Source organism: Salmo trutta, chromosome 23 (assembly GCF_901001165.1).
Source record: "Salmo trutta chromosome 23, fSalTru1.1, whole genome shotgun sequence".
Lineage (NCBI taxonomy): Eukaryota > Metazoa > Chordata > Actinopteri > Salmoniformes > Salmonidae > Salmo > Salmo trutta.
The window spans coordinates 14,324,381-14,438,046 of NC_042979.1; the positions used below are offsets into that span (position 1 = coordinate 14,324,381).

Here is a 113,666-nt window from a genome sequence, read left to right on the forward strand (position 1 = left end):
ATTGAAAGGTCCTCCGAGCATCCACTTACAAAAGGCGATAATATATTTCAACCTGAGGTTCCCTCGTAAACCTTCAGTTATTTCGCGGGCTCTGAGAGCCTATTGGAGCCCTGGGAATTGTCACGTTACAGCTAAGATCCTTACTTTTCAATAAAAAGAGGTAAGACGCACGACTCCTTGTCAGACAGGGTACTTCCTGCTTGAAACCTTGTCAGGTTTTTGCCTGCCATAGGAGTTCTGTTATACTCACAGACACCATTCAAACAGTTTTAGAAAATTCAGAGTGTTTTCTATCCAAACCTGAACAATAATATGCATATTCTAGCTTCTGAGTTGGTGTAGGAGGCAGTTAAAAATGGGAACATATTTTTTCCAAAATTCTCAATACTGCCCCCTATACCAAACAGGTTTTAAACACAGGCAAATATTTTGTCACAGGTTCTGTGTGCTCAGTATAGTTGCCAATTTACTTTAGTTCCTCTTGCCAAGTGCGAAGAATTAGCATTTCTACTTGTCTGCACAATTATAAACCATAAGCAAAATATGCAGAAAGTATTCATACCCTTTAACTTATTCCAAAAGTTTTTGTGTTACAGCTGGCATTCAAAATTGATTAACAGATGTTTGTTTCCTCGCCCATCGACACACAACACCCCATAATGACAGTGAAAACATTTTTTTTTATATATCTCATTTACATACAATACCAGTTAAAAGTTTGGACACACCTACTCATTCAAACTCTTTTCTACATTGTAGAATAACAGTGAAGACATCAAAACTATGATATAACACACATGGAATCATGTAGTAACCAAAAAAGTGTTAAACAAATCAATATATATTTTAGATCTTAGATTCTTCAAAGTAGCTACCCTTTGCCAGCTTTGCACACTCTTGCCATTCTCTCAACCAGCTTCACCTGGAATGCTTTTCCAACAGTCTTGAAGGAGTTCCCACATATCTTGAGCACTTGTTGGCTGCTTTTCCTTCACTCTGTGGTTCAACTCATCCCAAACCATCTCAATTGGTTTGAGGTCAGGTGATTGTGGAGGCCAGGTCATCTGATGCAGCACTCCATCACTCTCCTTCTTGGTCAAATAACCCTTACACAGTGTGGAGGTGTGTTGGATCATTGACCTGTTGAAAAACAAATGATAGTCCCACTAAGCGCAAACCAGATGGGATGGCATATCGCTGCAGAATGCTGTGGTAGCCATGTTAAATACATCGACAGTGCCTTGAATTCTAAATAAACACTGACAGTGTCCCCAGGAAAGCCCCCCCCACACCATTACACCTCCTCTTCCATGCTTCACTGGGGAAACCACACATGCGGAGATCATCCGTTCACCTATTCTGCGTCTCACAAATACATATGAATCTCAAAGTTTGGACTCGTCAGACAAAAGGACAGATTCCCACTGGTCTAATGTCCATTGCTTGAGTTTATTTGGGCTGCAACTTCTGAGGCTGGTAACTCTAATGAACTTATCCTCTGCGGCAGAGGTAACTCTCGGTCTTCCTTTCCTGTGGCGGTCCTAATGAGAGACAGTTTCATCATAGAGCTTGATGGTTTTTGCGACTGCACTTGAAAAAACTTTCAAAGTTCTTGAAATTTTCTGGATTGACTGACCTTCATGTCTTAAAGTTTCTTTGCTTATTTGAGCTGTTCATGCCATAATATGGACTTGGTCTTTTACCAAATAGGGCTATCTTTTGTATACCACCCCTTCCTTGACACAACACAACTAATTGGCTCAAATGCATTAAGAAGGAAAGAAATTCCACAAATGTACTTTTAACAAGGCACACATGTTAATTGAAATGCATTCCAGGGGACTACCTCATGAAGCTGGTTGAGAGAATGCCAAGAGTTTGCAAAGCTGTCATAAAGGCAAAGGGTGGCTACTTTTAAGAATCTCAAATATAAAATATATTTTGATTTATCACTTGTTTGGTTACTATGTAGTGGTCTGGGTGTAGCTGGTGCAGAGGAGTCAGGCACAGGACAGCAGAGATGAGTAACACAAGTAACTTTACTCAAATATTCCAATAACATGTCGTAATACCGAGCCCACAATAACGGACCGAACATACATAAAACAATCACGCACAAAAACCATGGGGAAAACACAGGGTTAAATAATGAACATGTAATTGGGGAATTGAAACCAGGTGTGTAAAACAAAGACAAAACAAATGGAAAATGAAAAGTGGATCGGCGACCGCCGAACGCCGCCCGAACAAGGAGAGGGACCGACTTCAGCGGAAGTCGTGACATACTACATGATTCCATATGTGTTATTTCATAGCTTTGATGTCTTCACTATTATTCTACAATGTATAAAATACTAAAAATAAAGAAAAACCCTTGAAAGAGTAGGTGTGTCCAAACTTTTGACTGGTACTGTATGTTACAGCGCTAATAAATATGTTGAAATGGAACCAAATTATCTGTTTTTATTCAATCCCTTATAAATGGCTAGATGGACTAGATGGGTTATATGGCCTACGATATAGGTCAAATGTGATCGTCTGCCTATAACCAGCCTGAGTAGGCCTATCACTCCATTCCTATTCTATTCAGAGTTTAGAGAAATTAATTGAATTAGAAATAAGCTAATATCAGGCTGGTTAATGCGATGCATGTCTGTTGAATTTGGAAAATCCCCCTGCACTGGACCCCGACCTACCTACTCAGCCAGTCAGGATCTGCTACTGCGTTGCGGCCATGCATACTGCATAGTTTTGACTAAATGATACGTGCTAAAGAGTATGTCACGATGAGTACATAGTATGTAATTTAAGTATGTAGTACGCTGGTATGGGTATTCGGACACATCAGTTTCTTGCGGCTTCATGATGAGCGTCTCCTCTGTAAAGGAATTCAAATCAATAGTGTGTCAGCTTCTCTCCCTGTCTTAGTGTTTAAAGCAACAATCTACCACAATGTGTTAACTACACTCTTAGAAAAAAGGGTTCCTGAAGGGTTCTTTGGCTGTCCTCATAGGATAACCCTTTTTGGTTCCACGTAGAACCCTAAGAGTGTACAGTATTAAAACAACAGGGCTTCTGTGCCATGTTTGGAACCTGGCACTGAACACAAACCTGGGTATCCATCACCTGGTATAAAGATGGACATATAGTATCACACCATGTTGTGTGAAGTGGAGACGCGACAGGGTGTAATTACCAGCGCTTTTTTTTTCAAAAACACTGAATCATCCAACTGCAGACATGAAGCCCTGTTGAAAGTCTGCTGTGCTGGCTCCATTTCACCAGGATCTTGTCTGTTGGTGTGCTAAGGTGAAGTGTTCTGATCAGTTTCACTATAATAGCTTGTATAACGGCCTGAACCTGGAACCTGATATATACGAACCTGACACAGAGCACTAGAAACCAAGTTTGATGCAATACAACCCAAACAAAACAGTACATTCCCATGGAAATATGCTTGTAGAATGTTAACTAGATGTGTGTACTGACGAAGTTCCTGTTCCAACTGAAGAGACCCACTAACTGTAAAGCTTATGGAAAAATCTTTAGTTTAGACCTACCAAAAAACTACAAATAATGTTTCCAGCCACCTAACATTGCACTAAATGCAGCTGCTCTTTATCAGAAGTCATAACTTGTTTCTGAGTTTACCATTCCAGAGAATGGTAAGGGCTCCACCCCATGGTTTTACAAGGTACTGCCACATATTTATTCCCTACAAAGGATTTAACATTTCAACGTTTGAATCTCACAACTCTGTGATTAGGCTGTAGGTGTATGAGGTATGGGGGCCTGACTAAGTTGATCAGCTACATTTGTTTATTTTATTATTTAACTTCCCTGTAGCTCAGTTGGTAGAGCATGGTGTTTGCAACGCCAGGGTTGTGGGTTCGATTCCCACGGGGGGCCAGCACAGGAAAAAAAAAAAAAAGAAATGTATGCATTCACTACTGTAAGTCGCTCTGGATAAGAGCGTCTGCTAAATGACTAAAATGTAAACTTGTATTTATACAGAGTGGATCACCATTAAGACCAGTTTCTCATTTGCAGGGGATCCCTGTGAACATGAACGCACAATAAATACAAGATCAATCAAAACAAATTCACATAATACCTCTCTTAAACTCCATCTAAACTGCCCAATGGAGACAAGCGAGTCTAATTTCAAGGTGGCCTGAAGGCTCAAAACCATGCTGAATGAATCATGAATGACCAGGTGTACTGAGTAGGCACAGGAGTAAATAACTGTATTATCTGCGTAGAGATGAATGTTACAGGTTTTAACAGATAGACCAATATTATTTACATAACTTGTGAAGAGAACAGGGCCCAAATTTGACCCCTGCGGCACACCTTTTGCAATATTGAGGAAACTAGATTTGATACCGTCAGTAAGCACACATTGTGTCCTGTCAGTTAGATAGTTCTGGAACCAATTGCAAGATGCCTGATTTCAGCCTATTTCAGACAACCTTCGAACAAGTAAGAAAGGGTCAACCGTATCAAATGCCTTCAACGGGTCAATAAATAAGGCAGCACAATGATTTTTATAGTCTAAACTATAGCACATCATCTAAGACAAGTGTAGCTGCTGAAACAGTGCTATGTCCCGCTCTAAAACCAGATTGGTGCTCATTCAAAACAGAATGAGAAGTTTAAATAGTTCTATGTTGAGAGTTGGCCAGGGCCTCTAACATTTTGGCAAGGCAAGATAGCTTGGAAATTGGACAGTTGTTATCTAAGTCAGAAGGATCTCCGTCTTTGTGAAGGGGGAATACTTGTGCCGTTTTCCAGATCTTAGGGATAACCCCAGAAACAACTGTCAAGTTAAAAATATAGGTTCATGATTCTGCAACAAGTGGGGCAGAAAGCTGCAGCAAAAAAGGATCAAGCATTTCACTACACCCGCAATAATCTTCTGAACATGTGTATGTCACAAATCAAATTTGATTTGAAGTGAGTCAGCCCCAGTGTATTTGTTTTACATCAATCTTCAATAAGGCACTTAGTACATCATAGACATCAAATGGTTGAAATGAAAATGAGGAATGTATATCTGGGAATGTATTGTTCTCTGCAACCTGACTCGAGGTGAGTAATGGACTCTCTCGGCTGGAATCAAAGTTTTCAGAAGCTAGGTGGCCTGCTGAGGCAAAGTGGTTATTAAAATCACCACAAATGTCCCTGATCTGTTATGGGACCAGAGGCTGTCATAACCCGATGGGGTAATGAGGGTTTGGAGTTTTGATTCAGAGATTTGACTACCTTGCAGAAGGCAGCTGGATTCCCACCATTCGTAGAAACACAGTTCAAGAATGATGTCGATTTTAATTTTCTAACCAGGGAAAGACATCTATTTCTCAAGGGTCTGAAAGACTGCCAGTCAGACGTAGAATAAGTCAGCCTAGCCTTAACCCAAGCTAAATGTATCTTCTGAAGTTTCTCTGATACTTAATGGACCAGGCATTAGCTCGATCCCGTACCCTTAGTTTGTTGAACGGATCAGGCTTATCTGTAATAGAGTTGAGCAAAGAAGTAAACCAATTTAGGGCCCGATCCAAGTCTGAGATATCTGACACAACCTTCCATTCACACAATCCCAGATCAGAAAATAATCGTTACCTAGAATTTCTCTTTGTAATAATACAAGAGCGAGATATAGGTAGCTTTGCATCTCTTATGTAGGCAATGAGACAATGGTCACTAAATACCAAGAGTTCCATTGGGGCATTTGTCAAAATAATATCTAAAAGAGTAGATTTTTCAGCGTGTTTAAAGTTGGGGTGGGTTGGTTCATTTATCAACTGAGTTATATCTGCATTGAACTAAATCTCTTTCAGCCTATCAGAAGCTGGCATCAACCAATCCAGATTAAGATCACCCAAAATGTATAATTCAGATTTTGCATAGTTAGATAGCAAGTCAGACAATTGGCTAAGAGCACATGTTGCGGCAGAGGGAGGGTGATAAATTCCCACTAGTGTAAATTGGGCATTATTATCAAGGACCACATTTAGGACGAGACATTCAAATTGCTTAGGGACAGAGATAGTGAGAGATACAGAAACATTTAAGTTGTCCTTTGTAAATATGGCAACACCTCCACCAACTGTAAGATCTAAAAACATTATAACCAGACAGATACACATTCGGCATAGTCTTATTAAGTTCTAGATATTACCAGAATGTCCATGTTGGCTTAAGAAGCAAGCGTTCAAAATTCTGGCATGCCACAGCTGCGGGATTTCAGATCAGATGGAGTCTCAAATACAAGCATAGGCCTACTTTGCCTAGTTGGTAACCCCTTATTTGAAAATTCCATAGGGCTAGTTTGAATTGTATAGATACAAGAATGTCTAGATCTGTATCATTGGGCCTATGCTTTGAGCGAGGAAGTGGATTAAAACAAGTCAATGAGGGTCACCTGTTGCGGGCCTGCGGTAGAATGATAATGCTGATCATTTATGGTTGGGATTACCTGAGTGAAACTTGGGGTGTTGATAAGTCTCAGCGCAGCCTTGAAATACGAGGACAGGGTCTAGGCACAAAGATGAGTACATACTTTGCCTTCCAAATCAGACTAACATCCAATTAAGGTAATTGAATCAAATGACTCAGAGGTGACTCAACAAACAAGCCATCCAAACTAATTCATTAAATGGACTTCAAACAGTGAGAGATGAAAATGGCTTTCCGCTGAGACGGGGTTGGGAGGCAGAGGTTCACAAGGTCCATCTTTTATGCTTCCTGAGATGTGGCAACAGCTCTCTCTAACCAACAACACTAATTAAAGCTCTAGCAGGGGATCAATAAAGAATGCAAGCAGGTGTAAAATGTCACTTGTCTTTGGTTTAATCAGTATTACAAACTGTGAAAAAAGGCATCATGGTCAGTCTAAAATGCTCTGGCTACAGAAGAGCAGAGGATATTGAGAGACCTGTAAGCAAAGGAAACAGCAGATAGTAGAGGCACCAATGGTGTTGTTGCAGAGTGAAGTCATCGCTGAATGATGTCCTAGATGTTCAACGTCCTACTCTCCACATAACTGCAGCAGAATTTTGCGGTAATCTCCAGATGTGTCTCCCTAAACAATACAGAAACACTCAGATTACGTCAAAATAACAGAAAGAAATGGGCACAAATCTAACTTTTAAATGAGACAAATCTTTACTTCATCCCTTGTGACCAGGGTCTCACCTTGATGAAGGAATGGAGAGTCTTGCCGTACGCTTTCAAGAACTCGGCCTTGATGTCCAACATGTCAATCTCGGCCCGAGCCACCATGATTCTAATCAGTACGCTGTCTGTAGTTCCCAGACCCTGAAAAAACAGGAGGGAAGGAGCTGTCAACATTCTGATGAAGTCAGTCTGATAACCCACAAGCGTAAGCAGATATGCACCCTCCATGGGAGGTGTGTTAAAAAAGTCTCAATTTCAAAATCTTTACCTTCATGGATTTATATAACCGCTCTGCAAAGAATGCTGGCTTGTTTTTAAGGCATTTCACTGCAAAAAATAAATCAGATCGATACATCAGGCATGATAGCTCAACAAGCTTTAGTTTAGCTTATTTTCATCAGAACTGATCGGACTCTCAGTCTTATCTGTCTTCGGTACATTATTACAAGAGGCACTGAAACAAATTGGACCCGTCTGACCTATTGCCAGAAAGACATTCTCCAGAGAGCCAGACATCTCCCTCTTAATGCTGTCCTCGATGTCCCTCCCAGAGATCTTCTGATACTCCTTAAACACTGAGACAATGAGGTGAGAGAGCGAGATATGGAATCAATCATACTGTTGTAGTGAGTAAGAAGCACATGACAAAATGTTGGTTCCTCAAATAACCAGAACATGTCGGCAGAACAGTGTCTGTGCATTACATTTTGTGCCAAAGTCAGTGTGGAAGTAAGTATCTTAACTGAAGAGAAGTGTAAAGTGCAATAAACAAACAATAAACAAGTAGACTGTGAGAAGGTCACTTCTGGTGATATGTAACTTGTTGTAACTTGTCACTCTGATCTTAAACGTGAGTCTCGGCAGAAATGTTATTTTATTATTATAAAATATTTTGGGAGTGTACCGCTGCGGCGACGGTGGTGGTGTACAGCGTTGGTGTACCGCTGCTAAACGAATATACACAGAAATATTTTGTGGGGACAATACCTTGGAGTAGGTGATTTCTGTTCCTCACACAGAGCACAGTGAGGAACTTGACCTCATCTGTTCCCCAACGAGCCTCCCCAGCCTCGTAGATATCCTGAAAACCCACAGCAAAAGTACTTCACAAACCCAAACAGAAAATCTCCCAACACTGACTGTTTTGGGACATATTTGATGTGAGATTAGGTTTTAAAAAAACTATGTCTAAAGTTGATCTTACTGTTCATCTTCCTAACCGTGGGGTGATCCTGATACCCCAGCATGTGCTACTATGCGAGATAGACAGAGCCAGGTCACCTCCTCTCTGGGTCCATATTCTCACCTTAGCATCCTTCACAGCCTGGGCCTCATCCACAGTGTTGCTCTCATCTCGCCCCGCCTGTCAGTCACAGGACAGACACAGAGGCCATGTTAGCAAAGAGTCAGACAATGACATGACCATTACCTGGCCATAAGAGGCCTCTAAAAACTACAAACATCCATTATGTGTTAAATTGTACCCAAGTGATGAAGTGAAGGGGGAGTGACTATTTCCTTTACAACAATTCATGTACTGTAGTTCGGTTGGCTTTCCTTTGATTGTTGGAATATGAAGGTCAACCAGGTGTGTATTCAGAGAAGTCAATATTGTAACGGTCTATTCTCACCGTGAGCAAAGAGACCAGAACCCTCTGGAACATTCCGGAAGTATCACCATCGATATCTTCCTCCAGGTTCTTTTCATAATCTGCCATCACACACGATTTAAGCAAAAAGTAGGAGTTAAGAATGACCTTAGACCCAGTGATCGGACTCTGCAATTATAACACACAACACTTGAAACGGTTCGTGAACACCCTGTCAAAAGCTATGGCAGGCAACAAAAGTTGAATATTGCTCTATAGAAGACACTAATAAATCATTCATATCATGCATTGTGTTCACGTTATGTGATTCATTGTTGGTCCGTACACTCTCAAGAGGGCGAGACACTGATATCCTAGATCAGATTTCCTCTTCATATACAGTGATCAATACTAAAGTATGAACTTGTACCATACACCGCATGCGATACCTCTTCTACAGATGGAGATTCAATACATGGCACAGACAGAATGTGTACTGTGTAGCTACTACCTTTGATGTACGCCGCTGTTATGGCTCTAATTTCAGCGTTCGTCCTTGAGGCCAGGATATCAATGAGAGCAGCCTCCTCTGTTCCAGCACCCTAGCATTCAGTAAAATAGAGATGTGGAGAGCTATGTAAGTACCTCAAAGAGTAGTGTGATGCAACACATTTATGGATTGTGGATGAGGTGAATAGCCCAATACAATGTCAATAGCTCGAAGACGTGCAGTATTGAAAAGTGTTACATCAATCCCCACTGTGATGGTGTCCCTAGCAGTGATAACCTCTGACCTTCATAGCGTTCCTCAGCTCGTAGGCATCATACACAGGAGCGGTCATCAGGAGGCCCAGCACCACGTTCTCAAAGTTCCCCGTCAGCTCTCCCTTCAGATCATCTGTCAGGTCCTACAGGGACAGAGAGACAGACATTTAAATGGGTCCCGATTGACACAATCTCCTGCCTAGTGCGCAAGTAAGCATACACTACTTCTCTCATACACTCATATCTCAGAGGTGATAAACAAGGTCTTCAAAATGTTTAATCTGTCAGACTAAATGCTTCAGACATTCCAGATACAAGTCTGCTTCCAGAAGGGCGTGGCTGCAAAAGAGCTGTACACAGAAGGTTTGTAGTGGACACATTTAGCTTCTTCATGAGCCTGCCTGTGGGCGTCCCCGTGCACTGTATGACTCACTGTTTCTGACCAGGAGGATTCCACTAGCAATCTTTGTCCTTCCCTGTGGCAAGCTTCCTCATTCATGGGACCTTTTAGATAACTTTATCAATGATTTATTGTATGCCAGACTGTGTCAGCTCCTATCTAACAGTGTCAATAGAGTAGACATTGATCAGACTTCCCTTTTAGTTTTAAATGTCGAGTTTAGTTATCGTTTAACATGGGGCCTGTCATTCTATAATCTCTCTACTTCACTTAAACACAAAGTGCAGTATCCTGACTGACATTGGCCTTCATTTAAAATCAGGTTAACCTCAACCCTCATGAGCGAGAGGTCTTTCCACCTAACCTGTGATGGTAGACAAGCTTCTCTCTATTCTCTGAAACACATAACCATCTTTGTGTAAGAGTTAATGATCAACCTGAGGCACCAACTGTCAGCACAATGTTACCATTAACACCAGACACCACCACACCCAGAAAAACACACACACACACACACACACAAAGCCACAAACCAGAAGGGTATACTATAACAATTAATCAATAAGTCAGCCAGCTAAAATTGGATAAATAGCCAGAAATATTTGTCGATTTTCCACTTCATTAAGAAAGCTAAACTTAGATATGTGTTTTTGGTTGTTGAGTCAATTAGAGAATGCCCGTTTCAAGCTTATCTTTCTAAAAAATAGTTACTTTAGAATATTTAGGGCAGTTAGCTGGCTAACTCCATGATCCTGCTTTATAGTATATCCTTCCATGACTGATCACATGATAAATATAACCATTTACACAACCCCTGCAGTCTCCTGTCACTATAAACTATTAAATACTCCCCCTTACTGGAGCTGGTGGTGTTAGGCTTTTGGAACGTTTTGAGAATAGTCTGATCATTCAAACTGTGATATGAGAAATGTAATAAGACAGGCATAAGTCAGTAGAACACTTACCTTCCCCACGGTCTGCTTGTAAGCCTCCTTGATGCGTTGCCTCTGAGCAATGGTACGACGTGCCAGGACCTCAATGACAGCTGCCTCATCCGTGCCTATAACAAACCATCACAGGGTTACATTACTGTATACCTTCACATTATACTGATCCATTAGGTAAAATAACTTGCTGTTGATAAAACAGCATCAATCACCATTGAACTATCCTAAATATCGCCCCGATGTCACACAGTTACAAAGAACTCAGCCAGATTTCAACCTGAATGTTGAACAGACACACTTCCGGCTTCCAAGCTCCTCTCTCACCCTGGAAAAACCCGGGTCCTACAGGCACGGTTGGTTCTCAGTGTATGTGCCATCTGGTTCTAATGCGTCGCACACTAGAGTCAGGTGAAACCTATTACGTCTAGCTAACAGCATCAGCATTCCCAACGTGGAGCTGTATACTATCTTGTAGGCTTGTGTTTAACAGCGCGTAACTTGTTTTCTTACAAAGCTCATTGTATTTTCTGCATTGTATCCCTACAGCATAGATGTGTAAAAAGCATAGACACAAATAACACAGGCGCAAAGATAATGCAATCCTACAGTAACTTCTGACTAGAACAGGAAAAAGGCAAAAATAATGATGAAAACGGGGGAAAAAAAGAAAAAAAGATGAGTCAAGTATACCAGAGTGGAGAAGGAAAGAAATGACTCCCAGGCCACACTCAGAGAAATGAAGGAGGTCTTAGAAATGGAAAGTGACTACAGTCCTGTGTAGAGGGCCTGTAGAGAGTTCTAGAATAATTACAACTGATGTGAAAGTACTAATAGCATACTGTTCAACAGGAAGGTATTATTGAAGCTTTCATTGAAAGGAAAGACATACAACTTTTTTTGAATTAAGACCTATTTATCAGAAGAAAGGGGATCCTACCATACTCATTGACATTGTTTTCGGAATGTCTGAATTGATCTTAGAAACAAACAGCCAGTCATCGCTTAGAATGTTGGGATCACTCACCAGCCCCCTTCATGGCTCCTCTCAGTCTGTTTACATCCTCCTCTACTTTGAAGCCAGCGGCTTCAGTCACAGTTCCACGGTTGCCAATCTGCAGTGGCAAATATTAAAATGGCATACATATAACTCCCTATGAATTCAGCAGCTGGCATTTATCCAGTCACTATCCAACACTATTGTACTTTGAGTCATAGGCTATCACCCTCAAACTCAACTCTGGACCTTGACGTAAGTTCCACTGATTTTGACCTGGGACACCAGGTGTGTGTAATAACAGAAAACCAGCAGGCTCTGGACCTCGTAGGGTAAGAGTTGAGTAACCCTGGTCTATAGGTACACACATACACATCTCAACAGATCTGTGTGATTTTGTTCAGTAACAGCAACATGTATTTATTATGTACAGTATAGGTGTAGCCTATACGTCAGACTGCCTCTGTAGTATACTGTGGCTGCTACTTTCAAAAAGCTGTCTTGTCTGTGCTGTCAGTAGGATTACAGCAGTAAAAATCGAATTGGACAATTTCATTGGTATAGTACATCATACATGTTTTATGCAAGCTACAATGAACATACTGTTGATAAATCATTTCCAATAGTAAGCAACGAAAACAAACAAATGTAAATCTGATCATGCAAATCTATGAAAATGTTGAACACTAAAATCATTCATAGTTCACTCCCACTACAGTAGACACGTTCGGGTGCTGAGACTTACCGCTGCCATTATGCCAGTGAGATAGAGTTTCCAAACGTGAGCAAGAGAGATGGGAAAAGCTATCAAAAGAAAAACAGTTATATTATTTCTCAGGATGGTTAATAAACGCATATACGCCATTTTTCCTGCGATGCGCATTATATTACCATTATCCATACAATACCTCTGACCTTTGAGTAACAGATAAAGATGGGCTAACGAAACATAGACCATCTACATACATTTGTTAATTCCCACTTTGGTCAGTTGATCAAAAGCAAATGGTCCTGTTGCTACATTACCTAAATCAGCCCTGTAGAGAATAACAATGTGGTGGGCTTTCACAGTAGGAAAGACTGGGTTAAATACTCATTACCCTCATTAATGTTTCATCACCACACACGTGTGCGCACACACACACACACACACACACACACACACACACACACACAGAGAGAGAGAGAGAGAGAGAGAGCCACTGAATCTTTAGCTTATTTCCTACTCTAAAAATCAACTCTACCAACTGAAACAATTAGCCGACAACACTTCCCCCAAAATCCAAATCAGACAAAATACATCTCTGGTCAGAGCTTATTTACTTCATGGCGTCACTCAATATAGTTTATGTTGTTAATTATTATATTAATAGGAGACAACATCTTTATTGTCCAGGGTGTTGTCCCTTTTAGTGGCCCTTTTCGTCCAGGGGTGTTGTCCATATTGTGCCTCTTCATTAGCCAAGGATGACAACTCTTTCAGAAATGTACTGTCTACATCTGCTCAGTTTGGGGTCGAAATACCTGGCACAAGAAGAAACCTTTTAACCCCTGCCTCTGTCACACTGCCATATCAAAACATTACTAGATCTAAAGTCACACCTTTCTGAATCACTTTTTACATCAATAGGCCTATATTAGTAACCTGCATTAGCCCACTGGAGTAAATGTAGTTTTCAAAGTAACAACTGCGCAGACTCGACAAACCTTTGGTAAATATGGAGACATTGTTACGCAAAACAGTTCTTATAGTTTCTTGTTAGTTTCCAAGTTGCCCGTCTTGTGATTGTAACTTATGGCCCAATTCAATAAGTATATAGTTTGCAGGACGCGATGTATGTATATCTGTCTGCTGGCAGCCAACAACGGAACAATAACTTTGAGGTTCATTTTCTGTTCGAGACACACCCTTGAATGTGTCAGATAGTAGGTATTCTTAAGCTTCTAGGTAAAAACAACACAATACATATCGAGCCTATATTTCTAGTTTAACCTCATCCTATAAAATGACATACAAATGTTTACTTACCGTATAGACAGTAAAAACGATATTTTCTAATGAAGCAGACCGAAAGGAAGCTCTCTTCTGCGAATGTCGGCCGTTAAAACGCAACACAGTGGATGACACAAAGAGGAGTTTTCGGTCCCACCCCTTTGTGGTTACACTAGGGCAGGCTACTTTATATTTTACAGTGAAGAACTCTCTATCTCTCTCTCTCTCTTTTTTTTAATAATTGTTAATTGTGATTGCAGATACTTGTACCTTGTTTGTTCTCTCTCTGCCACAAACGTATTGATTGTATTATTATGCTTCAAGAGGAAAATAGCATGTCATCCCATTCCCATATTCTAGTATACTAATTCATTCATTTTAGAGATTCTCCCTTGTGGCTGCTCACCCGCGCCCCCACCAGTCAATGCCACCAGTGTGCCCCCCTCACTACAGACCTCATGACTACAGATCCCATGACCCCACTGCAGTAAAGCTGTAGGCTATGGGCTGTAGTAGGCAGCTGCTGATATGTTGGTGTTGTCGTAGTAGCCGAAGCTTGTATTCGCCTATCTTGCGTACATCTAACATATACTAACTGACTAGCTAGCAATATTTTATCTATATTTTCTAAGGGAGCTATCAAACCAAACTGAGGTCGAAAGTAGCTACAATTGGTACATTTCGGAATTACCATTTCCTGTCATTTTGATAGGCATTTCCTGTTGCGAAATAGCTAGGTAGCGGTTCGTGGCAGTAAGCTAGCTGACGTTGGCTAATTGGTAGCCTAGCTGGCTAGCTAGCTAGATGATGAATTGTAGCAGACTTGGAAATAATCATTCTTTGCTGAACGACATTAAATATGGAAGGATCGTGTAATATTGGCACGTTTTACATGGGGTATATTACAACGGACATAATTTTTACAGGATAACCTTAGCTACATGAAATGTCATAACGTTAAGCTAGCCGCGGAGATGGAGGGACCCACAACCCCCTGAATAGCTGCACTGATGGAGAAATGTCCTCCTCCAAGATGAGCAAGTCGAATACTGCGCAAGGTTTAGCGGAAATATATTAGCATCTATCTTATCTCTGTAGCTATATTAGTCTGTCAAGCAAATGGGAGACTGGTTATTCGGAGTTAGCTCATAATTGACAGCTAACGTTAGCTGCTGGTGAAGAAATCACTGCTGTTTTTGGCATCTGCAAACAACAAAACTGGTTTTGTCAGACAAACCTTAGGCCTTGTCCAGAAAACAAAGTTAATTTGTGAAACTGACATCGCTGGAAATAAGGACATTTGAGCTTTCTGCGTCGTCATTTGAGCATTCTGCGTCGTTTTGATTGAAGTGAGGATAATAGTTCCTCATCATCTGACTGATAGTTATCATGAGGAAGTTCTTTGATTCATCTCGTCGGGAGTTGGTCAGTTCTGGACCTGGTTCTGGAGGAGGTAGCAGTGGATCCAGCCATGTAGGTGGCAATTTAATTGGACGTTCATGTACTATAGGTCGACACCAAGTCACTATTGAAGAAACAGTGGCCGAAGGTGAGTGAGATGTAGGAATTGAGGCTTGTCTTTTGGAAATGTTTTGATGCCCGTGCTGACTGAGAACATGAAATGTGACATTTCAGTCAGACTGCAAACTGCCACAATGTTTGAACATTGATCAGTCATTAGCAGTCAGGTAGCTGCTACACGAACTGTGGTATGATGACATTCAGTACTGCTTAAGCCAGAGGCAGGCCTAGGTTTCAGAATGATATGGCAACAGTAGGCTTTGTCATTGGCAGAGACACATTTGTCAATTTTCCACTCAATGCCATGATGTAATCCTATTCCTGACACTTGAATATCGGACACACCCAGCCCAATTACCATTTCAATGTAGGTGGATAAGCAATTCAAAGGTGCCATGCTGTTTGTAGATTCCAGTTTTGATGATCAAGTGTAAGGGCTGCTGCCTGACAGTGATTTATCTGTCGCGTGACTGACAGCTCTGTCATTGTTTGAGCGGCAGCTTTATTTGGTAAAGCCGTTGGCAGGAAATCCCCTTACATATGAGGTGCTGATTAAATGTACTCAGGGACAGTTTTGGGTGTTGTATGATTTATTAAAACGTGTGACCATGGACATGAGAAGAGGCTCATTTTCAGGTACTGAAGAGCACTGAGAGATGTCTGGGGTGTGGATGTATCTGTAGGCCTACTCTTAAACTAAAGTCCATTGGGGACATTAAACCTGGTATCTTTGTCCTTTTGACAACCCAAGACCATACAGATCAAGTTGCTGATCGTTTGGGTATTACATTTACATTTTAGTCATTTAGCAGACGCTCTTATCCAGAGCGACTTACATGAATGCATACATTTCATACATTTTTTGCGTACTGGTCCCCCGTGGGAATCGAACCCACAACCCTGGCGTTGCAAACACCATGCTCTACCAAATGAGCCACACGGTAGTGAAGTCCAAAGAACCTGCAGATAATGCCTTGATGTGAGGAAGTGATGTAATATTAGGCTAATCCCTGACTCCCTGTGCAAATGGTAAAAATCACCTCTCAAAACAGTATATTTTTAACCATAAGCAGCCATCTTGTTCAAGTTTATGTAAATTCAATCAGTTCTTGAAATGAAATAATTCCAGAATAGAAAAATGAAATAGCCTTTAAAAATGCCAAATGCCTAGCCTAAATAAACACAATATACATTACAATAATTGCACATCTCAATTCTCAAATGTATCTCAACCCCTGTTACCATAACACCATACCATTTTGTATCATACACTTGGATGAAAGGTATACACCTTCTCTTAACCTGCTACTCTATATCCCCAGGATGTGGCTATGTGCATGTTATGTGTGCATGTGAGTGTGTCGAGAGATACGAGTGCTGCTTGCTGAGAAATTGCGGTGCCTGCATTATCCTGCTCAGTAGAGTCATTTGTGTGGATTGTGTTCACTGGTAGGGTAATGATGTAGCCCTGACATATTACAAAATTAGTTTACTTTGCACAACCTTCTTCTTAAAGACTGAAATTTTGCTCTATCAACCTCGGTTCATCATGACAATAATGGTCCTATCACTTTTTCACATTCCACGCTTTTGTTGGTTACGAAGGCAAATTGCATCTCATGATTTCTGCCTATTCTGTCCATCCTTCTGAAGCGCTGCTTTGCAGTGTACACTGTTCAGGAATTGAGTCTAAAACATGCTGAATAGAGAGAGTCAGCGTCTTGCATATTGTTGAAGTAGCCTCTCCCTGCCCCAGTCTTATTTCAGCAACTAGCACTGCTATACTGTATAGAGCTACACAGTACACTGCAGTTTCTACACACTGAAATTGAACACCAGTATGGTATAACATATATTCTAGATAGGTTATCAACATTAGCTAAAGACAGTGAATTCCATGCTAAGACAGTTAGGCTAGATAGGCCTTCAGTTTCCCTGGGGCAATGCCATCATGGAGGCTTGAGTTGCGCTGAAAGTCAGGAATTAAACATGATGCCACTAAGGCAGTTGGCAGAAGATGACTAATGATGCTGTTATGGATGCTACTCCAGGGTTTATTTATGTAATTCTATGTGCTATGCACACTACATTATGGATGCTGCATTTACCGGAATGGTTAGGCCTATTTGATTTCTTTACTCAAATATCTTGCCTCCTCTTCTAATCATATTGTTTCATAATGGGACGCGAATCACCATTATAAGAGTATTTATTTAATGTTTGGTGTGACTTGCTTCAGCAGTCACATTCTCAACCTTTCACTCTTGTATCCTCATTCATTTCAATGGTGGAATACAGGCTTCAGCATACTACACTGAAATCACTGCCACAAAACTTTCAGAATGTTCAAACTAAAACATTTAGAGTTTAAAAACACATTATGGATTATGATGGTGTACTACTCAATCTAGCCTACTATGCTAACCCACTATAATTCGCTGTGATAACTCCACACCTACAAACCACCCAATAATAGGTCACTATAACTAAACCAGAGCCTATGAAAACCCTATTGCTACAATACTATTACTACAACTACCACCATTACTACTGCCGTCACTACCACTACTGGGTCGTTCCATTTGATTTCAATCACGTTTTGACCACACCCCTTTGGATTTGAACAACATTTTCCATAAATATTGGTCTGGTCCATGGTAAAAGTGGTCAGAAAGTAACTTTTTGGAACTGAAAGCCAAAACATTCAGGAATGTTGACCCGTTTAGCATACCCCACCATACCATGAGACGTCTTCATCACTGGAAAATATCAACCCTCTAGTTTGATATCATTTAAAAGAAGGTGAACTCCTAGGAGTAAAGGGAAAGGGGGATACCTAGTCAATTGTACAACTGAATGCATTCAAATGAAATGTGTCTTCCGCATTTAACCAGGGTACGGAGGGCTGCCTTAATCGACATGCATGTCATCGGCAACATTGGATGGTCAATTATCATGTTCAAGTCATATTGACAAAGTTGTTGTGAAGATGGGGAGAGGTATGTCTGTTATAAAAAGATGTTCTGTATTTTTTACACACAGATCAACTGTACTAGTTGTTCAGGCTCTGGTCTTGTCCCATCTTGATTACTGTCTGATAATATGGTCAAGTGCAGCAAAGAAAGACCTAGAAAAGCTGCAGCTGGCTCAAAACAGAGCAGCACGTCTTGCCCTTAACTGCACACACATAACTAGCATCAACAATATGCACGATAGTCTTTCATGGTTGAGGAGAAATTGACTACTTCTCTTCTAGTCTTTTTAAGAAAAATGTGTTAAATGCCTAACCACTTGTCTAATCTGTTTGCATACACATCAAACAGACATAAATACCCCACCAGACACGCCACTGTGGGTTTCTTCACGGTACCCAAAACAAAACAAAGCCATGACGTCATGGAATGCTCTGCCACCAGAGGTTACTCAAGTGACATGACCATTCAAATCAATGAGTGGATATGCGTGGACTGGTGGCAATTGTGAGTGTACCCATAGGAGCAAAGCAGGAAGTAAAAGCAGGAAGTGTACCCATCAATACGTGCTGTGATTTGTTGATTCAACTCAACTGACATTATCAAAAAAGACATTCCATTGCATGAGCCACATCAGTTAACATAATCTGAATGAACGTTCTATACCAGGCAGCCATTGCGAGTTTACCAGTCATATTGCCAGGGCTAGAGATTCCATGCGCGTTCAATTCATTCTATTTCCCCTCCCTGTTGCTCATGGGAGGGGGTGTTGCCTAGGCAACCGATGACTTGTTTGCTAAAACACCCTGCTTATTTCAGCAAGGAGGAGCAAAGTTTCATCATGTTGTAAAGTGTCCATTTTTGTTACCACACAGACTCAACCGCACAAATGCTCAGCTGTACTGTTTATAATCAGCTGTTATTAAAAAAAAAAAAAAGATTAAACTGATTAAAAAATTTATTGACAGTTTATTTTCTGTAATTGTGCCAGCCCTAGCACAGAGTGGTGTTGCCAACACAGACTTCCAATGGTTGCTTGCCTCCAAACACTGAACCTTATTTCTCATTCACTCTCTTTCTCACAGGGGGGTTTGCCATCGTGTTCCTGGTACGAACCAGCCAAGGACTCCGCTGTGCCCTCAAGAGGATGTATGTCAACAATGAGCACGACCTGCAGGTGTGCAAGCGAGAGATCCAGATCATGGTGAGTAGCTGTGAGATTACCCCACTCCCACGGCATGCGTGGAGGGGAGCTATATTATTTTATTTATTATTCTCCTCTGCTTACATGAAAACACAGGAAGGCCCGTGAACTCTGCACTACATTATTTATCAGTTACAATTTCCCTCTGGGGACAATCAAGTTGAACTGGAACTTAAATGGCATGATAATGTTCACTCTGCCTGTTAATGTAATCCGGTTGTGCATGTGCTCTTGCAGAAGGACCTGGTCGGCCATAAGAACATCGTTGGCTATCTGGACTCTAGTATCACCACTTGTGGAGGAGGAGATGTGTGGGAAGTGCTCATCCTCATGGACTACTGTAAAGGTGAGTGCTTACTGAAGGGTCTGCGTTCAATCAAGTGTAGTTGAAAGACAAGAATAAAGCCAGGTAACTGTCACTCCACATGAGGGCGCTCTCTGTCTGACTATTAGTCTAACTTCCATCTAGGCCACGGGTGTCAAACTCATTCCGTGGAGAACCTAGTGGCTGCGTGTTTAGATTTTTTCCCTTTCAGTTAAGACCTAGACAACCAGGTGAGGGGAGTTCTTTACTAATTAGTGACCTTAATTCCTCAATCAAGTACAAGAGAGGAGCGAAAACCCACAGACACTCGACTCTCCATGGAATGAGTTTGACACGTGATCTGGGCCTACCACTGGTGTGGGGACTTTGTTGTTGTACTTGTCTTTGCATATCATTTGAGTTCTGCGCTGCGCCAGGTTTTTTTCCATGATGTGAATGTATGTTATAGGCATAGTAGATGTACAAAAAGTGTAGAAAACATTAGGAACTCCTGCTCGTTCCATGGCACAGACTGACCAGGTGAATCCAGGTGAAAGCTATGATCCCTTATTGATGTCACTTGTTAAATTGACTTCAATCAGTGTAGATGAAGGGAAGGTAACAGGTTAAATAAGGAGTTTTAAGCCATGAGACAATTGAGACATCGATTGTGTATATGTGCCATTCAGAGGGAGAATGGGCAAGACAAAAGATTGAAGTGCCTTTGAACGGGGTATGGTAGTAGGTGCCAGGCGCACCGGTTTGAGTGTGTCAAGAACTCCAACGCTGCTGGATTTTTCACGTTCAACTGTTTCCCGTGTGTATCAAGAATGGTCTACCACCCAAAGGATATCAAGCCAACTTGACACAACTGTGGGAAGCATTTGAGTCAACATAGGCCAGCATCCCTGTAGAACGCTTTTGACACCTTGTAGAGTCCATGCCCGATGAATTGAGGCTGTTCTGAAGGCAAAAGGGGGTGCAACTCAATATTATAAAGGTGTTCCTAATTTTTTGTAAAGGCCCCTATTGCGAAGTGGTCATTTTCGATCAGTGGTATTCAAAGTTGGGGTCGTCACCACTAGTGCGGGTGGGGGAACTGCAGTGGGGTCACCCCAAAAAAACATTAAGAATACATGTTATTTTATAGGACAATATACAAAAGTTTTAGAAGAAGATGCATTTGAAAAATACAATTTTATTGAGTATTTTGGGGAGGGGTTCTTGAAAATGTAATGAATTGAAGGTTATTTGTTGATGTAAAAAATATTAATTTACTGATTTTATGCTTGTCATTTAGATTTGGGGTGAGGTTTGGTCACGAGAAACTCGTGTGGAAAGAAAATGGGGTCCCCAGAAATTCTGGTGAAAAAAAAAATAATGACGTCCCCGCTGAAAAAGTTTGAACACCACTGTTTTAGATGGTCAAGAGACTGAGTGTGTGAGTGCAAGATGGGTGTACTGAGGAACCTTGCTAGCTCCATACCCAGTGTGTGTGTTCAGTAATGAGACTGAGCGATGTATCTCTGCAGGGGGCCAGGTGGTGAACCTGATGAACCAGCGTCTGCAGACAGGCTTCACAGAGGCAGAGGTGCTGCAGATCTTCTGTGACACGTGTGACGCCGTGTCTCGACTGCACCAGGGCAAGATGCCCATCATCCACAGGGACCTCAAGGTGCGGAGGAATAGAATTCTTCTCCTGTGTTTTCTCCCACCTCCTTACTCTGCTCCCACTCCCTCTGTCTCATCTCGTGCTTGGCTTAGTCTTCCTGTCATATAAATAATATATATAGATATAGATAGAGATAGATATATCTATTTATCTATCTATATATATATTAGTGTCTTCGGGAAAGTATTCAGATCCCGTGATTTTTTTTCTACATTTTGTTAGGTTACAGCCTTATTCTAAAATGGATTAAATTATTCGTTTTTTCCATCAATCTACACACAATACCCAGTAATGACAAAGCAAAAACAGGTTTTTAGAAATGTTTGCCAATTTATAAAAAATACAAACAGAAATATCACATTTACATAACAATTCAGACCCTTTACTCAGTACTTTGTTGAAGCAGCGATTACAGCATCGAGTCTTCTTGGGTATGACGCTACAAGCCTGGCACACCTGTATTTGGGGAGTTTCTCCCATTCTTCTCTGCAGATCCTCTCAAGCTCTGTCAGGTTGGATGGGGAGCGTTGCTGCACAGCTATTTTCAGGTTTCTCCAGAGATGTTTGATCGGGTTCAAGTCCGGGCTCTGGCTGGACCACTCAAGGATATTCAGAGACTTGTCCTGAAGCCACTCCTGCAAGGTGTTGCCTCTGTGCTTAGGGTCGTTGTCCTGTTGGAAGGTTAACCTTCACCCCAGTCTGAGGTCCTGAGCGCTCTGGAGCAGGTTTTCATCAAGGATCTCTCGGTACTTTGCACCGTTCATCTTTCCCTCGATCCTTATTAGTCTCCCAATCCCTGCCTCTGATAAACATCCCCACAGCATGATGCTGCCACCACCATGCTTCACTGTAGTGATGGTGCCAGGTTTCCTCCAGATGTCACGCTTGGCATTCGGGCCAAAGAGTTCAATCTTGGTTTCATCAGACCAGAGAATCTCGTTTGTATTTTGGCAAACTCCAAGCGTGGTGTCATGTGCCTCTTTACTGAGGAACGGCTTCCGTCTAACCACTCTACCATAAAGGCCTGATTGGTGGAGTGCTACAGAGATGGTTGTCCTTCTGGAAGATTCTCCCATCTCCACAGAGGAGCTCTGTCAGCGTGACCATCGGGTTCTTGGTCACCTCCCTGACAAAGGCCCTTCTCCCTGGATTGCTCAGTTTGGCCGGGCGGCCAGCTCTAGGAAGAGGTGGTTCCAAACTTCTTCTGAATACTTATGTATATGTGATATTTTCTTTTTTTAAATTTCATACATTTGCAAAAATGTCTAAAAACCTGTTTTTGCTTTCACATTATGGGGTATTGTGTGTATATTGATGAGGAGGAAAAACAATTTAATCAATTTTAGAATAAGGCTGTATCGTAATAAAATGTGGAAAAGTTCAGGGGTCTGAATACTTTCCAAATGCACTGTATACCGTTCAGCAGACACTTTCATATTTTATCCTTCTCTGGCTTTGCTTGACTTTTCTTCTCTTTTGTATCTCTGCAGGTGGAGAACATCCTGTTACATGATAAAGGCCACTATGTGCTGTGTGACTTTGGCAGTGCTACCAATAAGTTCCAGAACCCGCAGATTGAAGGAGTGCCAATAGTCGATGACGAAATAAAAAAGTTTGTGAACTTGCTTAGCTTAATATGCTGCCCTTTTATTTCCTTTGACTTTAGCTTTTTTTTTTTACAGCTGTAGAAGAATACAGTTCAGAGGAATATATGCCTTTTCAGCCGAGCCTCGTCAGAGGTTAGCCTTGTGTTAGTTCAATACGCTTCATGGTGTTCTTTATCCTCCTTTCTGTGGCCTTGTCCTATTCTCTCTCAGGTACACCACTCTGTCATATCGTGCTCCTGAGATGGTAAACCTTTACAACAGCAAGATTATCACTACTAAAGCTGACATATGGGTGAGTGGATGTTGTATTTTAGATCTAAACTTTAGTCATGGTATTATTGCCAGCTTCTGATTTGTTTGGGGCTTTTTTACAGTACACTTTGTAGCGTATCTGTCACAGAATGCTCATGAAACTAAATGAAAACTTCAAGCTAATATTTGGTTTAGTTAGTACAGTAGGAAGTTAGAAGAGCCATATTTGTGTGGAGAAGCCTTTTCCCTTCAGGTTTCTCGAGGCATTTAGGTGTTGGCTCTAAATGGTATGTAACTTTATTATTGTGTGTGTGTTCTCTCCAGGCGATGGGCTGTTTGCTGTATAAGCTGTGCTACTTCACTCTACCGTTCGGGGAGAGTCAGGTGGCCATCTGTGATGCCAGCTTCACCATTCCTGACAATTCCCGCTACTCCTACAACCTGCACTGCCTCATCCGTCAGTATTCCACCATTCACTGTATCTGCTATGGAAATTAGTGTAGATTCTACAATGCCATTACGTATTTTATGAGTCCTGTACTACATGTTACGTCCTTATCTAACCGTGCTTAATCTATAGGTTGTGGGTTAGTCAGTGTGTTGCTTTTCTCTCTTCTGGTGTGGTTCAGTTGGTCTCACTTTTTCTCTCATATTTCCACCTCTGCTTCTCATTCTGTTGGTGTTTGTCAGGGTACATGCTGGAGCCCGACCCTGACAAAAGGCCTGACATCTACCAGGTGTCCTACTTTGCTTTTAAATTGGCTCGTCGGGATTGCCCTGTTCAGAATGTGAAGGTTAGTCTCTCTGCTCTGTGGTCAGGGTGACCTCTGTAGTGGGGGGGGGTGACCTTTTCTAGTCTGTATGTCTGTCTCTCTCTGCTCGGGGAATAGTCTGTGGATTGGTCTCTTAACGGGCTCTGAGCCAGACCTACCAATGTTCTGTTCAGTCCATGCTCTGAAGCTATTGGATGTGCTTGTCATCTGTTGTCATGTGGTTCCATTCCCTCCTAAATATAAATGTACAATACTTTCATCTCTAATCTACCCCCATATAGAACTCTCCAATTCCTGCTCAACTCCCTGAGCCAATCAAAGCCAGTGAGGCAGCTGCAGCGAAGAAGAGCCAGAGCCAGACACAGAGTAAGGCCAGGTAAGTCTGTGTGCTGGTGTTTGTCATACAGGGGGGCTGCCTGAGTAATCTTCTGGTTGTTGTTGTTATACACACCAGTATTGAGGCTAGTGTCCTTATTTTCTTGTCAGTTGTGTGTTCTCTGTTCAGTTTTGACATCATTCATAAGGTAATTTCGTACCATTGACAAGTTGATCACCAACACTGACCTTTGTCCCCCAGGTTGACAGATCCTGTCCCCACCACTGAGACCTCCATCACGCCCCGGCAGAGGCCCAAAGCTGGCCATGCCCAGCCCAACGCTGGCATCCTACCCATTCAACCGGCTGCCCTCACCCCTCGGAAACGGGCCAATCTCCCTGCCCTTCCTCTAGGTATGTACCATCCGGCCACTCTGCCGTTGTACTGCAATTAGGCTAACATTGGTTTATTTGGAGGCATGTTAGGTACTCAATACATACACAGAAGCGACTGAGGTAGATTCTCTACCCCAGGCCGGAACTTACTTACTAATCATTTGTAGACTGCAAATTGACCGCAAGAAGCCCCAACAGATATATTTGACTAAAACATAATCATTTAAAATGTTCCTTACATCAGCATACGATCACGTGAACCTCTATTTATTTTGCAGGAAGAAATCTCTTTAGATGCATCATCTTGTTTTCAAGAGTGTCCAAATGAAGAAAAAAAACAAATACTTGGTAACAAGAATAATATGGCAGCTACTGTATTATAATAATAATAATAATTAATAATAATAATAATAATGTGAAACTTACATAAACAGCATGAAGTTATACAACTACTAGGCCTAAAACTACTAAAAACTACAGATATAACTACTTATACAACTAATAAAACTAGGTACCTATAATACTGTATATTAATGCATACATATTTACAAATATCTTCACGTTGATGTTTCTATTAGTAAAAAACATTATTATGAGTGTGGAAGAAAAAATCCTGAATTCAAATCACTTGGAGTTGATTTTCCTGGTGTTTTTACACTTATGTCCAACAATGAAAATCCTCCTCACCCTTTTTGTTTTTGCTCAGAACCCTGCTCTACCCTAATGGCAGCATGCTAAGTTGGACAACATTTCAGTAGATGGAGGACATTGAGTATTAGCCATGATAAATAAATGTCTGTAAGTGGGCATGTACCAGAAGAAGCTAGGTAGCTCACATCGAGCTGAACCTGAACTGACCTGAAACACACTTGTTTTCCCCCCAGTTTTGATAAATCCAAAATATTATCTTAAGGCTCAAACTGCTCAGAACATTCTGCCAAATTTGCTGGAATTATTTCTCAAATGAGATCCAAGTTATATTTAGTAAAACATGATATGGCTCTCATTAGAAACCGATGGAGAGAACACTTGGCTTGTCTGTTTAGTCTCTCAACAGTGTCATCTAATGAGGTCTTACCAGAGAGTTGCCGTGCTCTGATCATTTTTCCCGCCTCTAACCAGACTGACTGCTCTAGAGCAGAATGACGCCACTTTGTTTTTGTGCTGCTTTTCCACCAGTGAAAGACAGGACACTGGAGAGTTGTGTACTTGTGTTTGCATTTTGATGGGGAATTACCTTAACTCAATTATTTAACCACTCAGAGCCAAGCCACTCACTGCTTGTGATACCTGCCATGTCTAATTATGTTACTGTATTTCTCAACAGGGAGGTAATGCAGTTAACAAACAAAATAACACTTAACAGCCAATTCATTTCCGTATCTATTAGACCACATTACCATGGCAGCAGCATTATGCAGATGGACCATAGGCTAAGCTAATTCCCTATAAATCCTATAGGACATGAACTGTTATTGTTGCGAAAAAAAGAAGAAAAAAAATCCCTTTCACCAATTACACTTCTTCTCAACGACAACTCTTCCATGAACCTTATGGTTTGCGGAAAGCGTATATGGCAGCCAAAAAGATGGTTGCGTTACATTGGCAAGAGCCTCCGTCTCTGCCATGGCATCAATGGGGGTGCTTTGGAAATGGCTTACATGGAACTTTCTCTGTCCCGTATGCTTGGTGCTAAAGAGACAAATGTTGAGCTGTGGACTACTGTTATTGAACAAATAAGATGACTGCTATAATATCTGCAGTAAACGGGGTCCTGTGGGGATGGGTGGGTGTTTTAGTCTTGGTCCTAACTGTTGTCTTGTCTGTGTACCATTAAATAAACAAATGTAAATACATTTTATATTTCTGTCCTTTAACGTAATGTGTGACGACATCATTTTATGTATGTATATAGCATGAAAAATATATTTAAATTGTTTCATGGCTTGTATAGTAACCAGATTATGTACTCCTTGCAGGAGTCAACTTAAACCTTGCCCAGCAAGCGGCAGCCCTCCAATCACAGAAGGCACAGACCACAGCTCCGCCTCAGCCAGTGACCGGCCGTTCACAGAACCCTCCTAGTCAGGCCACACTTCAGCTGGGTGGAAAGCCCCAAGCTGGTACTCAGCAGAAGCAGGTAAAGTCAGGCAGCCACCCAAGCCCACAGCCATACCACCCTGCATCCCACTGCTGGCTTGTCTCTGAAGTTAAGCAGGGTTGGGTCTGGTCGATCCCACTCTTAGCAGCGTTAGCAGAAAGTGGAGGTTGACTGTTCTCAGGGATACAATGTCTCAGAATGAGTGCTTATCCAGGATCAGGTCCCCCCTGTCCATGACGCAATTTTATTTATTGTTATTTAAAAGGGAAAAACTGATCTCAAATCAGCATTCCTGCTCTGAGAAGCGACCACAGATACTGAAGATTTCTAATTTGAATTGTGATAAGCTTTCTGGTGCAGAAATAACTGACATCACCAAGTGGGTGCTTCCATGTTGGTGGTGGATGACGTGAGTTTCCTCCATAGTGCTCTGAGGATCGAAGTTTTTAAAGAATTACAGTACAAACCACAGAGTGTATATATATATATATATATATATATATATATATATATATATATATATATATATATATATATATATATATATATATATATATATATATAATAAAAAATTTTATTTTTTTTTACACACAAATGTGTTAATATAATTGCTAAAAAAAACAATTTGAATGAAAATGTTCCTCTCTATACTCTAAGGGGTCTGGAGAAATGTAGATATTGTGTAGGATTTTGTTGCTTAGTGAATTCAGGACACTTATACCAGCTGTAAAATACCATCTGTAAGAGGAGTTGCGGCTCAGGGTTGGGTTATTGTTCAGTCGCCCCTTGTATAGACTGTGTCATGGAACAAGCTTAGATAAGGAGAGAAGTCAAGTGCAGGAAACTGTTGACCAAACAGAGAAGTGAGCATTAAAGAGGAAAACGGACCAGACGGTACCACACAATGGCTCCCCATTACATTTTCATGAGATGACATGTTTTACAGTCTCCGATTTATAACAAAGACACAAGCAATGGCGTAATGAGTCCTTAGTTTTTAAGTAGGGAAGGCAGTTCTCCGGTATTATATGTATCGTTCTGAACCCACGATAACAGCCACATGCATTCTTAGTGGCACACTGTGTTGTCTGTGTGTAAAGCAGCTTTGTCTTCGTTGTCATGGTTTGTTGACGCTGTGTGCTGTCGTCCGTCTTTGTGTGGTAGCCAGGGCAACTGCAGCAGCAGCCAATCGCAGGAGCAGCAGTCACCGCAGCAGGGGGAGGAGTCCCACCTGTGCAGGCCAAGACGGAGGCCCCGAGTGCCCCACTACAGGCCGTGCCTCCCTCGCTGGCCAGTCCCACCCCCCAGAAGGCCCAGGTCCCGTCTAGCCCAGCCCCACCCAAAGCCCCAGCACGTCGTAAGCAGGCCGGCCAGAGCCAGGCCCAGCAGCAGCCAAACGCTCAGCCCACTCCAGCCCAACCTCCGGCTGCACAGCAGCCTACAGCTCCGCAGCAACCAGTTCCTCTACAACCAGTTGCCCAGCAACCAGTGTCCCAGCTAGAAGCGGCCCAGCAGCCACCTGCCCAGGCCCAGTCCATCCCTGCTAAAACCAGTCAGAACACAGCTGAGACAGAGACGGTAACATACCTGCAGCCTGCAACAAGTCCTCTCCCTGAGCTGTCAGACACACTCAAAGCCTGCTTGAAAGTGACATCAGGCCATCCGTTGTTTCACCCAGCCATCCATCGTCATGGCAATGCCATCAGCCTTCATCGTTTTCCTGTCTTTTCGGTTTTGTTCATTTGAGTGTTGTTCTCTTAGTACCTTAAAACCCCCTGCGAAATCCATTGTGATCCTTGTGAACGTTTGAATTATCCTCATTTCGGTGTGATAGACTTTTGTTTTACCCTTTTGCCTGTCCATTTTTTTCACTTTAAATGTATTATTTTACTTTGTTCGCCTCATTTTCTTTTGTGTTGTATGTATTTGGCATTGAAGTTATTCATTAGTGTTATTGGGTTTAGTTCTTTACAATGAGTCTCCTCTTCTTCCCCCTATTTGTGTTGTTTAGATGATCTGTTTCTTCCTCTCTCTCTCTGTCACTCCAGACTTCTCTTCCTGCTCTGTCCAAGACTCCGCCCCGCTCTCCAAAGGCTGCAGAGCGCACCCCGAGTGACTTTACCCAGAATTGGGTCGGTGGGCTACCTGGAAGTGACTCCACCCAGCCACTGCAAGAGGCCACAGCAGAAGATGGCCTCAACCAGTTAATGTAAGATATGGAGAAACGACATCATCACTTGAAATATCAGCCTTAATTAAACATATTTAGTTTTGAATGTGTAACAACAAGTTGACCTGGCCTTTGTGTTTTTCCAGATCTGTTGGTACAATTCCACCCAATTCTACCCAGTCCCTTCAGCAGAGTATGTGTGAACCAGCCCAGGATGGCAACTTTGCTGCCTTTGCCCCTTCCCCTGCCTCTGCCCCTGGCCCTCCCATCGGCTCCCTCAGTCAGCCTGCCTGGAACCCTTTTGGGGATGATGACTTCTCCAATCTCAGTGCGGAGCATCTGATTAACAAAGACTTGGTTGACGAACAGACTGATGGTAAGGCTGTGCGTGCGTGTGTGAAATAATGTGTTCATAATTCTAAGAGATGGGAGCTAAAAGTACATTCTTACACCTAATTTGTAATATATCCTCTGCTGTACTAGTATTTCAAACCAGATAAAGCTGCAGTATAAGTTACTTTGTCTTTTTCGCTGTTAGACGTGTCTGCAGAGGTTGAGACGGCCCCCACAGAGGACCTGATACCTGGCCTGCTAGAGGTCTCCTCCCCTGGAGAAACAGACCCCCAATCTGCTGGTGAGACCCTTCTCATCTTCATCACTCATATCTCCCTACTGTATATCCCTCAGATATTCCCATAGCTCCTTTGTTCTTCCTATAGCGATCACGTCCTCCATCCTCCCATTACAAACAGCTACAGTGACATACCCATAGAAATCCTATAAAACACTGTTCTATGTCATTCTATGGCCATAAGGGAAGGGAACTCTGTTGCTACCCAACTCTCCAAACAAGGTGCATGAAATGAGGAGCAAACTGAAGTGAAGAGAAAATTCAGCAGCTCTTGGAGGACAGTAGAAGTTCATAAAAGTGCTTCTATATTCCTGCTGAGTGAATGGTCCTCTCTGTGACCTCATCAATGGCCCTCTGAACGCTAAGACATTTCTATCTGAAAGCTTTCATTAAGTCTGTATGCGCAAATCCCTAGCTAGCCATTTAATGGGACGTCTTCACTGAATAACTTACCAAGAAAACACTGTCACTTTACCTTGAGCGCTCCATCATCTCTACTTCTAATCAGACGGAGATGGACATGCCGTACTTTGTGTATCTCTGAAGTGTTCATTAGTGTGTTTGTTGTTTTCCCCCGCCTCGCTACTTACTGTACAAGTAGAGCAATCTGAAGACCTCCTTGGCCTGGATACAGGAGAGTCTTTGTTGACTGTTCCGGTCCCGTTCAGCGTCCTAGCACTCTCAGACACTCCAGGTAAGGAAGTGCCCTTTTCTATTGTGTAAAAGCACAATCCAAATCACTTAACTCGCGTATCAACATGACATACTGTGATGCTGGCAATCTATTGTCAACGTTAAGACCAGAATTAGGGTGTAAATTCAATCTGGGAATCTACTTTAAGTTCAGAGCTCTCGGGTTTGAGAGTGCCAGAGCACAGAATAGTTAATGAATTTACGAACAACATGTGTCTGTTGTTAGGACAGGTGCCAGTAAACATTGACTAAAAACTGAATTAAATTGTTGCCAGTAACACCGTTACAAGGAATAACCATCTAGGGGCGGCAGGTAGCCTAGGGGTTAGAGCGTTGGGCCAGTAACCGAAAGGTTGCTGGATCGAATCCCGTAGCTGACAAGGTAAAAATCTGTCGTTCTGCCCCTGAACAAGGCAGTTAACCCACTGTTCCCAGTAAGCCACCATTGTAAATAAGAATTTGTTCTTAACTGACTTGCCAAGTTAAATAAAGGTTACATTTAAAAAAAATACTAATTACATGAAAACAGTCTAACCAGCTCTGCTATGGTGAGTAAAATGGTTAGAGTGATCTCTCTCTGTGTATCTAAAAGTAGCTAGCAATCTAGCCAATGTTCGCTAGTTAGCTTCGGTGCTTGACTGCTGTTGTGAGGTCAGAACGCTCTGATCAACCCTACTCCTCGGCCAGTGTCTCCAGTGTGCGCTCTGAATGCTCTGAATTTACAAACGGCCCAGAGTTAATTTACAAAGGCACCCATGGTATCCACACGCAATTAGTGTTTCTTAGTGGTCATGGCAACCCTGGACTGTTCCACTTAGTGGTTCTCAAAAACCTTTCAAAGCCTCTTTTCTTGATTCAGCCTAAAATAAAGCCCAAAATAATGCAGCACTTCAAATTGTAACATGTGGCATTTTGGTCTAAGGAAGTGAAAATACTGCTAGTCACGTTGCTAGCAATGATGTACAGTGCTCTCTCCCCCCAGTTTAAGGGGCTGTAGTGGACTTGTTTTCTGTACCTTGGTCCGTGACAGTCCACTGGCTCAGCTGTAAGTACATAGTGGAGAGGCAGGTGTGGGTTGTGTTGTGAGAACCTGGTGTGCAGAGTGGTCTTTAGGAGTAACCCCAGCTAGTGGACGTAGCTACTAGCTAGCCCTCTCTGTGTGACCGTTTTTATTCATCTGGTGTGAAAGTAACATTTAGGGTTTTGTGGCTGTGTGAACAAACATCTCATTGTTTTGCTTTGAGAGTACTACTTTTAAATGCATTTTAACTGGCCTGTTGGAATGTGGTGGAAAGAAAGCTTATAAAAACATTTCTTCAACGTGAGCGGTTCCTCAGCAAATAGATTCTTTGCCCTAGAAGAACCTCTTGCTCTCCTGTAGGGAGAGATTCTTTCCTTTATTTAGCTCTGTTCTAATGTAATCAATTAATTTATCCCCAACCAAATTTTTTCAATTTTCTAATTTCTTTCTCTTTTTTGTTTAAGCCACTGGTACGTAAAGAAAACATTTTTCTACTATTTTTATTGCATTTAATTTGGCTATTTGGAGCTAGGGGACACTTGTGGCCACCCGTGTGGCCCAGTTGGTAGAGCATGGCACATTTGTAATTTATTTAACCTTTATTTAACTAGACAAGTCAGTGAAGAACAAATTCTTATTTACAATGATGGCCTAGGACCAGTGCGTTAACGTAACTGCCGTGTTCAGGGGCAGAACGACAGATTTCTATCTTGTCAGCTCGGGGATTCGATCAAGCAACCTTTTGGTTACTGACCCAACGCCCTAACCACGAGGCTACCTGCCGCCCCAAACATGTCACGCCAGGGTTGGGGGTTTGATTCCCACGGGTGACCAGTATGAAAACGTTTTTAAAAAGTATGCCCTCACTACTGTAAATCGCTCTGGATTAGAGCGTCTCCATATTTACATTTAAGTAATTTAGAATTAATCAGCAATGTTCCTTCGTTGGCTCCCCATGAACTGCGGTGCTACCGTTTACACTATACCAGGAAATGGCCCTTAACGGTATGCGTGGGTTGGGAGTGGTCATAGTTGTAGTAGTTGTATAGGCCTATACGTAAGTGATAAATTATGTTGTTCTGTACATTCTCTGCAAATAATGGGTGATGCATGCTTGGAGGATCCACGGAGTGCATCTTTGGAGTAGATTAGTTCCAGGAAATGTACATGATTTCTGAAAATGTAAATACGATATTGTGGTCTCTACTTCCATCACATGATGTGCTGGAGCAGTGCCATCATTTGCCCTCGTTGAACACCCATCCCCCCCACATTCCCCATTCCTTATAGCATAGCTCCCTTTGCTTTTCTTCCTTTCTATTCATCACTTGTCCTTCACCCTCTTCTCATCTCTCTCTCTCTCTCTCTTTCTTCACCCCTTTTCTCCATCCTCACCTGCACTGCTCAATTCGATGGTGTTTGCTGTTCTGGCCATGACTATGTGAAATGCTGTACTCGCTCGGTGGAGTAATGCTGCCACTCACTTTTTCTTACTGTTCTCTCCATTTTCTCCTCCTTGCTCTTCTTTTCTCTCTGGGCCTATAGAGAAGCTTATTGAGGGACTGAAGTCCCCTGATACACACCTCCTGCTCCCTGACCTCCTGTCCATGGCTGATCCTTTTAGTGGCACTATGGAGGAGGCTGTCAATGGTAATAGTACTTTGTCTTTCAGCCTCTCCTGGAGATTTCACAACTGTACCCACTTTTACATTGCTCTCCAAAAGTCAAGGTTTTCCATTGAATGCTCCATGGCAATGTCCTCCATCTGCCCTGTGTTTATCTTATTTTGTTCTCTTGTGGGTGTCTTCTTAATCCCTCACTTTCTCCCTGTCTCCGCCTCCCTTCCTTGTTCTCCGCCTCCCTTTCTCTGCTTCCCGCTCGCCTTCTCTTCTTCCCTCCCTCTCTCTCTCTCTCTCTCTCTCTCTCTCTCTCTCTCTCTCTCTCTCTCTCTCTCTCTCTCTCTCTCTCTCTCTCTACACGTGTACAGTAGTGGGTCCAACAGAGGAGTCTCTGGTGAGTCTGGACTTTCTGATCCCTGGTCTGGAAGCTCCTGTGTCCCAGTCTGAGACAGACTCTGCACTGCTTCCTGGTTAGTTTCTGTCTCACAGGCAAGACGACACGCAATCTAGATGTTGCCAGAATACAATGCAACAGTGGAAGATAATGATTTAGAGCCGAGGAAACAAAAAGGTTTAGGTTGACGTTTTAACTGATAATACCAGCTCCACAATGGTATTGGGTCATTGTGTAAGGTTTTCAGAGGATGGAATGAAGCCATTGAGTACAATGACCACGGTTGATTGATATTTGGAGTGTTTGTCTATTATTAGCCTGGTTAGTCCAGTTGCTGACGTGTCATTCACAACCAATGTTCTGATTCAAAACTGACATGAAATAAAATGGCTAATTGAAATGGAGAAATGGAAAAAGCATAGGCCCACTTCAACTCTATGAAAAACAGATGACGGTGACCTTGTACAACTATTATTCACAGGACAAGGCTGGGTTTTGAGAATTGGGACGTTTATTATGCTGTGTATTTCATGCAGGGCTCTGTAATTGCATCACCCGGGCCTTTGTTGAATGATTTGAAGATGCAAGCAAGAATACATCACATCTGTGTAGTCTTATTACTGGACAGGGCATGGTACAATGACTCACTTACTGTTGGATACTTTGATGTGTAGTGCCTCTATTACCATACATTCTATAGCATGACATTTTAAAGGCCCAATGTAGCCGTTTTTATATCAATAGCAAATAATTTCTGGGTAATAATTAACTCACTGTAATAGATTTCCATTAAAATGGGCAAAAATTGCTTTTTTTGCCCCCAAAAATCTCAAGCAAGAATTTAGCTGGGAATAGTGTAGGTGGGGAGGGGAAAACTGAAAACTAGCTGTTATTGGCAGAGAGATTTAGAACGTTCTTTGTTATCGGTCTATTAACCAATTTATCACATGGTGATATCACCATGGAAAGCCAAAACTCCCGCCCATGCAAACCTGCTGGTTAGAAGGTCCTGTGTAGATTGTATTTTCAACAAGCAACCCTCCGGAATAACACTGATCACATTTGCTCACACTTTTTTTTTTTTTACAGTGTTAGTTTCATCAGCTGTTGTACAATAGGATACAAAACACAGGAAACCAGAATTTTGACTGCACTGAGCCTTTAATAAGTTATACTAGGAACATGTGGAGTATTTTTCATACTTTGTCCTTGGTGCTTTAAAATGTTTTACTATACATTATACAGTGATTCATTTATACTGAACTAACAATTCCTATTACCTCGTCTAACTCTCGCCGCCTCTGCCCTCCCTCCCTCCCCCAGACCCCCTGCTTGGAGAAGACACTCTGCTGGGCTGCTCTCTCATCTCTCCCCCCTCTGGAGCCTCCTCTCTCTCCTCTGCTCCCGCTACCACTGGGTCTGTTCTGGATGAGTTTGACCTGGTATCTGCGGGTTGCACCCAGCTGCTGGCAGGTAAGGCACACCCACAAGCCCGAACTGTACCACTTAGGCCTACAATTGGAGAGGCGAGAGTGCTTCCGTTTAAACTTGATGTGTCCCGTAGGAACAACTGATTAGGTTATCCCTGTTAAGAGTTTAGCGCTAGCGCTAGTCACAACTACGCTAGCAGGCTCTACTGACTTGCATTCTAACTCTAAACCTCTGTAGCTGTGCGGCACACCCGCCTCCTATTCCTCCTTTATCTCTCTCTATTTCGGCCATTTCTTATTCCTCTCCCTTCCTCCTTTCTCTGGCTTCCTCCTCTGCAGACTCCTCTGATCTCCTGATCTCAGGCTTTGAGCCTGCGCCAAGTGCAGAGACGAGCAATGAGGATGAGTTTGACCCCATCCCTGTCATGGGCTCCAAAAACTCCTCTCAAGGTAAGGACAGGGTGGTGTTCAAGGCAGGCTTCATGCAGGGCCAGGAGGAAGGGCAGAGAGTGGGTTTGTGGGCCTTGTCCCACACTCTGAGATGATGTCCTACTGTTCCTCAGCCATGGTCAGATGAATTCTGGGATTGATTCCAGTCAGTGTCCTCAGTAGTGTAATTGAACCCTGCTCCTCTTCCCCTCTTAGATGAATCTGAGTAGCCATTCTCCCTGTGTGTAGTTATTCCTTCTAACGACGCTCATAGATTGTATGTGGAGAGCAATTCCGCTTACTTCCTGTCTTTCTCTGTCTTCTGTAACTGCATCTTCTCTTCCTCTTTTCCCTGGCTTCTCTGTCTGTTCTTTATTCCCTCCCCTGCTTTCTCCCCATGTCCTTCCTCCCCCCCTGCTTCGCCCTGGCCCACCCCCCTGCCCCCCTCGTCTCTGTCCGGCCAGTTTCAGGAGGCCACTCTCGCAGTAACAGTGGCAGCTCTGAGTCCAGCCTGCCCAGCCTGGCCCGCTCCCTGCTCATGGTGGACCAGCTCATCGACCTGTAGAGGGCGCTGGGGAGCCGGGACACTAAATAGAGAGAGAGTGGGGGGGGGGTGGAGGGATAAGGTAGAAGTAGTGACGCTCGAGAGGAGAGTAGACCCCACCATTAATCGTTACACCCCCGTTCCACTATTCGTTCCCGTGACTAACGCTTGTTCCATGTAAACTCCACCTGTGATTCCAAACACACTGGGCCATTGTCCTGTTCGTGTTTGTCCCATCATGCCTCTGGTATTGATTCCCATCACGCCTCTGGTATTGATTCCCATCATGCCTCTGGTATTGATTCCCATCATGCCCACCATTTTTCTTCTTCTCCCCTCTGCCCTCTCATTTCATGCTTTCACAGCATTTATATTCATGCTCTTGCCCTTCTGGGGTCATCATGGCAAACAAGGTCACGGCATGCTGCTTCTACCTTTTGCGTTCATGACACACTAACTTCATCCAAGAATTCTTCTTTCTGTAGAATGTTTCGCCATGTTTCATTCCTGTCTCTGGTATGTCTAGGAACAGTGTCCAGTCACACGGCATTGTGTCCTATAAGAAACCAGAGAACTCCACTCTTGTAGTTGTTGCCTAGTTGTTATGGTGCACAAGTAGATGTGTTGTCTCCATTCTCCACTGTTATATTTCACTTGGATTATTATTTGTTTGCGCACATTTGGTAACACCAATATCACACCATTGATTTATTGTATATTGTAGACCAAAAATTATTTCAAGGGTATATCTGCCAATTTAATGATCTACCTTTCAGTGGCGTGTTGTCAGGGCTTGCGTTTTAGCCCTTAGCATGAGGTATCATAGCCTGCAGGTGGGATGGATGGGATGTCAGATCTAAAATGACTTGAACAGTCCACCAGCTGTTCCAGAGGTTGAGCCTTCCTTATCTGGAAATTAGCCAATAAGTTCTTCAAAAAGCGAATGCGTTCGCACCGACATAAGGCTTTAAGCCTACAATAACAGAAATGTGGAGCTAACATTCCCAAAAGAAGAAGCTAAGATTGAAAACACGAGCTTGGCTAGGGAGTCGGCTGCACGTCGACACCGTTGATGCTTTTCGAAAGCATTTATTTGCTCGTTTTTCTTTTCTTGACCTCTTTAGTCTGACTACAATGCATACAGACAGTCCATATCATCCCTTTCATTTCAGGCTGTATGTGCCCACGCAATCATTCCCTTCAAACGTGCATTCCCACAAAACGTCCATTCCTACTTGTACATAGGTCCTATATCATAGTCGTTTATCGGCCCTACATACTGTAAATGTATGTTTACCTGCAATACCCACGGACTCTGATCCAGTGGTCTTTACGTTTTGGTTCCTCAAAAAGTAATTGGTCAAGTGTGCTCTGTTCCTCATCTGTCATCATAGCGTTACATTGTGAAAAAAAATATATATAGAAAAGTTAATTTCATATGTAACTAATATTAAATGTGAGTATGAATAGTGTTAGAGAATGAATGTATGAACTGAATATTAGTCTATAAATAAAAATGGATAATATATAAATATAATTCTTAAGATGACTATTATAGAAGAAATACATGATATGTTTTTCCTGTTTGTGCAGCTGTGTTTGAGAATGTGTTTCTCCCCGGATTACTATTGTGACATTAGCAAAAACATACAGTTATGACAATCTTAGCTTTGATCTGTTGAGGGTTGGGTAGGATTTCTCCAAGTAGCATCTGTTTACTTGCCTCCACCTAAGGAGGATTGTATTATAAACAAACTAGTTTGTTGTGCAATGGGACCACTACACAGGGAACTTTACCATGTCTTATACTGTACCATACTTACTCACGCTGTACAAAGGCAGAGCTACAGTCTTCACTGAAATAGTGCTGCGACTCCATGCTTTCTCCGCACAGATTTTACATGATCAAAAAGATGCATATCGAAGCATGACCGTGTTGTTGAATGTTCTGGTTTGTTGGTAGTGTTGTCATTGGTGTGCGTGTGTGTGTATGTGGGTGTATGTGTGGACATACAGTAATGGAACTCCTAGCCAGTCTGAGTTGTTGGATGTGATGCGGTTGTGTTGTGTTGTTTGAACTCGCTGCAAAAACAGTGACATCGACAGTGGTGTTGGTGTTCGTCATATTGAAAAGCACAGGCCATCTTGAATTGCGCTGAGTCACTCTGTTGCCTATAGAGGAAGCAAGCCACTGTATCTGAGAGTAGAGCATCTGTGTCTTTTTGAGTGGACCATTGGAGCCAGTGATCTGATTTGAATATGGTGAACGGAACGAAATAATGGCTCATCATATCATGTTGTCACTACTGTAAAGTGTGTAATGAAGTGGTTGTGTATCAGACAGAGGGGCAAGCACTACACAGGACTCCACGACCACCACATACACGCCCTGATAGGACTGCTCGCTATGCTGTTGGGCATTTTAAGAAATTACAGATAATTGCTCTACTGCAGTATTCGAAAACAAGGCATACCAAGCGACAACACTTATTGACAGTATTCTGAAATCCAATGTTGTGTCCCATCTATCTCAGGCTTTTGTAGACATGTGCAACCAATGGAAGGCTGAAGTTCACATCTTAGCCCCCTCCTCACACCATCTGCAGATAGATAGATAGATAGATAGATACTCATGTGGCTATTGACCTATGCAATCCTTGCTTCTTCCTGTAGACACCACTGTGCTGTTGTAAAGGTCTTGCCCTCCAGGTAGTTACATTTGTTGTTGTAAAAAACAGAGAACCTTCATGTTACCCTGTTGTTTTTGCAAAAAGTGAAAAAAGCTGTTGTTCTGGATTCCTGTCCGTTTCTATGACACCCAATCCTGCGTCAGAGCTGTGATTTTCTGTGTGCACAAATCTATTTTTGTGAGATAATTAAAGAATTACAAAGAAAGGGATGTCGAATAAACATATTCATGTGAATGTACTGTTGTGTGGAGTATTGATTGAGTGACTGAGGGGGGGGGGGGCTGTTGAACTTGACGCCCTCAGTGGCAGTCAAGTGGTTAACGTAACGGATTGGCAGAAAGATTGCTTCAGAGGGAGAGGGGCGACACATTTTAACTAGCTGTTATCTTTAAAAAACGCTTCTACTGAAGAACATTCAATTCAATCATGTACTGCAAATGAATCACTAGTTATTTTTTAGCTTATTTACACATGCACAGATGTTCAATTACTCATGTTTGGGAGATGACATTCAGAGTGGAATTCATAGTTTCTTGAGAAAATATGCTGAGAGATATTCCTTATCCTTGCTTTGAATACATGCACACACTTAGAATTTTGATAGGGATAACTTGTATACAAAAACTCAAACACATACGTATTCTCATGGTGGCCCTCATGTCATATTAACTCTTTTCAATTGTGGTTAACCCCATTAACCCTCCCCTTCTGGAACTGCAAGCTAACACTGCTCTCTGTCTGCTCCCTGTCTGCACAGGTAAGACTGCCTCTGTGGAAATGCATGCATGCCTGCCTGCTTGCCCCTCTGTTTCTTCCTTACTGTGGACCAATGGGTTTTCTTTTATATCCTACAATTAAAGAGAGGCACAATCAATATAACTATTATCATGGAAAATTGCATACAGAACCTACATACCCTTTGGATGATTTAATTATTTTCCTTCCGTCTGTTTTCATTTTGTTCCTTTGCAAAACATGTTTTGATCAAATGTCAGAGTTCAATGTGATTATTTTTTTTCATCCTGTTTCTGATTTTTATCTGATTCTATAACTCTTGTTTATCATGTCTTGTTTTTTATTCATTTTCATTCCATATAAATACATTTCAAGTAGGTTTTGTTGTAAATATCATACTCTAGCCCAGGGTTGTTAACCTCTCTCGGGTATGTGGGACGAAATCGTCCCACCTAGTCAACAGCCAGTGGAATCGAGTGGCGCGATATTGAAAAACCTTAAAAATGCTATTACTTCAATTTCTCAAACATATTACTATTTTACACCATTTTAAAGACAAGACTCTCGTTAATCTAACCACATTGTCCGATTTCAAAAAGGCTTTACAACGAAAGCAAAACATTAGATTATGTCAGCAGAGTACCCAGCCAGAAATAATCACACATCCATTTTTCAAGCTAGCATATAATGTCACAAAAACCAAAACCACAGCTAAATATATTCTGAGTAGATAGCTCGCCATCACGGGCTAGCTAATTTGACACCCACCAAGTTTGGTGTTCACTAAACTCAGAATTACTATAAGAAAAATTGGATTACCTTTGCTGTTCTTCATCAGAATGCACTCCCAGGACTTCTACTTCATCCACAAATGTTGTTTTGGTTCAAAATAATCCATAGTTATGTTCAAATATCCTCTGTTTTGTTCTTGCGTTCAAGACACTATCCGAACGGTGATGCGCGGACGCATGTCGTGACAAAAAATTTCAAAATATTCCATTACCGTACTTCGAAGCATGTCAAACGCTGTTTAAAATCTATTTTTATGCGTTTTTTCTCGTAAAATAGTGATAATATTCCGACCGGGAGACGTCGTTTTCGTTCAAAGACTGAAAGAAGAAAATGGACTCTTCATGTGCACGCGCACACCCGTGTCATTGTTCTCAGATCGACCACTATCCAAATGCGCTACTGTTTTTCAGCCAGGGACTGCACAGTCATCATTCAACGTTCTGGCGCCTTCTGAGAGCCTATGGGAGTCTTAGAAAATGTCACGTTATAGCAGAGATCCTCTGTTATAGAAGGCCAAGAAATGGTCAGAGGGCACTTCCTGTACAGAATCTTCTCAGGTTTTGGCCTGCCATATGAGTTCTGTTATACTCACAGACACCATTCAAACAGTTTTAGAAACTTTAGGGTGTTTTCTATCCAAAATTATATGCATATTCTAGTTTCTGGGCAGTAGTAATAACCAGATTAAATCGGGTACGTTTTTTATCCGGATGTGAAAATACTGCCCCCTACCCTAGAGAGGTTAAACTTCTTATGGCTCAAATCCCGTTAACGGGATCGATTTGACAACATCCGGGGAAATGGCAGAGCGCCAAACTTTCATACATTCACAAGTGCAATACACCAAATTAAAGCTGAATTTCTTGTGAATCTAGCCATAGTGTCAGATTTCAAAAAGGCTTTACGGCAAAAGCAAACAATGCTATTATGTGAGGACAGCACCCCATCAAACAACACAGACAATCATATTTCATCCCACCAGGCGCGACACAAAACTCAGAAATAACTATAGAATTCATGCCATACCTTTGACAAGCTTCTTCTGTTGGCACTCCAATATGTCCCATAAACATCACAAATGGTCCTTTTGTTCGATTAATTCTGTCATTATATATCCAAAATGTCAATTTATTTGGCGTGTTTGATCCAGATAAACACCGGTTCCAACTCGCACAACATGACTACAAAATATCTCAAGTTACCTGTAATCTTTGTCCAAACATTTCAAACAACTTTCCTAATACAACTTTAGGTATTTTTTTACGTAAATAATCGATCAAATTTAAGACGGGATAAACTGCGTTCAATACCGGAAGAAAACAAAGTGGAGAGTGCTTTTCAGGTCACGCGCCTCTATCAAACAGTACACTTCCCTCGAGCCTCATTCTGAACAGGGATACTTCTTCATTACACAAAGGAAAAACATCAACCAATTTCTAAAGACTGTTGACATCCAGTGGAAGCGATAGGAACTGCAAGCAACTGCCTTAGAATTATGGATTCTCAATGAAAACTCATTGAAAAGAGTGACCAAAAAAAAAAAATCCTGGATGGTTTGTCCTCGGGGTTTCGCCTGCCAAATAAGTTCTGTTATACTCACAGACATCATTCAAACAGTTTTAGAAACCTTAGTGTTTTTTTATCCAAATCTACAAATTATATGCATATCCTAGCTTCTGGGCCTGAGTAGCAGGCAGTATACTTTGGGCACACTTTTCATCCGGACGTGAAAATAGCACCCTCAAGCCATAAGAAGTTAAACTCGTTTTGCCCCAGGGGCTGCGTTCAGTCTTCAATGAGGTCTGGAGGGCCGCACTGAAAATGTGTTATATTTTCTTGCTGTCAAAATTTGCAGAAAATAGTCATCTCTTCATATTTTTTTATTTTTATTTTATATGATTCCTGACTGTCAAGCTTTCATGTTGGTGATTATTAGTGAGGTGGACACAGCTAAGTCACACTCCTTGACTTTTTCCATATTTTGTCTTACAAAGTGGGATTAAAATGGATTTGTAATCAATCTACACACAATCTGTATTGTCAAAATGGAAGAATCTTTTGGTTTGATCATTGCTAGACAGCCATTTTCAAGGCAAAATTGTAATTGTTCCTAAGTGGCATAGTGTTATCTTGGGATGCAACTCAAGTGTATATTTGGCCTCATGTTCTAGTCTTGCTGAAAGGTACATTTTTTTTTCAAACTGTTATTTCACCTGATAAATTGACTGAGAACACATTCTAATTTACAGTAACAGCCTGGAGAATAGTTACAGGGGATGATTAGGTGGCCAAGATGGTATGAAGGCCAGATTGGGAATTTAGCCAGGACACCAGAGTTAACGATAAGTGCCATGGGATCTTTTGTGACCACAGAGAGTCAGGACACCTGTTTTAATGTCCCAGCCAAAAGACAGCACCCTACACAGGGCAACGTCCCCAATCACTGCCCTGGGGCATTGGGATATTTCTTTAGACCAGAGGAAAGGGTGCCTCCTACTGGCCCTCCAACACCACTTCCAGCAGCATCTGGTCTCCCATCCAGGGACTGACCAGGACCAACCCTGCTAAGCTTCAGAAGCAGCAGGCAGTGTGATGCAGGTTGGTATGCTCCTGTGTCTGTTGGAAAGCAGAGTGAAACAAGTTTTGCCTGTGCTTAGCTCTATTACGTTTTTGTCCTAAAAGAAAACCTCCCTAGTCCTTTCCGATGACAAGCATACCCATAACATGATGCAGCCACCACCATGCTTGAAAATATGAGTGTTATTCAGTGATGTGTTGGATTTGCCCCAAATATAATACTTTGTATTCAGGGGGAAAAAACTATTTCTTTGCCACATTTTTTGCAGTATTACTTTAGTGCCAAATAGGATGCATATTTTGGAATATTTTTTCTTCTGCACAGGCTTCCTTATATCATTCTGTCATTTAGGTTAGTATTGTGGAGTAACTACAATGTTGTTGATCCATCCTTAGTTTACTCCTTTCACAACCATTAAACTCTGCTAAACTCTGTCACTGTTATAAAATCACCATTGGCCACATAGTGAAATCCCTGAGTAATTTCCTTCCTCTCCGGCAACTGAGTTAGGAAGGACGCCTGTATCTTTGTAGTGACTGGGTGTATTGATACACCATCCAAAGTGTAAGTAATAACTTCCATACTCCAATGGATATTCAGTATCTTCTTTAATTTTACCCATCTATCAATAGGTGCCCTTCTTTGCGAGGCATTGGAAAACCTCCCTGGTCTTTGTTGATGAATCTGTGCTTGAAGTTCACTACTCAACTGAGGGACCTTACAGTTCACTGAATGTGTGGGGTACAGAGATTAAGTAGTCATTCAAAGATCCTGTTAAACACTTATTACACAACATCTTTACTCCTGAATGTATTTACGCTTGCTATAACAAAGGTGTTGAATACTTATTGACTCAAGACAATGTGTGTAGATCAGTGACACAAAATCAAAATGTAATCCATTTAAAATTCAGGTTGTAACACAACAAAATGTGGAAAAAGTCAAGTGGTGTGAATACTTTCTGAAGGCACTGTATGTCCATTATCAAATTCACACTATTTCGATTTGGTTTTACACATTTTAAAGTATTACTGAGTTCATTCCCCGCTGTTTTAATTCTAAATATCAATATCTTATCTGTTAGAGCTTGCTAGCTCTCAGAAAAGGATTGCCCTACTCCCCTGTTCTCACACTACTTTTCAGAGGGGCAATGGCAGCTTCAGATTGCTCTCCTGTCTGGTCTTGTTTGACTTACCATTCAGAAATTCAATTGACACATTTTGATTTTCAGTGCCGATTACAGAAGTAACTAGTGTATGTGAATGGTATGTCAAATCATGTTTAGATTCTATATCATTTTCTGTCACATCCTGTGCACACCATAACAAAACTAGTCATTACAGTGTGTAATGAACTTGCATGTTAGTTGACTATTCTGGTTTAAACGGCCTGTCAGTCTGACTGTTGTCCTCTGTACCCTACAGACCTGCAGAGGGAACCTAGCAGCTGTGAGACACTACCAGGTTCCTCCAGGACTGACAGCTCTGGACCAGCTGTTGAAGAGGAGCACAGACAGAGACTTCCCTTTGCCCACAGCAGCATCATTCCACCCTCACTGTATCCAGATGAGACAAACTCTCACCTGTTGCCTTCTAAGTCCTCTGACCAGCCAATCAAGCCTGGCCAGAAACAGTCCCAGTGTCTCTCACCTCCTACACAGCAGCACCCAGTCCCCTCCCCTGATATATTCCTGCAGGCCCCTTTCAGGATTGCAGGGAAAGAAGGGAGAGATGTGTTTACCAACTCCCCTTTCTCTCTGGCCCACAAGCCTGCTCTGCCATCCGATCCTTTCCTCCAGGCCCCCTTTGGGAAGAGGAATGAGATAGCTGGGGCTGCTGTCACTGTCTCCCACCCTCCACAGCCCAACAATCAGCCCCTCTGCCAGGTTCAGCCAAACACCCACCATCCACATAGTCTTTTACATCCCAGTGTCCAGGGGAAGGCCCTGTTCACACCTGTTACTGCCCCTAGGCCCGTCATCCGGCAGGCCCAGCCCAGGTACTCCCGGTGCTCAGAGGTCCCCCTGCCCCAGCAGCCTGTCGCAGCCCACCGCGTGGTCTCCAGTGTGGGGCAGCAGGCTGCTGTGGGCTCGGTGGCTGTGGGCCCCCTGCACTCCTGGACCATTGGAGGCAGAGCTATAGTGGATCCATTCCTCAGGGCCCCCTTCCACCCCAGATGCCAACAGGGAAAGCCTTGATATATGGACCCCCCTCCCCAAATTCAAAATCTGGCCCCACACCAAATGCCAAAGCTGGCCTCCATCTAGTGCCTACACGTAGGGAGGGAGGTTATCAGCAGAAGTCTGTCCCAGGCCAGCCCTGCTCTTTCCCCCTTGTGGAGGGTATAACCCAGTCCCAGCAGCCCACTTGTAAGTGTGCAATCTAGAGGATGTAATAGGTAGACTGACTGTTTTTCTGTGCAAATGCAGTATTAATCATGACTCGCTCCATCTTGCCCATATTCAACTTGTTTTTTCACACGCTCGTTCTACCTCAGCTTTCTGATTCGCCTTCAGATGAAACACTCTGGTAGATTGCGGCACTTCATTTGCATTTCATGAGGATTTCCAGGACACATCAAACTGCTAAAACTATATTGAAAATAAAGATTGTCCAGGATCGTTTCACTTTAAAAGTACTAATGGCAATCTACATTTTCTGAATTTGAGAAATCTCCAGTGTAAAAGAAAAAGAAGAACAAAGGATATTGTTTTATTTGTTAGTGGTTTGTGTTTGTGTTTGTATACTTACTGTATATAATTTTTTTTACATTGTTTTCAACACCATGTTAATAATATACTAATGTTGTGTAAATGACATTGGGTTTATATGGTTCGACTTGATATACTATGGTAGTACTAAATTACATCAGTTGAGTATTTGCCTGATGAGCTGGTGACATTTGACCTCTATGTCAAATGTGTATATTCTCCTTATATTAATCCATACTTTTTAACCGTTGTTTTACGCAGTTTCCTTCTTCACAGGTCAACAGGTCTTTAAATGTTTCATAAAAAGACCTGTTGTCAACAGCAAGAGGAAAGGGTTATCGTGAAGGATACTTAGCTTTGGTCCATAACCATAGCAGGAGTCTCTATGCTGTATTTGAATGTCTTGGTAAGTTACTATGGATCAAAATGCACTCTAACATACAGTAATGTTATATGGAGCCCAACAGACAGCAGCTTGACACTGAGTATTCCAAACATTAGGAACACCTTCCTAATATTGAGTTGCACCCCCTCCCCCTTGTCCTCAGAACAGCCTCAATTCGCATTGACTCTACAAGATGTTGAAAGTGTTCCACAGGGATGCTGGCCAATGTTCTGTCTAAGCTGCGCTCGGGCACGCAGCTCCCTGGGACTGCTACAATAAATATCAGCGTGCGCAGAGAAGCATGAGATTGAACTTTCTAGTTTTTCTAGTTTTCAGCTTTCTAGTTTTCTCTGTTAACACTATCACCGTTTCCCTTTACTGTGGGAATTGTGATCGAATCAACGCAATATTAGCAACTTTCAATGCAACATCCTGAAACAAAACAAACTATGCAAGACTTAGTATGCAAAACTAACTTTACAAGAGATTTTGTTTGTCGGCAGAACACATCAGAGCAGGATTCTATTACATTGATAGGCACGCCTCGGGCACATACTCTACACAGACCGGTGCGGCATAACCAATCAGAGCTGCAGTAGGCATATATGCAAATAGACAATTGCCATTTATGGATCTGTACCATTCCTTTGAACTGGACTGTGTTTACAGCATCAGCCGTCATGGGTAGATGCACTTGTTTTGAGATCAAAGTGAGAGCTGCATGTAGCCACGTGTGCACATTTGTTCATATCCTTTGCTAGTTCGTGAGTTATTAGCCCAGTTATAGATAATTTGTAGTCAGCAGCGGGGGAGTGATTGTTCCCTACAAGAGTCAGGTAAAGAGCTTTTTTTTTGTCTTAAAGGGGCAGTGTTGTATTTTGAGACAGGCTTGAATATACTAAGTAGCCAATAGGCAGAGGGTAGCATAATTTGTCTGATTCTCTGTAATAATGGTATGGGAATAATGATGAATTTTATTTTATAAAGTGGTTTCTTGCATCAAACAACACAACATTTTCAGTCACCTCCTTGTCTCGAGGACAAGTGTATAGCTCCACCCGGCTCAGCCAGAAGAGGACTGGCCACTCCTCAGAGCTTGGTTCCTCTCTAGATTTCTTCCTAGGTTCCTACCTTTTTCTAGGGAGTTTTTCCTAGCCACTGTGCTTCTACATCTGCATTGCTTGCTGTTTGGGGTTTTAGGCTGGGTTTCTGTACAGCACTTTGTGACATCGGTTGATGTAAAAAGGGCTTTATAAATGCATTTGATTGATTGTATAAACAGGTCAATGTCAAGCCCTGCATGTTTTTTTCCTTCACAAGTCTCATGGAATGTAGACCTGCATTGAACACCACACATTGGCTGCTACTATAGGCTGAATGGTAGAATGTTATGCGATGCATTTTCCCCATTGTTTTTGATGGTTGGCCACTCTTGTAGGACAACATTATGATCAAATAGCCACAGTAGCCTACTTTACCACTGTTAAAACTAACTTAAAGTGGGTACAGCGTCAGTGTTCACAGTAAACGCGTGCCGGAAGTTGCACCGAATTTGCACGGTGAAGTTTGCACTCAGCAGAAATTTGCTCAATGATGAAACATTTTTGAGGGAACATTGATGCTGGCCCAAGTTGACTCCAATGCTTCCCACAGTTGTCAAGTTGGCTGGATGTCCTTTGGGTGGTGGACAATTGTTGATACATATGGGAAACTGTTGTGTGAAAAGTTCAGCAGCATTGCAGTTCTTGACACAAACCGGTGCACCTGGAACCTACTATCATACCCCGTTCAAAGGCACTTAAATATTTTTTCTTGCCCATTCACCCTTACACACAATCCAGGTCACAATTGTCTCAAGGCTTAAAAAACCTTCAACCTGTCTCCTCCCCTTCATCTACATTGATTGAAGTGGATTTAATAAGTGATGTCAATAAGGGATCATAGCTTTCACCTGGAATCCCCTGGTCAGCATGTGTCATGGAAAGAGTTTTGTACACTCAGTGTATATTGTACACCTATTTCCCTTTAATGCATAATAACCTACTTACAGCAATGATTCTCAAACCTTTTCATCCTACAGACCATAGGAAATGTGTCTCTATGTACCACCCAAAGGCAAAACATGTAATAATATGCCACATAATATTGATGATGTAAATGAAAGACTTCCTTGTTGTGCCTTACATTGCACTTCAGATTAGGGACCTCTATCATTTTCCAAATGTTCCACATCGGATTAATACTGTATGGATGGCGCATGCTGTCATATGTTTTCTCTCACTTTGTGTGTCATTTGGACGAATGCTGTACAGATTTAATATGCCCTCCTGTTATCTCTCTCACTCTGGATGTGTGTCTATTCCTGGTATTGATCTATGAAGTCCATTCATAGGAAGGGGGTGTTGAGGACAGCACAGCAGTCTGATGCTCTCACCTGTGATTACTGTTCAACAACACCCTCACTGGTCAATGCTTTGTTAACAACCACACTGTGCTGTAAACAGAATGAAGGATTTTTCATGAAATGATGTAGTAGGCCTGTACTGGTTGTTTCTTTTTATTCCGGCACTTTAAATGTCTACCAATCTGATTAAACATTCATGTTAACAATATGCTTATTTACACATTTGTAATTCTACTCACTGTCAAGTGGCATTCTTACCACTAATGACTCAATTGTTTGGGTCATTGTTTGGATCCAGAGTGACCGGTCAGAAGGGTGTTTTTGCCAAATGTAGTCCTTATACAACATGGAAGTGAAGAGTCTTTATATCTCTGATTGCTTCAGTGTGTGCGAGCATGTTCTCAGCATCACCCTCACCATGTAGGGAATTGCAACAGAAATAGCAGTAGAAGAGTGATCTACCTGTCTGTCACACAGAAGGAGTTGATCCAGGGGCAGGCCACAGAGGCTCAGCGCTCCCTTGGGTGTGTGAGTCTAGTGCCTAACCTTCTCTGCCAGGGCTCTATGGCATCATAGTTGGCCTTTGCTTTTACTGCCTCCAACCCCTCTGCCACCTAGTTTAGCTCGTTGGCGCTGTGATTTGCCACAGGCATGCCTATATGAGGTCACTCCCGACAGGATTGTGTCTCTGTGTGCTTCTCTGTGTCCTTCTATAATAGCTCATTTAACCCATTTTTATCCCATCAGTCACAATAGTGAAGAAAAAACGTTTGTACTTTACATGCTCTAGAGAAGTTAAAGTTGTACTTATCAAAAATAAGTATTATATTATGCATTATGAATTGTTCTAGTGTGATTCAGAGATGTTTCATACGATTTCTCAAAATGGTCACAAGACCACAAGCATTCATCTCCATGCTGTACTTTTACAGTAACATTTGGTACTAGATGTCTATTCAACTGCTTAAAAAACAAATACATTGTTGAAATGTTCAAATATTGTCTTTGTACCTATCATTTTTAAAGGGTCTAGTTTACATATGTGCCTTTATTTTTGATACGTTGCATCCCTGATGCTCGTAGTATATGAAAATATCTTAGCGGTCACATTTGTGACCAATGGGAAAATATAGTGGCTCTAAATTCATAGCAGATTATTTATTTTTTCAGTAGATTGAAGTTGGGTTGGGTAATGGATATACATGATCAAGATGATCTTATAGATGATTTTACCGTTATCCATTAGCCTTTACACATGTTTAAATCAATGATTTTAATTGTAAATGTCATATTTTGTTATTTCAGGGAGAGTTGGCCATGTGTAGACCCATACACTCAATTAGTGTAATATAACTTAAATATGTAATGTCAATAGGTTTGTTTTGTATCTCTTTCACAAGGGTAGACCTGGTTTATCAGAGTACTGGGACATAGCCACAGGTGTACACCTTGTTTTTATGGGTATTTGGGCTGAGATATGCAGGTGTAGATCTAAATTAGTATTGGGACTCAGTCAAAGGTGTAGACCTGGTTTGTACTTGAGCTGAGGTGCAGGGGTAGACTTGGTTTACAGTTTGAGTATTCAGGCTTAGGCCAGGCTTAGTTGACTATTTGGGTTCAAGCACAGGTGCAGACTTTAGGTACCGTGTGTAATTTGGACCTGAAGTACAGGTGTAGACGTATAAATTGGGTCTGACATGTGGAATTACACATTTTTATGACAATTGGGGCTCACGTGTAGCAGTAGACCAACTGTACAGTTGAAGTCGGAAGTTTACATACACCTTAGCCAAATACATTTAAACTCAGTTTTTCACAATTTCTGACATTTAATCCGAGTAAAAATTCCCTGTCTTAGGTCAGTTAGGATCACCACTCTATTTTAAGAAATGCGAAATGTCAGAATAATAGTAGACAGAATGATTTATTCCAGCTTTTATTTCTTTCATCACATTCCCAGTGGGTCAGAAGTTTACATACACTCAAATAGTATTTGGTAGCATTGCCTTTAAATTGTTTAACTTCAGTCAAATGTTTCGGGTAGCCTTCCACAAGCTTCTCACAATATGTTTGGTGAATTTTGGCCCATTCCTCCTGACAGAGCTGGTGTAACTGAGTCAGGTTTGTAGGCCTCCTTGCTCGCACACACTTTCAGTTCTGCCCACAAATGTTCTATGTGATTGAGGTCAGAGCTTTGTGAAGTCCACTCCAATACCTTGACTTTGTTGTCCTTAAGCCATTTTGCCTCAACTTTGGAAGTATGCTTGGGGTCATTGTCCATTTGGAAGACCCATTTGCGACCAAGCTTTAACTTCCTGACTGATGTCTTGAGATGTTGCTTAAATATATCCACATACTTTTTCTTCCTCGTGATACCATCTAATTTGTGAAGTGCACCAGTCTCTCCCGCAGCAAAGCACCCCCACAACATGATGCTGCCACCCCCGTGCTTCACGTTTGGGATGGTGTTCTTCGGCTTGCAAGACTCCCCCTTTTCCCTCCAAACATAACGATGGTCATTATTTTTGTTTCATCAGACCAGAGGACATTTCTCCAAAAAGTACAATCTTTGTCCCCATGTGCAGTTGCAAACCGTAGTCTGGCTTTTTTTATGACGGTTTTGGAACAGTGGCTTCTTCCTTGCTGAGCGGCCTTTCAGGGTATGTCGATTTATAGGACTCGTTTTACTGTGGATATAGATACTTTTGTACCTGTTTCCTCCAGCATCTTCACAAGGTCCTTTGCTGTTGTTCTGGGATTGATTTGCACTTTTCACACCAAAGTACGTTCACCTCTAGGAGACGGAACGCGTTTTCTTCCTGAGCGGTATGACATCTGCGTAGTCCCATGGTGTTTATACTTGCGTACTATTGTTTGTACAGATGAACATGATACCTTCAGGCATTTGGAAATTGCCTCCAAGGATGAACCAGATTTGTGGAGGTCTACAATTTTTTTTTTTAGGTCCTGGCTGATTTCTTTTGATTTTCCCATGATGAATACATCCACGGGTACACCTCCAGTTGACTCAAATGATGTCAATTAGCCTATCATAAGCTTCTAAAGCCATGACATCATTTTCTGGAATTTTCCAAGCTGTTTAAAGGCACAGTCAACTTAGTGTATGTAAACTTCTGACCCACTGGAATTGTGATACAGTGAATTATAAGTGAAATAATCTGTCTGTAAACAATTGTTGGAAAAATTACTTGTGTTATGCACAAAGTAGATGTCCTAACCGACTTGCCAAAACTATAGTTTGTTAACAAGAATTTTGTGGAGTGGTTGAAAAACTAGTTTTAATGACTCCAACCTAAGTGTACGTAAACTTCCGACCTCAACTGTATGTATACATACACACACACACAAGCACATTTTCTGTCCATTAAAATAACATCAAATTGATCAGAAATACAGTGTAGACATTGTTAATGTTGTAAATGACTATTGTAGCTGGAAACGGCTGCTTTTTTATTGGAATATCTACATAGACGTACAGAGGCCCGTTAGCAGCAACCATCACTCCTGTGTTCCAATGGCACGTTGTGTTAGCTAATCAAAGTTTATAATTTTAAAAGGCTAATTGATCATTAGAAAACCCTTTTGCAATTATGTTAGCACAGCTGAAAACTGTTGTTCTGATTTAAAGAAGCAATAAAACTTGCCTTCTTTAGACTAGTTGAGTATCTGGAGCATCAGCATTTGCGGAGCATCAGCATTTGCGGGTTCCATTACAGGTTCAAAATGGCCAGAAGCAAAGTACTTTCTTCTGAAACTGGTCAGTCTATTCTTGTTCTGAGAAATTAAGGCTATTCCATACGAGAAATTGCCAACAAACTGAAGATCTCGTACAACGCTGTGTACTACTCCCTTCACAGACCAGCGCAAACTGGCTCTAACCAGAATAGAAAGAGTGGGAGGCCCCGGTGCACAACTGAGCAAGAGGACAAGTACATTAGATTGTCTAGTTTGAGAAACACATGCCTCACAAGTCCTCAACTGGCAGCTTCATTAAATAGTACCCGCAAAACACCAGTCTCAATGTCAACAGTGAAGAGGCGACTCCGGGATGCTGGTCTTCTAGGTAGAGTTCCTCTGTCCAGTGTCTGTTCTTTTGCCCATCTTAATCTTTTATTTTTATTGGCCAGTCTGAGATATGGCTTTTTCTTTACAACTCTGCCTAGAAGGCCATCATCCCGGAGTCGCCTCTTCACTGTTGACGTTGAGACTGGTGTTTGTGGGTACTATTTAATGAAGCTGCCAGTTGAGGACTAAAGCAATATGGATTACATGTTACGGTTACTAATGGTATAAGATTTGCATAGTGGCATGTCTGGGAAAAATTTGGATAAGCATTTTCAATTTAGCCTTAAGGAGTTAAGGCTAAGTTGAGCCACTGTTAACTCAAGCAAATGACTTGGTCAGCATCCAGGAAGTGTTCTAAGCATAGGTAGCTTGGGGCATGAATCTTATAGAGCAGGTGTCTCATCTCTGTGCTGGCAGGAACACTGCACCGGGTCTTGGCAGATGGTGGGTATATCCAGAGGTATTAAGGATATACAGTACAGTTGCTAATGAAAGTCTACACACCCCTTGCACAGTCTTCACATGTTGCTGCCTCAAAATGTAATCATAAAATGGATTAAATGACATTTTTATTCCTATCGATCTACATAAACTAATGAAAAAATATATGGATTATTTTTTTTTTAAATGACTAACATAATACAAAATGAGGATGTATCGATTTGCGTATGTCTTCACACCTGGGAGTTAATACTTGGTGGAAGCACCTTTGGCAGCAGTGAATCAGCAGCCATTACAGCACACCATTTTGAATAAGATTCTACCAACCTTGTACAACATACTGTATATAAATGGGGTTTTTTGGGGTCAAAATTGCTGAAGCTTAGTTAATTTGGTTGGGAATCATTGATGGACAACAATATTCAAACCTTGTTTCTGATTTTTAAGCTGATTTAAGTCAGGACTGAGACTGAACCATTCACGAACACTCAACACCCATTGGAAAACCATTCTAGTGTGTCTTTGGCATTCACATTTGTGTAGTTGCCATGCTCAAAAATAAAACTCTATCCCAGGGTTCGATTTTCAGAAGAGGAAGACTTTCCTTTAACTTTTTACCTGGGCTTTGTTCTCCTTTCATATTTCTTTTGATTTTAACACACTCTTCAGTATCTGCCAGTGACAAGCATACCCATAACATGATGCTGCCACCACAATACTTAAATACAAAGGGATCAAAAACATTCCATTCACTCCACATTACTAGCCTGTATGATAAAGTGAAAAGAAGGAGCCTGTGTTAAAAATTCCACTCGAAATCATCCATTCTGTTTGCAACAAGGCCGTTGAGTGCAAGACATCACGGCAAAGACATTCACTTTTTGGCCTAAATTAAAAACTATAGGTTTGGGTCAAATCAAATACAACAAAACACAAAGTGAAGCGCTCTCTATTTTAAAATATTGTGGTGGCAGCATCATGTTATGGATATGCTTGTCATCGGTAGGGACTGGGGAGTTTGTCAGGATCAAAATAAATATGAAAGGGGCAAAGGTAGAAAGTGAAAGGAAAACCACTTTCAAACAGTGCTCACCATTCTTCAACAGCCTTTGAGGTATGTTTGCTTCTGTTTGGTGGGTATGGCCTGATCTGTATGGATGTGACCATTTGAAATTTCAAAACTTGTGCAGCACACACCATACACATTATCCCTCTAAGCCACCATAATCACACAGTTTTTCAACTGGTCGCTCGGTACATTATCGTTTCTGTTTTGTTGTACTGAACGCACCTCTTGTGTGTCTATCTGGGCCAGGGAAGATGAACTGGGAGAGCAGTGGGAGATAACATGAGAGTTCATCTAAAATGATATTACAAACACACGAAGCTCATTGTACAGGGGCTATTTACCTATTTATCAGTCTCACCTTAAACCCAGTACTGACTTCTCAATGCATTATTCATGTCTAGCTATTTCCTCTGAGATGCATTTTGTTTGACGTTAAGTACTCTGCATGAAATAGCCTACAGCGTCCTTACTTTTCCTGAACTTTATCTGTCTACTCTGCTCTCATACAGTATGTCATTTTGGTTAGTTGTAGAATATAGGTGAAGCTTATCAGCAAAAGTGATAATGAATGACATAACAGGCCATCTTTGTTCTGAAATTCTATATTTTATTACAATCTGAAAAAAGGCCTGGCTGGTTTTGGATACATTCTGTACATTCTATACATTAATTGGAGGTACTCAGTAAGCACATATTCAATACACACTTATCTGGATTGGAAATGGAATTAGACCCTAGTGGATTCACAGAGATCCTCATTCCTAGTACTGCTGTAGGAGTGGTTACACAACAAAATTCCCCATTTAACAACAGCCAAAGGTCACGTCAAAAGGTCAGTGAGCTCTGGCTGGTCCCTGATTTGGCCAATGGTAGGTCAGCCATGCTGATTTTAAAGGCATAATCTGTCAGATTTGGTGATTTCCAATCGTAATTTGAATTAATGACATATATTACAATAATGCCTTATGAGCTCAGTACGACTGTCATAACCCAATATCTAAGGTTGTTAGTGTTTTTTGTAACAATGTAAAAGGTTGAAAATATCAATCAGCTCCATCCATCAGCTCAAGTAGCAGGATCCGGCTGTTGAAATCACATATTGTGCATTTAACAGTCCACAGGACATGCTTTTCATTCCTTTGGCTTTAAAAACTCTTCACATGATTTCTGTGTGAACAAGCAAACAAAGGAATCCGTTCTTTCCCAGTCAGAGGTTTTCCTCATTGCTAATGTGTCTGACATGTTTGTCATTCCTTGCAATATACTTATTGATTGATGTATAAAAAAAATGCATTCATTCATTCAGTGATTCATCCATAATACACACAGGTTTGTATCAATCAGCATGTAAGATGTATCTATATAACACATAAAAGACAGAGTTAAAAGCTGAGCCATTGATCTTTTAACTTCTGAAATACTTTGTTTATCCCTTCTGCTAAAGATGTCAATATTCTGCTTCCATTGAGTAAGCAAAGCAGTAAAGAGTTGGCATTAACTTCACTGTAGTCTCGTGAGTCCTACAGTAAAAAAAATGATACAACTTCCTGATCAGTTAGAATAGAGAACATGGAAAATCTAATGGAACTTTGTTTTACAGATCAATTGCTCAGCTTCTCTCTGAACCGTTGAGTGAAGTAGAGCTGGGCTTGCTGTCCTGCCTGTCAATCTGTTGATAGTGGTTTGGATTGGTGGAGAAGAGAAAGGCACAGTATTCAGGACATTTTCAGGGGCCCTCAGGGTCCTTGCTGCTCAGTTCTTTATCATATGCATTGGCCTTCCTTCCTTTTTCCTCAGAGAAATTGGTCATATGGGTGTGGGGGAGGGCGGGAAGGGGGAGGGGCTCTGCATGAGGGTTGGGCCTGAGGGGTCGGAGAAAAAACAGGTGGAGGGTTGGGTGGAGCAACAGGTAGGGGAGGACTTACAGAAGTTGGGGGCAGAGCTTGGTTTGGAGGGGGGGTGTAAGGAGGGGGGGTGGATGGCAGGGGTGGAAGAGTGGAGGTGGGAGAGGGGGGCATGTGGGAGAGGGTGCCATGTGAGGAAGCGTGACTGTAGGTGTGAGGCAGACTGTAGATTGGCGTGGAGGGCTGGTGGTAGATTGGATAACGAGGAGCAGGGTAGGATTTCACCCGGGTGAAGCTAATGCACCTGCCCTGTAAATTAGGAGAGAGGGATAAAACAGGGATGAGAGCAATAAGAGACAGTCATCAGGGCCCAGTTAAAAAAAAAAATAGATAAAAAAAATGTGCAATCGAATTCGATTAAATATTAGAATTTGGTATTTCAAAACAAAAAAATGACATTCTGAACTTCCGGATAAGGATTCAGTAATCCAATCTGACCTTGAATCAGGATTAAATGTTGTTTTCGTGTTTTTCAAAATTCTAAAGGCAGTGATTTAATATAGTTTTGATGCAGAAAATCAGGATAATCTTGAACCCACAGAAAGGATGGATTTAGAAAGGTGAAAGGCACTACAACTGAGATATTTCAAATGTAACTAAAATGGGGAGGCTTAAAAAACGTTCTTTATTCTGATAATTAAAGCTTCATTACGTAAAATTTACTGCAGTATACTGTGGACACCCCTTAGTGGATTCGGCTATTTCAGCCACATCCGTTGCTGAAAAGTGTATAAAATCGAGAACACAGCCATGCAATCTCAATAGACAAACATCGGCAGAACAATGGCCTTACTGAAGAGCTCAGTGACTTTCAACATGGCACCGTCATAGGTTGCCACCTTTCCAGCAAGTCAGTTCGTCAAATTTCTGCCCTGCTAGAGCTGCCCCGGACAACTGTAAGTGCTGTTATTGTGAAGTGGAAACGTCTAGGAGCAACAACGGCTCTGCCGTGAAATGGTAGGCCACACAAGCTCACAGAACGAAACCACCGAGTGCTACAGCGCTTAGTACATAAAAAACGTCTGTCCTCGGTTGCAACACTCACTACCGAGTTCCAAACTGCCTCTGGCGGCAACGTCAGCACAAGAACTGTTAAACGGGAGCTTCATGAAATGGGTTTCCATGGCCGAGCAGCCGCACACAAGCCTAACCTCACCATACGCAATGCCAAGCATCGGCTGGAGTGGTGTAAAGCTCGTCGCCATTGGACTCTGGAGCAATGGAGTGATGAATCACACGTCACCATCTGGCAGTCCAACGGACGAATCTAGGTTTGGCAGATTCCAGGAAGCTACCTGACCCAATACATAGTGGCAACTGTAAAGTTTGGTGGAGGAGGAATAATGGTCTGGGGCATTTTTTCATGGTGCACAAATCGAGATCCATACAGAAATGGTTTGTCAAGATTGGTGTGGAAGAACTTGACTGGCCTGCACAGAGCCCAGACCTCAACCCCTTCGAACACCTTTGGGATGAATTGGAACACTGACTGCGAGCCAAGCCTAATTGCTCAACATCAGTGCCCGACCTCACTAATGCTCTCGTGGCTGAATGGAAGCAAGTCTCCGCAGCAATGTTCCAACATCTAGTGGAAAGCCTTGACAGAAGAGTGGAGGCTGTTATAGCAGCAAAGGGGGGACCAACTTTATATTAATTCTCATAATTTTGGAATGAGATGTTTGACGAGCAGGAGTCCACATACTTTTGGTCATGTAGGGTAAATGTATCCGGTCAGTTGTTATTTTGAGTAGTGTCAAATAAATGCAGAAACATAACCTGTGCAACCTGGGCCCAATTTTTTAAAACATTTCATCTGTATCAGAATGACCTGGATTCTGTAATCCCCTTTTTTGCCATACAATCTGATTGATTTTGACCAAGTTTTTCAGAAAAGGATCAGATAAGATCATTCTGATCCAGATATCACAATATTAAGATCACAGAATCCAGATTTGTTTGTGCTTTGAACAGGCCTACACCTTGCCATCTATTGGACAGGTTATGGTACTACTTCTACACTGTCATTGGGGAACGAAGATGAGTGAACTACACTGAGCAAAAATATAAACATGCAACAATTAACAATTTTACTGAGCTACAGTTCATATAAGGAAATTAGTCAGTTGAAAATAAATTAATTAGGCCCTAATCTATGGATTTCACATGGCTGGGAATACAGATATGCAACTGTTACCTTTTAAAAAAATAAGTAGGGCCGTGGATCAGAAAACCAGTCAGTATCTGGTGTGACCACCATTTGGCTCATGCAGCGCGACATATCTCCTTCGCATAGAGTTGATCAGGCTGTTGATTGTGACCTGTGGAATGTTGTCTCACTCCACTTCAATGGCTGTGTGAAGTTACTGGATATTGGTGGGAACTGGAACCCTCTGTCGTACACGTCGATCCAGAGCATCCCAAACATGCTCAATGTGTGACATGTCTGGTGTGTATGCAGGCCATGGAAGAACTGGGATATTTTCAGCTTCCAGGAATTGTGTACAGATCCTTGCGACATGGGGCCGTGCCTTTATTATGCTGTTTCCAGCTACAATAGCCATTTACAACATTAACAATGTCTACACTGTATTTCTGATCAATTTGATGCTATTTTAATGGACAAAAATGTGCTTTTCTTTCAAAAACAAGGACATTTCTAAGTGACCCCAAACTTTTGAACAAGTCAGTTGAAATTACACCTACCCCGAGACCTGTGACAATCATATCAGATCCGACCCAGACCTGTGACATTATTTCGAATTCTGGATCCGAACCCGCTCAGGTCCCGGATCGTGTCTCGGGTATTCGGGTACAGGTGGATCAATGAAGACCTCTAACAGGGAGTACAGTAGAGGGCTGAGAACACACCCCTGTGTTAAGAGTCAGTGTGGAGGAGGGGTTGTTGCCAATCCTCACAACCTGTGGTCTGGTCTGCCTATCAGGAAGTCCAGGATCCAGTTGCAGAGGGTGATGCCCAGACCCAGGGCTCTGAGCTTGGAGGGAACAATAGTGTTGAATGCTGAACTCTTGTCCAGATGTGTAACATCCGTATGAATAGAGATGGAAATGGCATCTTCCGGGGATCTGTTGGAGCAGTAGGCAAATTGGAGTGGGTCCAGTGTGCCTGGCATGCTGGCCTTGATGTGGGCCACAACCAGCCTCTCGAAGCACTTCATGATGGAGTGAGTGCGATGGGGGTGATAGTCATTTGGGCATGTCACTTTGTTTTTCTTGGGCACTGGGATGATGATGGTCTCCTTGAAGCAGGTGGGGACTACAGCCTGGAAGAGGGACAGGTTGAAGATGTCAGAGAAGACGCACGCCAGCTGGTCAGCACACACTCTGAAGAAGCAGCCAGGGATGTCATCTTGGTGTTCACTCTTTTGAGAGTTTTCCCTCACATCAGCTTCGGAGAGCAAAAGCACCTGGTCGTCCGGAGCAGCGAGAGGTCCTCCTGGATGGCTCGGTATTGTCTGCCTCGAAGCGAGCATAGAATGTGTTGATCTCGTCTGGGAGGGAGGCTTCGGTGGGTACCACACAGCTGGATTTGCCTTTGTAGTCCAAGGAATCTCTGTAGTCCTTGCCAGATGCGTCGAGAGTCTGAGTTGTCCAAACATCAATTGAAGTTTGAGTCTGTAGTAACTTTTTGTGTCCCTAATGGATTTGCGTACATGCTTGCCTTGTACATGTCACGCACCACAGAGTCATCGGGGTTCATTCTGCTGACATTGAATGCTGCAGTACGGGCTCTAGCATGGTACGGATATCTCCATTCGGTTGGGGTATGTCCGGATTGTTATCGTGGATACATTATCATCAACACATATCCTAATGAGGCCTGTTACTGACAATGAATATTCCTCAATGTTAATGTATGTGTCCTGGGTGGATGAATCTTTGAACATATTCTAATTAGCATGACCAATCTCTCATTATCTTCATTGTTTTCCTTTCTGAATATTATGCGGACTCCATCTTGTCTTTTGTTTGCCTGTAAATGTCCAATTCAGTCAAAAAAAACAAGGAGATTTACTGAGGTAGCAACAGCTTATGAAAGATGGGAAGAGAGGGAATTGTGTGGATGGTTCGCCACATGCTCCTATCCACAGCTGTCATTGAGACCATATAAAAACAAAACTCCCAGCTAGGCTTGAGTTACGGGAAGGTGGGGATGTGGGTAGTGACTAGTCATCTGTCCTTAATGGCTTCAGCAGATTTAAACGCATTCCTTCAGGTTGGAGCAATATTAGCACCTCAGCTTCTTCAGCCTGTACATACCAGGATACGTTACGCCTTCCTCACAGCCGCTCTGTCTGTGTGCCGTTATTATTACGATCAGCTGCAACCTTTCTACTGGATTATTTACTGCCTGGCTGGAAGTGTTTTAAAAGCATTTGGCCAGCGCAGATGATTTAATGAAGAAATGGGCATTGAAGGCATTAAAAAGCTTTAATTGGCTTCCAAAATTGCCAACGTGATGAGTTTGTAAGGAGTTAATCAAAATTCCCACTCTCCTCAGCTGCCTGGTGGAATAGTTTTGTTGGAGAAAAAAAGTTAGAAAAAACTGCTGGAAGAACCATTGCAAAAAAAAATGTAAAGTGCAAAAAGAGAATAAAAAATAAAGATGGTACTGAAGCCTCCCCCTCTCTATTTTCCATTCTGTCTGCTTTGCTCCTTTGACTGTGGTCTTGGCCCCAGACCTTCTTCTTTCCCACAATTTTCCAGGGGTTTGAGTTCTTTCTGTTGACTGTTTGCAACGGAGTGGGCCTAGGCATTACATAGTGCGGTCTCTGCCTCCTAAACTGTTTCATCTGATTGCATTTTTTTATACTTTTGTCACATAACAGTTTAATGAAGTGCTGGGCCAGTGGGCCTTACCATCCCTTAGAAGAGCTCTGAAGGAAAAGCCCCTGGAAGCTATCCTTCTCTGACCTACATGTAAGCCTCAGTCACACACTGGCTTTCTTATTGAGTTGCTAAAAGTGCCTTCCATGACTCTGCATACCCTCGTATCATCCCGTACAGTGCAGTGAGAGCTGGTAGCAAGTGTTGGACGTGTCTTTCTCTATGTCGTTTGTTTTTTGTGTCTTACCTTATCTCCAGGATAGGGTCTCATCAGAGACACCCTGTCATAGCCTTTCCTCAGAAACACCCACAGAGCATCCAGCTTGCCCTGAATAAAGATGGGCACAATAAATGAAAGAGAAGAATGTTACATAGTAGATAACAATATGATAATAACAATATTGCCTGCCTGTATGCCTGTCAGTTGCTTTACTCCGCTCTGGTCTTTTGATCAGTCTAACAGCTATCTGTGTGTGTCTGGCTGGCTGACTGTCTGGTGCTGTTTGACTATCGAAAGCTATGCTCCATGACATAATAATAGTCAGTGAGGAGAGTAAGTAGAGATAAAGGGCAAGGAATGTATTGTGTTGGGACTAGCACCAGCTTCCCTCTGCTCTGCAGATCTCATCTTCCTGAGGTCAGCTCAGTTCATGTCTGGTTCATATAACCACTCATCCAGCTGACTGAGATGTTTTGAAGCAAACTTCCTGGAAACAATGACACTACAGGAAGGCTGCAACTAATTAAGAAGTGTTTTGATCATAGATTGGGTTTTGGTGGGGGTTGGAGTCAATTCTGAATTGAGTATGTGAATTTCTCTTTTATTCCAAATCAATTCTTAAATCTTAATTGAATTTGAATTGGCCACACCCCACAGGAAGCATCATTTGAATTAGAGGAAGTACAATGTAATTCAATTACATTTAAATGGCTTATTTATACTACACATCACCATGAAAATGTTTATACCAGGTAGCATAAGTTTGAAACATTCTCCTAAAACAATTAGAAACAATTACAGAGGTCTGGAAACATTATAAGATCGTGTTGTGGGGTGTCTATAATGATTAATAATTCCCTTCATGTTTTTAAATAACAGAAAAAACATATTTCCCAGAATGCATTCGATCGGACATTGTTGTATGGAAGGGAAAAATCAAATATTTGTATATATATTTTTTCAAATTGAACTTTTATTTAATTAGGCAAGTCGGTTAAGAACAAATTCTTATTTACATTGATGGCCTACACCAGCCAAACCTGGATGATGCTGGGCCAGTTGTGCGCCGCCCTATGGGACTCACAATGACGGCCGGTTGTGATCCAGCCTGGAATCGAACCAGGGTGTCTGTAGTGATGCCTTAGACCGCTGCGCCACTTGGGAGCCCCAACATCTCATGACAAAGAAAAATACTGTTTGATGTCTTTGAGTTACAATCAAACTAATATTTGAAATGGTATGTGTATTCTTTGAATTAGTACTGTAGGTGGCATATCCTTTTGATAAAAGATTTGTCAAAGGAATGAGACTCAGGTTTCACGTCTCAGTTGAATTGCTTTGAATTCAATTCTATTTCATTTCATTCAAATTCATTTCAAATTCTGCTTCCTGTGGGGTGTGGCCAATTCAAATTCATAGTTTAAATTCAATTCAGAATTTTCCTAATTGACCCCAACCCTGATTGGTAGACAGTTTGCACTTGATAACCTATGTCTAATATATACAGTATATAGAGTGCATTCGGAAAGTATTCAGACCACTTGACTTTTTCCACATTTTGTTATGTTACAGCTTTATTCTAAAATGTATTAAATTAAATATTTTTTTCCTCATCAATCTACTTACAATACCTCATAATGACAAAGCAAAAACAGTTTATTTTTTATTTAATAAATAAAATATTACATTTACATAACTATTCAGACCCTTTACTCAGTACTTTGTTAAAGCACCTTTGGCATCGATTACAGCCTAGAGTCTTCTTGGGTATGACGCTACAAGCTTGGCACACCTGTATTTGGGGAGTTTCTCCCATTCCTCTCTGCAGATCCTCTCAAACTCTGTCCGGTTGGATGGGGAACTATTTTCAGGTCATTCCAGAGAGGTTAGATCGGGTTCAAGTCCGGGCTCTGGCTGGGCCACTCAAGGACATTCAACGACTTGTCCCGAAGCCACTCCTACGTTGTCTTGCCTGTGTGCTTATGGTCATTGTGCTGTTGGAAGGTTTTCATCAAGGATCTCTCTGTACTTTGCGCCGTTGATCCTGGCCTCGATCCTGACTAGTATCCCAGTCCATGCTGCTGAAAAACGTCCCTACAGCATGATGCTGCCACCACCATGCTTCACCGTAGGGATGGTGGCAGGTTTCCTCCAGACGTGATGCTTGGCATTCAGGCCAAAGAGTTCAATTTTGGTTTCATCAGACTAGAGAATCTTGTTTCTCATGGTCTGAGAGTATTTAGGTGCCTTTTGGCAAACTCCAAGAGGGCTGTCATGTGCTTTTACTGAGGAGTGGCTTCCATCTGACCACTCTACCATAAAGGCCTGATTGGTGGAGTGCTGCAGAGATGGTTATCCTTCTCGAAGGTTCTCCCATCTCCACAGAGGTACTCTAGAGCTCTGTCAGAGTGACCATCGGGTTCTTGGTCACCTCCCTGATCAAGGCCCTTCTCCCTCGATTTCTCAGTTTGGTCAGGCGGCTAGCTCTAGAAAGAGTCTTGGTGGTTCCAAACTTCTTCCATTTAAGAATGATGGAGGCCACTGTGTTCTTGGGGACCCTCAATGCTGCAGAAATGTTTTGGTACCCTTCCCCAGATCTGTGCCTGGACACAATTCTGTCTCGGAGCTCTATGGACAATTCCTTCGACCTCATGGCTTGGTTTTTGCTCTGACATGCACTGTCAACTGTGGGACCTTATATAGACAGGTGTGTGCCTTTCCAAATCATGCCCAATCAATTGATTTTACCAAAGGTGGACTCCAAGTTGTAGAAACTTGATTGAGTCCACCTGTGCAAAAATTTCGAAAAGCCTGTTTCGCTTTGTCATTATGGGGTATTGTGTGTAGATTGCAAAACAACATTTTTTTTTAATCCATTTTAGAATAAGGCTGTAACGTAACAAAATGTGGAAAAAGGGAAGGGGTCTGAATGCTTACCGAAGGCACTGTATAATAAGAATAGATGCCATTTAGCAGATGCTTTTATCCAAAGAGACTTCGTCATGCATGCATCCATTTATTTGGGAGTGGGAAATCCAACCCACAATCCTGGTGTTGCAAGTGCCATGCTCTACCAACTGAGCTACAGAGGACCACAATGTTAAAAGTTTACTAACAATGTTTTCCATGGAATTTAGAGTGCATGGTACTGCAATTGTGTTCTTGTTTTTGCCTCACTCAATTCCCCAAAATTCTACCATGTATGGTAAACCATGTCATGTTTAAGATGAAGTGCATATGATTGACTTTTATTTCAATTGAAAGATACTGTTGTTGTTATTCCCCTACTCAACTATAAAGTGTACCTTTTATGGTATACCAAGGAAATGTTGAACTCCTAAGTACAGGACTACCCAGCTAGCACATAACATTCTGAGAACTATATGTTTCTTCAAGCTTGGTGAGAGTGTGGTTGTCCTATGATTATTTTGCATATTGTGCAGGATACCCAGCTGATGCATAATGTTCTGAGAACTATACGTTTCTTAGGTGGGAATTTCCTACAGGTTTGCTCATGGTTCTATTTAAAGTAATGTTCTCAAATTGTTTCAAGAACATTAAGAAACAACGTTCTAGAAAACATTAACATTCAAAGAACATTCTAAGAATGTTATTTTAATACATATACATTCCGTCCTCAGCGTCAACAAAACTCTCACTAACCTCTATCTTGTTAAGTGTGTTCAGGTGTGTTGGCTGCGCCCACTAATTGGCCACACCGGATCTTAATGAGTCTTGTTTCCTTTGAAATCGGGTCCATTTGAATAGACTAAAATGAAAAGCTTTGTATGTGTAAAAAAACATGAGATGCTAGCTCCATCCTGGTGGTGCAGTGGACTAATTCCATGGATAGAGAACAGAAGATCATGGGTTTGAATCTCACTGACGCCGTGCCACAATAAAAAAAGGGATGCGTTTGCATGATTTAACGCCTAAGCAAATACGTGTCCTATCTGTTCTTAGAGTTCAAAACAGTTAACCTAAGCTAGCAGTGTTATTAGAAGTCTTATTGAAACGTTATCAGAACGTTATTTTATTTCCTTTCAAATAACCTATATTTAACATAGCTTCACACAACTTCCAAGGAACCAAATATGCTAGCTGGATACGATACCTTTATGGGAGAGTACCACTTCTGGGGACTGATAGGTTTGTGAATGCCATTGTTGAAAGTGTGTGTTGGTGGCATGTCAAACTCCTGCTCTGGCATCCTGACACGGGCATTCTTGGCTTTCTCCAGTTTGGCCCCCTCCTCAGTGGAACCCTTGTCACCCCAGCGGACCTAAGCAAGGACAAGCAACAGCAGCCAGTCAGTGCCAGGGGAATGGTAGTATAATGACCAGGTCTGAGCCGTAGTTGGATAAAGGGCACACCAGGCTGAGTACAACAGTCAGTGAATGTCTTTCTCACCTCCATTCTCTTGATGCCACCCACACCTCGGCCACCGTAGTATGAGGCATCCACAGTGGGCCACCTCTTCTTGGGATACCCGTCCTCATCCTCATCCTTACAAGGGGAAAAATAGATCCCTCAGATGGTAGCTTTGCCCTAAAATGTTCATAATATCAGATGCCTACCACTCCCTTCAGCCAGTTCAAGTCAACAATACCAGTGGTATTGTTCCAAACAAGTAAGGCAGGCATCATGCTAAACTTGATGTCATTAAGTTCAACCAAGTCTCACAAAGAAATAGGTAGCATGGCATCCCTGGTGGTGTGGCCAGGGAGTCACCCTGTTAGAAGCTCCAACCATGTCTGAGAGCCTGAAAATAGTTGTAACTAAACTTGTAGCATAACTAAACTCCTCTCTACCTAAAGAGCTGGGCTGCTATCCAGTTTACTGGACAGAAAAAAAATATGAAAAAAAAACAAGATCAGACAATCTGCCCAGTCTGGTCCTGGCTGCATCCAGCACCATCGAGTGGAATTTGTGTCGGGTCAAAATGGAAAATGTCAGCTGTGAGTCAATAACTCAGTCTAATCCCTATTATGCTTCTACAGGTTCTCAGAGCTCTTTGAGGCAGAGGCTGCCGGCTGTTTTCAGATCAGACAACAGGAGACAGCGAGAGACACAGAGAGTCTGATTTTATGGTATGATAGTGGCGTTTCAACTCTACAGGAGGCACGGGCCTAGAGACCGTAAATAAGAAGAAAAAAAAAAGCTTTACTCACTGAGCTGTCCTCCATTACTGGAGGTGGAGGCTCATGGATGATCTGCAAAGATGGAAAAAGACACGGAATCCTAATATGCTGTTCCACAGGAGTTAATGATTATCCTATTGACACATGCATACATGGCATAGTCTCTGATGGGGTACAGGAAATGGATTTGAATGTGAGAGGTTGATAATGAGAGAGATGTTACCACGGTGCAGCAGAGAGGCCAGAACCACCAGAGCAGAGCCAGCATCAGCAGGAGCAGCAGGATGAGCAGAGCTATGGCCAAGAATGTCCCATCAGACTAGGGGAGGCAGAGAGAGGGAATAAGGTTAGAACCACGTGTACTTACTGTGCTTGAACACAAGCTCTATCACCTCCTAGGAATAGATACAGAAGAGTAAAGTACTAAAATAAACCATTCGATTAGAAGCACAATACTCCATGTAGCCATGGTTGAGAGATTTTCCTGTGGAGAAGGGTTGGTACTTACACAGCTGACTGTGGTGATGGTGACAGAGCTAGATATGAAACTCAGGCCATTGTTCATACTGACGTGGAGGGTAGCTTCCCTGAGGGAGGTGAGAGGGGGGATAGGGGAGGTGAGAGGGAGGGAGGGGGAGGTGAGGGAGATGATGGGGAGGTGAGAGTGAGGGCAGAGGTGAGAGAGGGGATGGGGAGGTGTGAGAGAGGGGATGGGGAGGTGAGAGAGAGGGAGGGAGGGAAGGAAGATGTGAGAGAGAGGTGATGGGGAGGTGAGAGGGAGGGAGATGGAGAGGTGAGAGAGGGGATGAGGAGGGAGAGGTGAGGGAGGGGATGAGGAGGGAGAGGTGATGGAGGGAGGGAGGGAGGGAGGGAGGGAGGGAGGGAGGGGAGAGGTGAGAGAGAAGGGATGGGAGATGAGGGAGAGGGGATTGAGAGGGAGAGAGGGGAGAGGTGAGAGAGAGGGATGGGGAGGGGATGGGGAGGTGAGAGGGAGGGAGGGAGGGAGGGCAGAGGTGAGAGGGAGGGGATGGGGAGGTGAGAGGTGAGAGAGAGGTGAGAGAGAGGGGATGGGGAGATGAGGAGGGAGAGGTGAGAGAGGGTATGGGGAGGGAGGGGAGAGGTGAGAGAGAAGGGATGGGATGGGGGAGATGAGGAGGGAGAGGTGAGAGAGGGTATGGGGAGGGGGAGGGAGGGAGGGGACAGGTGAGAGAGAAGGGATGGGGAGATGAGGGGATTGAGAGGGGGGAGGGAGGGAGGGGAGAGGTGAGGGAGAGGTGAGTGAGAAGGGATGGGGGAGATGAGGAGGGAGAGAGGGGATGGGAAGGTGAGAGGGAGTGGAGGGGGGATGGAGGAGGTGAGAGGAAGTGAGAGGTGAGGGAGGGTATAATTACCTACACTGTTTATTTGTTTTGCTCTAATCAACACATCCCTCTCTTCATTCCAGAAACCAAGGATAGCTGCTTTTCTGAGAAAATACTGTATTCACTTGAGAGCAAGAGAGATGGGTTGCATTTCATGAGTTGGGTTTGACGTGCATCAATTAAAGCAGTGGGGATGTGAGAGTTAAGGAGTCACTTACGTCCCTTCTTCTTCCAATACGGGAGCTGGGCACAGAAGGTAGGTGTCTCTCACTACCAATGGCCTTTTCACTATGGGATTATAGAAGAGAACACTTTGGTTTATGTGTTTATATGAATACCTAATACTGTATACAGTAGACAAGTCACCTGTATATAGATAATCCCCCAGACTAGAAATCCTATAGCTATGCATCCAGCAAGAGGTGCATGGAAACAAAAACAAACAAAATAGAGTACTGGAGCTAGTTCATTTACAAACTGTATTGTTAACGTAATTATCATAGTTGAATTAGCATAATTTCAACGAGTTGTAGTTCAAAGAGTGTTTCAAAGAATATAGTTCAAATTGAAATACATTGAGACAAATTGTGGAAAATTCCTTGCTTTATTGTCTTTCTAGACCTTAAATCAACTGAAATCCTTCAGCGTGAGTGTGGTTTATTTAGCCTGGCTGACAGAATGTCAGGAGATCCACATTCCCTCTGTGCATCTGAGAAGCCTTAAGTATTAAACCAGCTGAAGGAAAGCAAGGTGCGTGTGTGTGTGTGTGTGTGTGTGTGTGTGTGTGTGTGTGTGTGTGTGTGTGTGTGTGTGTGTGTGTGTGTGTGTGTGTGTGTGTAAGAGGATTTGTAAGAACAGTAGGCATGCTAACCTCCTCTTGCCAGCCTGGTCTCATAGACTAGGTGTAACATAGTGAATGTAAATCCGTGACACTCAAATGAGTATGATATGTTACGTTTGGTCTGGTTACAGTACATAAGGCAGAAGGTTGCTTAAGGCAAAAATGAAAGGAGGGTGGTTGGTTGGGTGGGTCTAGCAACCCCAAAGTTTGCATGTTCGAATCTCATCACGGACAACTTTAGCATTTTAGCCAATTAGTAACTTTTCAACTACTTACTACTTTTTAGCTACTTTGCAACTACTTAGCATGTTAGCTAACCCTTCCTTAACCCTTTTAGCTAACCCTTCCCCTAACTTCTAACATTAACCCTAACCCCTAGCCTAGCTAATGTTAGCCAGCTAACTAACGTTAGCAAACCAAAGTAGAATTCGTAACATATCATACATTCTGCAAATTCGTAACATTATTTAACGTTTTGTAAATTCATAACATATTGTACTTTTTGCAAATTCGTTACATATATGATTTGTAATTCGTAACATATCATACTAAATGGATGATGGACATCCACAAATTACTAGATACCATAGGAAACATAACATACAGTATAATACTAAATGGGTGTCTCGGATTTACATACAGAATAATATGAGACAAGGTTGCTCTTGCTTGTGGCCAAGGAAAACATAGCCCAATTTCCCCTACTGCCTGAGGGAAGAATGCCGAAATCAGACTTCAGTGTAAGAATTGCTCTCTATACTTAAGATTGCTTATCAAAGGATGTGATTGCAAGTCCCTGATCTATTGGAAATTAGAAAATTCTACAGGAAATAAACCCTGGCTCTTGAAGCTTCAGAGAGCCTTTTACCTGGCTTGATCCCCAATGATCCCCAGAGGCACCCAGCCTACAGCAGATGTGCTATATTAGTTGTGGATGAATGCAAAGGAACAAAGAAACCACATTACATTGCTAACTCAGATCTATTTGTGCACTGCTGCACAAACAGAGTCCTTTCTTGGCCCAAAGTCACATTTTTTGTCATGTGTAGGCCACCTTGTGGGATTCTACTGCTCTACATTGGCCCAAGGTTCAGAGGACGTTTTACTCTGGTTCCTTTAAAGTTTTCATGGGAGGTTTAATTAACGCTCTTACTTTTAATAATACTGCTACCTTATTTTGGGTTAACTTTTTTAAACTAAGCACAGATAGAACACATAGAAATACATTTCCTTAGGCATTAATCATGCAAAAACATGTATTTTTTATTGTGACACCGCATCAGTGAGATTCAAACCTATAATCTTCTGTTCTCTAGCTATGGAATTAGTCCACTGCGGAACCAGGACGGAGCTAGCATGCCATTCTTTGACACATACAAAGCTGTTCATTTTAGTCTATTCAAACAGACCCAATTTCATAGGAAACAAGCACTCATTAAGATCAGGTGTGGCCAATTAGTGGGCGCAGCCAACACACCTGAACACACTTAACAAGATAGAGGATAGATAGTTTTGTTGATGCTGAGAATGGACTGCATATTAAATAACATTCTTAGAACATTCTCTGAACTTTACTCAAGGTTTCTTGTGTTTTTATAGAAACAATTTGAGAACGTCTTAAATTGAACCATGAGGAAACCTGTAGGAAACGTTATGCTGAAGTACTGAAATTCCCACAGAAGAATGTTGTTTCTTAACATTCTCTAAACTATTTGAGAACATTCCCAATGTCAAACCAGTTGGAAAACCTTCCTAGAACATTACCAAAATGTAAATAAAATGTAACTATGTTTCAACTCCTAGTAAACATTCTGGTAAAGTAATGAATTACCAAGAAAATAACTAAATTCCTTAATTACTGAATGTGGTGAGAATGTTCCAACGCCAAGCCACTATCCTGCATCATTCCCAGAAAGTTGTGGGGAGGTTGTATGCAAAATAACCATAGGACAACCAGGCTCTCACCAAGCTCCAAGAAACATATGGTTCTCAGAACGTTATTTGCTAGCTAGGCCAACTGGTGCCTGCTTGAACTAATGAGTATTCTTTCAGGCTTGTTCCTTTAAGCTCTTTCATCCAGAATGGTTGAAATCCTTTCTCTTTGCCTTTTTCTCACACAGCCTGAGGACACAGTCAATAACAACCAACTCACTGTGGCATTGCTGAATAGATGTATTTCTAAGCCTCATTACCCTGCACCTAGAATCCTGTGTGAAAGTTAAAGAGATTGTTTCCTGCTCTTTAAAAACAGGGGTGTTGCTGATGGGATTCATTAGGGTTAATGGTCGAAAGTTGTAGGTACCGTAACTTCCACTTACTCAAAGTGAGAGTGTCATTGATGCGGAAGCTACAAAGGACCTTCCCCACCTCACGGGCATGTGAGAAACCATTTCCTTTCACAACCACCTGGAAGGACTCTAAGGCAGGATGAAAGGGAGAGAACAGGGAGAATCATCAATGGCATTTCATCACCTTGATATCATTGGTAAAGAGGAATTACAGTTGATGATAATATTTTCAAGTCCTTATTTCCTGAGGCCAAAAGCTCCCCAATTATCCATAATGATCTGTGATTATCTGAAATCGGACAATATTCAAGCCAAATGCAGGCTAGGCTGAGCCAGAGAGGATGTAACGTTTTAACCGTGCCTATTTATCTTCAGCTGGCACTTTTCATTTACACAGAGTCAAACACATATTTAAGTCAATCCGTTTCCCCCTTGCTGTGTCATTAGACACAGTAGAAACACATAGTGGATTGATCCATGTCTTCAGCTTATCAATAAACAAGTGACAGTGTCATGCAGCTGGAGCCCATTATGAAACCCACTCCAATACACCACTCACCTCCTGCACAGATACTAGAGGGCTCTGCTGCCAATATCTCAATGCATGATCTCTTCAGGATCTTAGGAGAGAGAGTGAGAGAGAGAGAGAAGGATGTGGATAATGGAGACAGCGGTGAGCGGCACAAACTGTAAATCTGTTAGAGTTAGATTTGTTGAAAGTATGTATACCTTGGCTGTTGAAACTATACCTTACAATGGTGAACAGATGTTTGCATCGTTCTACCAGCCCCTAACATTGTCGCCCTACTTACTGAATCAATGGCTCCTTGCAGTGCCTCAAAGCCATCATTTACAGGGAAGACATGGTCCTTACTGTCGGCTATTGTCCAAAGCTGGGGAGGGAGAAGACGTTTTATTTAATAACAGTGTAATAACAATGTGAGACTAGCCAACTGCTAAATCCCCTGCTCACAACAGAAACACGTGGCTCACCTGGGTTTCATTGCTAAATCCCCTGCTCACAACAGAAACACGTGGCTCACCTGGGTTTCATTGCTAAATCCCCTGCTCACAACAGAAACACGTGGCTCACCTGGGTTTCATTGCTAAATCCCCTGCTCACAACAGAAACACGTGGCTCACCTGGGTTTCATTGCTAAATCCCCTGCTCACAACAGAAACACGTGGCTCACCTGGGTTTCATTGCTAAATCCCCTGCTCACAACAGAAACACGTGGCTCACCTGGGTTTCATTGCTAAATCCCCTGCTCACAACAGAAACACGTGGCTCACCTGGGTTTCATTGCTAAATCCCCTGCTCACAACAGAAACACGTGGCTCACCTGGGTTTCATTGCTAAATCCCCTGCTCACAACAGAAACACGTGGCTCACCTGGGTTTCACTGCTAAATCCCCTGCTCACAACAGAAACACGTGGCTCACCTGGGTTTCATTGAAGTCTTTTACTCCCACGCAGTAGACAGAGGCACCCAGTTGACGCGATCGGCCGGCCTAGTGACACACAAATAGACATGAAAGCTCTTTTATAACTCTATATTGACCAAAGTAGAGAACTTAATTTGTGGTGTCAGATACTTTGAAAAGCATTACAATGCACTGTATGAAGGTGCATCCGTAAAGGATGAGGAGGGATTTTATGAAGCATCTATGGAAGGCTTGCAAGACAGATGGGTTTCTGTCTAGCCTTCTCAGTTTGTGCATCCAACTCAGTGGCCTTGTGGTTAGATTGGCACTCAACATTAAGGAGATCGATTTGGGGTAAGCCCCTGCGGCAGACTAGCGTCCTGCCCTGGGGCTGTATACATGTACATTGAGCTGCCTTACGCTGCAGAAAGATAGGCTCTTGGCCGTCTGGGCCGTTTCTGGTTCGGACAAGGCGTACTTGTCCAAGGCTTACTTACTGCAGGTTTGTGCAGGTACTTAGTCTTAAGTCATGACTGATGTTTGGAGACACAGGCGTTTGCTGTCTATAATGGTGCAGGCATTTCTGTAGCAGTCCACTCTATCGATTGTTGATGGTTACATGTAGTGCTTTGAGTGTTCTTCCACAGCCAATGATGACTTCTTGGGTCTTGGTAACATTTAATCAAGTCTAGGAAGTTCTGCACCACTGGCCACCGGCCAATGTATAAACAAGATTGAAACATCCAGTAATTAAAAGGCTGAAATGACCAGCTGAAATAACTTATGTAACCAGCTGTAGAGAGAAACGGCAACTCTAATAATAATAATTACATATGATGACAGGGAGTAGAGTATGAAATTCTGCTCTTCCAGGACTGGAATATCCTGTGGAATGTGGCTGACTATTTTCACTCTGCCCACTCTGAGTGTAGACATAGATATTGCCAATAGATCATCCATTACTGCAGGTCTTAAACAAACATTTCTCTCACCTCTCTCTCTGCCAGATCAAATTGATTCTCCCTCAGTTCGCCATCTGTCAAGGCAATGATGACGCTGGCTGTACGGAAACCTGATGGACCAGGACAAGGCAACAAGACAACAGTTAGAACAAGACAACAGAGCAGAACAGAAAACTGAAGGGGAAGACAATAATAGGATAATTCAAATCTGACACCTCTTCAAGTCTAACCCTTCTGATACCATAGTTTTTTGGTAAAGGGTTCAACAAGGAGCAATACGTTTCAATTGTACTGGTAGCTTTTCATCTGTGTCTGCTTATGACTGGGAGCATAATGAGAGTTCTACCCAAATCATTTATTCCAAGTGCAAATAACAAGAGTAATTTACTCACTGTCTCCAGCATAGTAGATTTGTTCACTGGCCTGGAGGAGCAGATAGAAGAAGGATTTTAAGAAGAATACTTTATTGAGACAGCATTTTGTCTTCTGCTTTTACCCGTATAGAGAGATAAGAATGGTTATTGGAACAGAAAAATATCTTGTACTAATTTTTGCAGTAGGACGTCAAGCTGTTGCCTAGTTACCTTCAGCTACTGGCTTCCAATCCACTACTCACCCTTTGGAACCCTTTGTGCATGAAAGTGTCTCCCCCAGGGTGCACCATACGGAGCTCCTCCAGGCCTGCCCGAATCTGCTCCCTGCTCACACACACACACACACAGAAAAATACAGGCCATTTGTACTGTCAGTGTATCATGTGGGCTGTACCCCACAATAGAAAGATTGGCACACAGTACCTTCCACAAAAAGATTGACCAATGAAGAAAACGAGCAGGTCACTGAAGGTGGTGTATTGTGTAAATCCTGCCTGTGTTAATTGTGAGTAGTTAAAGCATGAGCACAACAGCTTGAGGGATTATGTCTTGCCTGTCTTCTGTTAGTTTCATCAGGATCCGTCCCTCTGTAGAAAACACAATGAAGGACATCCGCAGCTGAGGACTAGCGAGAGAGAGGGATGGGGAGGTTATTTCCACAATTGACTGACATAATCTCTTTGTGTGTTGCTGTTTTGTCCAAATACTTTGTTCAATAACATGTCTGTTTACATCCTTACTGGACTTGACCAATGTATATTCATTGAGCTCTCTGGGACATGTAATGGTGTATCCAGGTAACAATATACTATACCTTATGAATTTATGAGCCAGGTGATCAACAAAGTAATATATCTCATTCCAGTGGTGCTGTACACTCCCTGACCTGAAAGAAAGGTTGGAAGATGTCTGTAAAGCTACCATAATTGACCTGTCCACAAACCAATCACTGCTCCCGTGTGTCCTCCAATCAGCTCACTGGCTCCCCGCCTACAGGGCATTACCTAATTTGATAAAGGTTGTGTTCCCCTGCTCAGACGTTTCTAATGCATGCCAGATTTTACAAAGCCTGGATAGGTATTTTAGGTATCAGCTAACCACATCATATGTTATAGCAATCTGGTGCCTGACGGCACAGTCGATGACATGGCACCAAAATCATACAGTCGATAAAATCGACAGACGTAGCAATAAAAAGGCAATTCCAAGGAACCTCCAAGGAGGCTGAAAAATGTAATCTCTACAAATAATTTACAGGACACCTGGAGATTACTATTCCCAACTACAAAAGACTACACATTTCTTTCTCCAAGTAAGAAATGCTAGTCAAGAATTTATTACATTTTTATTTTAAAAATGCTCTCTACAATTAACTGGGTTAAAAAATATCCATGACATAATGATATTGGATCATTCTCTGGGATCATGCTTAATTACACCAACAGTAAATGCACTTATTGTAACCTTCTGTGCAATTGAGGGAGAAGGGCCTTGCTCAGGGAGGTGACCAAGAACCTGATGGTCACTCTGACAGAGCTCCAGAGTTCCTCTGTGGAGATGGGAGAACCTTCCAGAAGGACAACCATCTCTGCAGCACTCCACCTTTATGGTAGAGTGGCCAGACGGAAGCCACTCCTCAGTTAAAGTCACATGCCAGCCCACTTGGAGTTTGCCAAAAGGCACCTAAAGACTCTCAGACCATGATAAACTAGATTCTCTGGTCTGATGAAACCAATATTGAACTCTTTGGCCTGAATGCCAAGCGTCAGGTCTGGAGGAAACCTGGCACCATCTCTATGGTGAAACATGGTGGTGGCAGAATCATAATGTGGGGATGTTTCTCTGCGGCAGGGACTGGGAGACTAATCAGGATCGAGTAAAAGATGAATGGAGCAAAGTACAGAGAGATCCTAGATGAAAAGCTGCTCCAAAGCACTCAGGACCTCAGACTGGGGCAAAGGTTCACCTTCGGACAATGACACTAAGCACACAGCTAAGACAACACAGGAGTGGCTTTGGGACAAGTCTCAATGTCCTTTCGGTGGCCCAGCCAGAGCCCAGACTTGCACCCGATCGAACATCTCTGGAGAGACCTGAAAATAGCTGTGCAGCGACACTCCCCATTCAACCTGACAGAGCTTGAGAGGATCTGCAGAAAAGAATGGGAAAAACTCCCTAAACACAGGTGTGCCATACTTATGTACATGTGTGATTTCAGTTTGTTTATTTGTATACATTTGCAACATTTTCTAAAAACCTGCTTTTGCTTTGTCATTATGGGGTATTGTGTATATATTTATGAGGAGAAAAAACAATTCAATCAATTTTATATTAACGCTGTAACCTAACAAAATGTGGAAAAAGTCAAAGGGTCTGAATACTTTCCAAATGCGCTGTACATATCCAGTGGAAATTGAATAAAAAACAGCTTTCTGTCCTGAGCTCACTGGTGCAGGAAACTCTGAGGGCCCGGAATAGGCTGGTTGATACAATGTTCCAAGTTTGCTAGCCACCGCTTCAGGCCGGACCCAGTGATGATTTGATACACTAGCAATAGCTCAAGTCGAGACAGATAGAAAGGGAGGCAGAGAGAGAGATGAATATGATTGAAAGAACCGACATTTTCATCAAGATATTTTCTACTGTTTTTATTTGGCCTATGTATTTTACTTAGTTGACGATGGAAGTTATAGGCCTACTGCTGCATTGGCCTATAGGCCCTCTCTGAGTTCTATGCTCTCATTTCTTTATCTGCCAATTGATCACAGTGTATCAATGTGTCCATATGCAGAGGTTAGTGCTCTTGCCATAGTTTAATTTTAACTTTTAGATTTTTATCATTTCACTATAGATTGTTAACCACGAGACAATGATTTAGAGAAACGAAAATGTTATTATTGAAATGAAGCTGTCATGCAGATCGGTAGAAATGGTTGGATTAAATTGTTGGATAAAGTTTCCCCAAACTTGAAACTCACGAGCTGCCTATGGGCTTTACTATTACAGCCATATAAAACAAATTGGAAATTGCAAGCAACTGCACACATAAACGGAAATATGGAAATGAAAGGCCCGTCCACCTGATTCATTCTGGCGCCTGGTCTGCTGCAAAGAGACATGGTTATGGAGTGAGATAGCTGCCAAAAGGTTGAACGTACGTATCATTAGGATTGTAAGAAAATACATACCTAAATTGTTAGGATCGTAAGAAAAGCCATGCGTGAAACATGAAACGTAAACTTGAAATTAGATCTGTAAACTAGCTAACTTCGACTAGCTTCATTCGGTTCATGTCCTTTGCTGATGCCACATTACTGACAAAGGTTTGTACATCTAAAAAATATCTGTAACCGAGTAAAGGGAGACGTGAATTAACATTTACACGTTCAATTCTTACTAGACGTCTCCCTTTACTCGGTTACAGATATTTTTTAGATGTACAAACCTTTGTCAGTAATGTGGCATCAGCAAAGGACATGAACCGAATGAAGCTAGTCGAAGTTAGCTAGTCAATCAAGCAACTCTAGCCCAGACGTTAGAGTTGCTTTGCATCTTCTGGTTTCATTTCCAAAATAAAAGTCTAGAGCTTGTTTTAGAACTGCATTCAATAACAACATGATAGCAGTAGATAGCGGAGTAGAGGCTTGGGCCTTCAGCAAATTACTTCTGTGAGAATGATAAACGACACAGAAGAGCCTTGTCTAGAATAACCGCCTGAGCTTGGCCTATTCCACTCTCTAAATATGTCATGCTGCTGTGTTATTTAATGGCCATACAATTGCATTATTTATTTTTATAGCTGTGTGTGGCTACTGTGGTGATCATGTAACCTAATGAATCACACTTTTTCCAGTATTTGGGAGCACAGACTGTAGGACTTATATTAGGCATTCTGACTGTTGTATTAGTAAATTCCATTTGTATTGCATGCCATTTGTATTGCACAACCCCATCACACAGAGGCTGTATCCATATCAATAAATGAGACAAAACAAGATATTGATTAAATCTTGGCTATAACCTGTTCTGAGCGAAATATCCAAGAGATCCCAAATGGTCAAGACTATCTGTAGCCTATTCTTCTTGCCAGATCTGTTTCCCTATCAGCCACTGCGCGTGCTTCTTCAAATATTTAGTTTAACATTTATTTAGAGGCTATATTTATAGTCCTGTGATAAAACAGTTATAAAACACAGTTCTAAATTATTCTGCAAGATACCAGCACCCAAAATGATAGCCTAAATTGCAATTTTTACAAGTTTTATTTGGATATTATGGTGGAAAATTACAAGATTATGTTATAATACTGTTAATGCATTTAATAGCTTTGATGAGTACTCTGTTATCTGTGTCTGTGGGACTGAGTTGGGCCTCTGGGGCTTGGGGCTGACAATTGATTTATGATGGCTTGCTGATAGAACCTAGATTGAATTGGTGTTTGTGCACAGAGGTACCAGGGAGGAGATGGCTTTGGTATGGATAGCGGATAAGAAGAACCTTGCCTTAGGGCCCAAACCCTGATTTCTATACAATTGCGACAGTCTTCAGAGCAAATGCTATCTGGCTGGGGGATACTCCTTTCTCACAAACAAATCCTAACCTTTTGACTCATCCCACACATCTGTTGTTTGTAATGTATTCAGGAGGATATGTCTTAACTATATAATGCTGTGACTCAGTTCTACTCGTTGGGTTCTCAGCAATCAACTTTGGGTGATTGTTGACCAGCTCCATTACTGCAATAATTAATCGATATTAAAGTATGATTGTTTGAAGCATCTCTCACTTGGTTAGAATTTATTATTAAAGTGACAGGCTAAAGAACTTGAGAATTTAGATGTTTTTGAATACGCACATGGATTTCAATAAAGAAATGGATAAGTCTGTTCTATTCTCTTTGATTTAGTTCCTATTGCAACTCAGACAAATGACTAACATACTGACTGAACTGAATGAAGGATGAATGAAATGTTCAAATATGTTGAAATGACGAGATGCACGCTCTGCACTTTATTTGGCTATAAGGCAAATATTAGAGTATAATGACTCTATTGATGCATGCCTCCAGAAGGGCATCTTCTGAGGCTGAGGGGTGCTTTTCCGAAGGCTCATAGTACTGTGTTGCTGAATGGAGATCACAAGCTCTTCAGCTGGGCAACAGTGTCGTGATGGAGCCTATACGGCGACTACCTAAGACCACTGCAACAGAGTTATTGTAAAGTGTGGGAATAAGCTTATGCCAGATTTAGCCTATGTTTAAGGGCACAAGGCAAGACCCATATGCAGACACGAGGCAGATCCATATACTACCCACCACTGCGACCTGTACGCTCTCGTTGGCTGGCCCTCGCTTCTTACTCGTCGCCAAACCCACTGGCTCCAGGTCATCTACAAGACCCTGCTAGGTAAAGTTCCCCATTATCTCAGCTCGCTGGTCACCATAGCAGCACCCACCTGTAGCACGCGCTCCAGCAGGTATATCTCTCTGGTCACCCCCAAAGCCAATTCCCCCTTCGGCCGCCTCTCCTTCCAGTTCTCTGCTGCCAATGGCTGGAACGAACTACAAAAATCTCTAAAACTGGAAACACTTATCTCCCTCACTAGCTTTAAGCACCAGCTGTCAGAGCAGCTCACAGATTACCGCACCTGTACATAGTCCATCTATAATTTAGCCCAAACAACTACCTCTTCCCCTACTGTATTTATTTATTTATTTTGCTCCTTTGCACCCCATTATTTATATTTCTACTTTGCACTTTCTTCCACTGCAAATCTACCATTCCAGTGTTTTACTTGCTATATTGTATTTACTTCGCCACATTGGCCTTTTTTCCCTTTACCTCCCTTATCTCACCTCATTTGCTCACTTTGTATATAGACTTATTTTTCTACTATATTATTGATTGTATGTTTGTTTTACTCCATGTGTAACTCTGTGTTGTTGTATGTGTCGAACTGCTTTGCTTTATCTTGGCCAGGTCGCAATTGTAAATGAGAACTTGTTCTCAACTTGCCTACCTGGTTAAATAAAGGTGAAATAAAGAAATAAATAAAAAGATGGTTGAGCTCCGATATTTATTATAACACAAGTGGTAGGCAAAAGGCAGGTCGGATACAGGCGAGAGTTCATAAACCAGGTCAGAGTCCAACCAGTACAGGGCATTAGACAGTCTCGAGATCAGGACAGGCAGGGGTTCAGTAACCCGATCTGAGTCCAAACAGTACAAGATGTTAGACAGGCTCGAGTTCAGGGCAGGAAGAATGGTCAGGAAGGTGGGTTCGGTGTCAGGACAGGCAAGGATCAAAACCAGGAGGACTAGAAAAAATAGAGATTGGGGGAAAAAATGGTGGAAAAAATAGGAGCTAGGAGATAACATCTGGTTGACTTGGCAAACCAGACAAACTGGCACAGAGAGACAGAAAACACAAGTATAAATACACCGGGGATGATGAGCGACACCTGGAGGGGGTGGAGACAAGCACAAAGACAGGCGAAACAGATCAGGGCGTGACACTATGTTTATCCTCTCCCTTGTTCATTTCAAAGTCCATATGTTCATGACCCGATTCATATAAATTCATATTATACCCTCCTACAGAATATGCTTTGGCAAGATTTTGAGCGATGAAATAAATATGAAAAGAATCTATAAAAAAACAAAGAATCCAGTGGTCATACCTAATTCGTAGATTCACCAAACATCTATTATATGTTTCATTATTCCTGGTATGTACTACTAGTTATGATTGCAGACAGAGCCCAGAGAATGGGATGGTGCAATATTGAATTAGTCATATTTTGATAAGGTGCATGCATGGGGATGTCCATGTCACCCAGAGATGATTATGCCCATGCTGTAGAGACACACCTAGAGAACTGAAACTTCACTGTTGTAGGCATAATACAGTTATTGCTACCTATACTTGCACTGGCAAACAAATACATGACATTAGCTACTTAAATGTGAAGTAAACTTAACTGAGGAGTAATAGAGAATGAAGACTTTTAACTTGAAAACGTGCCGGATACCTCTTTCCGGTTTCCCTGACTTACATTTTTTTTATATTGTGTTATGATTGTTCACGACGCACTCCTGAAAGGCCGTTTGGGGACATTTTTTTGTTTGTTGGTGAGATGAAACTACCAAAACTCCAAAAGGTTTTATTGTATGTCAAAATTGCAACACAGGGTTTGTTCAAGCCTAAAATGTTAGTCCGTAATTGGAGCATGGTGTTTGTAGGTTCACATATGAAATGTTACGTTTACGTTTCATGTTTCACGCATGGGTTTTCTTACGATCCTAACAATTACGTAGGGAGTTTCTTACGATCCTAACGATACGTACGTTCAACTTTTTGGCAGGTATCTCGCTCCATACATTTGAGTCCTTGTGTCTGCCATTCAAATTCGCTACTACGTTCTGCTGCATAGCCTAGGTGAACACCTTGCATAGCCTACAGTAGCTTAGAGAGTCTAACAGCTACAGATGTAGGATCTTAATTTGATTACTCTTTTGTTGCTGAGAATTTTCCTGCATGAGGTTTAAAAAGGCTTCTAAAGTGTGTAATTTCCACTTTAAAATGTCAGACTTGATTTGCCCTAATGAAAGATGTATCAACCCCTAAAAAAACATTAATTCTAATCCACATAATAATAAAAATGTCCTGTCGCTGCAGGATTGTTTTCCTGCTGTTGAAAACCGTCTCAAATTAAGATCCTACATCTATAGGCTTATATGACGAAAGGGATGTTCAGAATAGGGGGGGGGACAAAAATCTGTGCATAATCGAAACTATTAACAACTTTATTCATGGTGCTTTACTAACAGTAGTATTTCCAACTTTATGGCAACTATCCTTTTAATGACTGTAGGCTAGTAGGCTACATGAGCAGACCCAATAAAACAAACAATATTGGGATCCTGGAGACTGGGGGCTATGATTGTGTAGCCTGTGTCCCATGTCGAGCTGCCCTCCAAATTTGCAACAACACCTCTATTTTGCAGGCCATTATAACCCTACAGCGGCCCACTAGATTGAGTACCCATAACCTGAAAGCGAATAGTTACAGTGGGCAAGTGAAAGTAAATTAGACTATCGTGGGTGAAAAGAGCCAATAATGAGCCAACTTAGCTACTGTCGCCAACCATTGAACCACAGGAGGCCGCTGAGGGGAGGATGGCTCAAAAATAATTGCCGGAACAGAGCGAATGGAATGAAATAAAACACCTGGAAACCATGTGTTTGATGTATTTGATACAATTCCACTGATTCCGCTCCAGTCATTACCACAAGCCCGTTCTCCACAGTTAGGGTGCCACCAACCTCCTGTGCATTGAACGTCTAACTGACATGTCCTGATACCAACGCCTGACTAACCTCTGCATGACACCTGCGTCTTAAAAAATAGCATTGAGCTATATTGGTAATCTGCAGGCTTTTATAATACCATAAGCCTCTCAACTGCGACAAGGTCTACTCATTCCATTTTGATTCTATTTTCTTTATTTTAGGTTACAAAGAAGTCCTCTGCTGGCAACCGTAGGCTATATTCCGCTGTGCTGTTTTTTGGCACCGTTGCATTTGATGTAAACCTCATGGCAATTACGCACTCCAATGGTAATTATATGCAACATGCATCAATCCCCTGTAGACTATCTAAGAATGCATGTATTATCACAATCCTCTATATTAAATATATACATTTGAAGTTAGCCAAATACATTTAAACTCAGTTTTTCACAATTCCTGACATTTAATCCGAGTAAAAATTCCCTGTCTTAGGTCAGTTAGGATCACCACTTTATTTAAGAATGTGAAATGTCAGAATAATAACAGAGAGAATGATTTATTTCAGCTTTTATTTATTTCATCACATTCCCAGTGGGTCAGAAGTTTACATACACTCAATTAGTATTTGGTAGGATTGCCTTTAAATTGTTTAACCTGGATCAAACGTTTCGGGTAGTCTTCCACAAGCTGAATTTTGGCCCATTTCTCCTGACAGAGCTGGTGTAACTGAGTCAGGTTTGTAGGCCTCCTTGCTCGCAAACACTTTTTCAGTTCTGCCAACAAATATTCTATAGGTTTGAGGTCAGTGCTTTGTGATGGCCACTCCAATACCTTGACTTTGTTGTCCTTAAGCCATTTTGTCACAACTTTGGAAGTATGCTTGGGGTCGTTGTCCATTTGGAAGACCCATTTGTGACTAAGCTTTAACTTCCTGACTGATGTCTTGAGATGTTGCTTAAATATATCCACATAATTTCCTTTCTCATGATGCCATCTATTTTGTGAAGTGCACCAGTCCCAAATGCAGCAAAGCACCCCCACAGCATGATACTGCCACCCCCATGCTTCACAGTTGGGATGGTATTCTTCGGCTTGAAAGCATCCCTCTTTTTCTTCCAAACATAACGATGGTCATTATGGCCAAACAGTTCTATTTTTGTTTCATCAGACCAGAGGACATTTTTCCAAAAGTACAATCTTCGTCCCCATGTGTAGTTGCAAACCATAGTCTGGCTTTTTTATGGCAGTTTTGGAGCAGTGGCTTCTTCCTTACTGAGCGGCCTTTCAGGTTATGTTGATATAGGACTCGTTTTACTGTGGATATAGATACTTTTGTACTTGTTTCCTCCAGCATCTTCACAAGGTCCTTTGCTGTTGTTCTGGGATTGATTTGCACTTTTCGCACCAAAATACGTTCATCTCTAGAAGATAGAATGCGTCTCCTTCCTGAGCGGTATGACAGCTGTGTGGTCCCATGGTGTTTATACTTGCGTACTATTGTTTGTACAGATGAACGTGGTACCTTCAGGCATTTTGAAATTGCTCCCAAGGATGATGTTTTTCTTTAGGTCTTGGCTGATTTCTTTTGATTTTCCCATGATGTCAAGCAAAGAGGCCCTGAGTTTGAAGGTAGGCCTTGAAATACATCCAGATGTACACCTCCAATTGACTCAAATGATGTCAATTAGCCTATCAGAAACTTCTAAAGCCATGACATCATTTTCTGGAATTTTCCAAGCTGTTTAAAGGCACAGTCAACTTAGTGTATGCAAACTTCTGACCCACTGGAATTGTGATACAGTGAATTATAAGTGAAATAATCTGTCTGTAAACAATTGTTGGAAAAATGACTTGTGTCATGCACAAAGTAGATGTCCTAACTGACTTGCCAAAACTATAGTTTGTTTTCAAGAAATTTGTGGAGTGGTTGAAAACGAGTTTTAATGACTCCAACCTAAGCGTATGTAAACTTCCGACTTCAACTGTATATACATAAGGAATACATGCAAATAGGTTACTATATGATAAGAAATATGCTGTTGTGAAAAATACAAGGTCAACAGAGGCAAGGTTATATTTACTGCAGCTATGGCCAACTGTAGCTGTAAATCTAAATCTGTGCAACCACTTAAGGGTAGCCTAAACTCCATCAGATATTTCACTGTTCCTTTCTTATAATTCACATATCTCCGCTGGCAACTCGCCTATCTCTTCCCCCTCTCTCTAGCTATTAAACGAGCCGCCTATAGCTACAATGGGGCAAAAAAGTATTTAGTCAGCCACCTATTGTGCAAGTTCTCCCACTTAAAAAGATGAGAGAGGCCTGTAATTATGACAGACAAAATTAGAGAAAAAAAATCCAGAAAATCACATTGTAGGATTTTTTATGAATTTATTTGCAAATTATGGTGGAAAATAAGTATTTGGTCACCTACAAACAAGCAAGATTTCTGGCTCTCACAGACCTGTAACTTATTCTTTAAGAGGCTCCTCTGTCCTCCACTCGTTACCTGTATTAATGGCACCTGTTTGAACTTGTTATCAGTATAAAAAAGACACCTGTCCACAACCTCAAACAGTCACACTCCAAACTCCACTATGGCCAAAACCAAAGAGCTGTCAAAGTACACCAGAAACAAAATTGACCTGCACCAGGCTGGGAAGACTGAATCTGCAATAGGTAAGCAGCTTGGTTTGATGAAATCAACTGTGGGAGCAATTATTAGGAAATGGAAGACATACAAGACCACTGATAATCTCCCTCGATCTGGGGCTCCACGCAAGATCTCACCCCGTGGGGTCAAAATGATCACAAGAACGGTGAGCAAAAATCCCAGAAGCACACGGGGGGACCTAGTGAATGACCTGCAGAGAGCTGGGACCAAAGTAACAAAGCCTACCATCAGTAAAACACTACGCTGCCAGGGACTTAAATCCTGCAGTGCCAGACGTGTCCCCCTGCTTAAGCCAGTACATGTCCAGGCCCGTCTGAAGTTTGCTAGAGAGCATTTCGATGATCCAGAAGAGGATTGGGAGAATGTCATATGGTCAGATGAAACCAAAATAGAACCTTTTGGTAAAAACTCAACTCGTCGTGTTTGGAGGTCAAAGAATACTGAGTTGCATCCAAAGAACACCATACCTACTGTGAAGCATGGGGGTGGAAACATCATGCTTTGGGGCTGTTTTTCTGCAAAGGGACCAGGACGACTGATCCGTGTAAAGGAAAGAATGAATGGGGCCATGTATCGTGAGATTTTGAGTGAAAACATCCTTCCATCAGCAAGGGCATTGAAGATGAAACGTGGCTGGGTCTTTCAGCATGACAATGATCCCAAACACACCGCCCGGGCAACGAAGGAGTGGCTTTGTAAGAAGCATTTCAAGGTCCTGGAGTGGCCTAGCCAGTCTCCAGATCTCAACCCCATAGAAAATCTTTGGAGGGAGTTGAAAGTCCGTGTTGCCCAGCGACAGCCCCAAAACATCACTGCTCTAGAGGAGATCTGCAACAGTGTGTGAAAACCTTGTAAAGACTTACAGAAAACGTTTGACCTGTGTCATTGCCAACAAAGGGTATATAACAAAGTATTGAGATAAACTTTTGTTATTGACCAAATACTTGCACAATTGGTGGCTGACTAAATACTTTTTTGCCCCACTGTATATATTGACAATGAACAGCAACATAGTTTGAAACAATTTGTAAATATGAATAGGCTTAGGCCTGTTCAAGGTGGGAAGCATCGATTGATCCTCTTTCTTGCTGAATTGCTATAAAATAGGCTACAGTGTTGGCAATGAACTGGCGGGGAAGGTATCACACTGATCCATTACAAGAAAACGTATGGCTATGCAAATCATCCATGACATGGTTCAGGGGCAGCCTTTGAGCCCGACAGGCACTTGCAATCCGTCTCGACGCAATCCTTGCATTAGGCTACATTCACAAGATAAGAAAGTGTAAATAAAACACATATTTGTTTTAGGTTGCAGCTAGTAGCCTTGTTGTCTAGCATGCTAGCGTGCTAACATTAGCTAGCTATCCTTGCAGCTAAGTTATCTAGATAGCAACATGGCTAACTACCACCCATTGATAATAGCCATTATTGTGGCTAGCATGTCATTGTCACTATGTGTGTTGGTGGTTAGCTAGCTAGCCATGTAAGGTATCCAGGCCAGGCCCCCAGTACCCCCAGTCTGGAGAGTGAAGTCATGAACTCTGCTGGTAGGCTACTGCACAGCAACCTAGCAGTGCCAAAAGCCCTGGTCTGCCATAGAAAGCCTATGTAAATTACGATGGTTAGAACGGACAAACAAAAATGTTTTATACAGACATTTTGGCCTTTTAAAATTAGTTTATTATGATCAAGTTCGATCTCCACAGTAACTTATTTTACAAGTTTGCTACAAATCGAGAAATTTCATTACATAGTGATCCATTCTGACTACTACATTTGTCATCACGCAGGACCATGTGCTGACACAGACCAATCATGGGCTGGCAGGCTAAGAGGAGGATCCATAGACAATAAGACTTTCTCAGGCAACATGAAAACGACTACATCGACCATGATCCTCTGCTAGTTACGGACATTTTATTACGGACCATTATCCATAGAGATTGTTTTGGTGCCATTCAGCCCCATTCAGCAATATGGCACGCTTCAAATTGAAATACTTTTTGAAATACAAATTGAAATACTTGAGAGTTTTCCATAGGAATACATGTATAACGTCAGGGCAATCAGTATCTACTGGTTTTAATGTCTATGATCTGGGTTAGCTAACAACATTAGCTAAGCTAACGTCAGCAAGTGAACAAGATAGCGAGCTAGCTAACATTAGCATTCTTGGTTATGACATATTTAAAGACCTAGGATTTTTTGCTATTTACTTTATCTGTGTAAATTAGGTTAACATTCATCTAAAAGCCAAAGTCAGTGAGTCTCAGAATGGGTCAAATTGTATTCTTCTTTTAGCTAACTATATTTGGTTAGATCACTCAGATGATGTATGAAAACAGAAATAGCCAAATATCACAGGTCAATCACATAAAATGTATGTTTGCTGGGTAAACCTTTACAATAACTGGGGCCAGTGGTGGAAAAAGTACCCAACTGTCATACTTGAGTAAAAGTAAATATACCTTAATAGAAAACTACTAAGTAAAAGTGAAAGTCACCCAGTAAAATCCTACTGAGTAAAGGCTGTATTGTCAAACAGCTCTTACACTAAAAGGGCATTATTAGAATTTTCACTGTGTTATTCCAACCTCATAGTGTGGAAATATATACTGCTCAAAAAAATAAAGGGAACACTTAAACAACACAATGTAACTCCAAGTCAATCTTACTTTTGTGAAATCAAACTGTCCACTTAGGAAGCAACACTGATTGACAATAAATTTCACGTGCTGTTGTGCAAATGGAATAGACAGCAGGTGGAAATTGCCAGCTGTGGGAAGAAGGTTTGCTGTGTCTGTCAGCGTAGTGTCCAGAGCATGGAGGCGCTACCAGGTGACAGGCCAGTACATCAGGAGACGTGGAGGAGGCCGTAGGAGGGCAACAACCCAGCAGCAGGACCGCTACCTCCGCCTTTGTGCAAGGAGGAGCAGGAGGAGCACTGCCAGAGCCCTGCAAAATGACCTCCAGCAGGCCACAAATGTGCATGTGTCTGCTCAAACGGTCAGAAACAGACTCCATGAGGGTGGTATGAGGGCCCGACGTCCACAGGTGGGGGTTGTGCTTACAGCCCAACACCGTGCAGGACGTTTGGCATTTGCCAGAGAACACCAAGATTGGCAAATTCGCCACTGGCGCCCTGTGCTCTTCACAGATGAAAGCAGGTTCGCACTGAGCACATGTGACAGACATGATAGTCTGGAGACGCCGTGGAGAACGTTCTGCTGCCTGCAACATCCTCCAGCATGACCGGTTTGGCGGTGGGTCAGTCATGGTGTAGGGTGGCATTCCTTTGGGGGGCCGCACAGCCCTCCATGTGCTCGCCAGAGGTAGCCTGACTGCCATTAGGTACCGAGATGAGATCCGCAGACCCCTTGTGAGACCATATGCTGGTGCGGTTGGCCCTGGGTTCCTCCTAATGCAAGACAATGCTAGACCTCATGTGGCTGGAGTGTGTCAGCAGTTCCTGCAAGAGGAAGGCATTGATGCTATGGACTGGCCCGCCTGTTCCCCAGACCTGAATCCAATTGAGCACATCTGGGACATCATGTCTCGCTCCATCCACCAACGCCACGTTGCACCACAGACTGTCCAGGAGTTGGCGGATGCTTTAGTCCAGGTCTGGGAGGAGATCCCTCAGGAGACCATCCGCCACCTCATCAGGAGCATACCCAGGCGTTGTAGGGAGGTCATACAGGCACGTGGAGGCCACACACACTACTGAGCCTCATTTTGACTTGTTTTAAGGACATTACATCAAAGTTGGATCAGCCTGTAGTGTGGTTTTCCACTTTAATTTTGAGTGTGACTCCAAATCCAGACCTCCATGGGTTGATAAATTGGATTTCCATTGATTATTTTTGTGTGATTTTGTTGTCAGCACATTCAACTATGTAAAGAAAAAAGTATTTAATAAGATTATTTCATTCATTCAGATCTAGGATGTGTTATTTTAGTGTTCCCTTTATTTTTTGGAGCAGTGTATATAAAACACAGGACAATTTAGTTTTTGACTGCTCTGGGCCTCTAAGCAGGCCAGAAGCCAGTTCATACAATATTCTGCGTTCCGAGATTAATGCCTTTTCAACTCGTGCAGTAGTCACAAGCATCTAAGCATGTAAGCGTGTTGATATACTTGCCATGGATAATGTTAGCTTCAAGTCTACCTGGGCCTGCTTACCGCTTATTCAGCCATATTTGTTGATAGAACATCTTAATGTCATAAGGAGTTGGCCAGAGAGCAGAAACAGATGCATCAAAACAAAATAATAAAAAAAGAGAACTATATACAATTATATACCATATCCAGGGTGATAGAGAGAGAAATAAACCATCAGAGAAACTCTGTAATGACAATGTTACGGATAAAACCACAGAGCAAATCAATATTGTTTTTCCCCCACTTTTACTGACACCTCTGAGAATACTGTGTACTTCCTTTGCTTTTTCATTTCGACAAGAGACGTGGTGGAATAATCCTTTATCCTCTCTGGGGTTTTACATTGAATGCATGTTATATAAATTTCATTATGATTTACTTCTATCAGGCATCTTTTCAGAATCACATCAAAGGCAGTCTGAGTGAAGAGATGACCTTTGCCCTGCAGAACCAGCAGAAAGAGGATCTTGTTCAGTTGTGTGTGTGTGTGTGGGAGAGAAAGAGAGAGCAAGAGAAGGAGAAAAAGTGTGCACTAATGTAATACCTTTTTAAAGAAATATGTTTTTTAGTGCAGTCATAAAAGCAGGAACCTTTTGAAATGGGGAATAGTTTGGACAGCATTAAGGGAAAATATTATTCAGATGATTATTCACTGGTGCAGCACAAAGTGAGCACAGCATTTTCCAAAACACCAGTCAAATAGGATAATGTCACTGCAACTTTGAGATGTGAACACTTTAGACTTGAGAAGTATAGCACATAGAGCAATGCATGGATGGATGGATCGCAACGTGCCTTTTCTATAAGCCCACAGACGTGCCAGAGGTTTTGAGTGATTGGCTGATTCCGACTGACACAATAGCAATACCGCAGTTATGAATACTTATAGAATGTCCCACATATTTTCTGGATCCGTTTAATTAAATACTTGAAAGATGTTGATTCTTGAAAGTCTGAATACATTGATTGGAAAGGATTAATGAAAAGATCTCTCTTTTTTCTCTCTCTCAACTCTCTTTCTCTTCCTCTCGTTGCTTCCCTCCCACTTTCCCATCCTCTGTACTGTGATATGAGTCCCAGTCCTGACACAGCTGCCAGAAACTCTGGAGCTTTGGAACATCTGGGCCTAATGGTGAAAGGGTTCTGCAGACCAGACAGACATGGAGAGGGGGTTGGGGTCTAGAGAAAGACAGGAGCTCTCCCCACTCACTCCACATTACACTATGAAAGGGAAGTGAAGGAGCCTACCATTCATTGTCCTGCATGCTCTATGAACACAGTCACACACATGCATACTGTATTATGATTAAAGTGTGTGAAATACTGCATGTGATCTATAGAACAATTCATCTGAATGATTTGAATTGCTCTGAGAGATGAAAGGTAAAGTAGTAAAACAAATCTAACTTACCAATGCATTGTTTTGTCACTTCCTAACTGATGTGGTTGCTTTTGCAATTTCAAGAGCTGACTTTAACTAACTTTTTTATTGTTCTCTTTATTGTAAGTATCATATGCATCCAAATAACTTGTAAAAAATATATGAACTAATGGTTTCGCGAGGCTATTTTGTTCTAAAATCATCTTGTTTGCGAAGCAACTTTCATATATCCTGAATAGTGTGACTGCTCACAAGAGGATGACTATTGAATAAGACAGCACTAACGTATTCTAAGTCCTGTAAGGGCACAACAAGTTTAAAGATATGTTTAGTTGGCAGTTTTTTCCATTTCCACTTTCCTGTAGAAATGAATGGAGCCTCGTGATAGAGCAGGTGGGGAAAGCTGAGGAACTTAATTTACCTCCTCAGATTTAGTCCCCCCCCCCTTCCCTCCTAACACACTAACACATTTCCAATTAGCCCTGGAGTGATACAGTATGGCTAATCTGGCTATCAATACATTAATATTAGACTACCTTTTGTTTAAAGAAGTTTGTAAAGAAAATTGTAATTGCTCAGTGTATTTATCTGGGTAATAATGATAAGAATGCAGAGAAATGGCCAACGTGGTAGGCGACTTGCTGGGACTAAATGGAAGCAGAATCTTACAGAGCCGCTATGGATGCTTCTACAGTAAGGTGAGACTGGGAGCTTGCAAGAAGACAGAGGAGCACACTCACTTGTCCAAAACGAAGTAAAGGTCAAACCCCCCATAGCAGGAGGACCCTGCCTCCCTCCTGTCAGGGCTTTGTTCTGCAGTGCCTGCCACCAGAATGGCCATCAGTGTGCAGATTTCTGCTGCAAGCATGGCCTGCCTGCAACTGCACAGAGACATTATTCCAGCTTCAGAAGGCTGCAACGACAAAATTAACACATAAAAATTCAGAACAAGTCCAAATGATCTCCTTTCAGATTGTTTCAAGTAGTTCCTGTGTTCCCCAGTACCTCACAATGCTCTAAAATGTAAGATTCCAGGCATGAAATATTCCCAGTCTGGATCAGCGTCCCATCTCCACAGCAGCAGTCCTGTGCTGGGAGACGGGAAGTGGAGCTGCTTGGCCTGAATCAGGAAGAGCTGTTCCAGGACAAACACACTCCCCCTCTCAAACACACTGGCAGAGGGGATACACTTTTGTCCCTCAATACTTTCTCTTTCTTTTTGTCTTTCTTGAAAAAAAAAAATGCTTTGACTGTTCCCTACATCAGCAATAGCGCCACTTAGTGGAAAGTGTGATATGACTACAGTGATCATGGTTCCCCTTGTCTTTTGCAGTCTTGTTCCTTTTCATATTAGCACACTTTTCAAAAAACTTTGTAAAGTTTATAATAGCAAAAACTTGTAACAAATCCTGTCTGATGTACAATACGTTAAATTATGCAAACGTTTTAGTAGATAGTCTTTCATATTTGTTGCTTCACATGTTTTGAAACACATCTATCATACGCTAGAACTAGTCAATAGCAGCAGTTGAATTTAAACCTGTCACAATCAATGTCTGGCTAAATTGGTAAAAGTAATTGTTTTCCAATAGGTTGTAGTGATTACATGTTTAACTTGTTACACACTGAAAGACACAAATCATTAATCAGAACAGAATCTTATTTTACACAATTGTTCTTTTAATTATATGCATTGCCTAACCTACGGGTGCCAATTATGTTGTTTATTTACAGAATATGTTTCTAAACCCTTCTACATTAATATGGATGCTACCATGATTACAGATAATCCTGATGAATCGTGAATAATGATCAGTGAGAAAGTTACAGAAGCACATCATACCCCCAAGACATGCTAACCTCTCCATTACAATAACAAAGGATGTTAGCATTTTTTTAATGCATGATTCATTTAGGATTATCCGTAATCATGATAGCATCCACATGAATACAAAAGTGTTTAGAAACATATTCTATTCTTATTTACAATAAAAGTGACTGCAAAATGATACATTATTTACTATTAATTTCTATTGAATAAGACAGCACTAACTTCTATTGGGCACAAAATAATCTATAACACATCCAAAATAAAGAGCGAATGCATCCCAACAAAATCGTAGAGTCACAAACTTAATGTAGTCATTGTGTGCGATAAATGTGTCACTGTTGTCAAAAGGAGAAGCGGACCATAGCGCAGCGTGTGTGTCGTTCCACATTTTATTTAATCTGTGAAACTTTGCAATACATAAACTGAAAAAAAACAACACTACTCAAAATAATCACCCACAAAACACAGGAAGAAAAACCCCTACTTAAGTATGATCTCCAATTAGAGACAACGAGGACCAGCTGCCTCTAATTGGAGATCACAAACAAACCAACATAGAAATACAAAACTAGAACCTAAGAACATAGAAATAGAAATAGAATAAACACAAAACACCCCATGTCACGCCCTGACCTACTCTACCATAGAAAAATCACATCTTACTATGGTCAGGACCTATGGACTATGGTCAGGACCTAAACACAACAACCCCCCCCCCCAAAAAAAAAGGGTAGGGTGGGTAACTCCTGTCTATGGTGGCTCTAGTGCAGTCCACATAACCTTATCCTCCAGCGGATCCTCCGATGCGTAACCCCCGCTCCACCCGCTGATCCCTCTGCTTCAGTACCACCGGACCGGCCGCCTCCGGGCCGCCTCCGGAGGTTCTGGACTGGGAACTGTCGCCGGAAGCTCTGGACTGGGAACTGTCGCCGGAAGCTCTGGACTGGGAATGTGCACTGAAGGCTTGATGCGTGGGGCTGGCATAGGTGGCGCCAGACTGGTAACACGCACCTCAGGGCGAGTGCGGGGAGCAGGAACAGGGCGTACCAGGCTGGATAGACTCACTGGACGCCGGGCACATAGGGCAGGCACAGGATATACTGGACCCTGGTCTCGAGCGTAGAGCTGGCACAACCCGTCCTGGCTGGATGCTTACTGTCGCCCAGCGAACGCGGGGCGCGGGCACAGGACCCACTGGGCTGTGATTACGCACTGGTGACACAGTGCGCAGCACCCCATAACACGGTGCTTGCTTCTTTACTCGCTCCCAATGGTAAGCACGGGGAGTTGGCTCAGGTCTCCACCCTGACTCTGCCAAACTCCCCGTGTGCCCCCTCTCGTGCTTCCGTTGTTGCCGTGCTAGTTCCTCGTAACGTTGCCGTTCCTCCCTCGATGTCTCCACCTGCTTCCATGGCAGGGTCTTGTCCCCTGCCAGTACCTCCTCCCAAGTCCAGGACGTCATCCATTCATTCCTCTCCCGGGCCCAGGAACCCTGCTCCTCCTGGGCACGCTGCTTGGTCCTTTTGTGGTGGGTGATTCTGTCACGGCTGTCAAAAGTAGAGGACCAAGGTGCAGCATGTGTGTAGTTCCACATTTTATTTACTCTGTGAAAGTATGCAATACATCAAATAACTGAATAGACAAAACAACAAACTGTGCCACAGAGGAGAAACAAACACTACTCAAAAATAATCACCCACAAAACCCAGGAAGAAAAACCCCTACTTAAGTATGATCTCCAATTAGAGACAACGAGGAGCAGCTGCCTCTAATTGGATATCATCCCAAACAAACCAACATAGAAATACAAAAACTAGAACCTAAGAACATAGAACTAGAAAACATAGAAAAACACAAAACACCCCCTGTCACGCCCTGACCTACTCTACCATAGAAAATAACATCTTACTATGGTCAGGACGTGACAATATGGGACCAAATACTTAACCTTTTACTACTTTTATACATATATATAAGTGAAATTGTCCCAATACTTTTGGTCCCATAAAATGGGAAGACTATGTACATAAAGTGCAGTATCTCTAAACGGTTCACCTGATATGGATGAAAAGCTGACAATCTGCACTTTAACCTCATAGTCATTATATAATTTCAAATCCAAAATACTGGACTACAGAACCCAAAATAAGAACAAATTGTGTCACTGTCCAAATACTTTTGGAGATCATGATGAGTTGAGGAGGGTCTGATGCAAAGTGCACATTGAATTCATGTGATACAGATCGCCTAAACATATCTCATAATAATGATTTACTATCTCATAATTACACCTTACTATCTCATAATTAGGACTTAGTATCTCATGATTATGACTTACATATCTCATAATATTGACTTGCTATCTGATAATAATGACTTACTATCTCAGAACTCGTAGTCAGATTATATGTATTGCATGGTGGGAACGAGCTTCCATAGACAGCAATGTACAGTAGTTGGCAAGAGCACAAACAGATCTGGGACCAGAATGCTTTGCAGTTTTAACATGGTGACCAATAAATGAGTGTCCTCTATGTCCTCAGAGGTTGATGAATACCAGCCTTCCAAATCACATCATGAGTCATACTGACCATTGTCTATTTTTTCAGTTCAGTATATCTTTATTGTGCCCGAAAAAATGAGTGCAGCATACAAACACATATAAAAATACACAACATAAAATAAAACCATATAATCCAAGATACAGTTGAAGTCGGAAGTTTACATACACCTTAGCCAAATACATTTAAACTCAGTTTTCACAATTCCTGACATTTAATCCTAGTAAAAATTCCCTGTCTTAGGTCAGTTAGGATCACCACTTTATTTTAAGAATATGAAATGTCAGAATAATAGTAGAGAGAATGATTTATTTCAGATTTTATTTCTTTCATCACATACCCAGTGGGTCAGAAGTTTACATACACTCAATTAGTATTTGGTAGCATTGCCTTTAAATTGTTTAACTTGGGTCAAACGTTTTGGGTAGCCTTCCACAAGCTTCCCACAATAAGTTGGGTGAATTTTGGCCCATTCCTCCTGACAGAGCTGGTGTAACTGAGTCAGGTTTGTAGGCCTCCTTGCTCCACACGCTTTTTCAGTTCTGCCCACAAATTTTCTATAGGTTTGAGGTCAGTGCTTTGTGAGGGCCAGTCCAATACCTTGACTTTGTTGTCCTTAAGCCATTTTTCCACAACTTTGGAAGTATGCTTGGGGTCATTGTCCATTTAGAAGACCCATTTGCGACCAAGCTTTAACTTCCTGACTGATGTCTTGAGATGTTGCTTAAATATATCCACATAATTTTCTTCCCTCATGATGCCATCTATTTTGTGAAGTGCACCAGTCCCAAATGCAGCAAACACCCCCACAGCATGATTCTGCCACGCCCATACTTCACGGTTGGGATGGTATTCTTCGGCTTGCAAGCATCCCCCTTTTTCCTCCAAACATAACGATGGTCAATATGGCCAAGCAGTTCTATTTTTGTTTCATCAGACCAGAGGACATTTCTCCACAAAGTACGATCTTTGTCCCCATGTGCAGTTGCAAACCGTAGTCTGGCTATTTTTATGGCGTTTTGGAGCAGTGGCTTCTTCCTTGCTGAGCGGCCATTCAGGTTATGTCGATATAGGACTCGTTTTACTGTGGATATAGATACTTTTGTACCTGTTTCCTCCAGCATCTTCACAAGGTCCTTTGCTGTTGTTCTGGGATTGATTTGCACTTTCGCACCAAAGTATGTTCATCTCTAGTAGACAGAACACGTCTCCTTCCTGAGCGGTATGACGGCTTCTAAAGCCATAACATCATTTTCTGGAATTTTCCAAGCTGTTTAAAGGCACAGTCAACTTAGTGTATGTAAACTTCTGACCCACTGAAATTGTGATACAGTGAATTATAAGTGAAATAATCTGTCTGTAAGCAATTGTTAGAAAAATTACTTGTGTCATGCACAAAGTAGATGTCCTAACTGACTTGCCAAAACTATAGTTTGTTTACAAGAAATTTGTGGAGTGGTTGAAAACGAGTTTTAATGACTCCAACCTAAGTGTATGTAAACTTCCGACTTCAACTGTATATACATAAGAAATACATGCAAGTAGGTTACTATATGATGAGAAGTGAAAATATGCTATTGTGAAAAATATAAGGTCAACAGAGGCAAGGTTATATTCACTGCAGCTATGGCCTTGGGGCAATCAGTTCTAGCAATCTTAAACCTGGGTAATCTGTACCGGCACCCCAAAAAATATTTAATTAAGAGAGGTTTGAGCATCTCTTTTCATATGCTTTGTGTTGTGTAACAGATATCCACTCATCTAAAGCATTGCTCTTTTTTGTAGGGAGAACATGTTGTATTTGTGAATGTGTGAAAATAACTTACCTAATGTAACCCTGGTTCTATGATATTTTGAGTGAGGTCTCTCACTTTTGGGAACCGACCCCTTTTAGGGGCAGAGTCAAGGATGATCCAATCACTCAATGTCTGTCATATACAGATAGGAGCAAAGGCCAATAGTGGACCACCCCACTTCCCATATAAGGGGCTGTAGTCCGCTCCTATCTTCCCTTCTAAGTACATGTTCGTCTTCCTTACGCAAAGCGCGAAGGGTAACGCAGTGAAAGACCTCACTCATAATATCATAGAACCAGGGTTACGTTAAGTAACCTTAAGGTATATTTCAATTACTCGTTCGGTCTCTCACTTATGGGGATATAGCCAACTCCCGTAGTGCTCATATACTCACTGAAGCCAAGTCTAGACAGGATCAACCCTCAGAAGTCCTGGGCACAGTGATGTCCAGTTGGTAGAACCTCATAAAGGTATGGGGAATACCCCAACATGCCACATTTCAGATCTCTTGAACAGAGATGCCTTTGAACAATGCCCATGTTGTAGCCATACCTCTGGTGAAGTGAGCCCTCAGGCCCTCCGGAGGTAAAAAAAAAAGAAGGCTTTTCCCTTGTCCAATAGGACCTGTTGTTCTCTCATCCTGAAGCTAGTGGCGAGAATTAAACTGAGAGGGGGAACACTTAAAGCTGTTGGTCCATTGGTGTGCCAACGCGTTTACCCCTGGTGGCGCATTGTTGCCTGTTAGTGAAAAGAGCGGGCAGTGTGCGTTTTTGCGCAATGCAAAGAGATCTACAGGAACCTGTACTTATATGTCCCATATTTGGGCCACTATCTGGGGATGGAGTGCCCACTCCCTGTATAGGGTATTCCTCCTGGACAACAAGTCCGCTCCTGTATTCATTACGCCTGGGACATGGGTCGTGCGTAATGATAAGAGATATGCTTTGTTCCACAACAGGAGTTTGTGGGCTAGTTTGTGCAGGCGCAGAGATCGGGCACCACCCTGGCGGTTGATGTATGCCATTGTATTGTATTGTATTGTATTGTCTGCTCTGGTCAGGACATTACAATTCCAGAGAAAAGGCAGAAATTGCTTTAGGGCTAAAAGCACCGTTGTGTGGGCCATAGTCCGTTCATATCTCTGCCTTCATAAACTGCGTCTGTCGTCAGTCATCACCTTCCTCATAGCTACTAACCCTAGGATAGAGACTTTGGCCTTTGGCGAAGTTGGAACAGGGTGAGGCAATGGTGGAATGATATGACTCACCCTTCAGATAGGAAGTATTATTTAAGAAGGAAATATGATTTATTCTGATACCCAAATATACTATGTTCAGTGTGGGCACCAAACAGTATTCCCCCCCCCCCCCCCCCCCCCCCCCCCCCCCCCCCCCCCAACAACCCTTTTGGGAATCAGGAAGTAAGGAGAGTAGAAGCCCTTTTGCTCAACAGAAAGGAGTTTTCCTCCTCTAGTATTCGAGCTAAGTCGCCATTTGCCATTGAAACCACCACTCCGTTGAATGAGGGGAGTTTTCTGGTGAACTGATGCCTGTAACCTCTCGTAACCGTGGTCAGGACCCAGGACCCATGGACTGCCTGGGGCGAGGTGGCCACTGTTCATTTGACTCATATATTAATATCGTTGGAGTGGCTGTGGTGTAGGACCGTCTTCCCCAGTTTCTGTTTTGAGCATCTACTTGTGGATTAGCAGTATGCTGGGTCGCTGGTACTGACCTCTTCCTGCCGAGTAGGCACACTGGCTCGTGTAATGGGGAAATTTGTATTGTCTGTGTCAATATAACTGAGTATGTGACTAACCTTGTAAAACTGTCCTATTATAATCTCCTGTTTTTGGGAGTATCATCCTGTGTTGCAAACCAGCTTGCTCCTGTGTCCTTGTATGGATAAAAGGAGAACTAAAAGTCCCGCCCAAGAACAGGAATCTATAAAGATATGTGCTTATCATCCAATGCTTCGGAATTCAGTGTGTCTACACTGCGCTGTGTAACTCTGTTATTCTCTCTGAGCTCAGAAAATAAAGAATCTTAGTTTGACTTGGACTCCAGCAAATCCTTATTTTATAATATCCACCACAATTGTGATTGTGGAAGTTATGCCGGGACAGGATCCGGGTCGAAAGCCTCTCCTTCTGCCCTGCGCAGTTCCACACTCTGCCGCATAGTAGCGACAGTGGGGGCAAACAGTTCCTTTGGCTCGATGGGAGCATCTAGGAAGTCTGCCTTCTCCTTCTCTGTGAGGCTGGACAGGTTCAGCCACAGAGCTCGCTCACCCACCACTCGTGACCCACAGCCTTGGATAGCTCCCCTGGAGGCACAGAGGTTGAGGTTTGAGACTACAAAGATCTCTTCCCAGAGTAGTGAGTTTGGCTCGCTCTTGTCAAGGAGGTTGCCCACCTCTTCCAGTAGCTCGCCCTGACATGCCACCTTGTGGTGGATGGAGGCAGAAAACCGTTCCAACTTCTCAGGGAGAGTAAGGGCAGAGAGAGCAGAGGCACGGCGTTCTGGGTTCAAGGCGTTCTGAGTTGAGGTGGCTGTCCAGAGAGTGTTCTACGACTGGAGGCTGGAAGAACCCCAGATCCTCCATATCGTGCAATACCATGGCAGTGGTGTCCCTGGCTAGGGCTTTGCCAGATATGGGCTTGTCCCAGTTGCATTTGGCCTACAACAAGCAGGCTGGTATGGCTGGGATACGTTGTTTTCCCGGGGTGGTGCGGGACAGAAGCCTCTTTCCCTCGAACCTGTCCCTCTCAGCATTCTGGCCTCCCAACAAAGCAGGCCCGTCAATTTTGAGTTCCTCCACCTCCTCTTCTCTATGGAAGGGACGCAGTATATCGTCCTCATTCTCGTCTATGACCAAGTCATCTTCCCCTAATGCTAGGTTGTCAAACCACATATACGGGGGGAGAATGTCCATAACCTCAGCCCAGTTGTGCTCAGTATGGGCAAGTAGGGGTTGTTGAGTTGTCTGTTCACCCGAAAGCTGGGAGGACGATGAGCGTGGAGCGGCAGCCTATCGTACCCGACGTTTGAGGCCAGAATTTGCCATAGCTCGAGTATTGACACTCGTGCTATGCGTGTGCTTTTCGATGCTGTAACCGTGTGGCTAGTAGACTGTTGTTAGACAGCTAGTGTTCCCTTTGGTAGCCTAGCTATAGCAAACATGTTGTTCGCTAGCTAGTGTTCACTTTAGTAGCCTAGCTATAGCAAACATGTTGTTAGAGGAAGAGAATGTGCGTCCTTCGTAGCTGTCAAAAATGTTATTTTTCCACCTAGGTGGGAATAAGCACCACAAAGTAGGTAGCTAAGTGGGCAAGAGCTAGCCATGAACTACAGACTGAAACGTTTTCTTCATTGTGAGCTCAATGAGAAGTTGCTTTCTTACGTTTGGTGGAGTCCTTGACGATCCACCTGTGAACAGGTTAGCAGGAAAGCAGATGTCCAAGTTGATCGAATCTGTAAGAGAGATAAAAGAAGTGAAGATAGGCGTGAACAATGGGCCCATATAGAAAGTGGAGTGGTCCACTATTGGCCGTTGCTCCTGTCTGTCTACGACAGACGTTTTGTGATTGGACCTTCCTTGACTCTGCCCCTAAAAGGAGACACTACCCATAAGTGAGAGACCTAACAAGTCATTGAAATAGAACAGGACTTTGCCACCCTCTTAGATGTCCACTGGTATACAGTAAAAGTTGTCAAAAATATAAATAGCAAAGTACAGATACCCCAAAAAACGACTTAAGTAATACTTAAAAGTTTTTTTTTTTTTTACTTAAGTACTTTACACCACTGCTGGTATCTATACTGTACAGTCACATCTGCTAACTACTATGTTACTTGTTGATTTCAAGTCTCTTGGGACTTTCTTCATAACTCTCCTTGTAGATGATCATACATACAGTAGCTTACACTCCATTTACATGTTTCTAGACAGATCTGGAAGTGTCTAATTCACTTGATGATGTGTCATTATTCAGGATAATGAATAGGCAACAGTCTTATAGTGGTGGGGAAATAGATTAGGCTATTTCAAGGAACAATAGACTGATCATCGAATTTCATTTCAATTGTTCTGTAGGCTTACTATAAATCCAAATGGAAAGCATGAATTTACATAAATATTCTTTTTTTCATCCTGTAGTATAGGCTGCATTTATTGGTTGCACTATCATGTGGTACAGTAGCCTAATCATTGTAAAGTATGAGTGATGCTGATGCGGGTCTAGAGACAGACTAGAATCATTACGAGGCACAGTAGAGCGTACCTGCTGCACAGACAAGACCGGACAAAATAACCATTGTGGAGCTCTTCCAAAGGTAAGTCCCTCTCTGACAATAGTCATCCTGCAGATTTCTATGAAATGGGAACTTTGGTCTTCTCAGTCGTATGAATTTCATTCAACATTCTCGCTGAGCTTATACTGTAAATTCTTACAGTAAAGCAATTGTTTCAGCAAGAACATAAGTGCCATTTGATAAAGTTATAGTAAAATATAATAACAATAAATCATGATGGAGGGGTTTTGTCCAAATGTCAACCTTTCCTGAATGAGTATGGTTATGATGACATTTGTTTTGAGGGAATGTTGTTGTGTATGGCTTTATCGTTTTCGAACTGTGTTCAAATACATCTGTATTTGATTATTTGTTAGGATTTTCAAATAATTTCCTATAAATAGCCTACTACCAAATACTTATTTCAAATACTATTTTCAAATGCCTGGGTGCATGGGAGTGTATTTGAGTCCGTGTATTTGAGTATTTCCAAATACATTCCAACATTCAACTATTTGACTTTACAAATAAAAAATATCTAAATACTTACTCCCAAATGTCTTTCCAATACCTTCAATAGTATTTTAACACAGGTCTGATCGTTTTCCTTTTCTATTCTTTCCTTTTCTTAAAAATCTGTCTGTATCTGCAAAGTTTTTAATGGCATAATGTACACTATACCTCGTTTTTCTAATGTGATTCCACTTGGAAGGGGACTTGTGAAAATGGAGATTGCGTCACTGAATGAAACTGCTGTGAACAGCAACATGCACGGCGTTGCTGTGGACAGCGCCAACCGCACCTATATGCCTTATTACCTGCATTCTACCGGCATGGCCATCAGCTACATCCTATGCTATGTGGTGGTTCTCCTGCTCTGTGTCGGGGGGAACGTGCTGGTCTCCCTGGTGGTCCTCCGCAACCGCAACATGCGCTCTGTCACTAACCTCTTCATCCTCAACTTGGCCATCAGTGACCTGCTCATTGGAGTGTTCTGTGTTCCAACGACTTTGATTGACAGCCTGATATCAGGTGGGGAGTTTTGCTTGTTATAGCCTGGACTCATTATTGGGACGCTTGTCGGGACAAATTATAGTTATTACTGATGCATACATTTGTTGCTTTGGGAATGAGTGTTCAGAACTGTTCTGCAGTCCTTTTGTCTGCATCATTAAATCCAGCCAGCTAAGTTGCTTTGATTTAACATTTTCTTAACCTCTTGGAAACTTAGCATAATATTGTAATAGTGCTTGTATTTTGATTCAAATGGGACTTTCTTTGTATTTATCAAAGGTTTCCCTGTGGAGTGGAGTGAAAACGCTGAATTTCAATCAACTTGGTGTTGATAGGATTTAAAAAGTGAATATCTATGACATGTATGCGTTTTCCCACCTCTTCACCCCTTTGCTCCCTTCACGTATATTTACCCTGAGTATACAAAACATTAAGAATACACAGTGAAACAACAAGTCAATAGTGTCCTTCTTAATCCCTGCCAGCTATATATATATGTAACCTGGTCCCAGATCTGCTCGTGCTGACTCCATTGCTGTCTTAAGCCAAACATGTTTGGCATGACAATTCTTTAATGAGTTGGCGAGGGAGAGCAGAAACAGACTGTCAACCAGGCCACTGCTTGTGTGTAATGGAGTCTGTCTTTTCAGGATGGCCATTTGGCCAGATTACATGCACCATGAGCAACCTGGTCCAGGGGATGTCAGTGTCAGCATCAGTCTTCACTCTGGTGGCCATAGCTGTTGACAGGTAATACACCCCCAGTGGGCTAGTCTGATAGACCACCGCACTAGCCTTGTCCCACATCTGGTTGTGCTCTTGTGAATTTCATTGCTTTAAGTGTCAAGCCATACATTTGTAAAGGGTCCTCTTTCATCATGTTCAGCGTTTTGTTATTGGGCAGCCTTAGTGATGGTAAAGAATGGATGACCAAAATAATGGTCTATTACCATCTCAATGATGGTAAAGAATGGCAAAGGACTGGAAAAGAATAGGGAATCAATTAATGGCTGACAGCAATGTTTAACTGCTTAAATAATACAGGGACTATATTGCATACCATATTGCATTTTGTGATAATAATTTTGCACAAATAATCAATGAGTAATATTCACAATTCCGTTGGTGCCATCGGAAGGGTGATGTCTATCTTTCTTTCTCTACCTCTCCCCCCCTTTCTCAGGTTCACAGGTATTGTGTACCCCTTTAGACATCGAATAAGGCCTGTGACTGCTCTCCTCACCATCCTTTTCATATGGGTGCTGGCGTTTGCTGTCATCTGCCCCTCGGCCGCCAACCTGACTGTCATCCAGCTGGAGGACACCTACATGCTCCAGGACAACCAGACCTACCCTGTCTTTGTCTGCTTCGAGAACTGGCCTCGACCCGAGATGCGTCGGGTCTACACCATGGTCATCTTCGTGCACGTGTACCTGGCCCCCCTGTGCATCATCAGCATCATGTATGGCTGCATCGCTGCCAAGCTCTCTGTCAACCTGAGGCAGGTGAGGCTGGCAAAAGTGCGAAGGGCCCGCTCCCAACGCCGGGTTAAAGTGATCAAGATGCTGATCATGGTGGCTGTGCTCTTCATGGTGTCATGGCTACCTCTGTGGACGTTAATGCTGCTGACTGACTACAGGGATCTGGACACGCAGCAGATTGACTTCCTCAGCAGCTACCTGTTCCCTGTAGCCCACTGGCTGGCCTTCTTTAACAGTGGGATTAACCCCATCATCTATGGCTTCTTCAATGAGAACTTCCGCAGGGGGTTCCAGGCTACAGTTGCCTGCAGGTCCTGTTCACAAACAATAACAACAGTTGTGGTTAATACACGCTTTAACTTTCCGCCTCCTAACAGAGTATTCAATGATAACCCTGAGTCATCTGGTGGGAAGAAAGGCCATTGCTCCAAGGGCACTCCCAAGATTATCCCACATGGATCTCATGGAATCATCCTGGATGACAGGAATGTTGCTCCCAACAGGGTGATTGGTGCCTGGGTGGAGTGACTGTAATTAGGGCTATGACAATTATGGAATTTTGGGCAACGATTGTCATGCAAATTGTCATGTTTTTTTTTTGTCATAACAATTACGGGCGGGGTTCTACTAAGCTGACGCATAGAATTGTTTTAAGATGTCATACCATGGATCATTTAGCTATTTGATTTTGAATTGTAGGACCCCTGGATGTATAAAAAATATATGACATTTATTTTAATGAATTTGGCTTTACTGCTAGTAGCCTATAGAAACACATTGAATACCACATTCATAAATGGCAAAACATATTCCAAAAATAAATCAAAAGTCAGTATGATTTGAGGTGTCTGAAATACATCTGAGAGAAACAAAAAGCATCAAGAACAAAAAAATCAGGAACAAAAATAATTATAAAATCTTTTGACGTGCCATTCTGCTTGTAAAATGATTACCAACATTACCCACTTCATGTAAAAAAAAAATGCTATTGGGTAAACTGTTGGTTATACGATTAAATTATCATTGTGCCAGCCCTAAATCTAATACAACACTTTTGGGATGTATTCATCACAACATCTTTACCATAACCTTAACCTCACCCCTAACCATAAGCCGAACGCTAACCATCATTCAAGACCAAATAGCTAATTCCTTATTCATAAGACTGTGCAGCATGCCATGGCCATCTAGTGAAAATATGGGAAAGGGGAAGGAAGTTTTAATTTGCCAGTGTGCAGAAAATGGCTGCTAGAGGGCGCCAAATCTATTAGTTTTGCCCTGGTTACACAGAGGAATTTGTATGCTGATGAGATGTCCATGTTGGATATCAGATTCATTCCCAGCATGTCCTGATTACCCTGGAGATGCACTACAGACAAGTGCACACCATCAGATTCCATCACACACAGTTTGCATTCATATCATGATCTCTCCCTTGGCTAGAGGTTTCCCTTTTGGAGTAACAACTGTTGATTGACTTTAGGACGATAAGATACAATCTAAACCTTATACCATCAATATCAATAGGATCACACAAACACATGCATGCACGCATGCACACACTCATTTTCATTCACACACACACACACACACACACACACACACACACACACACACACACACACACACACACACACACACGTGTGGATATACACACATCAAACAGCCCCCAAAGCCGTTATATGTAAATGTGGTTGTGTGAGTTGGTCCTCTGGGCCTGTGAAATGACATTCAAACTGATGAGAGTATTTCTGGTTTACAGGAAGACACATGATGAGACGTCAGTCATTGAATGGTTCTCATTTGGGTGCAGTTAGTGCTTTATCTGAGTTGATAACCCCTTTTCTGTCCTCAGAGACAGTATGGGGAATTAAAATCTTGACTGGCTATCCCCAGCCTTTGATCATTTAAAGAGTATCTGTGTTGATTTTAACTCAGGAGTGGCTTTTCTGAAGCCTTCTTCCCGACAGCTAAAGGTCAGAATGTGCAGAACTCTACTTTACGGACAGTCTCTGCTCTACTCATTCGGCTGCCCAGACAACAGGCTACTCTGGCGAATGGTACTCGTTTAATAAAGTTAAATCAAAGCTGAATTTAACTCAAGACAGTTTCCAAACCTAGTCGTCTTAATGTGAAAACTCGGACAAAATCTTCTCTAATTGATGTAATTCTTACAAAGAACCAACATAAAAACAGGTCTAGTGGAGTCTTTACCTAGGATCTTAACAATCATCTCTCCATAGTGTGTATTAGAGATACTCAACTACAAAAATCTTATCCTCGTCTGATATTTAAAAATGTTGTTTATTTATCCAGTGCTTCCTGTACGCCTGACCCTGAGTTAGATCTGGAACATTTCTTATTTATTTTTATACCCCTGGCAGATAAACTTGCTCTTTTTAAAGGACTCATAGTCAAGAATAGATCAAATCCTTGATACACACCAAAGCAATCTGAATTTATATGAGCTTAGAAATCAGGCCTGGTCCAAAGCAAAGCAAACAAGGTGATAGGCAATATTTCAGGCAACTGTACTATAATTGACTAAAAAAGCTAAATCAAACTTCCTTTTAATAGGGCTGTTTCGTCACTGTGGCAATTAAGCCCCTTGTTCTACTTATCCAGAGCCAGATGAACTAATGGATATGACTTTGATGTCGCTCCTTGCAGTTTGAAAGAAATTTAAGGTAGTTCCTGGAGTCATTGACAACTTGCGCAATGACTTGAAGTCTTGCAGCTGGCATCTAACTCTGAGTAAGTAGAAAAAAGGGCTTAGTTGCAAAAATGTCACACCATCCATTAACCCCCTTGAGTTGATGTCCCCGCACCCGCAGAAATCAAATTAGCGGAAATATTATTACCATAATGAAAACAATCCCCATCAAAATCCATCTGTTTAAGGTAGAGATATATTTTTTGCATGGACTGCGTCTCAGTCCAATGGAAGGTGGCCAAACTGCAGTGATGTTTGTCAGACCATGAGTCTGAAAAGCTTGGGCAACACACTAACATGACCCCTCTTTAGAATGGGGAGACTCTCACGAGCATGTACATGTATCTCACGAACACATACAGTTGAAGTCGGAAGTTTACATACACCTTATCCAAATACATTTAAACTCAGTTGTTCACAATTCCTGACATTTAATCCGAGTAAAAATTCCCTGTCTTAGGTCAGTTAGGATCACCACTTTATTTTAAGAATGTGAAATGTCAGAATAATAGTCGATAGAATGATTTATTTCAGCTTTTATTTCTTTCATCACATACCCAGTGGGTCAGAAGTTACACTCAATACACTCAATACATACACTCAATTAGTATTTGGTAGCATTGCCTTTAAATTGTTTAACTTCAGTCAAATGTTTCAGGTAGCCTTCCACAAGATTCCCACAATAAGTTGGGTGAATTGTGGCCCATTCCTCCTGACAGAGCTGGTGTAACTCAGTCAGGTTTGTAGCCCTTGCTCGCACACGCTTTTTCAGTTCTGCCCACAAATGTTCTATAGGATTGAGGTCAGGGATTTGTGATGGCCACTCCAATACCTTGACTTTGTTGCCATTTTGCTGCAACTTTGGAAGTATGCTTTGGGTCATTGTCCATTTGGAAGACCCATTTGCAACAAAGCTTTAACTTCCTGACTGAGGTCTTGAGATGTTGCTTCAATATATCCACATATTTTTCCTTCCTCATGATGCCTTCTATTTTGTGAAGTGCACCAGTCCCTCCTGCAGCAAAGCACCCCCACAACATGATGCTGCCACCCACGTGCTTCACGGTTGGGATGGTGTTCTTCGGCTTGCAAGCCTCCCCCTTATTCATCCAAACATAATGATGGTCATTATGACCAAACAGTTCTATTTTTGTTTCATCAGACCAGAAGACATTTCTCCAAAAGTACGATCTTTGTCCCCATGTGCAGTTGCAAACCGTAGTCTGGCTATTTTTATGACGGTTTTGGAGCAGTGGCTTCTTCCTTGCTGAGCGGCCTTTCAGGTTATGTCGATATAGGACTCGTTTTACTGTGGATATAGATACTTTTGTACCTGTTTCCTCCATTATCTTCAAAAGGTCCTTTGCTGTTGTTCTGGGACTGATTTGCACTTTTCACACCAAAGTACGTTCATCTCTAGGAGACAGAATGCGTCTCCTTCCTGAGCGGTATGACGGCTGTGTGGTCCCATGGTGTTTATACTTGTGTACTATTGTTTGTACAGATGAACGTGGTACCTTCAGGTGTTTGGAAATTGCTCCCAAGGATGAAATATACTTGTGGAGGTCTACCATTTTTTTCTGAGGTCTTGGCTGATTTATTTAGATTTTCCCATGATGTCAAACAGAGGCACTGAGTTTGAAGGTAGGCGTTGAAATACATCCACAGGTACACCTCCAATTGACTCAAATGATGTCAATTAGCCTATCAGAAGCTTCTAAAGCCATGACATCATTTTCTGGAATTTTCCAAGCTGTTTAAAGGCACAGTCAACTTAGTGTATGTAAACTTCTGACCTACTGTAATTGTGAAATAATCTGTCTGTAAACAATTGTTGGAAAAATTACTTGTGTCGTGAACACAGTAGATGTCCTAACCGACTTGCCAAAACTATAGTTTGTTTACAAGATATTTATGGAGTGGTTGAAAAACAAGTTTTAATGACTCCAACCCAAGTGTATGTAAACTTCCGACTTCAACTGTACATATTTTACTCTAGGACGCGCAACAGTCTCACAAGACTTGTCTGAAGGTAGCCCGATACCAGTTAAAACAATTAATGCAAGTATATATGGAAATAGTTTAGTGCCAACAAAAGGATTTAAATATGGGGAAAAAATATCCACAGTATAATAATTTCCTGATCTTTCTTCTATCTCTCAGATATAGGATAGACACTTTAAAACAAATTACCCTTGACTATGTTTTTCCATGTATGAATGCTGTTTATCACCGAGTTTTATTCGTGGCAGACTTTGCAGTAATCACTGCATCCTCTGTCGGAAGGTAGACTGGACCTCTTTGACGTCGCGTAGGTCGAAATGTTTCATTTTGTAGTAGCCCTCTTGCAGAAACTCCCACGTTGAAATTCCATTTGTCACCCAAGACTTAGGTACAACTGCTTTTACCCAGTGAGCATCGTCTGACGCAGACGTTCATGTATGTTGAAAAGACGTTGAAATTTGGTCCCACTGCCCTGGCCTTGATTTCAACGTCCACAGAAGTCGTTATTTCAATGTCCACAGAAGTCGTGATTTCAATGTCCACAGGCGTTGTACCGGCCACAATTTGGAAAAAGTTGAGTCCAACTGATGGCTCGCTGTCATATACCCTTATACAAGATTGTATCATGATGGAGAGGCAATGCATGTTTGAATTTCACCAGGAAGAACAATTTGAGGTTGAAAAGATGATGTTGTCTCTTTCGGATGAAAAGTCACCAAGTACAGACAATCTTGTCGGGCAAATCGCTTAGAGTCACAGCCAACCATATATCCACCCCAATTTGTCAAGTGCTTGACATGTGAGGTGTGGGCAGAATTTGGAAAGAGTCAAATGTCATTTCACTGTTCACTGTTCCTAATAGCAGTCCTATATAAGATTACTGCCTGTATTGAGTAAAATAATGGAGAAAATTGTATTTGTGCAAATCCAGGATTATTTCTCATGTAAAGTTCTGATAAGGGTTTTCAGCATGCATACAGAGAAGGTAATTCTACATGAATGGCCTTAGAGCAAATTTACATTTTACATTTACAGTTTAGTCATTTAGCAGATGCTCTTATCCAGAGTGACTTATGGTTAGTACAAATGACAGACGATTGGCTAAAGAGTATGGATGACAGAATCTTAGTGGGGCCAGTGTTTAGACTTCAGTGCTGCTTCTGTTGTAATTGATCATGAACTATTGGTAGGTAAACTCAAGTGTTATGGATTCACATCCACTGCTCTATCCTGGATGGAAAGCTACTGTGCCTATCCAGAAGGCAAAAAGTTTTATTTAATGGAAGTTTCTCAGACAGTATATGTGGTGTTCCCCAAGGCAACTTCCTAGACCCACTCCTCTACTAAAGTTCGACAAATTATTTACCTTCAATAATTGAAAAAGCAAGTGTGATTATGTATACTGATTACTCTGCAATGTATAGTGCTGCATCAGCATATAATGAGCTACCTCACATACTGAGAAATGTGATTAAGAACTGAGCAATGAATTAAGAACACCACATTTGGGGCTCCCGAGTGGCGCAGCGGTCTAAGGCACTGCATCTCAGCACTCGAGGTGTCACTTCAGACCCTGGTTCTATCCTGGGTTGTATCACAACTGGCTGTGATTGGGAATCCCATAGGGCGCTGCAGAATTAGCCCAGCGTCGTCCAGTTAGGGTTTGGCCAGGATAGGCCGTCATTGTAAATAAGAATTTGTTCTTAACGGACTTGCCTAGTTAAATAAAAAAAATGATTGTGTTTGGCCCTAGAAATATGCTTGCTGGTGACCTGCAATTAAACTTGTCAATAGATGGGGTGACACATTAGAAGCATTGCTATCCTGGCCTGATCATATTGACCACATTGTTATTAAGATGGGAAAATGTATAGATGTGAACCCCTGAAAATATACAAATATCTAACATTTGTAAGGTGATTAAATCTTTGGTCCTGTCACACCTAGAGTACTGTCCATTCATATGGTCATCTGCAGAAAAACAAAATCTTACAAAAACTCCAGCTAGCTCAAAACAGAGCTGCCAGATTAACTATTCATTGCTTTGGCCATGGCTTTGTGTTAAAAGTAAATTACTCTCCGGTCTTTAGATTTTTCTTAGAAATGTAATCCAGTTCAAGAAACCCCATAATTTCTCAGTCCAATTAGTGTATACCAGTAATAGATATAATCACCAAACCTTACCAAGGACAAATCTCATCAAGTCATCACTGAATGGAACTTCATACCAACTCATATTTCCCAAGCAAAAAGTAAATTCACATTCAAGAAAAAATGTGATCGACCAATATCACTTGACAGATACCGATCACTGAATATGCTAATTGAATGTTAAAAGTTACCTTTCAGGTATTTTAACTGTCTGTAATGTCTACTTGTTAATCGTTTTTAATTGTAAATGTAAATTGTAAAGTGTTTTTGTTTGTAATGTATTGTTCATTATGTGTCAGCCCCAAGGAAGACTAGCTGTCATCATGGCGTCATGGCTAATGGGATTGTAATAAAATTAAAACAAATGAAACAATCTTTTCATGCAGGGCTCCCTTGAAAAAGAGACCTCTGTCTCAATTGAATATCCAGTGCAGTCAAAATCCATGTCTATCTAGAATATCATAAGACCCGAACAGCTGCAATTAAACCTAAAAGCATGTTCATCAATGAATGTGTTCTCTGAATGAAAAGAGGGCATACTCCAATCAATTTGCCGGAAGAGGTGTCTAGAGATGGTGTATGCCCATAGCGGAAATATCACATTTACATAAGTATTCAGACCCTTTGGTCAGTACTTTGTTGAAGCATCTTTGGCAGGGATTACAGCCTCAAATCTTCTTGGGTACGACGCTACAAGCTGGGCACTGTCACGACTTCCGCCAAAGTCGGCTCCTCTCCTTGTTCGGGTGGCGTTCGGCGGTCGACGTCACCGGCTTTCTAGCCACCGCCGCTCCATTTTTCATTGTTCCATTTGTTTTGTCTTGTTCCCTGCACACCTGGTTTACATTCCCAATCACAGTTCATGTATTTATTCCTCTGTTTCCTGCCCATGTCTTTGTGTGGAATTGGTTTTTGTTACGTGTTTCGTGTGTACGCGCCAGGCTGTGTTTTCCCAGTTATTCCGTGGTTTTTCCACGAAGGATGTTTATTGTAAAACATTTGGTCATTTTTGTGACTGTTTTGCGCCTTGCACTTCTACCTTTGGCTGGAGGTTTTGACGCAGTGGCGTCTGTCTGTTTTATTGCCTCTGCCTAAATAAAGTGTGCGCCTGTTCACAACTTTCTGCTCTCCTGCACCTGACTTCTCCACCAGTAGTGCACACCTTGACAGGCACACATGTATTTGGGTTGTTTCTCCCATTTTTCTCTGCAGATCATCTCAAGCTCTGTCAGGTTGGAGGGTGAACGTCGCTGCACTGTTATTTCCAGGTGAACCTTCGCCCCAGTCCGAGGTCCTGAGTGCTCTGGAGCAGGTTTTCATCAAGGATCTCTATGTACTTTGCCCCGTTCATCTGTAAATTCCATGATATTTTTCAATGGGATTTTGTATCATTTTCCACAAAAAAAAATATTTTTCTGTGGCAGTAAATGTTTATGAATGACTCCTAAGTGTGTAATTACAATGTCAATTGATTCCCTGAGGGGCAGTTGAAGATTACTTGCCCTTTGGCTAATATATACAGTACCAGTCAAAAGTATGGACACACCTACTCATTCAAGGGTTTTTCTTTATTTTTACTATTTTCTACATTGTAGAATAATAGTGAAGACATCAAAACTATGAAATAACACATATTGAATGACGTAGTAACCAAAAAGTGTTAAACAAATCAAAATAGATTTTAGATCTTCAAAGTAGCCATCCTTTGCCTTGATGACAGCTTTGCACACTCTTGGCAAAGCTGGATAGTACCAAAATATATTATCTAATGATTGGATTTCTTCACAGCAAAATCTGCAAAGCTGGGATGGTTGTATCCCGCATACAGTATATATAACATTATATTTGTTGCAAGAACTTTGTATAATAATTTAAATTGAAAAATTCTAAGTTTTGAATCTGACATTGTTTTGCTTATCAGTTAATAAACCATGTGCCATGGAATCGGTACATCGGAAATCTCCCAACTATTTTGCAATCTATATGGCACAGCCAAATTCCACAATAACGGAATTATGATGAGATTTCAAAATGTTACCAAACAAACCTATGTACAGTGACTAATTTTAACAATTTCCACTGAACATTTTTCAAAAACACATTTACTGGAAGAACTATGCAGATGCAAGGTTTGGTAACAGAATTTAGGTAAAACCTCCGTTTTTTTATGTGACCACATTTTCCAAAAACTCTGTTAAATATCTGCTCTGAATTAAGATTCATAGAAGTCTGCAGAAAGAATGTGCCATCAGCTATGACTTGACATCTTGACTTTGAAAATCGATATTGGTTATTTAACTATAGTAAATGAAATGGGATCACATCCGGTAACAGAATTACTGTAATGGGGTTACATCATGGGTACCTGATCTGTGCCATACAGAAACGCATAATTATGGATATGAATATAATTCTCTTCATGGTGTATCCTGAAAAAGTAAACAAAGGCAGAAATAAGCAATATATACCATTGCGTATTTAGATATTATTCTACACACTGGCTATTATTATAATGTGCTCTGTACCAGACCAAATCTGAACCAGTCATAGACATGTATGTTTCACAAGTTTGGACATTACAGAACACACAGCAGGGAACAGTAGAGTACAGTACAGTACAGCACTGCAGAGTAGAGTACAGTACAGTACAGCACTGCAGAGTAGAGTACAGTACAGTACAGTACAGTACAGTACTGCAGAGTAGAGTAGAGTACAGTACAGTACAGTAGAGCACTGCAGAGTAGAGTAGAGTACAGTACAGTACAGCACTGCAGAGTAGAGTAGAGTACAGTACAGTACAGCACTGCAGAGTAGAGTACAGTACAGTACAGTACAGCACTGCAGAGTAGAGTAGAGTTCAGTAGAGTACAGCACAGTAGAGTTCAGAACAGTAAAGCATTATGTTCAGTACAATACAATATGGTACAATACAGTACATCATACTGTACTCTACTCTAGTATGCTCTGCTGTACTATACTGAACTCTACTGAACTATACTGTGCTGTCCAAACTTGTGAAACATACACATCTCTGATTGGTTCAGATGTGTGCTCGATTTTATACACCTTTCACCAATGGGTGGGGCTGAAATAGCCAAATCCACTCATTTGAAGGGGTTTGTATATATAGTGTATTTACACATTAAATCTCACATTCCTGTCTACTTCAAGTGTACACTGTCTACTGTCTACTTCAACTTGTTCCTATATAACTACTGTAAAAATGATAAATATATAACTATTGCAACAAGAAATTGCATTGTTGATGGTAGCCTCCATGCAGGTATACAAGCACAGCCGGCACAGGCCCATAGTACCAAATCTTATAGACAGATAAATCAAATAATCCAGTTTTTAACAAAAATGTCATGTTTTATGATGTGATGATAATGTTTTCTGGAAAATTGAGTAAAATCCATGTATTGTTGAATATAATGGTCACAATCAATACCAGTTTATGGTTCCTGACAAAATGAGAAAAGTATTTCTATTGATAAAGTTTTTTTGCAAGAAACTACACACACAAAAAAAAGAAATGCCAAATGTGCCCGTAGTTGCAAAATCACCCAGATCTGTAGGAAAGTAAATCCAACGTAATCCCTAATTAAGATTAGATTTTAAGGCCTCAAAATGTGAAGGTTGTGCAAGGGGTGTGCAGACTTTCGCTAGGCACTGTAAAACACAAATGTAAAACACAAATGTAGACTGTAGACTGGAGATTGTACCACTGCTTTCTGTATACTGTTCTGCAACCCTGTCCTCTCAGTTCTATATTGCCTGGCAATCTCACCATTTATTTTACTCCCACGCCAAGAGACCATTTACAAAAGGCTCATTAAATACTGAATGCTTCAAACAATCCCACTATCCTCATTCCCTATGGACAGGCGTCAGCAGATTCCCAGAAGGCATCTAATTTACCATATTGCTTTGGTTATCTTTTAATGAATTTTGAGTATCACATCTGATATTTGCCAGTCTATATGACACTTTGTTGCTACTTAAGCTCAGCGTGACATGGCAGGTTGGATTTAACCTGTTACCGGAGCAATTTCTCCTAACCCACTGTGCTAATTAACCCTTCTGATTGTTATGCTCTGACAGGTGATGCTAACTGACAAGTAGCAGCCTGTCTGGATATTAA

At 41.9% G+C, this 113,666-nt stretch overlaps 4 protein-coding genes across 11 annotated transcripts; 2 read left to right on the top strand and 2 right to left on the bottom strand.

Moving 5' to 3' along the window:
- Positions 1-6,829: 6,829 nt before the first annotated feature.
- anxa4 (annexin A4) lies at positions 6,830-14,039 on the bottom strand. 2 transcript variants are annotated; one of them, XM_029709135.1, is made up of 13 exons: positions 13,904-14,039; positions 12,620-12,678; positions 11,905-11,992; positions 10,899-10,993; positions 9,563-9,676; positions 9,280-9,370; positions 8,811-8,890; positions 8,486-8,542; positions 8,167-8,260; positions 7,659-7,754; positions 7,448-7,506; positions 7,198-7,320; positions 6,830-7,084 (listed from the first exon to the last, which is right to left on the bottom strand). In XM_029709135.1, the coding sequence occupies exons 2-13, from the start codon at positions 12,626-12,628 to the stop codon at positions 7,031-7,033; spliced, it is 960 nt and encodes a 319-aa protein (XP_029564995.1). In that variant the 5' UTR covers positions 12,629-12,678; positions 13,904-14,039; the 3' UTR covers positions 6,830-7,030. The 2 variants fall into 2 exon arrangements, with proteins under 2 accessions (XP_029564995.1, XP_029564996.1); XM_029709136.1 differs by lacking the exon at positions 13,904-14,039 and adding an exon at positions 12,901-12,922.
- A 324-nt stretch (positions 14,040-14,363) lies between these two features.
- LOC115159426 (AP2-associated protein kinase 1) lies at positions 14,364-45,528 on the top strand. Of its 6 annotated transcripts, none has more exons than XM_029709128.1 (21): positions 14,364-15,416; positions 19,446-19,564; positions 19,802-19,910; positions 21,401-21,543; positions 23,031-23,152; positions 23,358-23,439; positions 23,724-23,856; positions 24,090-24,193; positions 24,454-24,548; positions 24,750-24,901; positions 26,863-27,023; positions 28,149-28,562; positions 29,033-29,193; positions 29,301-29,530; positions 29,693-29,788; positions 30,387-30,479; positions 33,045-33,149; positions 33,487-33,588; positions 34,836-34,985; positions 35,282-35,392; positions 44,135-45,528. In XM_029709128.1, the coding sequence occupies exons 1-21, from the start codon at positions 15,257-15,259 to the stop codon at positions 44,905-44,907; spliced, it is 3,615 nt and encodes a 1,204-aa protein (XP_029564988.1). In that variant the 5' UTR covers positions 14,364-15,256; the 3' UTR covers positions 44,908-45,528. The 6 variants fall into 6 exon arrangements, with proteins under 6 accessions (XP_029564988.1, XP_029564993.1, XP_029564990.1 ...); XM_029709133.1 differs by lacking the exon at positions 44,135-45,528 and adding an exon at positions 35,836-38,843; XM_029709130.1 differs by lacking the exon at positions 35,282-35,392.
- Positions 45,529-54,391: 8,863 nt separating this feature from the next.
- antxr1b (ANTXR cell adhesion molecule 1b) lies at positions 54,392-90,770 on the bottom strand. Of its 2 annotated transcripts, none has more exons than XM_029709138.1 (19): positions 90,690-90,770; positions 90,420-90,592; positions 73,981-74,052; positions 73,720-73,791; positions 73,409-73,490; positions 73,185-73,215; positions 72,823-72,902; positions 71,849-71,917; positions 71,218-71,298; positions 70,965-71,025; positions 70,436-70,534; positions 67,495-67,564; positions 66,424-66,502; positions 66,139-66,234; positions 65,946-65,987; positions 65,185-65,280; positions 64,889-65,056; positions 60,802-60,882; positions 54,392-55,958 (listed from the first exon to the last, which is right to left on the bottom strand). In XM_029709138.1, the coding sequence occupies exons 2-19, from the start codon at positions 90,572-90,574 to the stop codon at positions 55,599-55,601; spliced, it is 1,794 nt and encodes a 597-aa protein (XP_029564998.1). In that variant the 5' UTR covers positions 90,575-90,592; positions 90,690-90,770; the 3' UTR covers positions 54,392-55,598. The 2 variants fall into 2 exon arrangements, with proteins under 2 accessions (XP_029564998.1, XP_029564997.1); XM_029709137.1 differs by having other exon boundaries at positions 90,685-90,765.
- Positions 90,771-100,107: 9,337 nt separating this feature from the next.
- Positions 100,108-103,278, top strand: npffr1l1 (neuropeptide FF receptor 1 like 1). Its single transcript, XM_029710608.1, has 4 exons — positions 100,108-100,201; positions 100,872-101,191; positions 101,824-101,923; positions 102,357-103,278. Exons 2-4 carry the CDS (start codon positions 100,885-100,887, stop codon positions 103,180-103,182), a joined length of 1,233 nt encoding a protein of 410 aa, XP_029566468.1. The 5' UTR covers positions 100,108-100,201; positions 100,872-100,884; the 3' UTR covers positions 103,183-103,278.
- Positions 103,279-113,666: the final 10,388 nt, after the last annotated feature.

Bases quoted from the DNA above. Each gene is read 5' to 3' on its own strand.
- antxr1b (XM_029709138.1), bottom strand. From the start codon at position 90,574: ATGTCTCTGTGCAGTTGCAGGCAGGCCATGCTTGCAGCAGAAATCTGC. The intron at 71,026-71,217 runs GTAAGTAGGGCG...CTCTCTCCTAAG, and splicing joins TGCAAGGAGCCATTGATTCA to ATCCTGAAGAGATCATGCAT. The intron at 66,503-67,494 runs GTAAGTGACTCC...CACCTCCCTCAG, and splicing joins GTATTGGAAGAAGAAGGGAC to GGAAGCTACCCTCCACGTCA.
- anxa4 (XM_029709135.1), bottom strand. The intron at 9,677-10,898 runs GTAAGTGTTCTA...CTGTCCCTGTAG, and splicing joins ACAAGCAGACCGTGGGGAAG to GACCTGACAGATGATCTGAA. The intron at 8,261-8,485 runs GTGAGAATATGG...GTGGGTTTTCAG, and splicing joins AGGCTGTGAAGGATGCTAAG to GATATCTACGAGGCTGGGGA.
- npffr1l1 (XM_029710608.1), top strand. From the start codon at position 100,885: ATGGAGATTGCGTCACTGAATGAAACTGCTGTGAACAGCAACATGCAC. The intron at 101,192-101,823 runs GTGGGGAGTTTT...CTGTCTTTTCAG, and splicing joins GATTGACAGCCTGATATCAG to GATGGCCATTTGGCCAGATT. The intron at 101,924-102,356 runs GTAATACACCCC...CCCCTTTCTCAG, and splicing joins GTGGCCATAGCTGTTGACAG to GTTCACAGGTATTGTGTACC.
- LOC115159426 (XM_029709128.1), top strand. From the start codon at position 15,257: ATGAGGAAGTTCTTTGATTCATCTCGTCGGGAGTTGGTCAGTTCTGGA. The intron at 19,565-19,801 runs GTGAGTAGCTGT...GTGCTCTTGCAG, and splicing joins AGCGAGAGATCCAGATCATG to AAGGACCTGGTCGGCCATAA. The intron at 24,194-24,453 runs GTTAGTCTCTCT...ACCCCCATATAG, and splicing joins GCCCTGTTCAGAATGTGAAG to AACTCTCCAATTCCTGCTCA.